The sequence below is a fragment of the Dipteris shenzhenensis genome, chromosome 29 (genome assembly GCF_047967505.1).
Source record: "Dipteris shenzhenensis isolate YYH24624 ecotype China chromosome 29, Dip_SZ_1.0, whole genome shotgun sequence".
NCBI lineage: Eukaryota > Viridiplantae > Streptophyta > Polypodiopsida > Gleicheniales > Dipteridaceae > Dipteris > Dipteris shenzhenensis.
In genome coordinates, this window is record NC_141624.1 from 4,670,682 (window position 1) to 4,814,860 (window position 144,179).

Sequence of the window (144,179 nt, forward strand, 5' to 3'; positions counted from 1 at the left end):
GGCTCGTCTCCCTTATGTAATTCTCTTCGCCAACCTCACCTCTACAGACCTCCACGACTCCTTGGCTAGTCAATTCTCACCAAGCTATTCTCTTCAACTCAAGCTATTTGACCAACGTTTTTTGGATGTTTCCCTTCATGTCTTTCTACCCTCCCTTGCACTTCACAATCTAATAGCATCGATCACTTTGGTCATGTCGATCATGTTGATCATGTTGATGATGTTATGGACTTAACAATTCGACACTAGTCTTTCTCTTTTTCATGAGGTACTATACTAGTGATCTCTAGAACTCGACTTGTACTTACTTCACAGTCTCCCTGAAGCTCAGTTCTCGCTTTTCCTTCACTTGCTGTGGGCTACACCTCCTTGCCAACCTTTTTGTTTCTTACTCACTGGGCGCTCATTTTATCGATGACCTTTCTTCTTCTAAGATGGGTGGTTTTCATCGATAACCTAACTTAGGCATGGCTACCTTACTCTTTTATGTTGCACCATGGTTGCCTTACAAGCCATCCTTCAACCAGGATTTATGATTGAATGTCAACCAGTCCTTATGGTTTTGTAGCTATGTAGAGAGCTCGACTACGTGATCATAGCTTAGCCCTTGGTTGCTTTTGCGTGTCTTTCCCTGTGTTGGCCTTCCTTTTCAACTTTAGCTCCTTTACGTGCCTTTCCCCCCTTTAAGTCGTTTCTACATTGGTTTCTACTAGCTTTACTTGTCTCCTTTCTTGGGCTTTCACTTTCTAAAAGCAACCCTTAATTTCTTAGACCTTGGGTTTCTTTTCAAGCCCTTCTTTTTCTTTCTTTAATTAATTTATAGCTTTTTCATTCTACATTTATTTTGTTTTTTCTATCAATTTTCTCATATATCTCTTTAATTTATTTCTCTTATATATTCTAGTTATTTGCTTATATTATCTGTTTGTTTGTGTTTACGCTTTATATATTCAGGATAACATCTAATTTTTTTAACACTTCCCTTCCTAACTAGACATGCATGTTCCCCAATAGCCAATCATTTAGTTCAATGCATCTCTCCAATGTCAGGTAGATACAAGCTCCACCTTTCTTTTCCATCCAGGTAACCCGCTTCTTATCGAATTGCACACAAATGTATTGTTGGTCTTGTTTTTCAAATGCCCATATGAACACTTGTTTCCTGACCTCCTTCAAGCCCCATGCCCCCTCTAAGAGGTTATTCTCTGTAGACTTCCCAATGTTAGCTATGAACTAAGAATGAATCTTTTTTTGTAAGTTAACCTTGACTTCATAGATTGAATTCAATATTCAAAAGGTACTGAGATCCCCGTACTATTCCAAATCTCATTTTCAAGATCACTAGAGAACCTCATAAGTGGGTCCATACACCCTTCTAAGATCAATGTCATAGTTGAAGCCAACTTTGAGGAAACACATGAATGGGCATTGGTGATCTAACCGAATGACTCCGTATGAGCCTTGTATGTGGCCATCAAATAAGGTAGTGTCAGTGAATGTAGTGAGAAGTATAAGTCAAAGTGATTGATCTCTCTGGCCAGTTGGTCGAGGATAAGTGCATCCTTTACTAGTTGGAAGTCATTGCTTCTCAATCTTTCCCTTGCTTGGGTAAATAAAATGCTCCTGCACACAAAGGCCAGTGTGTTGGAAGACTTATCAATAGAAGTGACAAGTAAGCATGATGTGAGACATTCAACATCCTCAATCACATCCCAACGTTCCATAAATAAAGGGATCTCTTTGAAGTTTTTAACCCTTTTCAAAGCCAAATCACATATCTTCTCCCTCCTGAAATTAATGAAGTGTTGTTCCAAATACCCAAAGGGGATCCCACTGGTTCTACTTAATGATTCTAACTTATACCATATTTCATGCAATGCATCCAATGCTCCCTCAATGCTATAATTTCTCCAAACAATATGGAATGACAATTGCAAATATTATCCATACCAGCCACCATGAAAGTTAATTCAGGTTTGCATAGTATTGATGATAATGGTTATTAAATTTCAAATTTCCAACCAAAAGATACTTCATCCAGTAAGTCAATTCCATGCGTGCAGTCCCATTCTTGGAAAAATTCAGCAATCAATTCTTTTATGGAGAACATTTCCAACAACATGAATAAATAAGCCCGGGACATTTTTATTATATTCCAACATGAATCTCCCATGTGGCATCAAGGATAAACATCTCTAAAAATAAAAACATACCTTTTGGTCATTAATCTTTGTCATCATGTAACAAATGGCGAACTGGGAAATTATCGCTCCTCGTGCTTGTATAGATTGTCTTGGCCCCTCCCATCGCTTTTGTAGTCCTTACCTACGACTCTGGGTTGTTCAAGTGCATAGAGCTCTTTGGACATGGCTGTCAATCAGTAAATCTATTGGCTTCTTCAGCTCTCTGGGGGTATGGAGTGTACATGTCCACATGTTGCTCTCGTGTGGCCAGCAAGCCTAGCTTTCTTTGCAAGTCCAAAAGATCTCAATGGTTGTGCATCTAGTGACCTTAACATCAGCTTCCCATAGGACACAACGCTAGGAGATGGTTGTAGTAGTAAAGGGGCCTATGGGTTCTTCTCCAAATTCTTGATTGCGCCATCAAAACTAATTCCTCATGTAGTAGAAGCTAAGTGATGCTTTGCAGAATTGCACCAGTATATATTAATCGTCTAATTTTTATATATCTTGTCTCAACTCTACCATTTATCCTGGGATGCCAACTCAATGTGTAATATGTTACTACCCTCGTCCAAAATCTAGGGTATGGGGGGACAAGGTCCATATATATTATGCATGGATTTCCTTTAAAATTTTCAAATATGCAATGGAAAAATATGAAAATTTCATGGTCCCCTTCCCACAAAATATAAGGTATGTACCTTGAAAAATATGCAAGATTTTAAGATTTATATATATTTTTCATAATATGTGAGGCCCAAGGGGGGGGGTTCTTTTTGGATGAAGGGGAGTAATACAAAAATAACATTCAAATATGAAAACCCATTTCATGTAACTTTTTCAAGTGTTACCCAAATTTCAAGGTATAAAGACATAATTGAAGCTCTTTTGGTATAAAACACAACCATATTAATTTGAATAATTTCTACTCGTGGCATATTGTTAAATTTATCTCATACTCAAGATTTTGATAGGTTTTCTTTTCCGGGATTATGGTTGACGTAACATTCTTTTCCCCTTAAGAATGGTTTACGCCCTCGAAAACCAAATTGGGAAACCTCCTCTAGAGACTGCTTACCCTTTCCCATGTTGAACTCTCTTCAAATCTATCTTTCCACTTAACCAAACATTCTTGCCATATAATATGTCGTGTTCTTTTTTCTTGTTTATCTAAAATTCTTTCTAGTTCCTGTGATAAAGATGCACGTTCAATGAGTTCCAACTAAGACTTCATTTCCAATGAGATTATCATCTCCTTATTTTCTTTTTAGCCTACTGACATGAAAAATTGGATGTACTCTACATCCCTTAGGTAAGGCTAATTTGTAAGAAAGTTCTCCAATCCTCTTAAGTATTGTGAATGGTCCACAATATCTAGGAGACAACTTTGTACATTTACCTATCTTTAGAGATTCTGCTCTTCTTATGCTATCTTTAGCTAGCTTAAGCATTTGATTCATATCCTCAAGAAAGTATTTGGCCACTTGAACCTTCTCTTTTTCGAGTCCCACTGTCGTTGGGGCTCTTGGTTGAAATCTATACATCATCATGAATGGACTAAAACCTGTAGCTGAATGTTTGACATTATTATATGCAAATTCTAATATGGGCAAATATTATTCCCAATTAGTTTGCCGTTTACTTACACATGCTCGAAGCATATCCTCAATGATCTGATTGACCTTTTCAGTTTGACCATCACTCTGTGGATGATCCGCAGTGCTTATATTCAATGAAGTTTCTAACCTCTTAAACACAGTCCTCCAAAAATGGCTATTAAATTTGCTATCCCGGTCACTAAAAATATCGGCTGGTAGCCCATACAGTCTATAGACATGCTCCACAAATAGCCTAGCTAACTCTGAAGTTTTAACATCTTCACTGACAAAAATAAAATGAGCCATCTTGGTCAACCGATCCACAATTACCCACACTGAGTTGTGCCCCCTCTGTGTCCTAGGTAATCCCACAATGAAATCCATGGAGATACTTTCCCATTTGCCAGATGGAATCTCCAATGGGTGTAGGAGACCTCCTACCTTAAGGCGTTCAGCCTTATTGACCTGGCCTTTTTGGCACTTCAATACATAATCTTGGACGTCCTTACCTATTCCAGGCCAAAAGAATTGTCTTTTTAGAAGCACATATGTCTTTTGAATTCCCGGGTGTCCACAACACTCGGACTATCATGACATTCAAAAAGAATTTCGCACCTAATGTCATTATTATTCCGGACACATACTCTACCCTTGTAGAGCAGGTAGCCATCTTCAATAATATATTTTTTCCACTTGAGTCCTTTATCACCAACTTGTGGTGTGTCGCCATTTCCATGTGACTCCTTAGTGAAAATCTCTCGATTAGTGAGATCCCTATTTCTAATTGTTTTCCATATTTCAGAGAAGTGAGGATGAAACTCACATTTTCCCTTTAAGAACTCTAGGAAATCATTCTAGAATTGTGTAAAACTCAATTCATTAACAATTGGCATTTGGCTAAGAGAGTTTGCTACCACATTAAACTTCCCTTTCCTATATGTCAATTGTATATCAAACTCTTGCAATAACTCAACCCATCTAGCTTTTCGACCTTTAAGCTCTGGCTAATTACAAATCCACTTAATGCTCTTCTGATCAAAGATGATCTCAAATTTTGCACCATATAAGTAGTGCCTCCACTTTTTTAAAGCATAGACTATAGCATATAGTTCCCTTTCATATGCCAAGTAATTCCGTTGGGCACGATCTAACTTTTTGCTTTCAAAAGCCACTGGTCGACCTTTTTGTATAAGTGCCGCCCCAACAGCAAAATCACTAGCATCTATCTCAACCACGGGATCCACTACTTTTACGACAGGAGATGCTGCTATAGCTACTTTTAATTTTTCAAAACTTCTCTTTTGAGGTTCATCCCATATGAAGGTGCTTCCCTTCCCCTTAAGCTGGTCCATCATCCGAACAACAATCCTAGCATAATATTGGATGAATCTTCTATAGAATCCTGACAAACCTAAGAATATTTATAATTCTTCTAGATTTGTAGGATGTGGCCATTCCACTATGGCCGTTACTTTGTCAAGGTTCATACAAACCCCTTCTTGGGATATTATATGTCCCAAGTATTTTACTTCTTTTGCAAAGAATTCACATTTGGATTCTTTTAAAAAAAGTGAATTATCTCTAAGCAATTGGAACACTTTTCGCAAATGTTCCAAATGCTTTTTTCTGGCTTTACTATAAATAAGGATATCGTCTAAAAATACTATAGCAAATTTCCTTAGATATGGCCTTAAGACACTATTCATAAGTGTCATGAAAGTTGCTGGAGCATTTGTTAATCCAAATGGTATTACTTTAAATTGATAATACCCATACCTAGTACGAAATGATGTCTTAGGGACATCCTCTTCCCTAATTCGTACTTGGTCTTAAATCAATTTTAATAAAGTAATTTGCCCCTTGCAATTGATCAAAGAGCTCATCAATGCAAAAGGGATAGGATACTTATTTTTTATGGTGATTTTATTTAGTGCTTGGTAATCTATGCATAAACGCATAGTACCATCCTTTTTCTTTACCATCAATAAAACTGGTGCAGACCAAGGTGAGCTACTTGGTTGGATTTTTCCCTTCCTAAGATATTCCGTTAGCTATCTTTCGACCTCGTGTTCCTCCGCTTGACTAAGCCTATATGAGGATTTACAAACTGAGGTGAATCCAGGAATTAAATCTATTTTATGATCTACTTCTTTGTCAGGAGGTAACCATCAAGTAAATCAGACGAAAAAACATCTCTAAATTCAAACATTAAATCATTAAAATAAGATTTCTACTTTTTAACATTATCAAAAACAATATTACTTCTTTGCGATGCTAAAGATATAAAATCACCAATAAAAGTAAGTTCACAGAGATATACATCGCATTCTTCTTAGTGTAGTAGTCATTCCAATTCCATCGAACAAATAAGAGGAGAGTTAGGCACATCATGTTCTCCTTGAATCTGGAAGACTCTACCCTCTTTCTTAAACATAATGGAGTTATTGAGATAACTCCGCTGTAAGCTATGCCCAAGACTATAGAGCCATTCTTAACCAAGCACTACATCTGTTCAATCGAGATGCATGATTTGAAAATCCAAGGCCATCGTGATACCCTTGGATATCCACCTATACACCATCATGTATCATGGTGTCCCAAACTTTTTTATCAATGCCCTTTGCCAAAGAGACCACATATTTCTGAGCATTGGAACTCTCAAGTAATTTTAATTTCTTAACTAATGAGTAGTTCAAGAAATTATGTGTTGCACTATCATCGACCATCACCTTACTCTTTGCCCCTTAATTTTTCCATGCATCCTCATTAAATCATGAGAACCAATGATAGGCTGCCACATTGCCGATGATAGACAGCACATGTGAATGCTATCCTCATGATAGACCTCTACCTCAGTGTACTTTTCAGTACCATTAAGCGGCAATACTTGCACCGCATGCACTTATTTTTGTGGAGGTCTATTTGGAGCTTTAGCTCCCGCTTGTTTATTCTTAAGACAGTTCCAAGCAGCATGGTCTTTGCCCAAACATTTGAAGCAAAGATTTTCTTGCCTGACCCTTTCATAATCCTCTTTCTTCAAGAGAGGATAATTTTGTGTTTGAGGTTTCTTAGGTAGTACCTGAGGAACCTCCTTCTTAAAGTGCCCCTTCCTTTTCAAATTGAGAAATTTATTGAACTTTGAAACAAAACCTGATTGCTCTGAAGCTCCAACTTTAAATTTCCCGGTCTTATAATCGTATATTTGAGCATACTTAACAACTTCCAAGGTTTTAGGGAAATTTCTTTTCACCTCAATCTTGTTAGCGTCTTTAAGACCTCTCACGAAACCCCTTATCTTTTGCAATTCATCAATTCCCTTCAGCTTAAGGACTGCCTCCCTATAGTTCACTATGTACTAGACTAGAGTGTTTTTACCCATAGTATAATTGTCCCAAGCCTCCCATGCTCTTTCTAATTCACTTTCCGATAAAAACTCTTATAGGAAGGCTTGTTCAAACTCAGTCCAATATCTATGAATTCTATCACTTTCCCTGAGGCTCATCTACCATTTATAGGCTTTATTTCCAAGGGAAAGACTTGCTTCCACTACTTGACTTTCAAGAGAAGTATTCCTGAGTCGATGAAAGTATTCCAGCCTCTTCTGCTTTCTTCTATCTCAAAGTCCTTGCTTCGATCTTCTTCTTTGAATTTGGTGAGGCTAAGAAGGATTAGAACACCTTGGGACCTTGGAAGGGAAGCTTAGAATGTAGAAAGGACGTAGAGAGGGATAAAAAAGAAGTGCTGATGTGGCTTTTTTTAAAGGTCTAGAGACCTTAGATGATGTGACACGGCTCGTGGTTTCCTGCGCCCTGCGTTACGACTCAATTCAACGATGCTTCCATGATCCATCTCCAAATCATCACGTAGCCTCATGCTTAACTGCACGAAAGTACCCTGATATACTCAAGCGTGTGAACTGCGAAAGTTGTTCGTGGCAGTCCGTAACTTCGTATCTGCCAAGCCTCAGCCAAAGCAACGTTTTGATTCAACTTCTGAAATCCTTTTAGACATTTCTAGTTCCTGAACTCTGCGCCATCGCTCAGACCTACAGATTAAAGGAACGACAATGGGATTTGTGTTGTGCGTTGTCTCGCAAAGTCACCAACTCATTAATTTGCTCACGCCTCCATCTTCATTGCCGCCATCGTCAATTAGTAGCAGCCCGCGAATCAACTAGAATAGAGATTAGAGAGTAGAGACTTTGGAGTCTTTGGACAATAAAGGCAACGCACTCTAGTCTCTAACTCCCGACAGACGACTGTGTTAGAATCTGCGGGACGGCACAATTGATTACTATGCTGGTGATTTCAGGCCGCGCTCAAGCTTGGAACTTCCATTCGTCATTGAATTTTAGGCTCTGATACCAATGTAACATGACCACAAAAGAGGACTCTCTCTGATTCACTGCTCAGCCTCAATTCCTCTAGTGCTCCCTGTTACATCCGTACGTCCACACAGTTTTTAGTTCCCTCTCTTCTATTCCTTTTGTGGAGCCTCTCTCTAGAAACCTCCCCTGAACCTAGTGCTTGCCACTTGCAGCCCACCTGAGTACCACATGTCCATAAAGGACCTTAGTACCTTTCTGCCCTTTAGGCCTTAACATTGCACTCCCCATTCTTGCCTAGGCCTAGGAAAGTTCCTAGTCCCCGACTCTCTAGGCTCCCATCAACCAAGCACTGTCGAGCCCTCTGGTTTCCCGCTTCACCATAACCACACCAGACTATTCCGGGATTATGACTGACGTAACGGAGACACAGAGAGAGAGAGAGAGAGAGAGAGAGAGAGAGAGAGGGGTGACTTAAAGCAAGACAAGCAACACTTGGCAAACAAAGAGTAGCATGCAACTGCTCACTCGCAAGCAGACCCTAAGAATCCCAATGCTCATGTGTGACCACAAGAATGGCACATGCCTGCCCATAATTTGTCAAAACCAAAACCAGACTTGGGTACATGAATGACCAAAATTCCTCATATGCACTATCTAAGAAAAGCTCTTATAAATTTAAACATGGACAGGAAGGCCACTCCTACATTATTTTCCTGATGTCTATGATAGATTACATCCATGGGATAAGACTCATTTCAGTCCAAAATGTGACAAGATGCGTTGCAAGAATCTTGAGCTAACATTCAGCTAGCTTATGTATGCAGTTAATCCACACAGCTTCAATCTCTTAACATTTTCATAAATGAGAATATGAAAGAGCAGAGAATTGTACGCACACATATATGCAGAAATAAGAAAGTAAGATACGATTGATGTTAAAGGTGACAAGGGCACATATTTTCAGAACATACACCTCTATTGAGGATACCTGCAAATCATGATCTCTTTGCATGCTGAAGCTCACATTATGATATACTTGAGCATGAGTCGCAGGGATCATAAGAACCCTCTGAATCACAGCTCTAAATTTCCACAGCCAGGGTTGAAATGGGATGTTGGCTACTGATCATATATTCTTCCAAAAGTTCTACAATTGTGTACGTTCTGCTAAATCAAGTTAAAAGAGCTAGAGGTTATGTGCTCCCTGCTCCATGACCTTTCACTTGAAGGAGGCAAAAAGAGTGGTGGAATTCTTTCTCCAGCCAGGTTAGAAGACTCCCCCCAAGACTCCCTCCTTGGAGATGATGGTCTTTCCCTTTTTGCTGCTGTCTGAGTCCTTGGGAGGGGGGCATGAACAAGGATTGGAACGGACCATTCTCCTTTTTCCCTCTCAGTTAGAAATGGGTGTTCATACTTCGTCCAGTTTGCATTGCGAGTAGTCGTCACAAACTCAAACCTCAGCACCCATTGCAAAGATACTTGAGGAGTTACAAAGGAGGGAGGACCATCAATAGGGATTGAAAATACAAAATTAGTTTGAAGCATGTCGACGACAGCTTCATAATAATCAGCTTGCACCTGAATATAAACAGATACACTATTAGTGGAAACTCCAACACACAGCAAACAGCGACATGAATATGTGATATAATTGATTCAAAGACAAGACTAAACTAAGGTTAATAATCTGCTTGTGTGATATGTCTGGCAGCTTGTTATTTATTCTTTCTTCTATCACCCTAGGGCCTAGATGCAATATAAACATCCAACCAAGCAATTTGCCAAACAAATCTCTTTACTGGCCATACATAACATTTTTATCTTCCAGGTCTGAAGAACAACCTTCTATCTATTAGTGCCATTACTAAACAGAACAAGGTAGTGAAATTTGACGAAGGGAAATGTCTATGCAAGACAAGACTGATGATTTCAAAATCATAGACAGGAATTAAGGCATTTTCTTTTTCAAAGAAGCGAAACTTCTATTAATAAACTCCTTAGTGACTCGGACACCAAGGACAAACAACTCCCCAATGAAGGGTACAATATAGAAACACAAGGATTTCCCGCTCTATGAGGGATTACCTCGTACGAAGGGCTGAACAAAAAGCAACTCTAATGGTTCATAATGCCATATTATACCACCATCCGTGAAATGAAGGAAAGGACAATAGTATTAAGGGGGGGAAACCGGTACAGACTGTTTCATTAAAAAGCTTTGCCACTATCGAGGCTATGGTACTTAGTCCGTTTGCAATGTATTCAATACATAGCCCCTCATGATCTTTGTCCCGGGCATTATGTAGCTTCAGGGCTGCATGTCTAACGTCACCGGAGGTGAATAGTGCCCAGCAAGTGAGGCAAGATGGCTATGAGAGGTCAAGTGGCAGCTGGTGGGGAACGTCAAATAGCGTGCGTGCATAGGAGTGCCAGAGGTGATGTCGGGGAGAAGTATTGGAATCCATTGCTCAAGAAACTTCTACCAAGTTTTTGGAGTTATTGCTAAATAGGATGTTTTGTAACTCTTTGTTTTGGAGGATGAAAGCTTGCTTCCTTCGGCGGTGGTGATACTTGTTGGCTTTTGGTGCTCCAGTCTTTCACATAAAATGTTGATTCCCTCACTCAGTTATTAAAGACAAAAGATGTACAACACAATAAAGCAACCAAACACCTTCTAAGACACAGACCAAAGACTCAAGACTGCCTCACCACTACCGTGGATTTTTGGCATTACTACACCATAATCTAACGACCCTATAAAGCAGCTGCTCTTACGACTCTATGTTGTACTATGCTGTACTTAGGACTTAGTACTGCCATTTTGCATTTTTTGCAATCTGCATTGGTGTGGATGCTCGTTTAGTAGCTCCACTACCACAGCTCATTGTATCAGGTTTTTCACATCTCATAGACCCATCGGTCTTCCGAATACTTTAATAAACTTTCTTTCTTTCTTTCTACTGGCTGGAGAAATACATGCTGAAGGCGACTCTCACGAGCAAGAATAGCTCAGATGGAGCACTGGACAAATAGAGATGAATAAATGTCGCCATAGAATTTTATGGAGGCTAAGAACACCGCCAAGCAACACATTACTATTCTTCTAGACTCGTCAAGAGCCATGAAAGTTTCACGCCTTCTAGCCAATCAACTTTTCAAGAGTGTCCCTCCAATCAGATCACATCCACCAACTCCATACCACTTCCAAACCAAGCTCTAAGATCCTCAAGACGCCCCCCCATGAGGGTCACATTCCAACAATCCCCCTCTAAACCGAAATGGGGAGAAGCAAAACATCACTATTTACAAAAAGCCATAACACAAAAACTGCTATGCTCACAAAGAGCTAAATCGATATCTCGCTCACAAAGAACACTATCCCACAAAGGAAATAAAATGTACCACTGTCACAACAATTGCTCACAGAGAGCCCCGAAAACTCAAGCACCAAAGATACGCCCACACAGCCAAAACCCAGAATTATCAGACAAGAAAACGATCAATGAGCTAATTAGCATTAACCTTTCAGTATAGTCCTTGGTTTTCAGCAACAAATCATCTATAAGCGGGGGAGCCAGCAAATAGAATGATCCAATGGACAACCAAAAGCACTTCTAGAAGATCTCGCATTGGTCCGATCGTCTGTATATGCATGTTCGTTGCTAGATCAAAACGATCCACTGCCTTAGTCGTTCCATTGCCGATGAATACAACGAGCAAAAGTCAATGCATGTGCAAAGCACAAAACCGCCTTGATCAACCTCTGACCAGATATCCTTGCAAGACTGGTCATCTTCATGCTCATGCAGCTCCACTGCCAACAAGCTGAGATGCTCAATTCTGTAAGAAATCCTAGATTTACTATATTTAGAAATGTGCTAAGGAACAGAAAGGAGACTGAGATAGCAGAGAACAAGGAATAATTATATTGCTTGAATGTCTGTAGGGTAGATGTAGTTGTTATCCATACAATTGGGCCTCTCTTATATAGAGAGTGAAGAGTCACACATGAAAAGGTATGTACTCCAAAGGGTATGTGCATGAAGAGGTGTGTACCCCTTGTGAAGTGTGTGACCCTTGATAAGAGGGTACATTACAATAGAAATGTCTCTTCAATAGAGTGTCTCTTGTGAAGGGTTGTGCCTCATTAGGAAGTGTCCCGTCGAAAGGGCATACCCTTCCACAAGTGACCATTCATCAAACCATCCATAAGTCTAGAAATAGAGAAAGGAATACGTCACAGATCGTGACATCCCCTCCCACTCAAAAGAAGACCTTGGTGGAGATAATGAACTGATGTAGAAAATATCACGGTAAATTCTCAAAATACTGCTGTAAAATGTCAGGGTACTGCTGTAAGTCTTCATCAGATTGCCAAGTAGCGTCGGAGTCATCCAGATCTCGCCAAAGAACAAGGAATTCCGTGATAAGTCGATGTCGAGTCTCTCGCTGTCAATGGTCCAGAATACGCTCAGGAATAAGGAGAACATAATCGTCTTCGATTTCTGGGACATAATCACCTACAGGAGGAACTGCTTCATCGCCTGGAATGTACGTCTTTAGCCAAGAAACATGAAATGTTGGATGGATTTTACCCCATGATGGTGGTAATTCCAATTTGTAACTTAAAGGTGAATTTTTCTTGACGATCCGGAAGGTCCATAGTATCTTGGTCGCAACTTAGGAAACACAGACTTAACCGTCTTATAGCGATGTGGGGCTACAAATAATAGCACCATGTCACTAGTGTCAAATTCTAGGTGACGTCTATGTTTGTTGGCAGACCGTTAATACCGCTCTTGCGCTTTTCGCATATGATCCCTAACTTGCAGTAGAATGTCTTGCATTTCTTAAACCAGTTGATCAGCTAGGGCCACTCGATGTTAAAGTACAAAATTCGTTGGTACAATCGGAGTGTGTCCATAAGCTGCTTGGAATGGAGTCATGCTGATGGCGCTATGGAAAGAGTTATTATCAGCAAACTCAAGGAGTGGTAGATACTCTTCCCAAGCTGCTAGGCGTGACTGAATATAATGTCGAAGCATTTCTTCCAGAACTTGGTTGACTCTTTCAGTCTGGCCATCTGATTCTGGGTGGTAGGCTGAACTGAGCAGTAGAGTTGTACCCAAAGATTCGAACAGGGAAATCCAAAAGTGACTGGTAAACTTAGGATCTCTGTCGGATATGATATTCTTGGGCAATCCATGGTGTCGGAAGATGTGTTGTATGAAAAGTTTGGCTATGTCCGGAGCCTGTGCACTGCTTTTGCAAGCAATAAAGTGTGCCAGTTTGGACAATCGATCAACAATTACCATAATTTGAGTGTTATCTCGGGAGGATCGTGGTAGTGTTGTAATGAAATCCATGGAAATACTTTCCCACCTTTCAGTTGGAACTGGAAGAGGGTGAAGAAGTCCTGTTGGAAGTCGTCGGCTTGCTTTCATTTGTTGACAAGATAAGCAAGATGTAACCATTTTAATGACGTCGCTTTTCATCTGAGGCCAGTAGTATATTGCACTGAGTAACCGATAAGTCTTATTGATGCCTCGATAGGCAGCATAAGGAACTACATGATGCTCTTTTAACAAAAGATGTCGAACATCCTTGTCATGTGGTACACAGACGCAATCTTGATAATACAGAAGGTCGTCCGTATAAGAAGAGGATGAGAAAATCTTCTGTTCGGAAGTCGAAGGTTGATCTTTTGAAAGAACCTGTACTGCTGTGCCGAAGTCTTTATCATTGAAATACTTTCCTTTGAATGAACTCGGAACATCCACAGATAATGTAGAGATTACCATGGCTGATGCTAGAGGTAACCTGCTGAGAGCATCTGCAACCACATTGCGTAGTCCTGAAATGTACTCAATGGTCATGTGAAAGTTGGCCAGAAACTCAACCCAGCGTGCTTGTCGAGCGTTCATGACTGGCTGAGTAAAAATATACTTTAAAGAGTGATGGTATGTTTTGACCATAGAGTCGGCTCCCATGAGATAATGTTTCCAAGAGCGATAAGCATGTACAACGGCAAGAAACTCCTTATCATAAACCGGGTATCGGGTTTGGATATCAGAATGTTTATGGCTGTCAAAAGCAATAACTCTGCCTTCTTGCATCAAGACTGCTCCTGTAGCGATGTCGGAAGCATCGGTCATGACCTCAAATGGAAGGTTTGGGTCAGCAATAGCCATAACTGGTGTGGTAGTGAGTGCTTGCTTGAGTTGTTGAAAACTATACTCTGTTTCGGGAGGCCATTGAAAAACTGCTGTGCTTTTCAATAATTCGGACATAGGAGCTGCGATTTCGGAAAACTGATAGACCTTTGTATGATAAAAGTTTTCCAATCCGAGAAAAGAGCGGACATCATGAACATTCTTAGGAGTAGGCCAGTTGCGGATTACCTCGACCTTTTTGGGATCCACAGAGATGCCTTGAGCGGAAATAACATGTCCCAAATATTCGAGTTCGGTCTTGAAGAACTCACAATGTTGATGTAGAGAGAATTTGCACAGAGAACTTCAAAAACTTGGTGAAGATGTTGTTTGTGCTCATGTAGGGATCTGCTGAAAACGAGGATGTCATCGAGGTAAACGATGACGAACTTATCGAGGAAAGGCCTGAAGATGTCATTCATGAGTGTCATGAATGTGGCCGGGGCATTGTTTAACCCAAAAGGCATGACCAAACATTCATAGTGTCCATACTTTGTTCGAAAAGCTGTCTTGTACTCATTGCCTTCTCGTATGCGAATTTGATGATAACCTGAACGAAGATCAATCTTTAAGAATTGTATTGCGTGTAGAAGTTGATCGAAGAGATCATCGATGCGAGGCAATGGATACTTGTTTTTGATAGTGAGCTTGTTGACGGCTCAATAGTCGATGCAGAGGCGCATTGACTTATTCTTTTTTTCCACAAGTAGTACAGGAGATCCGAAACGGCTGCGACTGGGCCGAATGTGACCTTTGTCGAGGAGTTCGGTGACCTGTCTTTGGATTTCTTCATTTTGAGTGTAAGAAACCCGATAAGGAGGTTTCGACGGTGGATTACTGCCTGGAATAAGTTCGATTGGGTGATCCACTGGTCGTCGAGGTGGTAACTGCTTTGGCAATTCCTATGGAAAAATCTTCAGGTAAGGCTGGAAAAAAGGTTGGTTGAGGTATTCAGGAGGATCCTTTGTTGGTGTCTCCTCGATTGCCGTAACCAACAAAAGTGAAGTCTTTACTTGACGTTTACGAACCCACTTCTTTACTTGTAGAACAAAGGCAACTGGGGTTGAAGGAGAGTCCCTAGAACCAGTTAGCTCAATAAGTTTTCCCTGGTGGACAAACTGGATAGTATGGCTGCGAAAACTGATTAATGGATCATAGTCGTAGAGCCACTCTTGTCCGAGTATGACACTGTACCGAGAAAGAGGCATGATGTCGAAGTTCAACTTGTCCGTATAATGTTGGATGCGAAAAGACAAGTTTTTCATCCTGGTGTTGCACAAGAAAGTCGTTCCATTTGCGAGTTCAATCTGATAGTCCATGAGACTAGGACTGGTAGTCAACCGAAGTTTGTCGACCATAGAACTAGCTAGGAAGTTATGAGAATAGCCACTGTCGATGAGGATAGTGACCGTTGTTCCACGAATCGATCCTTGAACACAAAGTACTTGAGTGGCCAGGGAAGGTTCGGGGTTCCTGGCAAGGCTCAGGTGGATGGTATTTGCCATTCGCACAGCTTTGCCTTTCTTGTCTTGTGCTGAGGTAGCATCTTCTCTTTGGGAAGTGCTAGGTTCCATATTGGAATTTTGCTTTGGTCGCTTGGGACAATCGTACCATCTATGGTCGCCTGTACAGATGGTACAAAGTCCTTTTGTGCTGGAGTTGTTCTTCTTGTCAGTGGCCGCACCTTTATGTTGGGGATGTCGGTAATGACTTTGTGAAGAAGAAGAGGTACAATCCTTGAAGGAGTGCTTCTGTTGAAATCCAGCATATGATTTCTGAGGCTTCTGGGGATCTTGAGACTGTCGTTGACCTTGATTACCGAAGTTTTTTCGAAACCTGGTGTTATCTTGAGGGCGAGCACCTTTGGCCATAGGAGAGTTCTGTGTGCGATTAGCACTCTGCTTCCCTGTGTTTTGGAAATCTATAATGCGCTCTGTGTAAGCAATAGCGCCATCTGTGGTGGTGATGTTTGCTTTAAGGACATCAATGCGTAACGAGGGATTTAGGCCTGAGATGAAAGCATGAAGGCGATCATCCTCAATTAAACCATCAATCTCCAGCACCAATGTGGTGAACTGAGAGATGTAGGAAGACAGGGAACCCGTTTGCTCCAACTGTCGGAGTTTTGAACGTGCTTGGAAGTCCGCATTGGCAGGTATAAACTGCTTACGGAGCACGTGTTCAAAACGTTCCCATCTTAACACACTTTTGCCGTCCTTTAAGCGTCTTTGCCACCATAGAAAAGCTGTATGCTTCAGGAGGGAGGCTGCCAAGGCGATCTTTTTGCCTTCAGTGAGGTCAACAGTGTCAAAATACATGCGCATTTTTGAGAGCCATTGGTCAACTATTCGGCGATTGCGTTGACCAGTGTAGGCTTCCGGAAGTTTGATGTCAAGTCTTTTAGTTTTAGAAGCTTGAAGTAAACGGTAGAGGACACGTAGTTCAGTGTTTTCTACCTCTGGAGGGAATGAATCCACATAGTCATCTGGTTGCGTCACGTCATCCTCTGTATGTGTGGTACTTCGAGAATCTTGAAGTTGTTGAACTTTCTGGACGAAGTCGGAGATGCTGTCCTGAAGCTGGGATATTTGAAGTTGCAATAGTGATTCGCCTTGTACGTTGACTTCAGAGGTCTTTTTTGGACTTGATTCTTTGATCTCTGGAGAGGCTTCACGCGAGCGTTGCGACATATCGGAGATCCCTGTGAGAAAAGCGCGAACTTGCGCTCTAGTTTGTACCATTCCTGGAAGAAGATTCGGGCTGCTCCCTGAGGTTGCTCATGTTGGAGGGGGCAGGTGAGGCAGGATGGAACCACCCGTGGGAATCTGGTAAAGGAGGTCCTGTCTGAGGTAACACTGGTGATGCCAAAAGTGGTGTTACTGCTCGTGAGAGGACAGGAGTAGGTAGCAGAGTCCACGGATCGGAGAAGGGATAAGGAGCTGCTGTCGGAAATGGAGGATATCCAGGAGAAGGAGTGCCTTCACAGTGTAAATACTGACTTGGAGAAGGTACAACCTGTAGAGGAGGATATCTGGGAGCTGAAGGAGGTGGAGAGTACCCTGGAGATGCCGAAGATGAGGGATAAAATTCTCTCCAAAGATGGACAGCAAACTCTTGAGGAATATCGGGTTCAAGATATCTTCGTGTCTCGTGGAACACAACCTGTACTGTGCTGAGGAAGTAATGTAACTGAGGTGCCTCACGCAGAAGATAGAGGATGTGGTCTAAATCACTAGGAGGGCACGTGACACAGAAGATCCAAGATGCAAAAGCTCCGAAATGGGCTGGCTGTGCAATTTGAACACGATATTGTGTGGTAGATGATGCCTGAGGTGTCCTTGAAATGCCGGGTGAATTACCAGGGGTTTCCATGCTTTAAGGTAGATTCCTTCATTTGCTTTAATTTGTTTATGACAAGAGAATCCTTAAAAGCAGATTGGAAAGACTCCACCTGGCAATAATTTAATTTGCCAAATTGTTGCGTAGAAGAAGGCTGCAAATCGCTGTCCGGAGATCCATGTTGTAGTGGTTTGCAAGGAGCGAATCGAGGCTGGTCTGGTCCGGGCTATTAACAAGATGTCTTCATCGCGCGAGGAGCTGCAACTGGTGCTGATTTGGCAGGACAAAGATGGCGAAACAAGGGGGAGGGGGGGCTGCAGGCTGTCAATGGCGAAGCACATGGCAGTTCCCAGGGCTGGACTGCGCAGGAAAAGGCAGGGCTTGGCTGGCAAAGACTGCCAGGAGGGGGGGGGCTGTGTGCTCGAGCGGCCAATGATTTCGCAGGGGGGGGCTGGCAAGGCCAATGAATGCGCAGGGGCTGGCGTGCTGGAGAGGCGAGCCTGCGCAAGGGGCTGGCGTGCAGTACGGCGCAGGGCTGCGGGCAGTACGGCGTAGGGCTGCGCAGGCTGTACGGTGCAGGGCTGCGGGCAGTACGACGCAGGGCTGGCGAGCAGTACGACGCAGGGCTGGGCAAAGACGGGCGTGCAGGTAATTCCGTACGGTGCAGGGCTGGCGCTGCGAAGGGCTGCAGGGAATTCCGTACGGTGCAGGCCGTACGGAATAGAAAAGGAGGGGCTGGCGACTTTTCGTTGAGGCTGCCTAAGGGGGTTAGTTGCCCCAAAAATTAAGTTGGGGGTCTAGTTAACCCTAGGTAGCTAGGGTAAACCTAAGGGTAGGGGATGGGTTTATTTTGTTCCCTTTTTACTCCTCTAGGTACCCTTTTGTAGGTACTTGGTGCCTAAAAGGTGTGCCTATTCGAAGGGGTGTGACCCTTGGAATAGGTGCACCTTTTCATGAAGGGGTGTGTCCCTGTTTTTAAAAGGGGTGTCCCTACATGAATAGGTATGTCCTTTTGTCCACAATGGGGTGTGTTCCTTGAGTGAGGAGTCGAGACTCTTCATCAAAAGGTGTGTCCCATGGTGGAAAAGGTGCGTCCCTTGAATTTGGGAGAGCCCAAGCACCTGAAAAGACACGATTTTTGTCGTGTCCATTCACATCAACTTGTGATGTGTGGGAGATGGAGAGGCCATAGATGACTTTAGGCAGGGTAGGCGTTTAAAATTTTTACGCTCATCCTTCCATCTCTTCCATGCACAATGTGCACGGATGTCCTTCTAGCGGAAAAGATGTATCAGATCGGCGCTAGAAGGTGGGGGGCATTTCCTACAGGCAGGGGTGGCATGAAGCTTGTAATGGAGTGCTGACGGCTGTTGGTATTGGTAGTCCATTGTGGTCTCCTAGCTATGGGCAAACAAGTGCCATATCACTCTTGTCGGTTATGCCCCTGATTCTTATTTACTAAGCATGGAGGAGAGGTCCCCCTAGCATGATCTATGCTCAACCTGCTGGCAAGTCTATTGTGGTGGCTCTCGCTCTGGTCGAGGACGAGCATTTTCCGAGCAAAGGAAAAAAAAACCTTCCAACTATGCAAAAATATGGCAAAAATGGATCGGAAGAAAACATAGTTTTACTTAGAAATGTGCAAAGTATTATAGCAATGCCTATTTTATACACAAATCTTTACGTGAATCTTTGGGAATGGTGAGAACATAATGGGATGGATTTTGAAGAAACTCACATGTAGAGTTAGACTTCTCTATAAAAATTTCTTTATGATCCTTCTTACAACTTTTACTTAATAGGGGGTGACATTGAAAAACTCTCTCAACCTATCTTCATGAAAGGGTTTCTCCAAAGAAAACTCATTGAAGCAAGCCATCAAGGTAGTTTCGCTAGCGAAACCTCTTTGAAGTAGATCTTCCAAGGTAGTTTCGCCAGCGAAACTACCTTGGACAACACTTTTAAAAGTGACATAACTTTCACATCGAATGTCCAAATATAGTCATTCAACCACTCAAATTAATTGAAAAACCCCATTTGAGCACATCTATGGAGTTATATTTTGGAAAATCTTGCATATATAGTATTAAATATTAAGTGTATTTTATGAGAGTGATATAAGCCCAAGTTAATACTTATTTATAGTAATTTAAACTTCTTTAGAAACATGTCCGTAAATATCTTGTTATTTATGCTATAAAACACTAGAAAGATATTACCATATGATATAAATGTGTTTAATAAGTAATTATATATGTATAATATTATTACATTGAAAGTGATTATGAGAGATGTTTCTTAAAAGAATTATTTTTCAACACTTTTTTAAGGTAATAACAGGGGTACAAAGGGATGTCTATGAATAAGAAAATTTATGTTTTGTAAAAATGAATGAGTGACTAGTCTGTATATTTTTATGATAAAGGGATCTAGTTCTAGTGAAAATAAATGTGTAAAAACCATGTTTCCTAAAGAAATACAATTTTTTAAATCTCTTGAAAAACACGCTCGGATAAATCTGCTCATAGGTTTTCGCTCGTAAAATTGACGCATCTTGCTTTGGTCCTCAGACACGCCTTCTCCCTGGCCCGTGTTGGTTAGTGATGTCGGCTAGAGGAACTCACTGATCATGCTGTGAGTGGAGCTTGTCTGTACACCTTGACCTCGCCTATGTGTCGTGAGCAAATGCTACTTCTGTCAGACGGCCTTATGGATGAAAGTCGCTAAGCATCTATGATCTGGGTAGGATAAGAAACTAGATAGGGTTCCGAAACCGTCCCTGAAGAGACAATGATACCGACCTTTTATCTCGTAGTACATAGTGCATCTAGAAGCGAAATGCACTCAATCTCTTGATGGTCACATAAAGTGCAGATGTGACCCTCTCAGGGTATGCCCTTTGCCCACCTACTCTCAATGTGGAGTCGGTGTGATGAAACACGAAATTGCCCGATTGATGTCCTCAAGGAGTGAGGGAGATGGGTCTGTGTGTATCCAAGATGGATTTGTGTGTATCCCCTGTTGAGATCCGCAATCAATGGTCTCTATAAAAACCTGAGCTCCACAAGGTGGTCACGAGGTGCCAACCGGGTCTTGAATGTGTGTAGCTCAGGTGCTGGCTGGTTAGGGACATCATGTAGCGTGCGTGCATAGGAATGCTAGAGTTTGGCTGTGAGAGGGGATGGGGCTTGCCGCTCAAGGAACTTCGGACATAAGTCTTTAGAGTTGTTACTAAACAAAATGTTTATGAACTACTACTTGTTTGCCGAACAAAAGCTTGCTTCTTTTAGTGTCTAGATGACAGTACTCCCATATTGTTTGTGCCTTGCTCGGAAGATGATGCTTAGTCTCGAATTTGAGTTGTCGGCGTAAAGCCTTACACTCGCCATCATACCAGCTATTACAAGGTACCAAGCCAAGAGGCGTGGACACGTGGAATGGGTGGTGTGTGAAAAAATGTGTAGGGTAGCCTCATGGAGAGAGCGTGTGATCAAAGAGTGGTATTTGGTCGAGTGGAGAGGCGTGTGGAGTACTTGAGTTTAGGTTGTGGTCAAAGTGTATCTTATGATAGGTAGTGTATGTGGCTGGTGTCGTCTTGTGCATCATAAGACACCGGGTGGATATACTAAGAAACAAATAGATGGAGAACTATCCAAGCAAATAGTTAAGTATTCAGAATTGCATAACATAAAATAAGACCACTTCATGCAACGTTGGGTACACAATTGAAAGTGAATAATAACTTAAGATATGTTTTGCATGGGCTTTTGCAGTAGGGGTTTAGGGGAAAAAGATCAAGGGCTAGGCCCGATTGTGGAGAAGAATTATGTGGCTCATTGCTTTAATACAAACATGTAAATAAGATAAGACAACTATGAGAGATTGTGCATGGTATGGGGCCCAATTTAGGGGGATCCCACTCTTGGCAAGAGCATCCAGTGTTGCTTATTTCCCAAACCTATTTCAATATTGCGCAAGAAATTTGTTGGTTGTGGATTAATACAACCCACAATCAACAAGTAACTTAGAATTCTTGAACCATAAGCAAATTATCCACAATCTAACATAGTTTAGAAATTAATTTATTAAGAATTCTTCACAAACAAGCATACAGTAATCTTGGAACTGTAGCAAAGCATCTATTCTAGGCACCAGGCAAGCAACCCACATGCAACCTGCTTTGTTGCACAAATGTTGCAAGTATAACTCTCTTTTTGCTAAATCCATGATGCGCAAAACTTGTGGGGGGAAAAAAAGAAATTGTACTAACTTTAGTTAGTGGCTGAGTAAATTTTAACCGCATTATTAAAAAGTTGGCCCAATACTCCTCTACTCCTGTAGTTAAGTAATTACAAGATCCTAGCCTCCATCAGAGTCCAGAGCGCCCTTTGCCCTTAGTTTGCAGATACACATGCGAGTCGGCATACCATGATGAGACTAGAGAGACAAGTGGAGTTTGTGGATTAGGAGTGTCAATTCTATACACAAATTCTCACTGGGATGAAAGGTGTGACAGTCACGCTAGGTTTCTTTCAATGCATCTCTCAATAGGGCCTTTTCATTGGAGTGTGCTATTTCCCTTTTGCGACCTCACATTTCACTAGAGATCTACGTGAGGAGGTTGAGACCTCACCGTATGTAGCCCCTACATCCAGACATCATGGATTTTTTAAGCCACAGGGAAGTCCTTCTTGTTGGGGACTTCAATACGAGGTTCGACGTGGGTTAGGTAGCGCTCATTGATTTTTGGATAATTCTATTTTGCTATCTGATGTTGACCTAGATGAGGTAGGGATATCCCGAGTAGTTCTACAGACAGGTGAGCCACTCTTTCTTAGACATGGGCATGATACATGACATCATCATCTACAATGGTTTGGACTGATGGCCCTCCTCGGGTGGATTCACTTGTTTTTCACACGGGGTAGTTCGCTACCTTATGGGATCCCCTACCTTTCCTCACACATCACTCATTTCTCCATTTCCCCGCCCCCTCCTTGAGCCAACCATACTTATCTCTTCTTTACCTATCCATTCCTCACCACACGCCATACACCAAGATACCATCTGCGTGACCACATACCATGACATCCACTTCGCCTACAAGTTATCCCTTGAGTATGCCACTGGCTTTCTACCCTACTCACAAATCTTGAGACATCCCATGTCTAGAGGAGTGAGTTTCTTTGATTACCCACTCCCGTCACACTGCTGCCCTCTACACTTTCCCTACACCACCCACTTCACTCATTCGCCACATATTGGCCCAATCTTCTACAATAGCTAGTATGATAATGTGTGTAAGGCCATGGGGGGGCGTTTTGAGGACCTCAGAGCTTGGTTTGGAAGTGGTATGGAGACTACTTGTAGTATGTGGCTGGTGGACGTGATCTGATTGGAGGGACACTCTTGCAAAGTTAATTGGCTAGAAGGCGTGGAACTTGCATGGCTCCTTGAGGACTCGAGGAGAACAGTAACGTGTTGCATGGCGGTGTCCTCAGCCTCCATAAAACTCTATGGCGACATTTATTCATCTCTCTTTGTCCAGGGCTCTGTCTAAGCTATTCTTGCTCATGAGAGTCGCCTTCAGCATGTATTTCTCCAGCCAGTAGAGTCGTAAGAGCAGCTGCTCTGTAGGGTCGTTAGATTATGATCTTGTAATTCCAAAAATCCACAGTAGTGGTGAGGTAGTCTTGAGTCTTTGGTCTGTGTCTTGAGTCTATATCAATAGAAGGTGTTTGGTTGCTTTATTGTGTCATACATCTTTTGTCTTTAATAACTGAGCGAGGGAATCAACATTTTATGTGAAAGAGTGGAGCACCAAAAGCCAACAATTGGTATTAGAGCAGCGTCACAAAGGGTTTGTAAGGTCGTATATTGGAGGAAGAAATTGTCGTTGTCAGCAATTCATGCAGTTTTGGGATTCTGGGACTAGAAGATCTTGTCAACGTTGGGTGCAGAAGGATATGACTTGCAGTCAATTGTCAAAGAAGAAGTTCGTTGATGCTTTGATTTTTGGGCCTATCTCTTCCCTCTTGTGGCGACTTCTTTGATGCGTGTGTCTATGCTGAGTTTGGTTCTTTGTTCAAGTTTTGAGGACGAGAATTCTTGGTCATAACTATTTGATGTCGTTGGTTGGTGGCTGACACTTGCTTTGTGATCTCCACATTGCGACAACTTTATTTTGGCATCATTTTCCCACTTTTGGTTTGAGGGTTGTGAGACAGAATTTGTCACGATCTGTGACGTATTCCTTTCTCTATTTCTAGACTTATGGATGGTTTGATGAATGGTCACTTGTGGAAGGGTATGCCCTTTCGACGGGACACTTCCTAATGAGGCACAACCCTTCACAAGAGACACTCTATTGAAGAGACATTTCTATTGTAATGTACCCTCTTATCAAGGGTCACACCCTTCACAAGGGGTACACACCTCTTCATGCACATACCCTTTGGAGTACACACCTTTTCATGTGTGACTCTTCACTCTCTATATAAGAGAGGCCCAATTGTATGGATAACAACTACATCTACCCTACAGACATTCAAGCAATACAATTATTCCTTGTTCTCTGCTATCTCAGTCTCCTTTCTGTTCCTTAGCACATTTCTAAATATAGTAAATCTAGGATTTCTTACAGTGGTATCAGAGCAAAATTCGCTACCACGACATACATCGCCGACCCCCCACACCCCCACCTTTTGCTTAGGCTTGACATGCCCGCCAGTTTCCAAATGACCATCACAATGTTGCTAACCCCCATCTTCTCTATGAGTCTATGGATTTCTCATCATGTATCGGCATCGTTACTATTATGGCTCTTTATTGTATTCGTCATGGGGCTTGAAGCCCGCTTCGAGGCTCCACCACGTCAGCTCCTTCTATCAAATTCTTTACCCTTCGACCCTTCTAAGACTTTTAATAAAGTTTCTTTCTTTCTCAAATTATTTTCAAGTTGGTATCTCTACTTCAACTCTCTCTCTTTCTCTCTCTCTCTCTCTCTCTCTCTCTCATGCAGGTCAAGTAATGGTAGACCTGGGAAATGAGAAAGTTTCTATATACCATGCTTGTGCAAACAATGATTCTCCATGGATGCCCAGCTTAAGCACTCGGACTCTCTAGAACTTCTTGGAGAAGAACAGAAACATTACATTCATAGGAGAGCTACAGACACCCTACCCGATCCTATCGGCTGAGACCGGTAATGATACCTCTCGAAGAGGAAGAATACTGCATTATGCCAAAGCATAGTCTACCTCAATGAGATGGATGCAAGCAGAATACCACACAAAGCAATGGAGGCTACAAAGACCTCTGGATGGCACAGAGGAGGAGGGAAATGAAAGGAGTTATGGGGCATAAAGGCTGCTAATATCCCAGAATATATAGGTGAAATCAAGAATTTAGTAATGCAGAAAATGCTCCAAAGACTATGGAAAGACCTGGGGATGAAAAATGCAGTTTTACAAATAGGAATTAATCCAATTAACAGATCTGAAATGCAAAATACATCGGGAAGGCTATATCAATCTTCAAAAGGCATTTAATTTAAGACCGATGGGTCTATGAGACTGAAAGAAAACCTGATACAAGGCAAAAAGTATGGTTAGATCGTTGGAGGAGCTCCCTAGCTGCTGCTGCTCCGCCATTGCCTTCGCCCAGCCCTTGTCCCCTAGCGCCTGGCCGCTCAGGCCCCCCCTTGGCAGCTCCGCTCCCTAGCAGACTGGTCACGCAGACCCCCCAGGCAGTCCCGCTCCCTACCTGCCTGGCCGCGCAGGCTCCCTGGCAGCCCCGCTCTCTAGCTGCCAGGCCGCGCAGGCTCCTTGGCAGCGCACAGGCCACAGGTCGCACAGGCCCCCTGGCAGCGCAAGCCCCTTGGCAGGCTGCGCAGGCCCCCTGGCAGCCTCTCGCTCCCTAGCTGCACAGGCTGCGCAGGCCCCTTGGCAGCGCACAGGCCTTCGCTGCGCAGACCTCTTGGACCTGCGCCCTGCTACCTCAGTCGCGCTCCTTCTTCAACCTGCTTCTTCAGCCTGCTGTCCTGGCCGTGCCAGGCCACCTTCCAGGCCCTCTCCCTTGCTGATTGCCCACTCTCCCTTGCTTCAGGTTAGGCAGTTTCAGGGCCCTCTCCGGGACTTTTCGACTCGTGTTCCGGGGAGCTGAGATCCTGGGCTGTTTCCATGCATCGGCGGAGCTGTCTGCTTCAGCACTGAGCGACCTGTTTGCACCTCACGCAGGCTGAAGATCGAAGCATTCTTTTTACAGGTTTCTTTGCGGTTTTACTTGTGGTTGGTTGCGAGTTCTTGGTGGGTATTTTCAGCAGAGGTAGCTCCTCCCTTCAGGACAGCGTAAGCTGAGACAATGGAGGACACTAATGCCACTCCCGTCGCTGAACCTGAGGAGATTGAAGTCACAGTTTCTTTTCCTCCCGACATTGTATAGATGATTGAGGTAGCAGAGGAGGGTTTTCGTTCGACACACATCATTGGCTTTCTACCCGGTAGAGGCCAACAGTTACGTGACTGGGTGTACACCAGCATGGCTTCTTTGGGTGTCTCAGTTACGGTTTTCTGATTGCTTGGCAGAGGGTACTTTTCTTTTGGCCTTCACTCTGCAGAGCAGGCTCAAAGAGTTCTTATGAGCTCACCAATTCAGTTTCAGAGCAAAGTCATCCATTTGTGGCCTTGGCGCAAGCACTTCAGTTCTACTTCTCTTGGACCACGACAAGTCTCCTTTTGGATCCTTTTCCCTGGACTTCCTGATGAGGTCAGCTCTTGTCGCAAAGCTATGGAGCATATGGCTAGTGTGGCAGGTACAGTCATCTCTTCAGGTGCTAGACTTTCCTATGCTCAGTCACTTACTGGCGCAGTGTTACGAGGGTCAGACTCATTTCAGATTTCCCCCCTCCTCGACCTTTGCCTACTTTGATTTCGTACTCCACTGGAGATGGGGTCCATATGCAGCAGAGGGTTTTGTACGAGGGTCTTCCTGATCAGTGTCTTTTTTGCCGGAAGAGAGGTCACTTTATTAGGGATTGCCCCAGCCGTCGGCATCGATCTGAGACTCCGGATACATCTCATCCTCCGAGTGACCCAAAACATGCAGCTCAGCCTCCAGGGGTCTCTGAGCCTGCTCCGACTCATTCAACAGAGCGAGAGGAGATTCCTTTGGGGGAGCCTCCAGTGAACTCAGAGGATTTGGAGGTACCTCCAGCGGAACAGATTTCAAGGAGAGCTTGGAGGAGACGGAGACAGAGGGAGAGTCAGCAGTACGAGCAGCCTCCAGGGGTCTCTGAGCCTACTTCGACTCATTCAACAGAGCGAGAGGAGACTTTTTTAGGGGAGCCTCCACTGAACTCAGAGGACTTGGATATGCCTCCAGCACGGAGAGCTCGGAGGAGACAGAGACAGAGGGAGAGTCAGCAGTATGAGCAGCCCCAGGTACGAGCTCACAGTTGGCAGAGAGTTCAGACACATGTGCAAGAGACCCCAGAAAGGGGAGATACAGAGGACCATCCGCAGGCAGGTCTTGACACTGTGCAGGAGATGATAGCTCAGGGAGTTGAGACACACATGCAGGAGACCCCGGAAAGGGGAGATACGGAGGACCATCCGCAAGCAGGTCTTGACACTGTGCAGGAGATGGTAGCTCAGGGAGTTGAGACACACGTGCAGGAGACCCCGGAAAGGGGAGATGCAGAGGACCATCTGCAGGCAAGGCCTCACACTGTGCACGAGACAGCAGCTCAGGATTTGATGACTCTTGACACTTCTACCCCGGAGGTTCATTTATTGGTTTCTGAGACAGTTATCCAGCTGGAGGCTGCTCAGGCTGCGGACACGGTGATGGATGCCTCTTCACAGCAGTCCAATGAGAGAGGTATTTCATGACACAGGTCAGAGCTAGAGCCCGAGCCCGTCCCAGGATTTCATGCGCATGTATGAGGTTCCCTCGAGACCTCTCTCTCTTCCCTGTCGCACAGTACCTTCTTTTGTTGCTATGCGGAGCGTCCTCTCAAACACACCTCCCAGTACAGCCTCGTCCTCGCAGCTTTTCACTCCTGGCTTATCCAGATCTTTTGCGAGTGCGGTCACAGATTTCGCTCAGTACCCAGACAGGCGTGAGGGTTGGGAGATCCTAGCAGATTAGATTGAGCGAGATTTTCAGTCACCCTTGCATACAGGCACCTCGTCGCAGATTCTTCCTCTCCCTCTCACCTATTCCAGGTGTAGAGTCAGGACGGCTCAGCCTTTTCCAGCTCTTCTGACTCCTAGACCTGACCCCAGGATGGTTGACAGAGATCTGCCCGTTGAGTTTTGGTCCCTTTTGGCTCGAGGGGTCTCCACAGACTCCCTCACTAGATTGGAACTTCTCCCGGTATTTTGTCGACAGTCAGAGGAGGTAGAGGAATACTTGGGATCTGTTACTCTATCCAGAGAGGGGCACATTCTTCGTTTCTCCGCAGGCAGCTTTCGTTCTCGGGGGAGCGAAAGCTGGTCAGCTGAGTTACTCGACAGCAAGATTGATAGACAGCTTTTGAGCATGACTCACTTCTCATCGGTTCACCGTATTATCGGCTCGCAGATTCATTCTTGCCCTAGGATTCTTCGACCTGTGGCTTCGGTGGCAGGGCCTTTCTGTTTCTATTCTTTCAGGTTCAAGGAGACTTCGATTTGCCCAGGAGTGCCAATTGGTTTGACTTTCAGCTCCTCAATTCGAGACAGAGTATTATTCCATTGGATGGAGCTATTTTACATGAGTTGGGGCAGATTTGGAGCTTGATCAGAGATCGACTTTGGATAGTGCCGTCAGAGAGAGTCATTTGTGCCGCTGCCACTGGCATCCCATCACTTCCATCCGATGTCTAGGCTGTCCATCATTTCTTGGAATGTGAGAGGACTGAATGGCCGGAGATTTATTTCAGATGCAGATGGTCGTAGATCCAGAGTTCCTAGATTGCAGTTGCTTAGGGACTCCCTTTGATTTATTTCCTCAGGGTCCCCTCCAGACATTGTACTTATCCAAGAGCATAAGCTCTCCCAGGACAGGATTGACAGATGCAGATCCTTACTCAGAGGACAGAGCCGGACTTATTGGAGCCCAGCGGATAGTACGAGGGGTGGAGTCTGCATTTCAGTTTCAGCCAGATGGGCCCCAGAGAATACCCACGAGGGTACACTAGTGGAGAGCAGGGCTTGCTTTGTTATTCTTCAGATTGAGAGCACAGCAGTTGGTGTTCTCAATGTGTACGCTCCCACAGATCCAGCCCACAGACGTGCATTTTGGAGACAGCTCAGAGAGTCCCTTCCTCAGGCAGACACTTGGATTGTTGGAGGAGATTTCAACATGGTTGAATTCTCTGAAGACAAGTCGCGCCAGACAGAGAGTGGACTTTCTGATAGGGAGAGAGTGGAGTGGGATAGTTTTGTTTTGCATGCTGGACTTCATGATGCAACTCGATTGGACAACTTTCGCCACTTGGCTGATAGTCTTCAGTTCTCTTGGTCTGGGGTTTGCCATGGCTCCCTCTCTTTGGCTAGGCTTGACAGGTTTTATATTGGCCATTGGGGCCAGGCCAGAGGAGGACAGATTGGGATCCGCCCGGGTTATGTTTTATCTGACCATGCTCCAGTCCTATTACAGATTCTCCCTACCTCTCTATTGGAGAGCACAGGCTTTGTGAGAGTTTCGGACTTTGTTTTTCAAGACACAGAGTTCGTGGAACAGTTGAGAGAGGCTTGGTTGACAGAGGACACTCCTGAGGATCAGGGCTAATTGATGTGGGTAGAAGGGGCTTTGGCTAGAGTCAGCATGGCCTGCTAGTTGAGGGCAAAAGAGGAGAAGGAAAAGCTCAGGATCAGAGATCGGAACGCTAGAGCGGAGGTATCCAGACTTCAGAGATTGATTCAGAGCTTTCCTCATTCTCTTTTCATCAGAGGGCAGCTTTCAGAGACTCAGGAGAGACTAGAGGAGATTCAGGGCAGGAGGGCCCAGTTCAAGTTTTACTCCCAGCAGACCTTCTGGATCCAGAAGGGGGATAGATGCTCTAGAGAGTTCTTCAGGGCAGTGGGTCAGAGATACTCTTCGGACAGCCTTCGCAGACTTGTGGATGAGGCCAGGTATCTTCAAACGGATCCTCATCGTCTTGTTGAGATCACTTCTGGTTTCTATTCCACTCTTTACACCGCCGATCCAGTCACCGAGGAGATGATCAAAGCCAGAGAGGAGATTTGGAGTCATGTCCCCCAGATGGTCTTAGACAGGATGAGTCATGTTTTGGATAGCCCGCTATCACTCATGGAGATCACAGATGCGTTACATGAGCTGCCCAGAGACAGATGCCCGGGGGAGGATGGTCTGTCGCCTCTTCTTTTTAGAGCTCTCTGGGATACGATTGGGCCTCATCTACTTTCTGCCTTTTCAGAGGCTCTTGATACAGGATCTTTGGGCGAGGCTTTATGCACAGGTATGATTTGTCTCATCCCGAAAGGGGGAGACAAGACAGTCCTACGAAATTGGAGACCCATTACACTTTTAGGGACAGCCTATAAGATCCTAGCAAAGACCTTGGCCCTTCGTTTAAAGCCTAAGCTGCCTGATATCATCAGAGCTACTCAGACAAGATTTGTCCAAGATAGGAGTATCTTGGACAATATCTTCACTTTTTGGGAGGCCACTCACTGGGCGAAGGAGAGTCAACAAGAGATTGCAGTTCTCCTTCTCGATTTTGAGAAGGCCTATGACAGGGTGGACTGGGGTTTCTTGGAGGGCACTATGAGGAGGCTAGGCTTCAGTGATAGATGGATTTTATGGGTCTCCTCACTTTACTCTCACTCTTCTAGTAGGATGGTGGTTTGTGGAGGCAGAGGACCGGCTTTTCAGCTATCCAGATCGGTACGACAGGGATGCCCGCTTGCACCTTACCTTTTCCTTTTCGTAGAGGAGGCTATGGGATACTTTATGCAAGCTACCAGTCATGGCACTTTGGGCCTTCATCTACCTATCCGACAGGAGCAGGAGCTTCTGGACACTGAGTTTGCTGATGATACGGCACTAACAGTTAGAGGAGATGCATATAGTCTTGCTACTGCTGTGGATGCAATTGACAAGTTCTGCCTAGCCTCAGGGGGGCTTGTCAATTGGAAATAATCAAAAGGCATCTGGACTGGAGCTCAGCAGGATACGCCAGCATGGGGAGGAGACAGAGGCTTTGTATGGATACCCAGAGGCACCTCCACTAGATATCTAGGCTTCCAGGTTGGCATTGAGGTGTCCCCGACGCAACAGTTTGCCCCAGTTCTTGAGAGTATCCGGAGAAAGCTAGCCTACTGGAGTACGGCTAGACTCTCTTTGGCCGGAAGAGCGTTGGTACTGAACCAGGTTCTACTAGCGACTATGTGGTACGTTGCGTCATGCTGACTCGATCCGCCAAGTGAGGAGATTGCTCCGGAACTTCCTGTGGAGTGGTGGTGATGGTTCTGAGGACACTAGGGCCAGGGTTTCATGGGATACTATCATTTTACCCGCCTCGCAGGGAGGACTTGGAGTTCTTGATCCTGAGATGCAGAGCAGGGCCCTTTTAGTCAAACTTCTTGTTAAAGGTTTGACTCCAGGAGATCAGCCGTGGAAGCAGTTCCTACTACATGGGATTCACCAGTGCACCCCCAGAGCAGCAGGCCAGTGGGCAGGTAGAGTCAGTTGGATCTTCCTGATGGATTCTCAGCCTTCCTCACCACTAGTGAAGAGGCTTATTCAGATATGGGATCATTTTAGACAACACCTCATCAGAGCAGTTCCCTCCTCCAGAGAGGAAATTGCCCGACAGCCACTATATCATAACCCCCTGGTTCGGTATCATACACACACACAACATAGCAAGCTATGTAGATATTTTTTTCTAGTCATTACCAGTCCCATAGATCCTAAAGGATCTCAAGCGGAGTTTAATACAATCATATCATCTCTCTCTCAATGGATGTAAACAATCACTACTTGTTGATAGTGATCACTGTCCCATAGATCCTGAAGGGTCTCACGAGGACGTTAATACAATCATATCATCTCTCTCTCTCTCTCTCTCTCTCTCTCTCTCTCTCTCTCACACACACACACAACATAGCAAGCTATGTAAATATTTTTTTCTAGTAGTTACTAGTCCCATAGATCCTAAAGGATCTCAAGTGGAGTTTAATACAATCATATCATCTCTCTCTCTCTCTCTCTCTCTCTCTCTCTCTCTCTCTCTCCGGCAGACGTTAATCCCGTCATAGTCGCAAATCTGCAACACCAGTTGTAGATCTCGTCGCCCATCGTAAAACTAGGTCGTCACCTCAGCACTTCGTCAGTCGCCTCATCAGCTCATCCTCCGACAGCTCTGCGCCACCTCAGCTCTAACAGTTGACTCAGCCCACCACAGTCAGCCCCAGGCCGAGCTGAGCCCCTAACTTAGCTTGGGGCGTTAGACTCAGCAAAGGGGCTCTTCATATACATCAAGCCTTCATATTCTCCTATCGCAGCAACACCTAGCCCATTCGCACTAATGTACAAACGAAGGATTGGCACATATCTAAATGAGCAGATTTATTTTCCACAGCAAGAAGTAAGGGAGCTCAGACTTTTGGTTACAGCCCTCGGGAGGAAAGTGAAGGAGATGGAAAGCAATGGCAAGAAGGAAATCATACAGGAGGTCATGCAAACCCACAGTGAAGTACAACCTGCACCAGAATTGGTGATGAAAGTCTAGGACATGGTTACCAATCAAGTCAAAGTAAATACAACAGGAAATCACAGCAGCAATGGACAATAAAATCAACAAAACCGAAGTATATGAAGAGGTACAAGAACAGGAAAGGACAAAAGGGTAATACCCGGTCCCTACACATTGGAGGACTACCTGAGAGTTGGCATGAAGGGAATATGGAAGAAAAGATTGACCACATTATAGCAGCAACCCCTCATATTGCATGGGATTCAAAGGACATAGTTGGTGCTCTCCAAGTTGGAACACAAGCCAAGGTGGTTCTCAATCATAGGAAAGCAAGAAGTAAGATTCTCAAGCAAACCAACAAGCTGAGAGGCACAAAAATATGGATCTTAGAGGAGCTCACTCCTACTCAGCTCAAGATGAAAGCAACAAATTTGACTAAAGTGAAGGAAGCTCACAAGGAAAATGGGCTGTTTATAGAGACGGAAAAGCACTTATCAAAGACTTCAAATCCAAACCCAAAGACTCTCAGTCTTAAACTCATGTAATGCAGGCTGACTATCTTTTGAAGTAGACCATAGTGAACCTATAATAACTATGTGAGTGGTATACACACTCCCAAGAGACTCTCGGTCTATAACTGATAATTGGTGTTTATCCTTTTGGTGTATTTTTTGTCCCATAGGCCCGTGAGGCCTCCCGAGGATGTTAGTATATCTTTTTTTCTCTCTAACTAATGTAATGCAGGCCACTTTTGATACAAGACCAACTTTGCATAGTGATTCCATGAGTGCTATTCAGCTAGCACGAAATCCGGTCTTCCATGCAAAGACCAACTTAGCTGTGTGCTGAGTAATCTCGAGCTAAGCTGCCGTGGGCACTCCTTGACTCTCTGAGTCTTTTTTGGAGTGTACTTTATCTCATAGTCCCGTGAGGGCTTCTGAAGACGTTAATATAATTTCTTCCTCTCTCTTTCTCTCTCTCTCTCTCTCTCTCTCTCTCTCTCTCTCTCTCTCTCCGTGGACCTTTAATAAAATTTCTTTCTTTCTTTCTTTCTTTCTCTCTCTCTCTCTCTGTGCTAGCCTCCTCCTCCCTCTCCGCCTAGCCTACTCTGCCTACTACAACAACGCCTAGACTCCCCCTCTGCCTAACCTAGCCTACTCCACTTATTATAGCAGCAGCACCGCTAACAACAGCGCAAGTGCCGCCAGCAACAACGCAAACAAGGCCAACGTGCAGCAGCAAGGCCAGTAGCACAAGGCAGCAGCAGCACCTCCGTCGCCACCTAGCTGCCCTAGCCCTGCCGTCGTCAGCAACAGCACCACCCCCATCCCCTGTCATCAGCAACACCACCAACACCACCAAGAGTTTCAACCGCCGCCAGTACCCTAATACCTAGCTAGGCCGAACCCCCAGCCCAGTTGGGGGGTTAGCTCAGCCAAGGGATAGCAGCAGATATGACCAGCAATGAATGGCCAAGCCTCTCAAAAAAAATCCCCCCCCCCCGACCCCAGCAGCCTCAGCCAGCAAGGCCCAATATGAAACAGTTGCAGCGATGACACCTTCTCCGTATGCACATGTCCGATATGCCAAGACACCCTCTCTGTATGCACACACGTACCTCTGAGGAGGCTTGGACCGACCCATGATTGGGCACCATGAAAAAATTTTTTATTTACAAAAGCTAGAGTATGGATTGAACAATCTAAAAGTCATGCCATCCTTACATTGAAGTCAACAGATATGCAGATCAAGCTCCTCCGACAATCTTACAAGCTGAGGAGCTTACACAAGCTCAACTCAAGAATAAGGCAACTGAATTAGCTAAAGTCAGGGCTGCCAGAAAGGATGGAAAATGGGCAGTTTACAGTGAAGGCGTAGCATTAATCAAAGAGTTTAAACCCAAACCAAAAAACTGTGTCTTCAGCTGATGTATAGCTGATTACTCTTTTAGACTGTTATGTAGGTACTCTAAATAAACTGCTTTTGCACTCCCAAGGAGCTGCCATGTGCCCTCCCTAAAGTAGATGTACTAGATGGTTTCTTGCTGTCCCATAGACCTGTTAGTCTCCCGTGGACATTAATACTCTCTCTCTCTCTCTCTCTCTCTCTCTCTAATCCGTTGCCTGCTCGTTGCCCTGCTCGCCGCTCCTGCTCCGCCTTGCTCGTCGCTCTTGCTCGCTGCCTTGCTCGTTGCCCGTGGCAGCTCCTCTGCCCGCCCGCTGTTGTAGCCCCTCCACCCGCTGCTGCAGCTCCGCCTCCCCCTCCTCTCCACCTGCATCCCCTCCACCCGCCTGCTGCTCCCCCTCCACCTGCAGCTCCGCTTGCTGCAACTCCCTCCGCCCGCCTGCAGCTCCCTCTCCGCTCGCAGCTCCTTCCTTCCCCGTCTAGCCTCGCCCCCTAGCTCTTTCCCTCCCTACCTAGCCTTGCCGTCCGCCTAGCTCCCTCCCTGCCTAGCCCCGCCTGCAGCTCCCCCCACCACCTGCAGCCCTTCTGCCTCCTCCGCCCCTCCGCTCTTGCTCGCCTTCTCTCCCCTGCTTCTGCTCCTCCCTCCCACCTGCTGCAGCTCCCTCTGCTGTGCCCCCTCCTCCCCTTCTACTCCACCTCCTCCACTCCAGCCATCCGCCACCCCTTAACTCCCTGCCCCCTCAGCTACTCCCTCGACCCCTCAGCTACTCCCCCTCCTCTCTAGCCACCCCACCCTTCCCTACTAGCCTCCCCGCCTGCTCTCAGCCTCTCAACCTCTCAGCCTAACCTACAGCCCCCCCGCCACCCCTTAGCCTCTTTTCAGCCCCCTGGGATAACCTCCATCATGGGAAGGGAGCTCATGTTCATGCTCCCGCTCCCGCTCCCGCTCCCACTCCCGCTCCTGCACTAAGACCTACACTGAACACGGGTCAATCAAACGAAATGGGAAAGGGTGGCAAGGATACAGATAAAGCCACCAAGAAAAAACAGACACAGCTGAAACTTGAAGATGTGAACACACGATACAACCGAAGTGGACTTGGAGTGGACGGCAAAGCAAAGGCGGGGCCCACTTCCGCCTCATCTTCAGCCACAGCCTCAGCCTCAGCTTCAAGCTTTAGCTTCAATCTCCGCTTCGGTCTCAGTTACATCAGATACATCCTCATACTCAGCCTCAGCGCCAGCCTCAGCTTTAGCCTCAGCGTCAGCTCCATCCCCAGTTCCAGTTCCAGTTCCAGTTCCAACTCCAGCTCGGCCCACAGCCTCTACTGTTACAACTACTGGCTCTGATATATCCCTACCCATGACATCGATTGCCCCACCCTCCCCTAGGATAGAGCGGTTGTCACTGACACCATCTCTCCCTTCTTCTCCCGCTACAGTTCTCTCTCCAACTGACACCTACTTTGGAGGGGTCGTACACTATTCCGCACTACTCGACCTTTCTCTCCCCTCTGCCTCTCAGTCAACCCACACTCCCTCACCCTGCTGGGATCGCCTCATCATCATACCGCACCCATCTTACCCAGTCATCACCCAACCTCCAGTCTCTTCCTCACACTTTCAATGTCACAATCCTATCAATTTCCGTTAGAGCACGGACGAGCTCACCCATCAGAGGCTTGGGAGTATTTGCTGATGGAGGTCCAGAGCATCCGAGAGCGCGAGAGGGAGTTGTCACACTTCACACAGGAGCAAACACGCTTCACCCAAGAGCATGCACGACTCATACAGGAGCAGTCTCAGGCTATCCGAGTCCAGGCTGATCTTATTCAAGAGCTCAAACAGGAGATCTCACAGCTCCGACAGGAGGTCACTGCTGTACATACAGTCCCAGGGAGCACCCCAGTTGTGGAGGCACAAATTGCGAGCATGCAATCTGCCATTGAGGAGACGTCCAAATGGGTCGATGTAGCCAAACAGGAACCTGCAAGGGTAACCGTTTTGGCTACCCTCCTGGAACAGCAGCAGAGAGCCAGCAAGGCTCTCAACATCAGAGTACATGGGATTCCCTGCACTGAGGCTTACCGATGGCAGATGCGCAGGCCTTCGTGACCACTACCCTAGGGGCGACTGAGCACAGGATTGAGAGAGCATGGCAGGTTGGGAGGGACCCCAACCGAGAGCAGCCCCTTATCATCCGGTTCCATGACGCCCAGGCACGACTTTCGGCTTTACGTCGTAGGTTAGCCTTACGAGACCAGCCAGCAATCTCCATGGACGAGGACCTCACTCCACTACAGATTGAGGAGAGGCGTTTCCTGTTGCAGTAGCGGGATCAGGCCCGCAAAGAGGGAAAGTTGGCAATAGTACGAGATGGATGACTTCTTACAGGCCCCCGTCGGACACCCACCTCTCCTCCTGCATAGGGAGCGGGGTCTATGAGACCCAGACATCCGAGACCCTATCTTGTACCATCTGGAACTGTAATGGTACCTTATGGTCAGAACCAGGGAACTTCTCGGAATCCTATACAGGTCACGACATAGTTTTTTACAAAGAGGCACATCAGAGTCCAGAGCGCCCACTAACCAGCAGTCAGCAGATATACATGGGAGTTTGCCTACAGAGATGAGACGAGGGATACAAGAGGGGTTCGAGGATCAGGAGGAGTCGCAATCCTTTACAGATCTACACTTTTGGAGACCATCTCAATGGAGCAGAGAGATCCACACTCCAGGTTTCTCTAGATTTGGATCCAACACATGGATAGCCGAGATTGGTTTATCACAGTTTGCTACTTCCCTCCCGAGACCTCCCGCTTTGCCAAAGATATTCGAGGGGAGGATGAGACATCCCCATTTGCTGCCCTTTATCAGTCCATCGTTGACTTTTATAGCCGTGGGGAAGTCCTCCTAGTTGGGGACTTCAATGCGAGAACAAGTGCTCGTCAAGCACCACTCCTCGACTTCAGGGATGATTCCACTCTACTGCCAGACTTGAGGAGGCAGGTATGCTACGAGTTTCGGCTAACAAACGAGGACCGTTCACATCCTATGGGCAAGCCCTCTTAGACCTCGGCAGGATGCATGATCTCATTATCTATAATGGTCTTGACAGATGGCCCGCATCAGGTGGCTTCACTTGCTTTCCACATGCAAGAGGCTTCAGTGTTGTGGACCACATCATGGGATCCCCTGTCTTCACATCTCGCATCATTGACTTTACCGTAGCACCTCTCCCTCCAAGGGCTGACCATACCTATCTATTCTTTAGCATTTCTACCTCCCGCCGCACAACACTTTCTACCCCGTTGAGCTCTTACTCCACTTACCATGATATATGCTTTGTTCGCAATCACTCACCTACTTACTCTTGCCTTGTGTACATACTTCTCGCATACTCTCGCATACATTGACTTTATACCCTTACTAGAAGACCGTGCTGCCCTAGTCACTCACTCACTACACGAGGCCGCTCTTCACACATTTCCCCACACCACCCGCTCCACCCGCCCACGACCTCTTGGGACCGTACCCTGTAATAGCTGGTACGATGATGAGTGTAAGGCTTTACGCTGTCAGCTCAAATTCGAAACAAAAAACAGCCTTCCGAGCCAACCAGAGACGCTACGCGAGTACCGCCATCTGGTACGCAGGAAGAAACTTGACTTCGTGTGTCGGAACGAGGAGGAGCTACTAAACATTATGTTCAATAACAACTCTAAGGACTTCTGGCGGAGAGGGACGATCCCCCCCACCACTCATTGACACTCAGGTGTGGTCTGATTATGCACACACGCTCTAAGATATCCCAAATCAGCCAGCCCCTAACCTATCACATATGCCACGCCCCACATCCTGCACCCTCTTCACTAGGGGGGGTAAAGGATGCCGTAATGAAACTTCATAATGGCCGAGCGAAGGATCATGAGGGACTATGCATTGAGTTCATTGCATATGGGATTAACCTCCTAGCCCCGATCTTAGCCAAGCTATTTAATGAAGCCGTTTGCTTGGGGTTTCCACGCACCTGGACCATCAACACTATCTCACCCATTTACAAGGCAGGGGATCTCATGAACCCGGAGAACTACAGCACCATTATGATTGGACATGTCATGTCCAAGATTTATGCATCAGTACTTGATTCTGAGGTCAGCAGATTTGCGGAGTGTCGAGGACTCAAAGCAGCGGGACAAGCCGGTTTCAAGCGGGATCATGGGACCATGGACCACATTCTCGCACTCATATGTATCATCGAGGAGGCAAGGGCACGGAAGCAAAGGGTTTATTGTTGCTTTGTGAATTTCCGCAAGGCATTTGATACCGTTCTGAGAGCCCGCCTCATACGACGCCTACAAGATCTGGGTTATGACCAGGAGATCATTTGGGCTGTCATGACACTTTATGAGCAAGTTTCAAGCAGAGTCCGGACAAGATCTGGATGGACAGACGAGATCATGAGCGCTAACAGGGTCAAATAAGGGTGCCCATTATCACCAACCTTGTTTGGCCTCTACATTGACGAGCTCGAGACAGTGATGCAGGCACAACTGCTCTCTCGCGGGCACGCTAATCCGGATATTATTTTATGCAAATGACGTGGCTCTCTTGTCTTCCTCAACAGAGGGGCTCCAGAGACACCTAGATGCACTACAGTCCTTTTGTCAGTCTCATGATTTGAAGGTCAACTTAGGTAAAACCAAGGTTATGATCTTCAATACATCTGGAGTCGTCATGCGCGATGACCATTTCACATTTGATGGGTCCCCTGTTGAGGTAGTTTCATCGTATACTTATCTGGGGGTCGTCTTTTCCGAACCCACCTTCACCATGAGACCCGCCATGCAGGCGCGCCTGAGCAGAGGATATGCTTCATTGGCTAGACTAGAGAGACAGTGCTTCCGCTCTCATTTTCAAAATCCACGGACCAAAGGGTTGCTTTTTGACTCCTTGGTCCGCCCTGCAAGGATGTATGGCAGCCCATGCAAGGGACTATCTACTACAGCTACACACATTCCGGACTTGGTTAGGTCCGAGTGATCTTCCAGTGATTCTACAGAGATCACTTCCTACATATCACAACGGAGGGTTTCATTCATCCACCAAGATACACGCTAATTCACCTATCCCACTCGCTGATGTAAACTACTCGGTGCTTTCTATCAATTCAGACAACGGATTTTGCAGAGGTGTTTGAATGAAATGATTGCAAGTTGCCAAACACATATACTTGAACTTAAGAGTTTGCAATTAAGCTAGAATTAAGACTTATACAACTTAAACACAAAGTGACATCATTGGAAATTGCAATATGATTGAGGAGCCAAGACGGGGCCCCCCCCCTTATCCAGGCTCACTTTATTCTTGAAAATGGAGATACAAGACCAAGGTGCAATGCACCTTCCAAATTGATGAACTCGGTGAAAGCCTAGGACCTAGATACAGGACTCAAGAGCATATGTACAAGGTAGACAACAAAAGGAGGACTCCAAGCTCAGGTTTTTCAACTCTTGGCTTGCCCAATCCACAAGGAAGAAGCCTGCAACAATCACCACTTACCTCCAACATTAGAGGCAAGCACTAGTTTCTAGAAAGATAGTAGAAACAACATGAAATAATGTTGTAAATGAGATAAACTTGACAATACATGCTCCCTTCGTGACTTGACCCTTTTGTAGATGAAGTCCTTGATGCCTCTGAAGCTACCTTGGGTGAGGAGAGTGTGGAAATGGGGCTGGAATGAGAACAGCGTAGAAAAACAGCCTGTAGGCTAGAGAGAGAACGCCTTTATGGAGTGATAGCTATAGAGAGAGAGTGCCGATGCTGATCCCAAGGGAGGGGATGTAAGAGAGGAGCTGCTGCTGTTCCAGAGGTGCACAGAAAGGCAGATTTCTGCAAGGGGAATGGGTTGGAACAGTAGAGAGAGAAATTCTGCAGTAGAGAGAGAGAGACTGCAGCAGGAGAGAGAAAGGGGCTGTGGCTGCTCCAGGCTAGGAGAACGAGAGAGGATGCTGCTGCTGTTCCAGAAGAGCTGAGAGGGGGCAGATTTCTGGAGAGGAGGGGCTGGAACTGTAGAGAGAATGTGCTGCTGTAGAGAGAGAAAGTGCTGCTGAGGTGAGAGAATGGCCTAGGGAGAAGCTGGCTGCACCCAAGGAGCTGGAGAGGTTCTGCTGCATCAACCAAAAGGAGAGAGAAGAAAAGTGACGAATTTTTCATGTAAGGAATGAAGGGGAGAGGCCTTCTTTTATAGGCTCAGCCCCCCCCCTAGGCTTAGAGTGGAAGGTGGACACTTGTCCCAGATTTTTGGTGGGCTGCAATCCCAAAGAGGACAGCCCACAACCTGCCCCAAATCTACCAGATTTGGGGCCAGACACTTGGCCTGCATGCCCTGCCACTTCCCATGCATGCTGCCACATGTGTGGGACAGGTGGACTGATCTGCCAGCTCAGATTCCATGTGGCAGTCTGCCACGTGTCACTCCCAAAAACCTAAAATTTCAAAGAAGTCAGAATTCGATTCTGATCGCACCCACGGGTTCCTAACAGCTTGGACTATCTATTGACGTACTCTAAGGTCATAATTGAGCCATACTGAGCTCATTTGTTTGTCGTCTTATCTTGTATCTCCATTACTCTTGGCATGCTGCCAGGCCCACACCCAAAGCTCAGGGAACATTCTCTTGAATGGTTCCTAGGTCAGTATGCAATCTGTGCATTTGATTGGTCCCATGTTTGGGTACTCAAGTGGGGTGTGGTTTCCAGATGTCCCTCTCAAAGAGAGGCCATCACTCTTGTGGGTCACTAATGCCCAGAACCCCAAGCAAGGGGGTCCACCCTCAAATGCTAGACCTAGTCCCCATTGTCCGTAACTGAACAGTAGGAAAACATTTCATTTCTTAATAAGCATACTATTGAAAAACAAAAAGAAATAGTACCAAGCAAGTGGATACATGTTGAAGCAGGATGACACCCAGGGGTTCCTAACAGCTTGGACTATCTATTGACGTACTCTAAGGTCATAATTTAGCCATACTGAGCTCATTTGTTTGTCGGCATGCTGCCAAGCCCACACCCAAAGCTCATGGAACATTCTCTTGAATGGTTCCTAGGTCAGTATGCAATCTGTGCATTTGCTTGGTCCCATGTTTGGGTACTCAAGTGGGGTGTGGTTTCCAGATGTCCCTCTCAAAGAGAGGCCATCACTCTTGTGGGTCACTAATGCCCATAACCCCAAGCAAGGGGGTCCACCCTCAAATGCTAGACCTAGTCCCCATTGTCCGTAACTGAACAGTAGGAAAACATTTCATTTCTTAATAAGCATACTATTGAAAAACAAAAAGAAATAGTACCAAGCAAGTGGATACATATTGAAGCAGGATGACATTCCCTCCGTCTTTCATTCGGTTGTCCTCAACTGAAATGCTTCCTCATAAGCATCTAGGATTTCAGGACACTCCTTGAATGTAGCTCTGTCCACCCATTGGGCATCGGTGGATGGGAGCCCTCTGAACTTCAAAAGGTACATCTTGCGGACAGAGACATTATTTATTACCTACAACACCTGAAAAGGACCATAATATCGAAAGGATAGCTTGAAGTAGATGTGCTTTTTGCCCACTTTGGTCTTTCTCAAATTTACATCAGTGGGAATCAGCCCCTACATCAATGGGACTGGCCTAAATCAAAGGAACCTCCCATGTGGGGGCCTTTGGCTTACATCATCACTTAGGTCACACACTACTTGATGTGCCTTTACAACACACATGTGACTCCCCTAGATGCACACATGCACCATAGAGCAAGCCCTTGATCACACTTATCCCAACAGGATGTTGAGATAGAGGAGCATTTCATCTTCAGGTGTCCTGTTTACTATGAGATCCGAGGGCGTTTCTACTGCCTCTTCAGAGATAGCTATGGGATGTTGGCTCATGTCCTCTCCTACCCAGACCAACGATACTTGGCTGGTTTCATTCATGAGATGCTCAGACACTGTGATAGGATACTCCGAGCACGGAGACACGAGCAGACTTCTCCCTCGACTGATACCTCTCAAAGCTCTATCATGAAGTTCTTTCAGCCAGATCACATAGACCCCCACGAGGCGAGACCTCGACATGACCATGACCCGGAGCCTATGACCCGACAGCTCAGACAAAGGGTTGACTCACAGATCACACTTGGGGACATCCCCTCCTTGTTTAGGGTCAGAGCCCGACCGACGGGGGTCACAGTGGCCTTGGTTAGACACAGAGTTACGACCAGGAGACGTACCAGGACTTCACCCTTGAGGGGGAGCGACAGCGTTCTATTGTTGACCTCATGCCTCCACTTCCACAGCCTCATCCACCTATCCTTTCCATCCCCCACCACACAACACACATCCCAACAATATCCACACACTACATATGATGACATCTACTTTGATCATAACCTCTCCCTTTGGTACTCCGCACGTCTTTCCACCTTACTCTTAGATCTCGAGGACATTTCACTCCTACAAAATCGAGCCACTCTAATTCCCTGCTCCCTTCATGAGGCCGCCTTGCACACTTCCGCACACACCACCCATTCCACTTGCCTGCTGCCCCTTGGCTCAATACCCCACACCAGCTGGTACGATGATGAGTATAAGGTCTTATGCTATCAACTCAGATTTGAGACTAAGAATCATCTTCCGAAATGAGGCAGAGACGATACGAGAGTATTGTAGCCTATCCATTGCAAGGAGCAAGCTTTCATTCGCCAAAATGAGGAGTTAATAAATTTTCTTTTTAGTAACAACTCAAAGAAAGTTTATCGAACGACAAGCCTGCTCTGCTCTCACAGCCACCACACTCTGGGAATTTTATGCATGCACACTATACGACATTCCCCACCAGCCACCACCTAGCCTCTCACAATGATCCCGCCCCACCCCTTGCACACTGTTCACAGCTCATGACGTCAAACACTGGACTACGTACTATGGCCCGATCTTGGCAAAGCTTTTCAACGAAGCATTTGCACTGGTTTCCTTCACACTTGGACCCTTAACACCATCACTCCTATCAACAAGGCAGGGGATCCCACAAGCCCACCAGTGGGCATGTGATCTATGCATCAGTGCTCAATACACACCTTAGCCAGTCTGGAGACCTCCAAAGACTCAGAGCTTATGGACAAGCAAGCTTCCGTGCTGATCGTACAACTCTACATCACATCCTCAACGTGTCATTGAGGAGGCCAAAGCACAACGATAGATATATAGATTTATTTATTTTATTATTTATTTATTGTTGCTTTGCAGATTTCTACAAGGCTTTTGACACAGTGCCAAGAGCTTGCCTCATTAGACCCTTGCAAGATCTGGGATAGAGCCAGGAGATCATTTGGACAGTCATGACAATCTATGAGAGGGTCTCAGGCAGGTCCGGACGGCTTATAGGGTCGACAGAGGAGATCAAGAGCACTATCGGGGTCAAACAAGTTGTCCACTATCACCAACTCTGTCTGCCATCTACACCAATGAGCTTGACACCTTCATTAGGACACTAGAAGGGGTAGGCTCCTATTTCATCAGCTCCTTGATCCAGATACTCCTCTATGCAGACGATGTGGTCTTACTCTTCCCTTCAACTGCTGCTGAGGGGCTCCAGTGACACTTGGATGCACTCCATTGCGAGACACATGATCTGAAGGTCACCCAAATTAAGATTTTCAACACATCCCAAGCAGCCATGCATAGAGAGCAGTTCACACTGGACAAATTACCAGTGGAGTTCAGTGCATCCTAAATATATTTGGCGGTTACTTTCACTGGCCCAATTTTCCTGATGCGACTAGCAATGCAAGCTCGACTAAGGCTAGGCTTGAGTCTTGACTCCTTGGTCCTTCCAACGGGCATGTATGGCAGTCCTTGTTGAGGGCCTCACCTATAAGAGGTAGACTAGGCTAGAGTGGAGAGGCTCCAGGCTTTCTTACGGTCATGGATGATCTAGAGGAAGCCATTAGATAATTTTGGGTTGGGTTGGGAATACCCCGGTCCCACTACAGCTTGATGCAACATTTCAAGTGATCGCATACCTTCACGGAGTCATGGATTATGGTTCCTCAAGCCAATGCAAGTTACCATGGTTGGCCTTACCCGCATCCATGACATTAGCACTTGAGGGTGATCAGAGGTGTTCTTATGCCCATACATGCAATGGTTTGAGAGCCTGGGACTCCATATGAACAAATTGCCCCCCTTTCAATATATCCTTGAGGCCCCTTTTGTTCTGCTCACTTACCACGAGGCTAACAAGGTTATCCAGGAGGATCTCATATAGCTAACACATTCAAAACTTGGTTAGCCTCCATCGAGCTTCTTGTGAAGCTCAGCTTCTACAAAGATCACTACTTACGGATATCAAAGGAGGGCTTCATTGATCCACCAAGCTACACAAATTCAACTCCTCCACTCTTTGGGGATTTTGATTAGGCAGTTCTGTGTTTCCTCACACCGACCACGCAATGACACTAGACGGGCTGAGGGCACACCTAGAGAGTGCTGCCTTTGCACTCCATGTGTTCTACAGGAGATTGAGTTAGATGAGCACTGTGCTTGCACAGAGATAAATTTGAACCCCTCTCGGGCCTCTCATCTCACCCAGATAAAAGACACTTGGCGACTTTCATTCATGAGACCATCCTTCGCAAAAACTAGCTACTCAAGGCACATAGATGAGATCAAGGTGCTCAGCTAAATTACACCCAAAGTGTGATCATTGATTTTTCCTATTCGGATAGAATGGAGCAACAAGCCCCAAGGAGACCGCGTAGCCGAGGCTAAGAGGATCCACCTTGCCGAGATATGACAGACCCATCAGTGAGACGATGCAAAGATCAAGATCGTGGATCTTCTCTCCATGTTCACCAAACCAGAGGCACAGCCGACAGGTGAGACAACAGAGCTTGTCTGACGCAAGGCCACGGCTAGGCCTCTCTCTCACCCCCCCAACACCTTCCCACATACACAAAACTGCCTAAACTGCCGATAGCTTAATTAAGAGTTCATAAACTCTTGAGCTAAGTGTCAAAAGAGCACCAAATTCCTTCACTCCCTCCACACAAATCCTAAACTTCTTTTCCAAGTCAGTGATAAACCAAGAGTCAACAAACCGGGTAAATCCTTAACCACTTCATAAGCTTGGAGCTTCCTAATTAGGACAGTAGGTTAATTAAGATAAAGCAAGGTGTAACTTAAGTGCATTTCTCCTCCATGACTTACCATGTGATCTAGCATCATTGCTATGGTATCTATCTAAACCAAGACCTTTTCCTAAATACTCATTTTCTACTTGTTTGGTTCCATACTAGTATAAAAAGAAGTGAGCATGCCTTGCTCATGGCTGTATTCCAATGTGCGATCATATGACAATGCATGCGATTGTATAACAAGCAGGATCAAATTTAACAATGCTATACTGTAAAGAAGCCCTAAAAATCTTATACCACCTTCGTTATCACTAGTGAGTTTTTGCGAGATGGATGTATAAATGCCGGATTCAAAACCTCCCGTGTCTCCAAGACTGCTGAGATCTACATAACAGCCAGACTGAAGAAATCATTTCTATTCAGACCTACAAGTCATAACATCTTTGCAACGATAATTCTTTTACTATGAGCTAGGTCATAATATGTACTCCCACCTCCAAGCATTTCCTTGAAATTTCATCGTGGTAGAAACTCAAAACTCCCCCAACCTGCAAAAACAGCATAACAAGCTGCACTTCATATGATTGGCATGCAGCATCAAATACAGAATGGAGAAGCTTCCCCACAATGGCTCAAGAATGTTGAACCTACATTTTTCAAAATTAATAAAATTAACCAAGAACGGGTGTTAAGTAGAGAAAATGTTCTGGACAATCAATTGCCTATAATGGCTCAACATACACCAAATTAGCATGGAAGCAAATGCACGCAGAATGAGGACAAGGATGAAAAAATATACCACATCTCCAAAATGGTAGGTTGAGTCAGGCTTCCTTGGTGAAAAACGAGCCACAATTTGGTCATCAAATCGGATATTGTAAGACCTTCCTCTTGCATATGGACCTGTGAGCAGAAAAAGGAATCCTTTTCACAACAGCATGTATCGTATACAATGAGCCAAATATGCCATCATACAAAGTTAAAATAAGTTTCTCCAATATATGGCATACCAGATGGAGAACGAGGCAATCCAACACCAAACTCTGGCTCATGGTTCCCAGTGGTTAAAAAATCATGGATATCACCATCTGCTAGCATGCTATTGTTTTTGGGCCATATTTTTAAGGATCCCTTTCCCCTCAAAGCAGCCCTCCTATCTAAAAGATAGCCATCTTTGACCATCTTTACTGAGCCTGACTGTGATCCTGTTAAGCAACAAAGGATACTCATGAGCAATGCCATGCATCAAAATTTTGTTACCCCAAAGAGGGGACCTCATAACAGGTATTAAACATAAGGACATGCCTTGTCAAGCACTGACATGGGAAGGAGAGGATCCTTGCGTTCAATACGAGCTGGACCCACATAATGTTGCAGTCAGTTTAAAAATTTGATTGCTCTTCCCCAAATTGTTTGTGGTCTCGCATTTCTTGCACTGAACAATTGGATCAGACACTTCATAGTCCCAAGGGAGACTACCTCTTTCACTTCCTTGGACCCACATGAAATACACTATGCTATTTCAAAAACGAACAAATGAACTCATCCAAAAACATTAAGATTTGTGATTGAGGCAAAGGATATAGATGTTAAATAGAGTGACCATCGAAAATCCTTTGTGTGCAGTGGAAAAAGTGATGGCAAATACATCAGATCAAATAGGCATGCCAAAAGTATTGTACCCCCTAATCATGTGCTTAGTAACAGGTCAGACAAATTTGTATGAATAACCCTTATTACCAGAAAACTAGAGGACAGGCTTTCCAGTTTTGATCCCTGACTTTTCTTATTGAAAAGTTAAACCATAACAGTTTCAAATAGTTCTTACAAATATCTCCAGAGACACCTTGACATACCCACTTGATGAAAATTTCAACAATGCTTACACGTGTTTTTACAACCATTGAACTCGATGAATTTCCAGTCCAAGAAAGCATTTGATTTAAGTTTGTTGATTGGCCAACTGATTGAAGCCTATTGTGAGACTCTCTTGTTATCACTACAGCAGTTGATTGCGAACTCTTCATCTGTCATAGCTATCATTGGTGAGATCAGCACAATCTTCTAATCATTTTCTCCAGCTGCTACTATGGCCGGCCTTCCAACAACAATATTAAGCTTCAAATTTTATAAAGCACCAAATGATACTTATTATAGAGAGGGTTCGCTGAATCAACGGGTCTTCATCAACTTGCATTGGTTGTAAAACTTGATCCCTGCATGAGTTTCACATAGACTTCTGCCCTCAAAATTCTTGCAGCAAAACATGGTATCTTAATTTCCCTGTTCAGCAGCAAGTTCTATATTCGATCAAGTCATTGCTAGCAGCAGTAGAATAAGATGATTGAAATTTTTCAAGAGGATGCAATCTTTCTGCATGAAGAGCCATCATCAACTTTGGCATTGTAGGATCGATGAATAGAAAGAGAGAGAGAGCAAGGTACCAAGAGTCGATAGAGTCTGCCGTCACGTCAACTAGGATAATGAAAATAGAGAGTACAAGATACTTGTACCTAGACCTAGGACTAAGTGTCCTAGGTGTCACATAGGACTAAGTGTCCTATGTGGCCTAAAAGGCACTAACACTACAAGTGCCTATATTTATGCCTACAAGGCACATACCATGGCCTATATGGCATCACTAGAACCACCAAGAGATGGCCTACAAACCCCCCTCCTTGGGATGGGCTGAAGTACTCTGGAAACGTCTCAGAATACCTGGTATTTTCTGGTCATGGTGGCACATGTTCATCCAAAAGGATATAGCCACCTATCAATGTACAAGGAATGACACATCATGTAACAAAGGGAACCAAGTGTAAAGCCTATCGGAAGACTTCAAACTTGGGACGAGGAAGTGCCTTTGTAAACATATATGCTATGTTGTCCTCTGTGGGAAGATAGGACAACTCTATGTCTCCTGCTGACAACTGCTCCCGAACATAATGATAGTGAACTTCAATATGCTTGGTACGCGCATGAAACACTGAATTACGCGCAATGGCCAAAGCACTCTAGCTGTTAGTGTAGACAATAGTGGAGGATGTCTGGCGAATACCAAGATCTGTAAGTAGCTGTCGAAGCCAAACACACTCTACTATAGCGGTGAAAGCTGCCTTGTACTCAGCCTCACAGCTGGATGTGGCAACTGTTGGTTGCTTCTTGCTAACCCAAGAGATACATGAATTGCCAAGCAAAAAACAATTGCCAGTATGTGACACTCTAGTATCGGAACATCCTGCCCAGTCACTATCCGTGTAAGCATGCGTGGTAAGTGAACCCTGATCACCATAGAAGAGGGGTAAATCCTGAGTGCCTCTGAGATATCTGAAGACTCTCTTCAATGCCTGCCAATGCTATGAACTGGGCATGTGCATGAATCTACTGAGCTGAGATACTACATACTACTGTAAGTCAGGTCTGGTGTGACATAACTAAATAAGGCATCCAACAGCCTACTGATAAAGACTGATATCACATGGTGGGCTCCCATCATGAGCTGAGAATTTGAAGCCAGGGTCCACTGGAGTAGAGATTGGCTTGTAATCCTCAAACTGAAAACGATCGAGGAGCTGTCCAATATACTTGGACTGAGACATCATGATACCCCCCTCAACATGAGCAAACTGAATGCCCAAATAATAGTGGAGCTGTCCCATGTCTGACATTTCAAAAACCTGCTGCAAATCAGCCTTGAAAGCTGCAATTTGCTGAGTATCTAGGCCCGTGATGAGCATATCATCCACATATAAAATCAGCACTAAAAAATCAGATCCACTCCTGTGGACATAAAAAGTGGGTTCTGTGGGGCTATTCTAAAAACCAAGGGATAGTAAGTGTGCATGAATTTTTGCATACCATGCCCTGGGTGCTTGCTTCAAACCATAAAGGGCTTTTCTAAGCTGGCATACCTTATTTTCAGAATTAACAACCTCAAAGCCAAGAGGTTGTGTGACATGTACTTCTTCCTGCAGATCCCCATGAAAAGAAGCAGTCTTGATGTCAAGTTGGTGCACTTGCCAATGATGATGGGCTGCAATGGCAATGACACATCTAATGGTAGTAATCCAGGATGTGGGAGCAAATGTCTCCTCAAAGTCAATGCCTTGTTGTTGGGCATACCCTTTTGCAACAAGACGGGCTTTGTATCGATCTATGCTGCAGATTTCCTTTTTAATTTGTAGACCCACCGGGTACCAATGGCATGCTTGCCGGGAGGGAGATCCTTTTTAATTGGTGCCGGGAGTTTTGGACAATTCTTTTGAAAAGGAAACCGATGCATCTTACCCAAAAGACAACCCTCACACACATGTTTGAAAACTGTGTGAGTTTGAGATACATCATTTGCCATCTGCTGTGAATGTAGCTTTGCAAGAGCTCTATAATTGAGATGGCCCATTCTCTCATGCCAAAGATGAGTTTCAACAAGCTGTGAATCTGAAATAGCCAATGCTTCAATAGAAAGTGCAGCTGAGTGATGATCAAGGTGATAAAGACCTTTTTGCAAAGTGCCAGTGAGAACTATGGCATTGTCATCACGAAGATCATAAACTAGGCATCTGTAGCCATCAAAAATAACTCTGAAACCTGAAGTGGCAATTGCTGAAATTGAAATCAAGTTGACTTCAATTCCAGGCACAAAAAGAACATTTGTCAGAGTGACAGGATGGCTTGAAATGGATGTGAGCTGCACATCTCCAATTCCTTTTACAGCATATGAAGCATTATTAGCACATGTGACAGTCCCCCCTCGAGGTGCATCAGCTAAAGAGTGAAACAACTGTCTGCAAGATGTGACATGCTTGGAAGCACCACTATCAAAGTACCAGGACTGAGCATCATTAGCAGTAAAGAATGCATCAGCTTTGGAGGGATCAAATGAGCAATGGACAGCCCATGCCCAATCATCCTGAAGAGCATGTGCATGTGAAGCATCTTCTGGCTCATGGGATTCAATAGCATGAGAGGCATTAACTGTCAATCCTGCTTTCTTTTTCTCCGAAGCAATGCGCTTCCTGCATTCTGAAATGTCATGTCCAGGCTTGCGACAATAGTTGCATCTTTTCTTCTTTGACTTATCTGCTGTATTTTTAGATGCATGGGAGGAATTGCAGCTGCTATGCGCAGATTTTGCCTTGCCCATAGGCTTGGAAGCCTTGCCTCTTCCTGTCTGCTATGAAGCAAATGCATGATCAGGAATATGGCTTGTCTATTAGCTCTACTTTGCTCTTCCTGCAAAAGCAAAGTAACTAGCTGATCAAAAGAATAGTGGTCTGGATTACCCATGGCCACTAATCGAAGGGTTGTAGCAAACCCTTGATATGTATCTGGCAGTCCATTCAATGTGGTACTGACAAGCTGTGAATTTGGCACCACCTCATCAGTGTTGGCAAGTTGTTCCATAAGGTCCTTGACCTTTGTCAGGTATGCATCCATAGAGTCACCTTCATTCATACTGACTTCCTGTAATTGCCTTCTCAAATATGCAACACGTGCTTCATTGCGAATCTGATAGAGAGAAGCCAATTTGTCCCAAGCATCCTTTGCTGTCCTGCAAGACCGGATGTGTGTAATAATGATTCTCTTGCATGATAAAGCAATACATGAATGTGCATTTGCATCTCTTGCATCCCATCTTCTCTGTTCCTGAGTTGGAAGAGTAGTAGCAGGAATGCTAGAGGATGAGGCATCAGGAGTAGTACCCCCTGCAGAGGGACCAGCAGTAGAGGCAACCACTGTGGCATTGGCTGGCCTCAGATCAACCCCAAAAACAATATTCCACAAATGCTTTGCAACAAGAATATGTTTCATGAGATAAGACCACATCAGATAGTTGGTGCCATCCAACTTATCATCTTCACGAAGAACGCCAAATAGATCTTCATTGTTCCCAACCATAGCAAATGTGATACCCTGAAAGAGACCTGAAAACCCAAAAGCCTCAAGGCTATCATTGCAAAAGCTGGCTGTCCAAAAATGACAGCAAATATCTGCAAATTTCCAACCCAAATCAAAGGGCAAATGCAGATCTGACCCAAATGTGACTGTGGCAGGCAATGTTCACTGCAAAAACAGCAAATCTAGCAAAAGCCCCAAATTTAATGAGGGCAAATAGGCCAAAAAGAGGGCAAATGTAGAAAAGCCCCAAATTTTGCTGAAATTTTTGCAAATGTGACCCAATGTATGATAATCTAACTCAATGTCCTGCAAAAGTGACTCAATGTACTGCAATCGAAAAGAAATTGCAGACCAAAGCCCAAATCTCTAGTGTTCTTGCAAGAAGTTGCAACTAGAAGAGATGAAAGGTACTGAAAGCCCCAAAATTTTGCAAATGTCCTGCAAAAACCCCAACGCAAGTTCACAGCCAATGCCTAAACAAGTACGAAACCTGATGATAGCTTTGCACATGTAAAACTGCACAAAACTTTCGGGAAAAGTACGATCTGTACGGAATGCTACTTTGTACGAGCAATACAAGTGTCCAATGTACGGTGTACGTACAACGTACGAAAGCTGTACTGAATGCAAGTACAACTGTACGGAGCACAGTATACGGAATCCAGAGTACGGTAGAAGTACAACGTACGGAAGCTGTATGGAGCAAGTGCAACTGTACGTAGGTACAAAACGTAGTACGGTATGCAGTACAGAGCAGTTACGTCTGCTGTACAAAAGCAGGTACAGGGCAAGTACGGGGCACAGCTTACGATGTACGGTGAGTACGACATCAGTACAGATGCAAGTACGTGGGAAGTACGATGTACGGATGCATGTACAGTGTACGGTGCAAATACAACGCAGGTACATACAAAAGCAAGTACAACGTGCGGAACGTATGTACGTTGTACGGAACGCATGTACAAAGTACGACGGCACATGTACGGAATACAATACTAAGCATTACGACGGTGCAAGTACAGCGAGTGACCCGGAGCAGGCTATGCGTACGGGTGTCCATACAGTCGTACGGACTCTACGGATGAAGGAGCAGGCAGGCTGAAGGGAGCTGGTGCGAGTCCAGGAGCAGGAAGCAAGTATTAACGTGGCTCTGATACCACTGTAGGATCGATGAATAGATAGAGAGAGAGAGAGAGCAAGGTACAAAGAGTCGATAGAGTCTGCCGTCACGTCAACTAGGATAATGAAAATAGAGAGTACAAGGTCCTTGTACCTAGACCTAGGACTAAGTGTCCTAGGTGTCACATAGGACTAAGTGCCCTATGTGGCCTAAAAGGTACTAACACTACAAGTGCCTATATTTATGCCTACAAGGCACATACCATGGCCTATAGGGCATCACTAGAACCACCACGAGATGGCCTACAGGCATGCCGACATTCACAGAGTCTGCATCAGCATTAGATTCCTCCAGCAAATATCTTTTACACACGAGGTAAAGACACTCATCAATCTCGCTTATCTAAAATGCTCGCTCTATCATGTAGGAGTGGACACGCTAATGAGACCCAAGGACTCTCACATTGAGACCACCTCCATATTTACCTACAGTTTGGGACCACAGACTGTAATGTGAACCAAGATCAGCATGAGAACCTTCTCACAACTTGATATCTACTCCTAATTAGAGTCTTAATTACTCCTAGATCCTCATTCAACTGGCCCATCAACTGCTCTCCTTCCAAAGTGGCAGATTTCTCACTCTTTCGCTTGTCACTTGCTTGAATGCTATGGCCATGGATAGGAGGTTTCTCTTTGTTTCTCTTCCTGCAAACTTAGATTGTTAACTTAGGTTTTTCTTTGTTTCTCTTCTTGCAAATTTAGGTTTCTTCGATTCATGGCCTAATGCTTGTGAAACCACCAAGTTTTAATTGCACTCATTTTTCAAAGCAAAAAGGAAAGAGTTCAATCTTTTTGGCCTGCCACAGGTGGAGGCCTAAGTAAACCCGATGGGGCTCCTGAAAGCTCATTTTCTGGTGGGATTGGCGACACTTGGTAGAAATCTAGAGATCTCCTCTCTCTCCACATTTTTAGCCCTCTCCTCTCTCTCTCTCTCTCTCCCCCCCCGCCCCCCTCCACGCCACCTGCTCCAAGCTCTCCCTCTCGCTCAGCCCCCTCGCTCACCCCCTCCCTCAACCCTCCCGCTCACCCCCTCGCTCAGCCCCCCCGCTCACCCCCTCGCACCCCTCCACTCAGCCCCCGCAGCCCCTCGCTCAACCCCCCCGCTCAGCCCCTCGCTCACCCCTCCCGCTACCTCCTCCCGCTACCTCTGCTACCCCCTCGCTACCCCTCTCGCTAACTCTGCTACCCCTCCCGCTAACTCTGCTACCCCCTCCGCTACCCCTCGCTAACCCCCTCCGCTACCCCCTCGCTAACCCCCCCCCCGCTACCCCCCCCCACCCTTTTTTTTTTTGGCCCAAAAAAAAAAAACCCCCTGCTCTCAGCTCCGACTTTTTATAAAAAAAAGAAAAAAAAAAGAGAAGCAGCTTCGACCTCTTGCAATCCCTTCTTTGCCCACTGCTGTTTCCCCTATAATGAAGGGAACACAGGGATGAGGACAGGAGACTAGGCGGAAGACCCTTCGATCCAAATCTGCATACGCGTGGAGATGGGGAAGGGAACGGTGACAAGGCGAAAACACAAAAGCAACTCAGTCTGGAGGGCTTCAGCAAATGCAGCAACCGGAGCGGTTTGACAGTGGACAGCACCACGTCCCAAAAGAAAGGGGCCCACCCAAAGCCCATGCCGCTCACCACATCCTCGACCTCTATGGTTACCACCACTATTTCACCACCATCATCCGCCTCATCATCTACGCCACCTCTCTCCTCCCCCTCTCCTGCATCATCATCACAGGTCTCCTCTCCAGTAGCCTCACCACTGGCCCCACTAGCCACGGCTCCACAGTACTTTCCCCTCGTATCACCTCTACCTCTTAGTCAGCCACCCTTCATCACCTCGTCCGGCCTCGCTACTCCTACATATCACTCCCCCGCCCAGATCATGCTGTCCCCACCCTCAGTACAACCTCAGCAGCCCACCTTCATTCAAACCCCTCTCAAGATCCAGTTCCCGCCTGGACCAAGACATCTTAGGCCCCCGTCAGATGCTTGGGACTCCCTATTGGCTAAGATACACAGCATCCGGGCCCGTCAAGCAGAGCTGACACATTACACCCAGGAGCAGGCCCGGTACACAAGCCCGCATTATACAGGAGCAGGGCACCCTTATCCAGGGACTCAGGCACGACATCACAGCTTCGAGAGGAGCTCAGGACCCTTAGAGCAACACCTGGAGGGACCCAGTCACAGAGATGGAGGCACACATAGCCACGATACAGTTGGCTATAGCAGAGACCACTAGATGGGTGGACGTGGCGAAACGGGAGCCCGCCAAGGCAACCGTTTCAGCCGCAATACAGGAGCAGCAGTAGAGGGCTTCGAAGGCCCTCAACATCCGGGTACGAGGGATCACGCGAGACAACACCAGCACCACTACGACACCCATGGAGGAGGCGATCACCTTTGTGACCACCACCATGGGAGTCCCCGACCATGGCATAGAGGGAGCATGGCGTGTTGGGAGAGATCCCAACCGAGAGCAGCCCCTAGTCATGCCCCTAGTCATTCGCTTCAAAGATTCACATGCTCGACTAGCGACACTCCGACACCGAGCCTCTCTACGAGAGCATCCCACCCTGTCCATGGACGAGGATTTGACACCACTACAGATTGAGGAGCAACGAGTTCTTCTGCAGCAGCGGGATGTTGCCCGCAAGGAGGGGAAATGGGCCGTGGTCCGAGATGGTAGGTTGTTGACCGGCACCCGTCGGGCTCCCACCCGTACCTCCTAGGGGGACGGGGCCTAGGAGACTCAGGTTTTCGAGACCCTAGACTGCACCATTTGGAACTATAATGGTACCTTATGGTCAAACCCAGGGAACTTCTCGGAGTCTTATACAGGACGAGACATAGTCTTTTACACTGAGACACACCATAGCCCAGACCGTCCACTACCGATAGTCACTGGCTACACATGTGAGTCAGCCTTCAGGGATGAGACGAGGGAACCAGGAGGAGTCCGAGGATCATGCGGGGTCGCAGTATTGTACAGATCTTCCCTCGTTGGAGCCATCTCCATTGAGAGGAAGGACGCACACTCCCGATTCATGTGGATCCGGATCCGACCCAGACACCCATGACCTTTTCATAGCAATATGCTACTTCCCGCCAAACACATCCCACTTCGCCAGAGTGGCACGAGAGGAGGGTGAGACATCGCCATAGGCACCCTTACATCAGGATATCCCAGACTTTTCAGCCCGTGGGGAAGTTGTCCTCGTTGGGGAGGACGAGCACGCGCCAGGCACCACTCCTGGACTTCCGAGACGACTCTATCATGCTACCAGACATAGACCTAGACGGAGCAAGTATGACCAAGCCCTCATCGGACCGGACCGAACCGACACGGGCCTGTTACACCATATGGACACGCGCTCCTTGATCTGGGTAGGATGCATGATCTCATCATCTACAACGGGCTCAACCTATGGCCCTCCTCAAGTGGTTTTACTTGCTTCCCACACGAGGGGGGGCACTAGTATAGTAGATTACATAATGGGATCCCCTACCTTCACTTCATGTATCACCGACTTCACCGTAGCACCACTCCCTCCAAGAGCTGATCACACATACCTGTTCTTCACTATCGCCACCCCATGCTTAGCCACACCACACACACCACATAGGAAGCACAACATCTACCACGACATACACTTTCATCACAGCCTCTCACCGGCCTACTCTAGATGCCTAAACAGACTCCTAACCTACATCGATCACATACCACTCATAGAGCACCGTGCTGCCCTGATTAGTTGCACACTTCACGAGGCTGCCCTCCAAATCTTTCCCCACACCACACGGTCCACTAGACCACCACCTCTTGGTTCTGTACCATACAATAATTGGTACGATGCGGAGTGCAAGGCTTATCGCTGACAGCTCTGATTTGAAACCAGATGTCACCTCCCGAACACACCAGACACGGTACGCAAGTACCAACGTCTCGTACGTCGGAAGAAGCAGGCATTTCTTCGTCGAAATGAGGCGGAGCTGCTGCACATCTTGTACAGCAACAACTCTAAGGATTTTTGGCGGAGATTCCTTGAGCGTAGGTCCCCATCACCCTCACCGACACGAGAGTCTGGCACACGTATGCACACCATCTTTATGATGTCCCACACCAGCCCACTCCAGATCTCATACACACACCTCGCCCCACCACTTGCACGTTGTTCACCAGAGGGGGAGTCAAGGACGCAACATTGAAACTGCACAATGGCCAAGCGAAGGATCACGAGGGGCTATGCACTGAGTTTATCGCATATGGGATCGACACGTTAGCCCCGATCCTAGCAAAGCTATTCAATGACGATGTTTGCCTTGGCTTCCCCCGCACCTGGACACTCAACACCATCACCCCCATCCACAAGGCAGGGGATCCCATGGACCCGAGTAACTACAGGACTATCATGATTGGACATGTGATGTCCAAGATCTATGCAGCTGTATTGGATGCATCAGTTAGCCTGTTCGCAGAGATGAGAGGGCTCAAAGCAGAGGGCCAGTTTCAAGCGAGACCATGGGACTATGGATCACATACTCACACTCAAGAGTGTCATTGAGGAGGCTAGATCACGGAAGAAGATGGTATATTGTTACTTTGTGGATTTCTGCAAAGCCTTTGACACAGTACCTCGAGCTCGTCTCATCACACGCCTACAGACACTGGGATTTGATCAGGAGATCATCTGGGCAGTCATGGCACTGTATGAGAGAGTCTTAGGCCGAGTTCGGACAGGCGCAGGTTGGACAGATGAGATCTTGAGTACCATAGGGGTCAAACAAGGTTGTCCCTTATCACCGACCCTGTTTGGCCTCTACATCGATGAGCTTGAGACTTTCATGGGGGCGTTTGGAGGGACCGGTTGCTCACTTGCCGGGATCATCATCAGGATTCTTCTTTATGCAGATGACGTGGCACTCTTGTCGTCCACACCTGAGGGGCTCCAGCGACACTTGGATGCACTGCAGGCTTTTTGTTTATCCCATGATTTGGAGGTCAAACTTGGCAAGACCAAGGTCATGATCTTTAACACCTCTCGAGCAAACATGCAACGGAAGCAGGTTACTTTTACTTTCGGTGGGTCACCAATTGAGATCGTATCCTCATACACTTACTTGGGGGTCATCTTCTCCGGCCCGATCTTCACGATGAGACCAACGATGCAGGCCAGACTGAGCAGGGGATACACCTCACTGGCTCGGCTAGAGAGACAATGCTTTCACTCCCACTTCCAGGACCCTCGAACCAAGGCTCTTCTCTTCGACTCCTTGGTCTGACCAGCCGGTATGTATGGCAGCCCTTGTCGGGGACCTGACATGTCAGAGATAGAGTGGACACGGGTGGAGCGCCTGCAGATCCTCATGCTCTCACGGATGATCCGGGGGAAACCGTTTGTACCACATCACATCATTCAGGCCGAGTTTGGTGCTTCTCCACTCCATCTAGATGCAGCCTTTCAAACCATCACATATCTACACCGGGTTAGATCATATGGGGACTCCACATCAGGGACACAAAGGTTGCCATGGTTGGCTCTCGAGTCCTCCATGAGGTTGGCAACAGAGGGAGACGAGCGATGCTGGTATGCACGGACTCACAGATGGTTTGTGAGACTAGGGTTATGTTAGATGCCCCTCCGGTACTCCCACCCACCATCCCGATTGGGCCACACACCAACCAGGCCGTTCGAGAGGATCTCCTCCAGCTACACACCTTTAGGACCTGGTTGGAGCCGAGGGAGCTCCCAGTGAAGCTGAGTTTCTATAGAGATTACTGTCTTCGTGTTTCGAAGGAGGGATTCATCACACCACCGGGGTATACTGAGCTTCATATGCCTCACTCACTACGGATCTCCATCGGACAGTTTCGGGTATCATCACACCGCCTCCGCATAGAGAGCAGCAAAGCAAAGGGGATTCCTAGGGAGCATCGCTTATGCATATTGTGCAATTGTCAGGAGGTTGAGTCGGAGGAGCATTTTATTTTCAGATGCCTAGTGTACTACGAGATCCGAGGTCGCTACCACTGCCTCTTTAGAGACGGCTCCTTTCCACATTCCTCGCCTACCCAAATCAGAGATGCCTCGCGGCCTTCATTCACGAGGGGGTCCGACATAGAGAGTACTTACTCAGGCGATGAGGCTTGGCCACATCATCAGACACCTCTCAGAGCAGGATCACAGAGTTCTTCCCATTGAGTGACATTGATCGTCCAGTCTCTAGCTGCAGACGTGACAGAGACCCCGACCCGATGACCGCAGCACGACACACGAGACATCGAGGGGGGACACAGATCACTCTGGGGGACCTCCAGTCATTGTTTAGACCCGGGATACGTCCCATGGGAGTCACGGTGGCTCTGGTCTTGTGTCGAGCCTCATCCAAGAGACCGAGACGCACGGCACCCCTTGACGGGTGCCAGCGTCCCATCACCGGCTATGCACCAACAGGGGCGACATCACATACGGAGGATTCCACTCCGCTCCAGTCCTTTTCTTTTCTTTTCATTGTTACATCCAAATGTATTTGATTATGTATGATCAGGGTTCAGCACGGGTGATGATGCTCGTTTCAGTAGCTCCACCCTTACTGTGATTTATATCAAGTTTTCTTTCAGTCTCATAGACCCATCGGTCTTCCGAATACTCTAATAAAATTTCTTTCTTTCTTTCTCTTCCTTTCTCTCTCTTTCTTCCTCCTCTTGGCAGGCCTATTGAATGATTCATATCATTCATCTTGTTTTCTTTTTTCTTTTTTTCTTTTAGGGGGGGGCATGTACAAAAGTAACGATGGAAAAGTGTGAACACCATCCTGCTAATAAATAAGCATATCAATATACCTTAGTGGACGGTTAGGTGGCAGCTTGGGTGACTGCACTCAGTCCCACATACGCCAATGGCACAATAATAAGTGGACCTCTCAGGGACCTACAATTGATATGAAAGAAGGTTCCTCTGCCCAGGGCGATGACACTCTATGGCCAACAGTTCATGGTGCTCAGATTGCTCAGGTGTAGATGGTATAACCAGAAGCTGTCAAGAAAAGTGGTATTTTGAAATATGGCAGCACGACCTTGGTCGTCTATGTGGTGACCTGCAATGATATGATGGCCTGATGTGCTACAGGCAATTCTAGTCTTGGCAGAAGCAGTAGCAAAAAAATTGCTTTTGAAGCCCCCATTGTGTTAGAATTATAGATATAATTCAGCAGTGACCAATGTAATTTAATAAGCTAGTTAGGGGCACTTTTTCCTCTTTAAGAGGTTTTTCCCCCTAACCACTGTTAGTCCACTAACTCTGGTTAGTGACTACTCAGGTTTTGTCACTAGGACAAAACCTTATCTCACTCCTTTAGTTGTATCACTCTCACACTCATCTATTTGCAACTAAGCTTTCAGCTCTCTCTCTCTCTCTCGTTTCTTGCTCTCACTGTTGCTCTCTCACTTTCTCACATTTGGTATCAGAGAGGGTTCTTCCTGCTCTTGATCCTGCTGCACATTCGCCTCCAGCTCCAGCCCAACAGCTCCCTGCTCCAATCGCTCGTCGTCCGTACAGATTGTCTGTACATTGTCTGTACATTGTCCGCACGGACTGATTCCGTACAATCCCTCACTGTACCTGCGCTGCCTTCCGTACTGCTCCGTATTGCTACTTCCGCAAATCCCGTCCGTACTGCACCAGCGCCGTACTGCTGTTCCTACGCAGTAGTCGTCTGTATGATCGCCGTACATTCCGTACAGCTCGAAATATTTCGTGAAGCACAGTCCATGGAGCACCGTCCCTATCAGCGCTCCGTACGCTGTTTCGACCGTACAGATCTGCTCGAGCTCCACGATCTGCAGATCCGTACTGCGCCGTACTGTTTCGTCACCTGCAGATCCGTACGTCCGTACTGCAGATCTGTCGTACATGCCGTACACCTGTGTACACCCATACTGTGTTGTACCTGCTCGTCCGTACATCCGTACCTGCAAGTTCCGTACTGCACACCTACATCAGCTGCCGTACTGCATTCCGTACAGTTGTACTGCAGGTGTACGGATTCCGTACAGGGTTTATTGTGCAAGTTCCTTCATCTACCGGTGATCCTTGGTAGGCATTCTTGCAGTTCTTCAACAACATTTGCAGATCTGCGTTCACAGGAAGACAAGTTGGATGGTAGCAACTACTCCCTCTGGAGTTTTATGGTACGCAATATTCTGATTTCTCGTAATTTGTGGGATTATGTGAATGGGGATGCGATCCGACCAGCAGGTATGGCACCTAATACCCCTCCCCAGCAAGGAGCAGGAAGAGGTCGTGCACATGGTGCAGCTGCAGGACAAGTTGTTGGTGCAGCTATAGCCACTACTCCAGAGCAGAAGAGATGGGATTCACGTGATGCCTTAGCTTTGTCGTGTATTTCTCTTTTAGTAAAAAGATTTATCATTCCGCATATCCGGTCGTGTAAGACCTCTAAGGCAGCGTGGGATATCTTAGAAAGCATGTATGCAGCCCGGAATGATGCAAGGGTATCTTTCTTGAAAAGAGACTTAAGTAATACACATATGGAAGAGGGTGACTCCATGTCAGTCCACCTCACAAAGCTACAGGATCTCAGAGAGCAATTATTGAACATTGATGAGATTATTCCAGATTCAGAGATGATTACCACCACTCTGAATTCTCTTCCTGAGACTTATCTCAGCTTTCATACCTCGCTAAACTTATCATTGAGGGGGGGTGCAAATCCTCTCACTTTTCATGAGTTGATAGGACTTTTGCTTCAGGAAGAGCAGACCAAGAAAAACTTGGCTTCACGTGCACGTGAGTTCAAGTCAAAAGGAAAGGGATAGGCAAAGACATCAGTAAATCAGCCTTCCAATGGGTCAGGAAGGCTAAGAATGATGCAAGTAAGCCCAAGAAGAAGGGTTTTTGTCATTACTGCAAAAAGCCAGGTCATCACATTGCAGAATGCAAGAAAAGGCTTGCAAAAGAGAAGAAAAACAGCTCCGGTATGGCTGTTTCAGATTCAACTCCTCATGCATCTGACAATGGGGATGCTGCAACCAACTTTGTTGGACAAGATTATGCCTTTTTATCTTGCATTTCAGATTCTAGGCTGGCTGCTCCAGATGCTCGGGATAGTACAGCCACTTGTAATGATGATACATATGCCTTTTTGACTTGCAGTTATGATCCTTCCACGGATGCATCAGCTTTCAGTGTCAATGAAACACTGAATACTTGGTATTTTGACAACGGTGCCTCCAAGCATATCACTTCTAGGAAGTGTCTCTTCACTTCCTTGCATCCACCTCCCGTTGGTAAGAAAGTCACTTGTGCCAACAACTCGTCATATTCAGTACGTGGTAAAGGAGAAGTTGAGCTTACCGCCATTGATGGCTCAGTTTTCAGACTTTCAGATGTCTTTATGTGCCTGGTATCACCAAGAATCTCCTTTCAGTGTCCACTCTTAACAGGGCTGGATTTCATGTCATCTTTGAGGATGACAAATGTGCTGTCCGAGAATGATTATGCCTTGAGATTATCTGGTACTCTACTGCGTGGGCTTTTTCAGCTTGATCTTTTTGAGAAAAGAGCAGCCCATGCTCTTGCAATTTCTACTCCTACTGCTGCCATGCAGAATGCAGAGTTATGGCATGCCAGATATGGCCACATGCATTACAACAGCTTGATGACACTACGGAAGCACTCTATGGTTGATGCATTGCCACCTCTTCAGATACCTCCTCCACATGCTTGTGAAGGGTGCATTTTAGGCAAGATGCACAGATTCCCCTTCAAAAAGGATGGTTCAGTTAAAACTGTCCAAAAATTACAGCTTGTACACAGTGATGTATGTGGTCCCATGAGGACTCCATCATTGGGTGGTCATCTCTACTTCGTTACTTTTATTGATGATTACTCCAATTTCACTTGGGTCTTTGGGCTGAAGCGCAAATCAGAAGTGTTCATGGTGTTTAAACACTTTTCAGCCATGGTTGAAAATGAATCTGGACTCAAAGATACAGACATTGCGCACAGATAGAGGTGGGGAATACTTGTCTGCAAATTTTGATGCTTTTCTGAAAGGCAAGGGTATTGTGCATCAGCTCACAGTGAGGCTGACCCCTCAGCAAAATGGCAAAGCTGAGAGGAAAAATAGAACTCTTATGGAGATGGACAGATGTATGCTGAAAAGCAAACACATGCCTCACAAATTCTGGCTTGAAGGTCTAATGTGTGCCAACTACATCTTAAATCGGTCTCCCACTAAGGCTAACTCCCTATGAAGTCTGGAATGGGGGAAAGCCTTCAGTGGATCATTTCCGTGTCTTTGGATGCCTTGCATATGCTCATGTGCCAGTTGAATTTCAGCATAAGTTGTCAGATAAGGCAATTAAGTGCATATTTGTTGGGTACAGTGCAGAAAGCAAGGGGTACCGTCTCTACAATCTTGCTACACGCAAGATCATTGTCAGTAGAGATGATATTTGCAGAAAATTCAGCTCACACTCAGGCTGAATTTCTAGGGCTTGGAGGCCCGAATCAAGACCACGTACCACCAACTTGCCCAAGAGGGCTCTACTCTGCAACTCTGGGTCTTTGATGACATAATGTTGAAAAAGAGAATTAAAAAGGAGGACCAAATACACATTTTTCTGATGCAAATCAGAATTTACAGCCACCTCCCGATGCTCCATTTCAGCCACAGGATGTCTTGCCACCTCCACAAGCAGTGGAACAGGTGGTTCAGCAAGAAATTGCAGACATACATGCAGCAAAAACAGTCCCAAACTGGCTGTTACAGACTCTCACGGAGAGTAAGATTGATGCTCCATTACCTGGCAGGACTCGCAATGCAGTAAGGCACATGGAAGGTGCTAATTCAGTGGAATCAGCATATGCAGGTACTCTTCTCGATGAGGAGGAGCCTGCAACATTCGAAGAAGCAAAGGACAATGTGCATTGGATGAATGCCATGCACGATGAATTGCAGTCCATTCAGAAAAATCAGACTTGGGATGTCGTAGACTTCCCACCAGGTAAACATGCCATTGGTACACGATGGGTTTTCAAGGTGAAACGGAAGCCCGATGGCTCCATTGACAGATACAAGGCAAGGCTGGTTGCCAAAGGCTATGCTCAGAAAAAGGGCATAGATTATGAGGAGACTTTTGCTCCTACATCCCGGATGACCACCATCCGATCTGTTATTGCAATGGCTGCACATTTTGAGTGGAATGTTCATCAGTCTGACATTAAAACAGCCTTCCTAAATGGAGACTTGTTGGAAAAAGTTTATGTCAAACAACCTCCAGGCTTTGAAATTTCAGAAAATGCACTTCAGGTATGCAAGCTACATAAAGCTTTGTATGGGCTGAAATAGACCCCTCGTGCATGGTATGCCAAGATTCATGCCTTTTTTACCAGCAAGGGGCTGCACAATAGTCCTACTGAGAGCACCCTCTACATCAAGAAGGATGGGGGGGAAATTTTAGTCATCATTCTTTATGTCGATGACTTACTGCTCAGAGTATCCAATGAAGATAATATTGCAGATTTCAAAGCTGATTTGCAGACCAACTTTGACATGTCAGATTTGGGGCTGCTTCACTTTTATTTGGAATTCCAGTTCTCTCAAGAGAGACGTGGCACTGTTATGTCTCAGTCCAAGTATGTGCAGAAACTCTTGGACAGATTTAACATGCATGATTGTAAGCCCATAGCCACTCCCATGGAGCCGGGGCTGAAACTCTCAATGCATGATGCAGGAGAATCAGTTGATGCCACATTTTACAGTCAGGCTGTTGGATGCCTCATTTATCTCTGCAACACTAGACCTGATATTCAGTTTGCAGTATCTCAGGTGAGCAGGTATATGCACAGCCCAAAAACTATGCATTGGCAAGCAGTTAAGCGCATCTTCCGTTATTTGCAGGGCACGAAGTCTTTTGGCTTGTTATTTCCCAGGGGGGGTGACTTGCAGATGCATGCCTACAGTGATTCAGATTGGGCTGGTGATTATGACACTAGGCAGTCCACTAGTGGCAATTGTTTCTTTTTGGGTAAAGCTTGCATTTCCTGGCTGAGCAAGAAACCTCATCATGTGAAGCTGAGTACAGGGCAGCTTTCACAGCAACAGTTCAATGTGTCTGGCTGCATCGTCTATTTGCTGATCTTCATCTGTCATTGGAGGGTCCTTCTCCAATTCTCACTGATAGTCAGAGTGCCATTGCAGTGGCAAAGAATCCAGTGTTTCATGCTCGCACGAAGCACACTGAGGTTCACTATCACTACGTCAGAGAGAAGTTGCATGCAGGAAAGATCAGTATGATCTTTGTGTCCACACATGACAATGTTGCATATATTTTCACCAGAGCACTTCCACGTGAAAAGTTTGAGGCATTTCGCAGTGCCCTGAACTTATATCCGTTTGGTGATTAATCATCCTTGTACATGACATTGGCACTGCAGGGGGGTGTTAGAATTATAGATATAATTCAGCAATGACCAATGTAATTTAATAAGCTAGTTAGGGACACTTTTCCCTCTTTAAGAGGTTTTTCCCCCTAACCGCAGTTAGTCCACTAACTATGGTTAGTCACTACTAAGGTTTTGTCACTAGGACAAAACCTTAGCTCACTCCTTCAGTTGTATCACTCTCACTAGGGAGCCTCAATGGGTGAACACAACAACGGAAAAAGACGCTTAATTAACGTGTTCCAGATTCATCCAAGGGGGAGGTGGTAGCAAACACAGTACACTCTCACATCCCAACAATACATGCAATAATTATAGATAAGGCAGGGCTAAGGCCCTCGGTGACATGGGCTGCCATGCGGCAAGCAAACTAAGTGGCTTAGTCTGCAAATGAATAATCGTAACAATATAAACTCCAAGTTGAGTCCTCTTCTCACCTATGGCCACTCCCTTTTATGAAGTGCTACACGCATTGCTAGATGGCACATGATCATAAGGAGCCCTTTTAGGGCCCTACAGAATGAATCAGAATCTGTAAAGGCATGTGCCATATAGCAAAGTGTTATTTCCACTAACGGAAGAGTTTTCGCTTGATCATCTAGAAATATTTGTAATAATGCCAAGACACTTGAGAAGAATGGATAGATCTATGATGAAAAAGTGTAATGAGATCATCGATGAACTATTTTTCATAAATCTTTATGTAATGATTTATTTATGCATGGGGGGCAAAAGGGTGAAAACCCAAAACAAAAAAGTAGGATATTGGTAAAGCTTTAAATGAGTATAGCATGGAATAGACAAACAACGGTTTCAAAAGAACAAAATTGCAGTGATGAAAAGGAATAATGCAATGAATGGATAATACACCATGCCTATATCATGTGCTGTGCAGCGCAAAAAATGAATGAGGACATAACAAAGAAGGCCAAATCATCATACATCGATTCATCTTCCATATCAACATGAGAATGAAAGCAAGAATTAGGAAAAAAGGCTGAAAGGGTAGCCTACATACCTTCGGGACCATCAGAATCTGTATCAGCAGCTGCAAAGGCTGTTAACAAAGTTGGCCTCCTCATTGAACCAAGGCCAGACACACCAGGTCTATGAAATGGTGACTCCTTTAATGCAACCCTTGGAGTGATGGCAGGTGACTGAAGCTGAAGGGTGCGCTCAAAAGACATTTCAAAATTTCCTTTTACTGGACTTTGCAGTGCACTTTCAGCACTCTGGCTAGCATCCTCATCATCAATGTCCGATAGTACATCAGAAGCTCTGGTCTGCACAACCATACGTGCAACAAGCAACAACATCAAGAGTTGAGAGAGAAGATATGTACAAAACATATCATCTAAATAATGGTACATGTTGAAGAGAGCAGGATTATACTTATTTAGCAAGGATACCCAATCATGTAAGCAACAGAAGATAGAGCCAAAACTATGCAATATAGGCATACTTGGCACTACTCTGTAGCGCCCAGTGCCAAAATCATTACAGAGTTTTGGCAGCTTTTGGTATTTCTTCACACGGTTCAAAAGTAGAAATTTTTACGTTGTACATACACAAAAACATATGCATAGATGATGGGTAGGAATGTCTAATGTTGACATTCAAGAGCTTTAAAAGAGGCCCATAATATTCACCTAAAGATCCACATCTGAAACAAATAATAGTTATCCTTTGACCAAGTTCTCTCATGCGAACAGAGGGTTCAAAAGTGAAGCATTTATGGAGCAAAAAAACGCTGAATGTATGATTGCTGCATCTCAAAAGAAACACATGTAACTGGAAGATGGGGTATCTTACCATTCAGGGCATGCATAATTAATAAGATGTTTCCATGCGCCCTTTCATCATCCTGCTTCTTTAACTTTAATTTCCTTTCCTTTCCTACTCACAACTGCACACCAAATCCATTGCATCACGGGTTTTGCTTATCCACTGCTATCGCTACACACCCAGGCCATGACCAAGATCCTATACACTGGAGTATACCATCATACCCACGTCTCCTCCCCATATTTTTATTGGAATTCCCAATCGTCGAAATTACCAGAACTAGAACTAAATAAAAGCCATGCAACCATCACTCAAAGCCCTGACCTCAACTCTCACCCTTGCTATTTATCGTTCACATGTCTATACCAAGGTAGAATATGTCCTGCATTCCTTTTAAGCACAAGTGCAAAAATGATCTTAGCAAGGACAATCAAGCCTGAGAGCAGCTGTTCTCCTACGTTTGGAAAAAAAGGAAGTAGGAAAATATAGTTTCCATTCAAGTGGAATAAGAGGGGAAGCCCAGGGCGCAGTTTGTCTGCAAAAGCCAAAAAAACTCTATGCGACCAAACCCGCATAACATCATGAGGAATCAAATCCATGTAGCGAATTATAGGTGTCTAGCACACCTCTAAAGATCTAATGTAAACTAGAGCTGAAGCTAAAGCTGACACACTCTTAATATGCTCGCACATGTACATGCACGTGTGTGCGTTCATGCGTGCATGCATGCGTTCATGTGTGCATGTCTTTGAGCGTGCATGCCTCTCTCTCACTCTGTGTGTGCGTGCGTGCGTGTGTGTATGTGTGTGTGTGTGTGTGTGTGAGAGAGAGAGAGAGAGGAGGAGTGACCTCTGCCAATTCAACCCCGTCAAGACCCCCCGTACAACCTTTCCCTTCCATCCGTACATCTATACGGCCCCATACAGATTTCCCTAAGTGCCCGTGCACTGTCCGTACATCCCCGTACGGGCCCCATGTGGCCTTTCCGTATAGGTCGTCTGCATCTGTACAAGTTGTCGCCGTCCGTACGCCGTACAGGTTGCCTGCAGTCCGTACAGTTTTTCGTACAGCCTGTCTGCAATCAATACAGGTTCTGTACAGCCCCGGTCAGCTTTTCAGTACAGGTTCCTTGCTTCCAGCCGTACAATTTTCTAACAGCCGGCCATACACTCAGATTCCATACAGATTTCCTGCATCCAGCCGTACAATTTGTGGATCCTTCAGTGCAGCTTCTTCTCAGGTTTCTGCCCCTGAGTTTACTCCTCCCTCCCTCCTTTTTTCTCTAGCTGTCTATGCCCTTTCTGTAACCTCTTGCAGACTTACCCTTCTACTCTCTAGCCCTTTACGCTTTCTTCTTCAGTTTCTTTACCTCTTCTCCTTTTCTAGAAAAATGGCAGACTATGAATATGAAAAGACTTTTCAAAAACAAAGATCGGTTTAACGCAAAAAGCAAAAGCAGGTTATGGGTCAGAATGACCCTTTTCGTGCCTCTCCAGAGGCTCAACTAGTATATGAGGTGATGCACGAGGGGTTTGAAGATACTCGAAAAAGATGGAAAGATCCAGTTCCCACCACAAGCATCATGGTGGAAGTGGATGATATTTTAGATCCAGTCAAAGAATATGCCAAGCATGCCATCACTATCTTTTTTCCAAGACGTATGCCTGCTGCTGCAGATGTTGGTAATTGGTTGACTAGAACCCTGGGTGGTTGCTATGTCAAAAAAGTTCACTATGCAGCAAGAGGCTTTTTTGAAGTGATCATGGCAGATGAAGAGCACAGGCAGATTTTATTGGAGCACTCCTCTTTTCTATATGCAGCAGATGGTTCATGTGTTTCCCTGGTATTCCACCAAAGATTATTAGGGGTTGATCCAACACAGATGCCCTGCCTGGGTGGAAGTGGTGGACTTCCCTCAATGTCTGGCTTCTCTTTTGCCAAAAATTGCAGCATCTCTTGGCAAAGTGGTTTGTCCACCACAACCTAATGGCAACTCAAACAGATTTTGTATTTTGTGGGACACAGATAATCCAACCCCAGACTCTTATGCGCCTACAGTGAATAATGTTTCGATGGGCAGTGCCTTCTATAAACTGAAATGGGGTCTCTTTGCAGGTGCTTGCTTTGAATGCAAGAAGTTTGGGCATATGGCTTCACAATGCCCTTCACATACTCCGAAAATGCCAATGCAGGCTGATTTGTCACTGCCTCCGAGCAAGACTTCTACTGCCCCCTCTTTGATGGATGCCATGCATAAATATCCCTGGTAGCATTAAGCTTTTATGTATGGTGATTAAAATAATGTCCCACAACCGGGAGATAATACCTCAGGCCACACTCACATGTTGGCTTCTGAAAAGCAGGCATGGTCGTCCACTTTGGCATAAGATTACTTTGATGCTCCAACCTTTTCAGCCGGTTCCTCCATTGCATCTACAAGATCGTCTTCAAGACTGGACACTTTCTTATGTGGGCTTGTCATGCCGTCCTCTGCAGGTTGCACATAATACTGTCTCTTCTCTTTATAAAGTTCTACTTCCTCCACCATTTATCTCGTAAAAGGAAAATCAGCTTTGGCATCTTAATCGTCCTATGAAATGGTGGCAGAAACGTTTGAGACAGATTTGGCATTCTAAGATTCCTCTCCATCAGTAGGTTTTCTTATGGAGAGTTTTGTTGGGTGTTCTTTCTCATGGACAACTCTTGGCACGACGACATATTGCTTCCTCTATTTGTCACAGATGTCTGACTCCAAGAGAGATTGTGCCTCATCTCTTTTGGCATTGTCCTTCCTCTTGTGCTTTCTTGGACTTCCTTGGCAAATTTTGAGAACTCGGTTTCCTTAGATTGCTTTTGGCAAGTTCTTCTGGCTTTTGGGAGTTTCGGTATTGGGCACTCTGGACTCTCTGGAAGGATCGCGATCATAGGATCTTTGGTGATGTTTTTTTGAATTTCTCTTTCTTCAGACACTCTTTGCAGCAATCGCTTTTTGATTGTTTGCAATCTCGTGTCTTTGATCATGATGTATATTTGTCCTACAGTGAGATTTTCTCTTGATGTATTATAGCTCTCCCTTTCTGGGATAGCTTCTTTTGTAATATAATGACTCAAAGATTCCACACACAAAAAAAAGTGTGTGTTTGTGTGTGTGTGTGTGTGTGTGTGTGTGTGTGTGGCAGTGAAGACAGTGCCAGAGTCTCTTTCTGTTCAGGATGCAGATGTTCCTTTTTCATTGGATTCCTTTCATCCTTGGTTGAGACAAATTTTTGACCCTGTGGTTCAAAAATTCAGGTTGCCATCAAGAAGAATCAGAAGGGGAAAAAACAGCTTTGTTTTATTGACGGTGATGTCACTCCATTGCATCACTTTTTGCAAGTCAATAGTCTTAAAATGGAGGATGTGTTGTTAGATCCTCCTTCAAATGATATGTAAATTTTATCTTGGTAGCCTCATGGTTTTTCTCTCTGAGGCTTGCTTGTAAATTTGATCTTTGTACTCAATGTGGGTTTTCACCTCATTTGAGGTTTCCCATAATTAAAAAAAGTGTGTGTGTATTTGGCTTATATTGAGATCTTCAGTTGATGTATTTTCTAACGCCTCTTTTCTGAGGTGACTATTCTTGTAATATAATCAATCAAAGCTTTCACTTAAAAATAAGTGTGTGTGTGTGTGTGTGTGTGTGTGTGTGTGTGTGTGTGAAGCTTTAGGTCCTCCAACAAGCCCCGTAGGGATGAGGAGGACCCGAGATCGTCTTTGTAGCTGAAGTTTCCTATTTGCAATAAAGTATTTTGCTCGTCTACATTCAGTTCCTCCGTACTCTTGTTTCATTTGTGTTTGTAGTGGTAGATCTAGATTTCACAATTGGTATCAGAGTTGCTGGTCCAGAGATGGAGATGAAGAAAGACTCAACAAAGCTTCACTGAGGAAAATTTCCCTGCATTGCAACTTGGAGTTTGATTCATGGAGAAGAGCCTTTGGTCCATTGTTTCGGGCACTGAAAAGAAATCGACGCGAGCAGGAAAAGCAAGAAACGTCATCCGACACAACGAGTCAATGGGCAAATAGAAATGAGAAGGCATTCGGAATTCTTGGCAGAGCGTTGGGAAGTAAGTATAATAATCACTTGGATTTTGGAAAGTCAGTACACGATAATTGGGTCGCCACATCAAGACGTTGTTCAGCTCACGCTTAAGAAATTCAAAAGTTTTGCTGAAACAACAATTCGTCAATCTATCCATGAAGGAAGTACTCTGGGTGAGCATCTCAATTGAATGCGTTCAATTCTCTGTCAACTATCTGATCTGGGTGTTAGGGCTGATGACAATGATTCAAAAGCGATTCTGTTATCAAGCCTCCCTCCACCAGTTTACAACGACATAGTTAAAATCCTTCGGGTGAATGCAAACATGTGTCATGGATGAGATGATAGCTAACTTACTGGATGAAGAGCATCGCCAAGTATTCTATGTGGAAGAAGAAAGTACATTTGCCGCAACAGATAAAAAGAAAGGTTCAAAGAAAGGTGAGTGGAGGCAACTGTACTTCGACTAATGTAAGAGACCAGGACACGCTGAAGAGTTCTGCTACAAGAATCATGATGATGTAGCTTCCAAGAAAAAGGTGAACAAGGAGACTGCACATGCTGTAGAGGACTTTGTAGGTTTGTGCATTGACAGCTCGAGCTCGGTCGATGATGACCAATTGGGCCTTCTAGGCTAGTGTTTGCAGTCTGATTTCGAATAAGAGACTCTTGGCGATCCTTGCAACAGTCATGATTTTCCTTGCACTTTAATTTTGGTTGTTTCTCCTTCAGTGACAGTAGATGGCGTATTGTTACGACCGTTAGACTCTCATTTGCTTTTGTTGAGGGGTGGTCTCTTTTTGGGTCTTTTATGCTTTGCCTTTAGCAAGAGCACTTTGTTTTTGTGCTACCTCAGATTTGGTGAAGCCTAGCTGGTCTTTCGCCTTCATTCGACCAGAATCTTCAGACTGACAGAGCTGTAAGCAGACTGTGGGTGGATCATAAACATGGCTCATTGCATGAGTCGTCCAGAATGTCTGTGCGTGCGTGCGTGCGTGCATGCGTGTGTGTGTATGTTTCTTGGGAAAAAAGGCTAGTAAAGCTTCTTCCCAAAAAGTAGATTTGTGAATCGTTGACCGATTGGAGACCCATTATTCTTATGCCTGTCATTTATAAAATCATCACCAAAATGGTGGTTGATCGTATTAAAGGATACTTGCATGATGGTTTACATCCTACACAATATGGTTTTGTTCCTCGCAAGCATATCACTGATAATATCGCAAATGCTTATGTTGGAATTAAGTATGCCAAATACACAGAGCAGGATGTTCTTTTACTGCAAGTTGATATTGCCAAGGCTTTTGATACTGTTCAATGGGACTTCATCTCTCAGACAATGCATGCTTTGGGATTTGGGCAGAAATTGCAGCATATCATATACTGGCTTCATAGTAAAAGTCAAGCTGCTTGCATTCTTTCTGGGGATATCTCTGAAGCATGGACTCTTCGTTGCCCGGTGCATCAAGGCTGTCCACTTAGTGTGCTCCTGTATGCTATAGCCACGCACCCCATGCTTCAGTATATGGATCATCTCGTAGCTACGGATAAGCTACATGGTTTGGAAATTCATGACAGTAAACCATTGCTTGCTCAAGCTTATGCAAATGATTCTTTTTTCACTCCCCGCAATACAGAGCAGGATCTTTCTGAGCTGATGTAAGCTCTTTCTTTATATGGTTTAGCTGTTGGGCTTCATGTAAATTTTCAGAAATCAAAATTTTTGCCTTTGCATTCCAAGGAATGACACTCTCTTTTATGGCCTGGAGAAATCATCCCACCAACTCAATTGGTTTGTCATCTTGGCTATCCTTTGAGTTGGACACTTTCTCCTCGCTAACAATCTATTTGGATTCTCGCACCTCTCAAGAAAAACCTGGAATACTGAAAATTGGCAACTTGGCCTCTGCATGTTCGTCTTCAAATTGTGCAATCTATTCTGATGGCGTATATTCAATTCTACTTGCCACTTATTATGTTCAGCAAGGCTGATCTTGCCTCTTTTATGTCTGAGGTGCTGGAAATCTTCTGATGTTCTCGCCATGGCAAAACAACCCTGCGTTTGCGTCCGGTACAGTAGCTTTGTTCTCCAAAGATGCATGGAGGTCTTAATATTCTTAATATCCATCTGCACATTCTTGCTCACAAGGGGAAACTCATGCTGCAGTTTTTGCAAGGTTCTCAAACATGGGCTGCTATGATTCGTCAGTTACTCTTGCATGTTGAATCTCCAGCTTTTGGTCATTGGAAGCTTTCCCAGTGGGAGTTTCTTTTTGGTTCTATGACAGGCAAAATCCCCGGCTGTCCTTTGGTTTCCCATTTGTAAATGGATTGGAAACATATCCTTTCTCACTTGGATTGGCATGGCAGTGATTCCTTGCAGGGCAACTCTTTCAGAGCTGAAAGTATACATTGGTCTAGAGTGTTCGCCCTTCCTTTGGCTTTGCAGAAGCCTCGACATTCGTATTTTCTGAGTCTCAAGGGGATTCGTTTGGTTCAGGATGTTGTTGATGATGCTGGAATTCCCCTTACTTTTCCTTTGGTTGCTGCTTGGAATGCATTATCGTCCACTTTGGCATAAGATTACAGCCTTTTCAGCCGATTCCTCGATTGCATCTACAAGATCGTCTTCAAGACTGGACACTTTCTTCAGGGGGCTTGTCATACCTTCCTCTGCAGCTTACACATATTACTGTCTCTTCTCTTTATAAAGTTCTACTTCCTCCGCCATTTATCTCACAAAAGGCAAATCAGCTTTGGCATCTTAATCGTCCTATGAAATGGTGGCGGAAATGTTTGAGATAGATTTGGCATTCTAAGATTCCTCTTCGTCAGCAGGTTTTCTTGTGGAGAGTTTTGTTGGGTGTTCTTCCTCATGGACAGCTCTTGGCACGACGACATATTGCTTCCTCTATTTGTCGCAAATGTCTAGCTCCGAGAGATACTGTGCCTCGTCTCTTTTGGCGTTGTCCTTCCTCTCGTGCTTTCTTGGACTTCCTTGGGCAGATTTTGCGAGCTCGGTTTCCTCAGATTGCTTTTGGCAAGTTCTTCTGGCTTTTTGGTGTACATCCACCTAGACAGGAGTTTGATTTCTTTTTTGTTTGGGTTCAGTACTGGGTACTCTGGACTCTCTGGAAGGATAGTAATCATAGGGTCTTTGGTGATCCTATTTTTTTTCTTCAGACACTCTTTGCAGCAATCGCTTTTTGATTGCTTGCAATCTCGTGTCTTTGATCATGATGTATATTTGTCCTACAGTGAGGATTTCTCTTGATGTATTATAGCTCTCCCTTTCTGGGATAGCTTTTTTTGTAATATAATGACTCAAAGATTCCACAAAAAAAGTAAGTGTGTGTGTGTGTGGGGGGGGGGGGGGGGGGGGCACTATGGACCATTTGGAAGCAGAGGAATCAGGTGTTCTTGGGGCAGCCATTGCTCCAACCTTATGAGTTTTTTAGAGCATCGTTACGGCAATCTCTGTATGATGCTTGTCATCATGATGACTTGGATGTATCAGCTTTAGAGGTGTTTTCCAACTGCTTTTGATTTTTCAGAATAAGTCTTTTCTTTAGACTATTCTCATTGTAAAAAATTTTATTGATATAAATACAATGGTTTCACCAACAAAAAAAAGTGTGTGTGTTGTTTGTAAACTTTAGGTCCTCCAACAAGCCCCATAGGGATGAGGAGGACCTGAGATGGTCTCTATAGTTGAAGTTTCCTATTTTCAATAACGTATTTTACTAGTCTACATTCAGTTCTAACGTACTCTCATTTCGTTTGTGTTTGTAGTGGTAGATCTAGATTTCACAGGGTGTGCCACTATTATTTGGAGAGTGGGATGGTTGGAGCTCAGGCTTCTAGTTCTTGCTGAACGAGAGCCAATCATGAAACCTGTTCTTGAGATTTCTATTGCTGTGTTGGAAAGGTCACCTCCCCATCTGTAAGCCCCCAAATGAGGAGAGCATGGGGGAGGGAGACCTAGGGCAGAAGATGCCCAGAGAAGAGAAAGGGAAGGGGACTGCCACATGGGCAGCACCTCACACAAAGCAAGAAGGGTACCTGGCAAGTCGTGGAGCTCCTGATGTACAGGGCAGACACGTGGACATCAGGGACCTGCAGCAGCCTGATTGCATAGGGATTTCCAGCAAGGACAGACGGCGCTTCAGTACGGAGGAGGTACGGAATGCATACGTGGCTGTACAGGGCTGGTATAGACCTGGCAGGAGGCAAGGATGCTGCAGCAGAGAGGCGCAACCATGGCGCTGCAAACAGGGCAGGCTGGAGTCTGTAGGAAGGCCCGCAATAGGGCGCATATGGCCTGGGCCAGTGGCGCAGTGCCACGTGGCAAGGCGTGTACAGATGGGCCTGCAAGTGGGCAGATCAGAGTGGCGCAGCAGAGGCGGGACAGACCAGCACATGGGTCGGCCAGGAGAGAGGCTGGTTGGGCTGCTTTGACACAGCCAACCAGACCTTATATAGGGCTGACCTAGGGGCTGGGCCCTTGCCTAGGTTGGAGGGACAAAGGGGGCCAAAGGGCCCTAGTTTTGTAAGCCCTTAAAGGGCTGTTTTTGGGCAGACTGGTCGGCCCAAACAGACCAGCCAGTCGGCCCATTTAGGGCTGGCTGGTCGGTTGGTTCAAGGGGGCCTTAGGGCCTATAAAAGGAGAGGCTTGTGGCCTCATTTTATATCCAGCAGCTAGCATCCAGGGCAGAAAGGAGCAGCAGGAAGCCACCCTCTGGGCCTACATCCAGGAGGATAGAGAGGTGCTTGACGGGCTGCAGACTTAGCCAGGAAAAGGCTGGGACCTTGGCTGTCATCTAGGGCAGCAAGGTGCTGAGATCACTATACCTTCTGGAGCAGCCATTCACAAGCAGGTTGGAGCAGTGGAACAGGGATCTGTGTGCTGCAGACAAAGCTTGGCAGGGGCTGCCCACCTAGGCTGATTCACAGGCAGTAAGGTGGAGAAGAACATACTGGACGGAAAGTCTACAGACGCTCGAGGTGGAGCACGCGGACTCAAGTCTAGAGATAGCCAGCAGATAGGAGAAGGACCTTGTGGTAAGATCAGAGGACCACATCATTGGTGGGACTCTCGATCTGTCTCTTTTGTATTGTGTCCATAGTTGTGGACGGAAATATATATTTTGGTGGTTCCTCTATCTGGTTGGTTCATTGTCTATTGATGAGTCTGCACACCTATTGTATGCACATAAGTAAAGAAGTTTGTGATTCCACACCCACACCGCACACTGTGTGAGCTCCTGGGCATTACTATAAGTCTTCCGCTGCGTGTACCCTCTGTTGGGTATTTTCTAACATGCTGCCCCTCCTCGAAAGTTGCTATGTGTTCCCACTATTGTCCTTTCTTCTGCTATGTCGCCCGTTCTTCTTTCACTAGATGATAATAAATCATGTTTTGGATCCCTCCGTGTAGCTATTGATTCTATTCGACCATAGACGGAAACACCTTTGCCAGTAGATCGAGGGATCCTCTTTGGGGATTGAGGGATCCTCTTTGGGGATCGAGGGATCCTCTTTGGGGATTGAGCCCAAGATGCTGGGCTGGAGGTTGCAAGGCTTGTGAAGCCAAGCTAGGCTGATGAACTACAAGGGTGAAGGCCAACTGCTGTTGCTGGAACTGATAGAGTCGAATGAGGACTGAAGTCCCCTCTGTATAGGGTGTAATGCCCTACTGGCTGGCTGATAGGACTGGGTGGCTTTAATGAGGGCAGTCCACCCTTGTGCTGTGGACTTGCCCACTGTCTCGAACCAACCCCTGCTAAGTGATAGGCAGACCCTGTACTGTTTGTCTACCTGCATCTCAGACGGACCTTTGCTGCTGTCCACATGTTACTGTTGCAGCCTGCAGGGTTTGGCCTTGCGGCTTGCCCAATGGCTGTTATACATGGGTCTATTATGCCATCGCTTACCGCTATTCTTTTTTAAAGAGCAAGCAAGTCCTTATCAAATCTCTGCTTTACAGCATGTTTGTAATATTATGAACTCCAGATCAAGAGTGGCACACTCAAATATGAGGAATTGGTGCATAAGATCTACATTCCAAAGAATTTAGTGTCCCCATCTCAATAATTGTTATCTCTATGCTAAGAAGGAAAGCCTCCTTGCTTGCAACTATAAGATATATGTGCACCAGCTAGTCAATACCTTCTATCTAGAAGGTTTCCCAACGCTGATGTCAACTTTTTGCCATCATCAGAAAACTCGAGTTCTCCTCGCTTCAATCCTTGGAATTCATAGTCCAAATCCTCGAATTCTATCTCAACTCCTCTTAATTGATGACTTACCTCAATCCAGGCTACATCTATGGACCACTTTCAGTTTTGCAAAAACTGATTTAAAAAAGGCACATGCCTTGTGTTATGGTGTGATAAAATTGCTCAGACAAAGTGGATGATGCCTCCCATGAGATGCCAGCTTGACTGATGTTCTTCCATAATGTGAAAATCTAAAAAATACAAAGTTATGCCCTTCATAAAAAAAGGTTCCTCGTTACTTCTGAATAGTCCCAAAGTTCCGCAAGTCATGGTGTTTAGAAATGTTCAGCATATATTACAAATGTCCACTTATGAAAGGACCAACGTTAGCGAGATACCCTTCTTCACTATTTATGTCACTTAAAAAATAATGTAAGAGAAAAACTTCAGCATACCTACCCAATCATTCTCATCATTCTTTTCTTTCCAATAAATATCCACCGGGACAGCTGATTGAGGAACAATTCCTGCACCCTCCAAAGGAAAATTTTTGCACAATCAGCTTTCTGGTAAGCATTATGTAGGCTATTTCCCCACATTAAACAGAATGTGAGTACTAACAAAGTCACACAGCATGTTTGCCTTAAAAATACAGTGGATTCAACCTCAAAAAATTGGAGTCAGCTTTAAAGCTTGTGCACACTTTTAACTTAACAAGTGTTAAAATCAGGAAAAACATAACTCAGTTCCTAACAATTCTTGAAAACTAGAGTGCTGGCTCAGTCATAAAAGAGGCTAAACTAAAGAGCAAGCTAATCAATGGGCCCAGAAAGGCAAGAAGTGAAGTGAGACGGCCATTTCCATCCATTGGTTGTAGCAAAGCCTTCAATCACAGTTCAGGCAGTCCTTTAGCCAATAGTTGCAAGCAAATAGTTGCATGCTGGCCCTGCTTGAAACAAACGAGGACATAATGAAGACCCTGTTGTCTTGAGTGGCCCTGTAGGTCTTTTGAGTGTTGCTGCCACATTGTTTATAGCTTAAAGGCTGCAAAATGTTTTACTGGGCCTTCGTGCCTTTCAGCTCACTTTTGAGCTTCCAAACTATTCACAGCTTCTCAAATAACTTGTGCCATAGCTCTACGTAGACCAAAGCTATTTGAGCTTTACGTAGACCACAGCTGCTATCAGCCATTTGAAGTCTCTCTTGAGGTCGAACGTCTTTGCGACCTTGCTTTTGGCAGCAAACTATTTTCTTGTTAAGAGTGAAGCTGTCTTGAGGGACTAGCTCTAATACCATGTGAGAAGGCCAACTAGAGGAGGGAGAGGGGACATTTGAAAGACACACAATGTGTAACCTACAAATGTACGTCTAACTATATCACAAAACATACAAAATCTTGAATGGATGAAGTTGATCACTTTGTCCACATCTGTACCACTCTACCCACACAATATCCTATGCAAACTACTTACATTACATGAAAACCCATAAACTGACCATTCTAACATGGTGTTCAAAGATGGGATGCAGACTCACCGTTCTATACAGGAGGAAAATTTGTAGGATTCTTTACTAAAGGTTTGCCTGATCATTTAGGCTACGGCAAACATAGACGAAAGAGAACAATATGCTCCAGCTCATAGAAACTGGATACAAAAGATTAAGCAATTGAAATACCATCACACCATCCTCATCTTATGATCTTACCCCAATAATCCTTCACAGGTGTCTCGTCATTAGTCAAACCACTGTTGTTTGGCATTGTCCATATGTTTAAGGATGTTCTGATTTCCTGCATGTTGCAAAAAACATCACATAGTCCTTACAGACCATTCTTCATTAGAGCATAACCATAAATTCAAACATTATGAATTGGAACTACCAATCTACCACGAGCAATTTCACTAAAAAGGTGTTGCTTTCTTCACTTTGACCTCATTTTTTAATTTCAAAAACTTGAAGAGCTGTTAGAAGATTGGTGATATTGTCACATACTGGCAAACAAGACAAGAAAATGTTATAAAAAGGAAATTTCACAGCATCTCTCAAATCAATAAACATGAGACAGAGTACAGCATGCGGTGTCCCCTTTTTTTGAGGCCAAGCTCTCAAAAGTTGCAAATTTATTATTCCCGTTGGTTCAGGCCCATGAAAACTGCAGCACGGCAAAAGATTCACGCTGTAGACATGGCTTAGTTGAAAAGCTTTCATTTGTCTACCTTCTTACATAAAAAAGGAGACTCCGGTTTAATAACATCACAGCCCCAATTGGACAGTCGAGAGTTTTAAACTTTGAATGTGCACTTACCTTCTCCAGTTGCATTGTCCCTCTGGAACTTCTGGTCTTGCCCTGCGATGATGCAAGGCAACTGCACCTATCACTAAAATCTATGCATAATACCCTCTATTCAAATATGTAAATCGGACATAATTTGTTGTATTAAAGATGCAGATGAACCCTTTGTATGGCAGTGCCAAGAGTTCAACTGATTAACATAAGATCATTGTCCTCTACCTTCTCACCAATGGTTGCTAACTGCCCAATGGTTTCTTTAAACTTGGTGGCATGAGCAGAGAGATAATCTCCCTCTATCAAGTTGCGAGATTCTAGCTGCATTGTTCCTCTGAGAATTGTCCTACGATGTCTTCCAAACTTCTCCTAAAACCTTTGCACTCGTTATATGATTATTTAAGGGATTACTTACCCACCTGTAACCTGTAAGCCCCATATGAGAAGGACAAGGGGTCATTTGATCAAGGGAGTTGGTGTAGGTAGGTAGAGGGATTTTAGAGCTGTAACACACCTCTTCAGAGGCTGTCTTCTTTAGGTCAGATGACAAGCAAGTCAACTGGCTCTTATGCTAAAAAATAGGTGAGCAGACCTGTTAGGTCAACCGACCTGTCACGATCTGTGACGTATTCCTTTCTCTCTTTCTAGACTTATGGATGGTTTGATGAATGGACACTTGTGGAAGGGTATGCCCTTTCGACGGGACACCTCACTTGCCCTTTCGATGGGACACTCCCTAATGAGGCATAACCCTTCACAAGAGACATTCTAATGAAGAGACATTCCTATTGTAATGAACCCTCTCATCAAGGGTCACACCCTTCACAAGGGGTACACACCTCTTCATGCACATACCCTTTGGAGTACACACCTTTTCATGTGTGACTTTTCACTCTCTATATAAGAGAGGCCCAATTGTATGGATGACACAACATCCACCCTACAGACATTCAAGCAATACAATTATTCCTTGTTCTCTGCTATCTCAGTCTCCTTTCTGTTCCTTAGCACATTTCTAAATATAGTAAATCTAGGATTTCTTACAGTGGTATCAGAGCAAAATTCGCTCCTGCCTGTAGGAAATGCCCCCCACCTTCTAGCGCCGATCTGATACATCTTTTCCGCTAGAAGGACATCCGTGCACATTGTGCATGGAAGAGATGGAGAGGATGAGCGTAAAATTTTTAAACGCCTACCCGGCCTAAAGTCATCCTGGCCTCTCCATCTCCCTCACATCACAAGTTGATGTGAATGGACACGACAAAAATCGTGTCTTTTCAGGTGCTTGGGCTGTCCCAAAACCAAGGGACGCACCTTTTCCACCATGGGACACACCTTTTGGTGACGAGTCTCGACTCCTCACTCATAGGGACATATCCCCTCATGAACAGGTGCACCTATTCCAAGGGTCACACCCCTTCGAATAGGCATATCTTTTAGGCCCCAAGTACCTATAAAAAGGATACCTAGAGGGGTAAAAAGGGAAAAAATAAACCCATCCCCTACCCCTAGGATTACCCTAGCTACCTAGGGTTAACTAAACCCCCCATTTAATTTTTGGGGCAACTAACCCATTAGGCAGCCTAACGAAAAGTTACCTCTTCTCCAACAAAGAAAAACTGCACGTACGGATTTTCCGTACCATCTGCGTCAGCCCGTACGGCCAGCCATCACCTCGCCGTACAGCCCTGTGCAGCCTGGCCGTACAGCCTGCACCATTCAACCTTCCAGCCTGCTGTTTGAGGGGAGGGGTTCCTATCCTTCCGGAGGTGTTACCAGAGGCCAAAGGCCACTGGCGTGAGAAGCATGAGTTTTGCAATGCTCTAATGCAATGGATCGTGCAGAGCGCACCGTGCAGTAGTGTGCGAGTGTCGTATGCTATACTGCAGTGAACGACGATGTATGAGTGCATTATGCTAAATGACAATCACCGGTGAACTCCACAACATAAGCAAAAATAAGAAAATCCTACACTGGTGAACAATCCCCATATCGGGAAGAGACAAGAGAGATGAGAAAGTGACCGAGTTGGCCAATGTACATATCACTGGACGTGTCCCCAGGTCACAAGTTGCAAGTCACAAGAATACACAAGTCGCAAATCACAAGAATACACAGGTCTATCCCCATAGTAGACAAAGGGCACACACAAGTCTCTCCGCATTCTCTCCTTGGCGAGCTCGTAGCTCTAGCCTCTATCTCTCCTCACTCTCCTCTCTTTCGCTTGTACCGAATGCCAAATGCCTCCCCTTCTCTCTCCCTTCTCCTTCATCCTTATCCCCCGCCTTGGAGGGTCCCTTCTTCGCTGAGAATTCCCCCTCTTTCTTCCCATTGGTCATCCTCTTATCTCCTTAGCTGTTGAGGATAGCCGTTGCGCCACTGTCTCTCTTGATGGCTTCGGCGACTTTCTGACTCCCTGACTCGCCAGCCTGATGGTGTAAATTCTCCATGTGCAGGTGAGCTGGTTCACCGCATCTCTTGATGGCTTCGGCGACTTCCTGACTCCCTGACTCGCCAGCCTGATGGTGTAAATTCTCCATGTGCAGGTGAGCTGGTTCACCGCACCACTGCACCACTGTATCATTGAACCACTGTGTAAATATAAATACTCCTGACTGCTCCATGTGCTAAGCTCACTCTCCATGTGCGCAGCTCTTGATGAGATCACTTTGGACACGATACTCCTGGTTGACCTGTGGTTGACATGTGTCGACCTGTGGTTGACAGCCTCGGACAGTACTCCTGGATGAACCCGTGTGATCGCGTGGCTAACTTGTGTTGACACATGGTCAACATGTGGTCAACAGATGTCGTCATGTGGTCAACGCCTCTCGACAAGTGGTCGTGTGATAACGTAACAGTTTCCCCCGCCACGATCATTCAACTGTCCCGGTGAATAGAAAGGGAGGACGAATCCGTCAAAGAAAAATAAAAAGGAACTTACAAACCATTGATATGGTGATGGAGTAGGAAAAGGAAAGAGTACAGACCATGTGGTTGGCCGTGGGAGTAAGCCAAGATTTGTATTAAGTTGAAACGTGAAAAATAAACTGCTGCATGATAAGGGACAGCATGGAAAATTGCAAAAAAAACTGAGTACATCTTGAGGTAAAACACTGATATTTACAGTGAGGGCCAAACAGCTTGGCAAAATCTAACAGTGCAAAAAAAAAACCCCAACACCAACAGCCATGTATCAACCCTTGTATGAGATTACTGTGGGTGGTAAACAGCAGCCTGTTCCTCTGCCTTCTCCTCTTCCGCCTTCGTATATCTGGCTCTGTGGCCTTTTGCGCATCCCTTTGCTCTGGCTCAGTCATAGGTATCTGTGGATGGGGTGCTTCCTCCTCACACTCAAGCGTGTGCATCACATTTCTCAGATTTTCATACTTGTCTTTATATCGGTGGTATCGCCGGTAGTAATGATCCTTTTGCTCTTGCAAGGTGGACTGGGAAGTCTGGAGGGTGGCCAACTGCATCCGAAGAGCTGTGAATTCTTCCTCCATGGATGAACGCTTCTTTTCCAATTCAGCCACTCTGGATTCTAATTTTTCTTCGGCAATCTCGGAGGAAGACAAAGACTCTTTTAACTTGGTAATCTCCTGGTGAAATCTGGTCACCTCTGTGGCATGCTGGCTCTGCAAAGTTGCCAGAGCTGCAGCATGTTGGCTGCGTAAAGATGTCATTGCTGCTTCCCATTCCTGCCTGTGATTATGGAGGCGATCCTCAAGGGCAGCCTTCTGAATGTTCATAAAGATATCAAGACAAAGCTGAATCCAAGAGCAAAAAGTGTCTTTATTGGCTACAACGAAGAGTCAAAAGCCTATCGCATTTATGACAAGGAGACAAAGTATTAGTCTGTAGAGACGTTGCTATAGCTCTAGTACTACGCCCAATAATACCAAAGATCATTGCAGCAAGTTTAGACACCCCTAAGAGTAGTTTGGAAGTCTTGAGGAGGTCTATGCGACTCTAGAGACCCCAACCGTGAACCCCTATGATAGCTCAAGTCTAGATTATCCAAGAGCCAAGGATCTTTGGCAAAGAAATGGACTTGGTGCCCAAACCTTGATCAAGTCCAAGTGGATTTACAGAACAAAGTACAAGTTTGAAGGAGACTACGACGCCTATGGGGATCAAGTTGAGCAAAGAAGATATAATTCAATCTGTTCATAAAACGATTTACTCTATCTTATCAACACTCATCTTGATATTGCATTCTCCATGGCACTATTGTTTTTGTTTACCTCTTTTTTCTTCTCTTTCATTTTCTTTGTAGATTTTTCATCCTTAGAACAACAAAAATTCTAAATTTGTATGATTGGACTTATTCTAGTCTTACAAAGGTATATATATACTCTATCTTATCAACACTCATCTTGATATTGCATTCTCCATGGCACTATGTCTTCCTTTTGTTTTTCATAAAAGTTTTTGTTTACCTCTTTTTTCTTCTCTTTCATTTTCTCTTTTATTTTCTTTGTAGATTTTTGATCTTTAGAACAACAAAAATTCTAAATTTGTATGATTGGACTTATTCTAGTCTTACAAAGGTATATATATACTCTATCTTATCAACACTCATCTTGATATTGCATTTTCCATGGCACTATTGTGAATATAAGTAGGGTCTACACTGAACACGGACCTCCATTGGTTGATTGCTACTCCCCATGAATAGAAATCCATTGGTTGACTGCAATCCCTCCACTGGTTGATTGCAACCTCTCCATGAATAGAAAGTCGAAAGAAGAGAGTGATTTTTCTATTCTAAGGGATTTCCAAAGTCTCTTCCAAAAGGATTTTTGCAAGTCAACAGAAATCTGAAAATTCCTACATGCTTATAGCGATTCAGATTGGGCTGGTAATTTTGATACTCAGCAGTCCACTAGGGGTATTTCTTGGACACTCGTGCATTTCTTGGTTAAGCAAGAAACAATCTACGGTGGCTACCTCATCATGTAGCGCTGAGTACAGGGCAACCTTCACGACCACAGTCGAGTGTATTTAGCTAAGGCATTTGCGGGGTGATCTTCATGCATCATTCTTTGAAGTATGTAACAATACATAAAATGCAAAAGCCCCTTGTTTGCTACCTCAAAATGCCTGCAAATGTGCATGTATAACAAAAATTTGCTTACTAAAACCCAACTGGCTATCAAAATTGGCACAAAGGCACAAAAAACCTTGTTTACTTGCCAAATTGCATCTACACATGAAATTTCAATGTTGAAAGTGAAGAGACTATCAAACCCCACAATGGCTATGGAAAACTGCAAATTGTTGCTGAATTCACAGTGCGAGAAGACTGTTTTGCACATTTTTGCCCATTTTGAAGCTATTTTCACCTTTTGACGTTTTCAACTGTGCAATATTGTTGTATGGACTATATAGTTGTCGATATAGACAATCCATACAGCTACATAAAACCAAACCTCTGGTTCCGTTTCTTCCCCCCCTTCATGATGTTGCATGCTTTCTCATGTTGTCCGCATGACCACATCAAACCAATAAAAGACACTTAACCTGCTGCTAATGGCTTTGGAGAGTGTGCCAAACTGTTTAGATTGCTTGCTTGTTGCCTTGAGCTTCATGGAGTGCTCGCATGTCAATTCAAGGTGAGTGCCTCCGATGTGGTTCCTATTGAATGGAACTTCTCACACTTGTTGTCTTCTTCAAGCCATCTCTAGGGATCCACATGTGTAGGCACTTATGCAGCAGTACATTGGAAAGATGGCTTTGATACCACTAGTGAAACTTACATTGTTTTAAAAGGCCTATATTGATGGCCTTGTTATCGTAGTTAGTTACAGATATCCTAATGGCGTGTCAACTCCCCATGGCAAATATACTGAGTCGTTCCGACAACAAACTCTATTTAGGAGCTTCCAACAATTTATTACAATCTAATATGCTCTCACGTTATGGCTCCACTATACTCAAGTTTTTGTTTTAAACGTTCACTTTTCAAAATAGCTCATCTACATGTGAGAGCATGCACCTAAGTACGCTGTTCCATAGTCGTGTGCCTATATGAATGGAACTATTTGAATCTCTGAAGCTCGTCGTTCATAACCAAAATGGAAAATGTTGTTACTTATAGCATGTAGTGTCCCACATAATTACGAACTATTCCTTTCCTCACATTCTAGGGACTAGTAACTATGCCTCCCCACCAACTTCATTTATGTCGAATGGCCCGCGTGTACCATTGTGTTAGCATATTGAGCATGAGCACACCACATGAGAAACAAAGATCGGCTTTTATTAGGATTGTTGCATATTCAATAATGCCATCCACAACTTTAAAGGCATTTGGAAATCTGCTGCCGACCATTTTAGGCCAACAAATGCTCACACAAGCGTGTTGAGCATATGCACACCACATGAGCAACAAAGCTCATATTTTATCAGGTTAGTTGTGTTTTCCTATACCTCAAAAGGCATTTGGAAAGCACAGACGGCCATTTCAAGCCCCTCAAGAGTGCAGCCATGGTGTATTGCAGACCTGGAGCTATATGTTCTTCATACATGGTGCATATATATCACAGAGGGTGCATGTTGTTTGTCTAGAAATATAAACTTCTAACCTGGTTGGTTTTCTAATCAACCTATTTGTATTTTGTGTGGAGGGTCCATCTCTACATTACACTTGCAATCTTAGTCTAAATCATTCTCAAATAGTTGTGATGTCATACGGGCTTATCAATGTGCATGTAGTTTCCTCTTCAATTAATAAGCAGATGCTGATTGTATGAAGGAGGGAAGAGCTTCAACAGTCTTGTTCTTCTCTCAAGCCATACATTAGTCAGTTCACTATCTCCATTGATGTTTAAAACTATTGGAGGAGGATCACTGCCCCACCTATGAGCCCCCATGAGGAGAGCAGCTCGGCAGGACCCCTTCATAGAATCAAGGGGGGTGAGAGGCTGCCATGTGGGCCCTAATAACATATCTACAATAGTCAGGGCCGGATCTGAAGAGAAAAGATTAGCCACGCCTAAATAAATGGGCACTTCGACCCTTGGAGAAGCAATCACTGGTGCTCAACAAGCAGCCACAGAAGCTCACTGACAGCATGCAGCAGATTGCGGCCAGAGGAGTGCGTAGGCAGGGGATTAGACATCACCTGAGGGAGCCAGACATTGCAGGACTTTTTTGCAGATGTGAAGGTTGTTCTTTGTCATGCCAAACAATTACATGTTGGCCATTGCAAATGAAAATCCGCAAAAGAAAGTGTCCTACAAATGTCAAAGCCTCAAGGCTATCACTACAATGAGCAGGCTGCTCGAACGCTGACAATATCTGCAAATGTCAACCCAAAAAACAGCGAAAGCTCTACAAATATGAATGCCCAATGACATGCTCAAACAAAATGCCAAATGCAAAAAACTGTCCTGCAATATATGACTGCAATAATCTGCAAACGTCAATGCATCAAAAGCATACAGCTGCCCTGCAAAAGCTAAACCAGCTCTCAAATCTACTCAAAAATGACCTGAAATTGCACCCCAAGGCACTGCAAGTGTCGCGCCTGCAAAAGCCCCGAATCTCAAAAAACGGAAGTATGCTTGAAAAGAGGGCAAATTGCCATTTCTGCTCAACGTCACTGTACCAGCATGCAATCACTGCATAAACTGTCACTGGCCTCAAAAAGCCCCAAAATCTGCCAAGTCAGAGTGCTCAAAATAGCAAATGTCTGCAAATATTACTTACACTAAGTAGGAAAATGCCTGTGTTGTGCTATGATCGTACAGATGACCATGCAATAGGTGACTATACAGACGGCAATGCAGGTGGTCTAGTATGTGGCTGTACAGTAGGTTGGCAAATCAATACGAGAGCAGCACTTAGCATACAGACGACAATGCTGATGCTATACAAAGGATATTTGCAGAGTGTAACGATTTGCAGATTTGCAGAGTGTACAATTGCGCAGATGATTTGCAGATTTGCAAAGTGTGCGATTGTACGGATGATTGCCGTATGATTGTACAGAGGTTAACTGAAGATGTGCCGACAATTCCCTGACGCTAACGCAGATTGTATGGATGTCCAGAACGCAGGTATTGAATAATGTATTCCTCATTTCTTCTAGACCAGTACTGTTGAAAAAGTGTGATGCCCTCTCAATGTATGATGACCCTACAACTCCCAAGAAAATACTCGAAATAGGTGACAATTAGAGGAAAAAATTAGAGCTACAGAAACCAAGTCTTAGCAAAACCAGCTTCCCAAAAGAGTGGGATGCAACATGTGGGTGTCAACATATACAAGAGAAGAAATCAGAAACTTATCATCGTTCATAGGTATTATATCAATACCATTATTTTCAAATATATTGAAGTCTACCCAAAAACTCGATACCAAGAAATCAAATATATTGAAGTCTACCCAAAATTCAATACCAAGAAAATAATGTATGAGTCCTAAAAAATTTCATAGCAAACTCAAAACACAAATCCTTCTAGAGTTTCGTTATCAAATCCTCACAGATGCCTATCACTAAGAGATCATCTACATATAAGAGTGCATTAGGATGTCTTCTTGTTCTACTTCGTAATAGAGAAGAAACATCTGCTAGTTGATATGAAATTTCCGCGTGCACCAATACAAACCCTTTCTTTGTTATAACTAGGTATGTATAAGTACAACCCATGATGATTGTAAAGCATACAAAGCTAGTATAGATGGTCACCTCCCCATGCGTGAGCCCCCAAATGAGTGCATGGGGGAGGTGGACCAGGTTAGGTCGGTTATCACGTGGGCAGTGTTTGGGCCTGCCACATGGGCAGGACTAACAGAGAGAGCAAGGCTGCCACATAGACAGCACATGGGCTGCCATGTGGGCAACAAGCATACAAAGAAGAAACAGAAAATAGGGCTTCCACATGGGCAGCACATAGTCTGCCATGTGGGGCAGCATCCAAAGGTGTACCTGGCTGCCTGGATGAGACTGGATCAGAGTCGGAGCAGAAGCAGTGCATGGATCCCTACTAGGAGGCGCTGCAATGCCATGTGGCATGCCCTGGTTGGTGCTCAGCAATAGAACAGACCCATGATACATGGGACAGTCTGCATGGACCTTCTGCAGCTGATTTGACAGCACAGGGAGCCCAGAAAGAGGCCAGACTGCAGGCGCCTATGTGCGGATCTGTACAGGGGCCTGGGGCAGGGCTGAACCAGGAGCAAATAGTCTGGATCAGGTCCAGCAGTGTTGGGGTAAAGGCACTGGCCACCCTATGTAAATAGTACTTTATGTTGTACTTTAGTGTAGGACACTTAAGTACACTAAGTACACATTTGTACTTAGATGTACTTAAGGGTTACTACCTTATCCATAATATATATGTGTGTACTTGGGGAGGTACCACTCACTCATTGTGATTATCCCCACTATTGTGTGTGTGCAGTGAGTCTCTCTACTCCCTACTCTATCTCCCTCACACTCTATCAACTGGTATCAGAGCCAACGGGCTCTCTCCCTCCGCTTCCACTCCCATCTCTCTCTAGCCTACCCCTACCGTACGGACAGGTCCGTACGGCCGTACGTCGTCCGTACAGCCGTACGGACAGATCGCGATAGCAGGCTGCAAGGGCGAGGGCGCGGGCGGCGTAGCTGCGGCGCGGCTGCAAGGCAAGGGCGCGGGCGTGCAAGCTGCAAGGAGTAGCAAAGGGCGAGGTCGCGGCAAGGGGCGCAAGCTGCAAACCAAGGGCTGCAACGCGCAGCAGCTAGCGACGTAGGCCAGGGCGAGGACAGCAGCCGAGCAAGTCGGCTGCAGCCTCGCAGCCAACAGTAGTTGGCCAAGCGGCTGACCACAGTCGGCCAGAGCCCACAGACAGCCGCCAAGGGCCGACCTTCCGTCGGCCATCACCAACAGCGTGCTACGCGCAAGCTCGAGCATTCAGCCACGAAAACATTTCGAAACTACTGTTTTGCACGAAAATCGAGTGCATAGTACAGCAGCAAGTACTCCACTTGGGGCATGGTTTTCACTCGCACTGAGGCTTAGCTGTCGAGACAGGTCTATCACTTAGCCAGTGATTGTATGTTAGTGGTGGCACTGAGTGTATGCATTGGACAGATCTGTACTTGATACTTGCAGTGTATGCCTTGTTGGATGCAACTCAATGGATTTGCAGTCAGACGCCTTGTGAGCAGTAGCAGTTGATGCCATTTACTGTGTTAATGCACGGAATGTGCTGTCAATTCAAGGGGCTTTTGATGCTATTATGCTTGGGACAAATGCTTTAGCTTGTTGCTGAAAGTACAATCACTTTTGGTACAGATTTGGTCGATTTTGACCAAGTTTGACTTTATTCAAATTTGGGGCTTTTGTAGCCTGACCGGCAATTTGTCAAGTAGGAGCACTCTACATGCATCAGGCTATCTTGTGGAGCACTATTATTCTTTGAAAGTGCAAATTTGACTTACAGGGTTTTGTCAAAGGTCAATCTCTCAAATTGGAGGTCACATCCCTGATTTTCTTCATGCATTCAAAGGGCTTTTGAGCCACCTTACTTCCAAACTGCAAATACAGTTGCGGGGGAAGTTTATGAAGCATATGGAGGTCTAAAATCAGGGATTTTCATCAAAAATCAGAGATTTACAGTTACTGTTTTTTGACAGTCCGGGACTGTCAAACAGCAGGTTTGACCATATTTGACTATCAGAAAAGTCAAAAATTACTGCTTTTTTTTTTATTATATCAGTTCTGGTTTTTTCTGGAGCGATTTGAAGCAGCTGTACCGCACTTTCGCCAACAAAAAAGACAGGAACAGCTTGCTGTACTGTTTCTGCAGCAAGTGGGAGAAAAATATTCAGTTGGTTTTGTGCCACTGAAACAGTACCAAGTTCACTTTTGATCGTACTTCCGCTGCGGGGGAATTTTCTTGGAGTGACTAGTGCTTAATTGCACGACTACAGGGAGTCAAACTCTACTTTCTTTACCATGAGTTCCGGAAGCGACGTGTCGTCCTTGTTTCAGATAAAGAAGCTCGAAGGAGCTAAAAACTACGACATATGGAGGACACAATGCTACAATGTGTTGATGCAGAAGGACCAGTACAAGCCTATAAAGGAGAAGGGTGTTAAGCCTTCCAACGTTACTGATGAGCAGTGGGAGAAGATGGACAACTTGGCCATGTCGACCATTATGCTTACAGTTGTTGATTCACTGGTTGTAGGCATCAGGGATGAACCTACTGCGTGGAAGATGTGGAAACGTCTTGAGGATACTTATGCCAAGAAAAGTGCCACGGGAAAAGCTTACTGACTAAAAAAGCTTGTTGGTCTTCAAATGAAGGAGGGGACACCTATGTCCACTCATATTATTGAGTTTAACAGCATATTCAGCCAGGTGATCAACCAGGGGTTGAAGCTTGATGATGAGCTGAAAGCTACACTCATCCTATGTTCTCTACCTGAGTCATGGGACACATTCAGGACTTCTACCAGCAACTCAAATGCCATTCTGTTATTTGCAGATGTGGAGAGTGCTCTTCTACAGGAAGAGATGAATAGAAAGAACAATGCTATTGGGAAGTCAAATGCTTTGAATGCACGCAGTAGGTCCAAAACACGTGGAAAAGACAAAGAAAGAGAGAGGAGCAAGTCCCGCTCTAAGAGTGATCTTGTATGCAACTATTGTGGCAAGAAGGGACATATTGAGAAAAAGTGTTTTCAAAAGAAGAATGACCAGAGAGCCAAAGAAGGCAAGGCTCAAGGCAAGTCTAAGGGCAAAGAAAAAGAGGAGCTGAATGTTACTTATGTTAGTGACAGTGACAGTGGACATGAGATATGTTTCACCTCTTCACTGGAGGCTCATACACTTCATGCTGGTGATGGATCAGATATGTTTTCCTGGATTATAGATTCAGGTGCTTCCTTTCATGTGACATCCTACAGAAATCTGTTTGTCAGATATGCAGGAGGGCAAAAGGGAGTTGTCTTTCTTGGTGATAACCATGCATGTTCTATCATTGGCATAGGTGATGTCAGGCTTGTTCTTGAAAATGGCCAGCAGTTGATGCTCAAAGGGGTCAGGCATGTTCCTGAGGTGAAGAAAAACTTGCTTTCCACAGGGTTGTTGGATGACGATGGTTATCATACCACCTTTGGCAGTCAGAAATGGAAAATCAGCAAAGGGGCAATGGCTATTGCCAGAGGTCCTAAGGTTGATACTTTGTACTCACTTCATGCTGGACATTGTCCGCATTCTGATGTAAATGCCACCGAGCTGCCAAAGATTTCATTGTGGCATAGCCGGCTTGGCCATATGAGTATTAAGGGAATGGAGCAATTGGCTCATTTTGGTTACTTGCCGAGTCTAAAATATTCAGATTTACAGAAATGTGAATTTTGTCTCTACGGTCGTCAAGTACAAATACCTCATAAGAGAAGGTCAGATCAGAAATTACAGCTCTTGGAGCTAGTACATACAGATGTGTGTGAGATGCCTACACTCTCTTTAGGAGGTTCAAAGTACATACTGTCATTCATAGATGACGCCACCCGCAAAGTGTGGGTTTACACTCTCAGAAAGAAGAGTGATACTTTCAAGGCTTTCACTAAGTTTGTTGCACTGGTCGAAAATGAGACAGGCAAAAAACTGAAAGCCTTACGATCTGACAATGGTGGAGAGTATTTGTCCAAAGAATTTCAAGAATTCTGTGAGGCAAAGGGTATTCAAAGGGTGTTGTCTGCACCATATGATCCTCCACAGAATGGTACAGCTGAAAAAATGTTCAGGACCATTCAAGAGAAAGTCAGATCCATGTTGTCACATGCTGCATTGCCCCACACATTTTGGGCTGAAGCTGTAAAGACAGCTGTGCACCTTATTAACAGGTCACCAAACAAGAGACTATGTGGTGGTGTGCCTGAACAAGCATGGACGGGCAAGCCTCCGTCTTACAAACACCTACGGGTCTTTGGTTGTGTCGCGTATGTGCATGTACGCAGGGAGGACAGAACTAAACTGGATCCAAAGTCTCTTAAATGCATATTCCTAGGTTACGGTGACAAAGGTGAGATGGGCTACAGGATTTGGGATCCCAAGAACAGAAAACTTATACGCAGCAATGATGTCGTGTTTGATGAAACCATCATGTTCAAGGAACCTGTTGTACAACAGGGACCTTTAAAAGTAACTATTGATGATAACAGGCATCATGGGCAACACGAACAGGCTGTAAATCAGCCACAACAGCAGCATAACCAGCCATTAAATGATGCTGCAGCAGGTCCTAATGGACAGCCAGGTATGGCAGAAGACATCCCAATGGATGAAGCACAGTTAGGTGATCTTCCTGACATGCAAATGCAGCCAGGAGACATGGGACAGCCACCTTATCAGGGTGATGAACAGGCTGGACAGCCACCTCAAGACGATGGTCATTGGGTTAGAAGGTCATCTAGACCGACGCGGCAGCCAGAAAGATTTGTTCCAGGCATTGATTATTTGATGCTCACTGATTGTGGAGAGCCTTCATGCTACAGAGAGGCTAGGCAGAGGGCAGACAAGGTTCAATGGGATCTTGCTATGAAGGCTGAAATGGACAGCCTTCACAAGAATGGCACTTGGGAATTGGTATCCTTGCCTACTGGTAAGAAGGTACTGCCATGCAAATGGGTTTATCGACTTAAGGTCACACCTGGTGAAAAGCCAAGGCATAAAGCCAGACTGGTTGCCAAGGGGTTCAAGCAGGAATATGGTGTTGACTTTGACGAGATATTCTCTCCTGTTGTTAAGATGACAACACTCAGAACTGTATTAGCATTGGTTGCACATGCAGATATGGACTTGGTCCAAATGGATGTCAAGACAGCATTTCTTCATGGTGATTTACATGAGGAAATTTTCATGCAGCAGCCAGAGGGTTTTACAGTGAAGGGCAAAGAGAAGCTTGTATGCAAACTAAAGAAAAGTCTTTATGGTCTAAAGCAGGCACCCAGGGAATGGTATCATAAGTTTGATACATTCATGCGAACCCAGGGTTATAGGAGAAGTGACATTGATCACTGCTTGTATACCAAGAAATCTTCAGATGGCAGTTTACTTATCCTCATTTTGTATGTGGATGACATGTTAATTGCTGGAAAATCTCATAATGAGATGAATGCCTTGAAAAAGAGATTGCACCAGACCTTTGATATGAAAGATCTTGGTGATGCCAACCATATATTGGGTATGCGGATACTTCGGGATCGGGAAAAGCGGTTGCTATACTTGTCTCAGAAGGAATATATTGGCAAGGTCTTGCAGAGATTTCACATGGAAAGGGGGAAGAGTATTGGTACTCCATTGCCTCCTTATGTGAAAATCAGTGCTTTGGACAGCCCTCAGACAGATGCTGAAAAAGCTGAGATGTCAAAGATTCCGTATGCATCAGCTATGGTTGCAACCAGGCCCGATATTGCGTTTGCAGTGGGAGTGGTTAGCAGATACATGGCTAAACCTGGCAAAAAGCATTGGAATGCAGTAAAAGGTGTCATGAGATACCTGAAGGGTACACAGGACTTGTGTATATGTTTCGGCAGTCAAGATGCAAAAGTGCAAGGTTATACAGACTCTGATTATGCCGGTCACCCTGATACCCGGAAGTCTACTACCGGATACGTTTTCACTTTCACTGGAGGTGCAGTGTCGTGGGTATCTAGAATGCAGCAATGCGTTGCATTGTCTACCACAGAAGCATACATTGCAGCCACTGAGGCATGCAAGGAGGCTATATGGTTATCTCGGTTAGTGGCAGATTTGGGTTATCCATTGGAGATTCCATTGTTGCATTGTGACAGTCAGAGTGCCATACAGTTGGCACGTAATCCTGTCTTTCATGCAAAGACGAAGCACATAGATGTGAAATATCACTTTATCACGGAGGTGCTTGAAAACAAGCAAATTAAGCTTGTTAAGGTGCATACAGATGACAATCCGGCAGATCTGTTAACCAAAGGGTTAGCTGCAGAGAGGTTTGCACACTGCAGATCTCTTATGGGTATTGGTTGAGGCCAATATTCTTTCTCTCCTTGAGGGCACACTGCCTTTAAGTGGGAGGTTGTTGGGGTAAAGGCACTGGCCACCCTATGTAAATAGTACTTTATGTTGTACTTTAGTGTAGGACACTTAAGTACACTAAGTACACATTTGTACTTAGATGTACTTAAGGGTTACTACCTTATCCATAATATATATGTGTGTACTTGGGGAGGTACCACTCACTCATTGTGATTATCCCCACTATTGTGTGTGTGCAGTGAGTCTCTCTACTCCCTACTCTATCTCCCTCACACTCTATCACAGCAGGATGGCGGGGTGCCTGGAGCACATAGACAACTGGTTTGCGTGAAGAATGCACCAGAAAAGAGCCTGGAACAAGATGGACAAAGGTCTGGAGCAGCAGAAGATCTGGAAAGAAACAAGAACAAAAGGGGGCAGATCTGATCGGTATAACATGCCAATGTGTCCAGTCTAGCTCTGTCTTTGGTGTGATCATCTCCTATGTTGTTTGATTTTTCCAGCTCCAGTTGGCTGGTTGGCTGGCTGACCAGGTCGGCTGGTCAGCTCCACCAGTCCACTATTTTGGGTCCCCTTGGGGCATATAAAAGGGAGCCATTTCATGGCTCAGTTGATCCATTTGGTGAGCTACTTGTGGGAGCATTTCAGCCCGGTTCAAGGTGCCATCCAGGAGGACATTGAGGAAATAAGGGAACTGGTTGATTGCAGCATATAGGGAGCCCACAGGTCTTCACCATTGGCTGCGCTCAGAGCAGCAAGTAAGACGGGATCCAAGGAGGTGCCTTGTGCCTCAGCTTGGGCTGCATTCAGAGCAGCAGGGAGGTCAAGGAACCATAGTAAGCATTGCCTTACGAGAGGCTGTCCAGGATTATCAGTCAGAAGGTGTGATTGCGGGGCACACATACAAGGCCCACACAAGCTCTGGGAGAGCAGCGCAGGCCAGATGTTTTCGAAGTACAGTCTATTTGTTGTTTGCACATCTATTCAAGTATACATGAAGCATAAGAAGTTTGGATTTGAATATATCACTATGTGAGTTTCTAAGCTCCATAACTCTCTAAGTTAGCTTCCACTGTGTATACCTCTGTTGTTCTCTAAAAGCAAACCCTTAATTATCCCATGAGATTCATTATCCACAAGGTGAAACGCTTTTGAATATGGCATCCATTGATTGCATTGGCTTATCATTACACAAGGAAAATGTTTGAATTTTCACCTAAAAATGAAATATAGAATCACATTTAAAATACACTTGGGTGGAAGGAAAGCTTACCACAGGAGCCAAAGATGTTTTGGAAGAGGAAGTCTCACTATCACCATTCTCGATGACTACAACTGCCCATTGCAAGCTCACCACGAGGTAGTAAAGATACCGAACAACTGTGCCTTTGTAGGACGGTGGCAGAACCTTTGGAAGAACCATCCGGATAAGATCTGAGATTATGAACACAATCATTTAAGAACAGCAGCATTGCATTACTAGTGAACATATCATTTTGTACTATAAAATAAAGATTGGGAAATAAAAATAAAATCGCATGAAAAGCAATGCAAACCTTGTGATCGACGATTCACACACTTATAATATGATAAGCAAATAATTGCCCTTAGGGGAGTATGAGCACCAAAAATCAAGCTCACCAACAAGCATGGCAGCATATGATCCCAATCTCACAAATAACCCTATAAAATGAGAAACTTAGCTAATAAGATCCTACACACCACGGAAACAACCATCACATAAGAAATGCAGCATCGGGGTGTGCACTGTGCGTTCTTCATTGGAAATGATCTTAGTATAAGCTATTGTATGCTGATCATAGACTCTAGAGTCATGATTTGGTGAGACCCTAGGGTTTTGCTCGATCCCTAGAGAGCAGCTGCACACTATTGGAGATTGCAATTGGGGATTGACATAGCCACTGAGCAGCAGGTGTTTGCCATAAGCTTTTGCATTCGAGCTTGTTCAAGCTCTCCGTTGCGAGCAGAACAATAGTGGTTTGATCGGTTCGCCACAACCGCGAACATTGCATCTTGCTATTCTTTGCACAAGGAATACATAGGACAACTTCAGCGAGTGTCCACAGGATCAGAAGGCACATGATCGGTTTGACATTGCATCTTGCTAGTCTTTCCACAGGGATACATAGGACAGCTTCAGCGACTGTCCATAGGATCAAAGGGCACATGGGTACCGAAAGCTTGTGACTTGGCAAAAGGTCATTGATCCAGAGATGCACAGCACAACCCTTTGGGTAAGCTCACAGTCCTGAAAGCTCCTTCTAAAGCATCGTCTACTATTGGAACACTTTGAGGACAGGCCGCGGGGAGAAGCGGGCCAAGGGGTTCTCTCAAAGACGGATCTTTTCTAAGGCCCCCTCACTGGCAAGGGATCCCCAATGACAAGGAGCTTGATGATGGCATGGAGGCACATTTACACAGGTCTTATCCAAGACAACCCTAGTGAAAAGAGGCCATAGAGAGAGAACTACTCATATGGCACCTTGAGGTTTTCGAGACTAGAATGCTGACTCTGTAGAGGTGACATCTCCTGCATCACTGAGTGAGGGCCTTGGTTGTGGGTCTGCCCGCCGATGTGAGGGAGAGAGAGGGCCTTGCTTGTGGGTTTGCCCACCCAAGAGAGGTAGAGGGGGTTCACCACAATGGCTGTCCATACCAGCGTGCACACGGGCCTGTACAGAGCAGGAGCGAGGGCATATGGAGCCCGGATCTGCTCGCCATCTGTCCGCCACTGCTGCAGGGTGCTTTGGGGTCATACGGGCCTGCCATAGGGCTGCCACCAGGTCCCATCACTGCGCCTAGGTGGAGCCTTGGATGGCGGGTATTCAGGCCCCTAACCAGGGCCATATGACCGACCACTTGGTCGGTTTGCCCTGACCCAGGGTCGGCCCCCTAGTCGGCCACTATCCACCCTCCTACTCACTCATGATTGCACACATTCTAACATCCTCATGTTGGTGTATCAGTGCATGAAAAGGCAATGATAACTCCTCCAAATCTAATAGTACCTAGGACATTGTATGCCTCGAGCTGGAATCATTGGGATGAGGTCCTAAGCTGTCCCATTGGTGATCAATATTGCATGTGAAAGATAAATTTGTAGCTATCATGTATGGATGAAACCGTCCTCGCTCAGGTGGAGGAAGTGTGCTCTGTACAAGAGCCATCTTGGTAACATGTGGTTGTGAAGGGGATATCCATGTCCTATGGATGTATTCTTGCTACAGATCATCCCGTATGATCTAATGGATCTCCTGCTCAGTAAGATGTAGAAAAGGGGAATCTAGCTAATACTGTATGGTGGTAAATGATCAATTGACATACCTTGTGATCAAAACTATCTCAATACTAGTGCATGCCAACACTGCTTGTCACCCTTGACTGCACACTGCATAGATGATGAGAGGACCCTCCATGGTAGTTTGCATCCGTTCACCCAAACTGTCCAACTCGATCCAAGTGATGATTTGAAATAAAGCATCCGTTATGGAGAGGCCTCGTCAGAAACTCTGCAAGAGCAACGTCATGAGTGGTACATCTCTTACCTCAAATGATGCACAGCAGCATCATGACTTGTAACCTTCCACTCTTCCCAGAGATCCACTGCACACAATGCCTCCACATATAGAGTTGTTGGTCGCACTAGAGAGTAAAAAACGAGTGACTTCAAATTGACATGGTGAATTGTGCCTGGAAGCATTGTATCTCTAGCCTTGCTAAAGAATCATGCCCTCTAGTCGGTCGTGCCAATTTCATGGTAAACTTGGGCCTCTCGCTGGAGTTAGCCTCATTAATATTGAAGATCGTGACCTTGCTTTTACCCAAGTTGACCTTCACGTCGCGCCTTTTGCCGAAAGCCTACAAAGTTGTCAAGTGCATCTGTAGCCCCTCAGCCATGTCTAAGATCAGCACGACATCCTCGGCATAGAACAAGATAGGTATGACAGACTATACTAGAAACGGTCCCTGCCCTCCTAGTGTGTCCATAAAATAGGCGAGATCATCATGTAAAGGTCATAGAGGGTGGGAGGGAGGACACCCTTCCTCACCTAAACAGCTCAGCCAAGATCGGAACAAGTACTTCCCATTCAATGGTTAGAAGATCTATTTGAAGGACCTGATGATCCTTGGCTTTTCCATTCTGTAACATCTTGATAGCCTCTTCCAAGCGGGTTGTGGTGAAGAGCGTGGAAGTGGGGTGATAGGGCTGGTCAAGAACATCATAGAGTGTATCTATGTAAACTTTCCAAAGACTAGGGTCCTTGACAGATAGATAGATAGATAGATAGATAGATAGATAGCTGGATGGATGGATAGACAGATACTATTATGGTCCATTGGAGACCAAATATATGTGTGAGCAAACATAGACAAACAAAGAAAACCGAGTTTAACATCATATATCCATATGAAACCAAGAATGTGAAAATTTCATCCTCTTAAAGCAAAAAGTAACTACCACAAACCCCACATACATCTCTAGAAGAGACCTACAGGTTTTTTTTGCGTCTTGCTCAAACAAAACATCTGAAACAATTGTTGTTGGCGAGGATTCCAAAATAGTCCGCTCCCCTGTGTGGCCAAAAACACACTAGTCAAAATAAGGACAATCAGATGATGTACTAAATCAAAATAAGAGCTTTAACCGTTGCATGGAATCATGAAGCCATGAACATAATGAGCTTACCATTCCACTAAAAACCATCTTTCCTTATAATGCACTTTGCATATAGCATTCTTAACCCCTACTCACAAACAATGACACCAAAACAAAAGTACTACACCAAATGGTTATCTGGAAGCCGACTTATATAGCCTCATTCCTCTTCTTCAGGTTCTACAACTTAAAGGTCTCCAAAGATGTACCTTGATCAATTCACGAACATGCCCAAACACATCTAGTAAAAGAAAAATAAACAATGTAAATTTTGAACCTCCCAATAGTCACCCACAAGCTTACAAAGCATCATTACAACATGCAATGCAAAGACTGGCTACAATAACATTCTCATTAGTTTCATCAGCACCAACAACAGTGCGTTTGAATGCATTCCCTTAGCCTTTGCATAAATCTTCACTTCTGAGATTTAATTGAACAAAAGTCTTGATTTTTAGTTTGGATTACAACTCTCGAGATGAACGGTAGCCTCTTGTCTTGATAAACACAAAATGTTAGTGGTGATATTCAAGACAGGCAGAGTGATGAGATTAAAGACAAGCAGAAGCCTCACTCTTCAGAAGCAATAAATGGCATGAACCCATGGAGACTGAATACAATGCAATTATTAAAAACAATAACATGGGATTTATGTTAGTTACCACAACGAAAATATGTAATTGGCACTAAATGGATTTGCCAAATCAAGTAGGACCCTGAAAGCAAAATCTAGAAGTACAAGGGAAGTTTCATGGCCAAAGGTGTCAGCTAGACAGAGGATAGCTCTTCCAAATCGATGTAAATCAGCATTTCTTATTTGGAAGAGGAAGTGTATGTCAGCCTGAAAATTTTACTCATGAACTCACAGACCAAGTTGCGTCTGTCAACAGACTGACTCAGTCCATGGAAATCCTTAGTATCTTGAAGACTCCGAGATGGTCTGACTTGCACCTGTAACTATACCAGTGTTCTAGACAAGATCTGGTTGTTGTTGGTGTATGATGCAGAGCAAGACCAAGAGATACTCGAGGTGCGGGAAGGTGGACCAGATGATGATGAATCCTTTACTACGCAAGGGACCTAATGAAGCGGTTCTTTGATAGAGTGGGAATCCGACCACAGTGTGTCCTTGAGAAGGGGTTTTTAAAGCATAGGGTCAGTGCCCCACCTGCAAGCCCCAAATGAGGAAAGCAGCGGGGACACCTAAGGTACAGTGGATGTAGGTTGTGCCAAAATGTGCAGCTCTATCTTTTTGCTAGATGTTGACCTAGATGAGGCAGGGATGTCCCAGGTTTCCACAAACAAGCAAGCCCCAATCACATCTTATGGGAATGCATTCTTGGACATGGGCAGGATACATGATCTTGTCATTTATAATAATCAATGGCCCGCCTCAGGTGGTTTCACTTGTTTTCCACATCAAGGGGGTGGGGGGCCTTCACACATAGTTGAATATCTCATTGGATCCCCTGCGTTTACCTCACATATCACTGACTTCTTTATCTCACGACCACAGCCACGAACTGATCACACCTATCTCTTACTTAGTATATCGGATATCCACCCCCCCTTCATAACCCACACCACCTACGCACACCACATATCTGTTGGAGGTCAACATCTCCTGACATCACATTGTAGAGAGAGAGGACCTTGCTTGTGGGTGTGCCCACCCCGTGAGAGGTTAGGGTAGGCTGAGTGAGGGCCTGTGTTGTGGGTGTGCCCGCCCCCTGTGAGGGTAGAGCAGGGTAGGTCAGATCTGCCCACGCGGGTCCATCTAGGCTTGGTCGGTGCCACGGGTCAGCCCCTGCTGTGGTGCACTCTGCTGAGCAGTGTTGAGGGCCTGTGTGGTGTGCCTGGAGCTGCAGACCTGCCCTGTTGGTTGCCCCATAGGCAGGGGGTTCAGCACCTTCTATTTGGCTGTGGCAGTCTCTTAGAGGACTGGAGGGGGTTGGCCCTCTTGGAGCAGCTCTATGGGGCAAAGGGGCAGGGGTTCAGCCCCTTTAGGCTGCATGGCAGTCCTCTTACAGGGCAGGTTGCTAAGGAACCTCAGTCAGCTCACCTAGGGGCAGAGGGGGAGCCCTTTATAGGGCTGTGTGGTAGCCCTTGAAGGCCGGAGGGTGGGGTCCTCCCTAGAGGAGGGGGGGCGGCCCACCTCAGGCTGGCTGGTCGACCCTAAAGCAGGGAATTGCCCCCTTGTTGCAGCCGACTAGGGAGGGGGACGCTGCCTATTAACAGGCCACCCTTCCCTAACTTGTTAGCATCTCTTCTGGAGCAGTTGTGCCTATCTATAGAGCAGAGGTTTTCCCCACCGTACGAGGGTTTTGTCCTGAGATCCCTTGCAGTCTCTTGTGGTTTCTCCTCTCCTACTCAGTTTGGTGTGTGTGAGGTTTGCACTCTCTCTCTCCATTTCTGTCCAGATCCGCTGCACTTCTCACATGTATCAGAGCCACGCTTGGCTAGAACCCGAGGATTGGAGGGAGTGTGGAGCCAGCAAACTGAGAGGAGTCCAAGGGCTGCTGTTTTGTGAGGAGGAGTGTGCAGAGGTGTGAACCGTACAGGTGACAATGAAGGCGCAGATTTGAAAGGAGGATGGCGGACTTCATACTGGTGGGAGTTGACAGGCCTGATCCCATTTCGTCCAATTTAGGGATCCTGTAGGAGTAGGAGACTAAGACCTTGACTCCGCTGTGGGACCATGTCAATGCAAGGGTAAGATTGTTCATATTTCTCAAATGTGCTCCTCGGGTCACTAATCACATGAAGCATATTGCCCATGCAAGGAGCAAACCTTGTTCCAACAGTAGTATCAGTTGGATTGTTGTACCAGTTGGATCAGTCGGATTATTGTACCAGCACTGGACCAAAGGAGTATACCTAGCACATGTGGCCTAGGAACAACCGCACCAGGTTTCCATTGATCGTGCTGAGACGGTTCGTGCCAAGAGGGGGACTTCTTCGATAGTACCTGTGGCGGTCTTCAGCAATGGAGCATCATACGACAGATTCCTCCAATTGTTCCAACAGCACACCCAGCTCCCTGGCGATCATTTTCCATCAAGGAGCTGAGAGGGGGTGTTGTAGGTCAACATCTCCTGATGCCACATTGTAGACAGAGAGGGCCTTGCTTGTGGGTGTGCCCGCCCCGTGAGAGGTTAGGGTAGTAGGCTGAGTGAGGGCCTGTGTTGTGGGTGTGCCCACACCATGTGAGGGTAGAGCAGGGTAGGTTAGATCTGCCCACACGGGTCCATCTAGGCTTAGTGGGTGCCACGGGTCAGCCCTGCTGTGGTGCACTCTGCTGAGCAGTGTTGAGGGCTTGTATAGCTTCCCTTGGAGCTGCAGACCTGCCCTGTTGGTTGGCCCACACGCAGGTGGTTCAGCCCCCTCTATTTGGCTTTGTGGCAGTCTGTTAGAGGGCTGGAGGGGGTCAGCCCTCTTGGAGCAGCTATGTGGGGCGAAGGGGCAGGGGTTCATGCCCTATAGGCTGCATGGCAGCCCTCTTATAGGGCAGGTTGCTGAGGCGCCTCAGTCGACCTACCTAGGGGCAGAGGGGGAGCCCTTTATAGGACTATGTGGCAGCCCATGTAGGCTGGATGGTGGGGTCGGCCCTAGAGGAGGTTGGTCGGCCCACCTCAAGCTGGTTGGTCGGCCCCTAGAGCAAGGGGTCGGCCCCCTTGTTGTGGAGGCTGCCTGTATATAAGGTCCCTTCCCTCACTTGTTAGCATCTCTTCCGGAGCAGTTTTGCCTATCTATAGAGCCCCTCCGTACGGGGGTTTTGTCCTGAGATCCCTTGCAGTCTCTTGTGATTTCTCCTCTCCTACTCAGTTCGGTGTGTGTAATTATAAGTTTAGCAGTCTTAGCACTCAGCAAGGCCCTTAGCGCGCCCTTTGCTCCGACTCATTGAGAATTGTATGAGATCATCCTATTTGGTGTACTTTGTACCTTGTCCCATAGGCCCGCGAGGCCTTCCGCAGAAGTTAATCTTTCTTTCTTTCTTTCTCTCCGTTTCTGTCCAGATTCGCTGCACTTCTCGCAATATCATGACATGCACTTTGATCATAACCTTTCACCTGAGTACTCCGCAAGTCTTTCCACTATATTCACAGGTATCAAGGACATCCAGCTCCTAGACGGTTGAGTTGCTTTGATCACCCGCTCTCTCCATGAAGCTGCCTACACACCTTCACACACAACCATAAACTCCACTAGTATGCCGCCTCTTGGCTCAATACCTTGCAATAGCTAATATCATAATGAGTGTAAGGCTCTACACGATCAACATAGATTCCACACTAAGCATCGCCTTCTAAGTTAGGCAAAGACAAAATGCAAGTATAGTCGCCCGGTCTACCAAAAGAAGCAGGCCTTCGATCGCTAAAGAACGAGAAGTAAATAAACATTTTGTTTAGTAACAACTCAAAAAACTTTTGGCAGAAGTTTGTCAAGTGACGAGCCCCCTCTCCTCTCATAGACACCCCACTATGGCACTCCTATGCATGCACATTGTACGACATTCCTCACCAGCCATCACTTGACCGGTCATGAGCACCATCAAAGACGAAGAAGTCCATTATCCCCAACTTTGTTTGGCCTATATCTCAATGAGCTTGAGACTTTCATCGAGACACCGGAGGAGATAGGTTGCTCTCTCGCCGGCTCCCTAAAAACCCATCTTCAACGGAGGGCCTCCACCCACATGATTTGAAGGTCAACCTTGGTAAAACCAAGGTCATTATCTCAATACATCTCGAGTTAGCCATGCACAGAGAGCAGTTAGCTTTGGACGGATTACCGGTGGAAGTCGTCGCATCCTGCACATATTTGGGGATTCTTTTCTCTTTGATTTTCAAGATGCGACCAACGATGCAAGCCCAAGTGAGCATTGGGCTTGAGCAAGGGATATGCTGCACTTGCCAGACTCAAGCAACAGTGCTTTCAATCTCATTTCCAAAATCCCCGAGCCATGTCTCTCACTTTGATTCCTTGGTCTACTCGACAGGCATGTATGGTAGTCCTTGCAAAGGACCTAACCCTATCAGAGGCAGATTGGGCGCGAGTGAAGAGGCTCCAAGTTCTCTTTTGTCACCAATGATCCGCAATAAGCCATCAGCCCTACATCAAATGTTCTATCTGAGTTGCGGGCATCTCCACTACAACTTTGACACGGCATTTCAGGTGATCACATACCTCTATCGAGTCAGGGACTAAGACATTAAAGTTTGGCATCTCATATTCTTATTTGTGGGTGTGCATGCCCGGAGTGAGGAGTAGGATCAAAGGAATCCTGGCCAAATTCGTATGGCTGATGGAGGATATCCAAGCCCATGGTCAGGGCTGAGCTGGGGCATAGTTTGGGCTCCTAGCCACATCGGGTTATCTAACCTGGCTAGTCGGGTCAACCTGACCCTTGGTGAGTCGGATCAAGGCCGATTAGCTAGTCAGTCTATATGCCCAGCCCCTAGGCTGGCTATGGGACTATAAAAGACTCCCCCCCTTCCACTCTTCTAGGTCTTCCTCCGGAGTCCCTTGGATCATTCTTTTTCCTCGGCTCTGATTTCCCATACTCATCTCCACTGAGTTCGGTGTCTGAGTACCTCATGAACGAAACCTGCCAATCATCGCTGGTCTGGGTAGGAGATGAATCGGGCCAAAATCCCATAGATGTCTCCAAAGAGGCAGTCGAAACGCCCTCGGATCTCATAGTAAATAGGACACCTGAAGATGAAGTGCTCCTCTGTCTCAACCTCCTGCATGTCACACAAAGTGCATATGCGCCTCTCCCTGGGTAGTCGCTCTGCTCTGCCGCTCTCGATACGAAGTCTATGTGAAGAGACCCGGAACTGCCCAAGAGAGATCCTCAGTGAGTGGGGTAAGTATATCTGCATGTATCCTGGTGGGTCAATGAATCCCTCCGCTGTGATATATAAGAAGTGATCTCTATAGAAGCTAAGCTTCACTGGAAGATCACTCGGTCCCAACCAGGTCCGGAATGTGTGTAGCTGTAATAGATCCTCACGGATAACCTGGTTGACCTCGTGTGATAGGAGGGGAGAAAACGGAGCATCCATGCTGTACTGGAAGGGAGGTCTCCTGCTGCAAGTGCCATAGAAGAGGATCATGATCATCAAGTATGTTGTCATGCCACATGGTTGGCTACCTATCAATCTCTTCCAAAGAATAAGAGGGATTCTTTGAAGATTCCTAAAGATGGCCCAAGATTTTGGGCTTCCCGCCTATAGGAATGAGGAAGGAACCCATATATGCAATGAGGTCAATATTCACACCTAGAAATATCCATCCAATCCCTAGCCAAGAAAGGAGAGCGAGAGACATTTCCAAGGATCATATCTTAGAAAATCCCCCCTAGGATCACAACCTTGCAAAGCAAGGCCTGCACTATAGATCTAGATCAATAATATTGAGGGGGCCTTCCTTTATGGAGAAAATTTGTGTTGCCGAAGGACTTAATTTGAGTAAGATTCATGTTCTCGGAAGATTTTGAGTGGTTTGGAAGCCATGGTAGCCTGCTACGCCCAAAGGTGTAATCCCCATACTCCTCGACTCGGTACAGATACGTGATGATCTGAAATGCAGCATCTAGCTGTAATGGGGATGACCCAAACTCCGCCGAATGATCTGGTGAGGAACGGATGGCTTACCACAAATCATCCGTAGAACCTGTAACCACTCCACACGGGCCTACTCTGTATCCGACAAGTCTGGCCTAGCCCATACATCCCCGCTGGACAGACCAAGGAGTCAAAAAGCAACCCTTTGGTCCGTGGGTCCTGAAAGTGCGAGCGGAAGCACTGCCTCTCTAGTCTGGCCAATGAAGCATACCCTCTGCTCAAGCGTGTGCCTGCATTGTAGGTCTCATAGTGAAGATGGGTCCGGAAAAGACAACCCCAAGATAAGTGTATGATGAAACTATCTCAATAGGTGACCCATCAAATGCGAATTGCTCCTGGTGCATGATGACTCGAGATGTATTGAAGATCATAACCTTGGTTTTACCCAGGTTGACCTTCAAATCATGAGACTTACAAAGGGACTGTAGTGAGTCAAGGTGTCTCTGGAGCCCCTCTGCTATGAGGAAGACAAGAGAGCCACGTCATCTGCGTAAAGCAATATCTGGATCAGCGTGTCTGCAAGAGAGCAACCGACCCCCCCTGTCTCTACATCACTGTCTCAAGCTCGTCAATGTAGAGGCCAAACAAGGTAGGTGATAATGGACACCCTTGTTTGACCCCGATAGTGCTCATGATCTCATATGTCCACCCAGATCCTACTCGGACTCTACCTGAAACTCTCATAAAGTGCCATGACCGCCCAAATGATCTCCTGGTCGTAACCCAAATCCTATTAGCGCCGTATGAGACGAGCTCTCGGAACCGTGTCAAATGCCTTGCCGAAATCCACAAAGCAACAGTAAACCCTCTGCTTCCGTGCCCTTGCCTCCTCGATGATACATCTGAGCGTGAAAATGTGGTCCATGGTTCCATGATCACGCTGTAATCCAACCTGTCCAGTTGCTCTAAGTCCTCGACACTCCGCAGATCTACTGACCTCTAAATCAAGTACTGATGCATAAATCTTGGACATGACATGTCCAATCATAATACTCCTGTAGTTCTCCGGGCTCATGGGATCCCCTGCCTTGTGGATGGGTGAGATAGTGTTAATGGTCCAGCTGCGTGGAAACCCCAAACAAACAGCTTCATTAAATAGCTTTGCTAAGATCGGGGCTAGGAGGTTAATCCCATATGCAATGAACTCAGTGCATAGTCCCTCATGATCCTTCACTCGGCCATTATGAAGTTTCATAACGGCATCCTTTACCCCCCCCGTGGCATATGTGAGAGGTTAGGGACTGGCTGATTTGGGATATCATAAAGTGTGCATGCATAATCAAACCAACTCAGGTTTGATTAACAAAATGTGGTGAGGGGGACCGTCCCTCTAGAAATCTCTGCTAGAAGTTCTTAGAGTTGTTACTGAACAAAATGTTCAGTAGCTCCTCAAAATTCCTACCAACCATCCACCCCTTGAAAGGAAAAGAAGACAATAACCAATCATTAAACTTCCATCTACCAACCATAACCGTTACCGCCACCGCAACAACCTCATGTAGCCACTCAAGGGAGGTTACTGGGACATATTGTCTCATCTGAGGGCGTCAAGCCTGACCCCGAGAAGGTAGAAGCTATTCTCAAGCTCTCCCCGCCAACAACCAAACGTCAGGTACGCTCATTTGTTAATCTAGCAGGATACTATCGCCAATTCATTGATCAATATGCTGCTTTGACGCGACCCATGACTATGCTATTAAAAGATGGAGTTGATTTCTCTTGGGATGAGGATTGTGATCATGGATTTGTACAAATCAAGAGTGCTCTAGCTTTAGAACCCATTCTACACAATCCTGATTGGTCAAAGACTTTCTATATCAATCATGGGTTTGGTGAACACACTCTGGCGGGTATTCTTCTCCAAGGGGAGGATCCGTTCATGTATCCCATTCGATTTGCTTCTTGACAATTGCTCGAAATTGAACGATGCTACTCTGAAGCTAACAAGCATGCCTTGTCTTTGGTGTTTGGCATTGAGAAATTTAAGCATTATCCAGGCTCTCGGGTGCTATCTCCGAGGTGAATCCAATAGGCGCGCTGGTGGAGGGACCATGGGGATTAGAGGTATCTTGGCCGGATTCGGGTGGCTAGTGGAGGATATTTTGACCATGGTCAGGGCTGAGTTGCAGCCTAGTTGGGAGCCCGTGTCCGATGTTCATTGTTTGAGGTTCCTGAATGTGATGTGTTCACCGCAGGATATAGGTCAAGGTGTATATCACATATCATTATATGCCATTAGTGCAAATGAGTACTCGAAATCAAAGACGAGGAAATCTCGTCAGAGAATCCAGGCTCTCAGGTGCTATCTCCGAGGTGAATCAAGTAGGCGCGCTGGTGGAGGGTTCATGGTTGCATCTTCATCGGCTTATGAACTACAAAGAGGGTGTTAAAGTTCGGCATCTCATAAAGAAAGAAAAGAAAGATATATTAACGTCCACGGGAGGCCTATGGGACAAAGTGCCCAGAAAAGCGAACTCATACAAGCCTCAGTGGGCTAAAGCAAAGGGTATGCTAGGACCCTTACTGAGTAGTAATCTATGCTAACAAAAACATAATCATAGAAAAAAAAAGTCAACTACAATTGCAGAGTGGGCCATATCAATCAATCTATCCAGGCACTGGGACAAAACCGAAGCCTGGTACAGTGATGGCTCTCTGGTGGGCTGCGAAGATGTCTCGTATCTGCGTCTGTCGAGCTATTTCGTGCTGCGGTGGGGGATGCCGTCTCCTCGCTCTCTGCACTCTCTGGAGTGAAGTAGGATAAGATGTATCCTGGCCGGATTCAGCTGGTTGGTGGAGGCTATTTTGGCCATGGTCACGACTGAGTTGTGGCCCAGTTTGGACTCCCAACCACATTGGGTTACCCGACCTAACTAGTCAGGTCAACCTGACCTAACCCGACCCTAGTTGGGTCGGGTCATCCAACCTACTGGTCGGTCCATATGGCCAGCCCTTGCTAGCCGACCAAGCTAGCTAGGGGCCTATAAAAGGCTCCCACCCGTCCACACTTCTGGGTCTTCCTCCTCAAGCTGAGTTGTATTCCCTTATATATACAACTACTATTGCCTCACTCCTGTGTCATTTTCTCTCTTTCTTGTAAGCTTCCGCACACACTCCATTCTCACATATGGTTCCTCAACCTTAGGTTCACATAGGTTACCATGATTGGCCCTATCTTCATCCATGGCTTTAGTAGCTGAAAGCGATTAGGGGTGTTGGTACGCACATACACGCAACTGGTTTGACAGTCTAGGGCTCCATGTGGACAGGTTACCCCCCTTCCAGTATAGCATGAGGCCCATTCAGTTCCGCTCACATACCACGATGTTAACCAAGTTATCCGAGAGGATCTTTTACACCTACACACTTTCAGGACTTGGTTTGCCCCTAGTGAGTTAGGGAAGCTCTCTTCTAGAGCCTTATTCATAATCACAGTAAGCATCTTCTTTGTCTTTTCCCCACTCCATTCCAACATTTCAGCCACTAAACCTTGTGTGTCTGGGACCTTTCCGCTTGCTAGCTTTTTCGGCCCCTTGTCCACATCCTTTTCTGTTATAGCATCACTTGTTGATTTGATTTAGAATAATCATGATTGACTTTCTCTTCTCCGTCCCTCTCGTAGAGTTCTTTGACAAATTTTATCATGTCCTCCCATGATGCTTTCCTCTCCTGTGGATTGCTGCCATGTAGTTTCCGAAAAAGCTTTATGGGGTTTTGTTTAAGCTCTTTGAAGCTCTTAAGGTGTTTCTCTTGAGAAAATCTCTTTTCTTGTTTCTTATTGTCCGTTTGTAAGCTGTAGCCAACAGCCCATGATGCTTTGCAAAGGGCAAAGGAAGAAGCAAAGGCATGCTGTGCAACCATTGGTACGACCAGGATTGTAGAACAGCAAACAAAGCAAAGAAAACAGCAAACACAGATGTCTGCCTATTTCTGTCATGCATTAACTTATTTCTTGGTACGTGTGAGGCATCTAACAGCTTGTTCATAAATGTGATTTTTAATCCATCCTCAGCCTGGGGTGTGCAGTAATTTTCTGTTTTGCTGCATCATACATTGTTCCTTTGATTCCGAGTGACATTGCCCTGAGGTCGACTCCAGAGTCTCCCCATCAATCTTGAGGTATTCTAATGTATGACTTGCATCCAGGCTCCTTAACGTTATTCTCTTGTGTCTTTAAAAAGGGGTGTGCCATTGCATATTTGCAGGCCCAGAACAACTACATAGTGTGAGAAGTTGTCTCCCCATGTGCAGACCTCTCCTGTATCTTTTGATGACCTTTTCCATCTCCTTTCTGTTGGAAAGGTCACCTCCCCATCTGTAAGCCCCCAAATGAGGAGAGCATGGGGGAGGTAGACCAAGGCATGATTAGGCTACTACATGGGCAGCACAAAGGAGACCTTGTGCAGGAAAGATAGCGGGGGCATGAAGCCCAGGATCTGGCCTGGCAAGACGGAACTAATGAGCAGGCACACGGCCTGCAACAGGGCCCTGTGAAGGGCATGCTGACATCAGCAGGGTACGGCCTCACTGTACAGGGCTGTACGGAGACTTATCAGATCTGTACGTCGCTGGGGAAGGGCCTGGCAGAGGCGCAACAGGGCGGGGGTTACCAGCAGTCTGGTCGGCCAGGCATAGGGCTAGTAGGGCTGGTTCCAGCCAGCCTACCATGCCTAGAAAATGGCAGGGCAGAAGCGGGCTGGACCCTGCATATATAAGAGGGCATCAGCCCTTGAAGTGAGAGCCAAAGCCCTAGTTTTGTGGGCCACGGGCCCTGGTTATGAGAGCCCTTTTAGAGCGGTTTTTGCAGCATCCTGGTCGGCCTGTTTGGGTCGGCCAGATTGAGGCTGCTGGTCGGTTTTTGGGGCAGGCCTAGGGGCTGGACCCCTGCCTTGAAGTGTGGGCCAAAGGCCCTAGAAAAGAGAGCCCCACGGGGGCATTTATAGGCAGACTAGGTCAGGGCCTGGTCGGCCTGTTTGGGTCGGCCATAGGCAGCCTGCCTGGTCGGTTTTTGCAGCAGCCCTTGGGGGCCTATAAAAGGAGGGCCACCAGGCCCCATTCATCATCACTTGGAGCAGCAGTTCAGGGAGCAGCAGGAGCAGCACACCAGCCACCTATGGGGAGACAGCTGCAGACCTAGCTCAGGTGCTGCCCACCTAGGCTGGCTTCCGGACAGCAAGGTGGAAGGGATCGGGACGAAGAGTCTACATACGCTCGAGGTGGAGCACGTGGGCTCAGTATTCTAGAGATATCCGGCAGATAGTAGAAGTACCTTGTGGTAAGATCAAAGGACCACGCTCTGGTGGGACTTTGGATCTCTCTCTTTTGTATTTCGTCCATAGCTTTAGACGGAAATATATTATTTTGGTGGTTTATATATCTGCTGGATCATTGTCTATTTACTAGTCTGCACATCTATGTGATGCACATAACTTAAAGAAGTTTGTGATTCCACTCCACACACACTGTGTGAGCTCTTGGGCTATTCTATCAGTTTTCCGCTGTGCGTACCCTCTGTTGGTCCATTTCTAACAGGTCTCGCGTTCCTATTTATTTTTCTCCCCTCCTTACCCCTTTCTATGATTATTGCTTTCCCATCCTTCATATAAGCACTCTTCCTTTTTTTCCCTTTTGCATTTCTGATTTTTTCGAGCTCCTTGATCTTCAGAGTGTGTCAGGTGCATGTGACATCTTCATTTTATCCATATGGAGTGCCCTTTGACATGATGCTTGTGGGTTAACACTTTAGTATGGGGCTGTGTCCCTTGACATTCCACAACTATTTGCCTTGGCTTGTCTCCCTTTCTCCCCACTCTAAAGGCCTCTTGCAATGTTGTTGCAGAGATATGCATAATCTTTTGAACGACATGGGTGAGGACCTTTTCCATGTCCTCATCCTCGCTTTCCTCTATCCTAAGTTTAGAGCTTTTTCCTGGTGTTCTTTCTGCTTTCTTAGCATGGAATAACGTTAGCTCATCATTTTGCTGTTTACTATATAGTCAATGGTGTTGATGATATTTGGTGTATTTGGCACTTGCTGACCTGATCTCCCTGCACTTTTGGCCCTTGTATTTTCTTGTCTCTGTCATTCACCTTGGCATAACCCGATTGCACTTTGTTTTCCACTTCTTCCATCCTTTGTGACCTCTCCTTCATGTTTTCGTTTAACCGATTGACCACACTGATTAACATACTGTTCTCGTTTTGTAGCTTAACATTACTTCATACATCTGCTCTTTCGTAGTTCTGCTAAAAAGGAAGTAAGGGGTAAGAACGTTGGGCCTCTTGGAACTACTATTTGGAGTAAACATCTCTTTCTGACCTGCAATGTTTCCTGTGCTAGCTGCTGTCCCCTTCCCACTGCTGATTGACTTTCAGTGAGTAATAAATCCAGCTAAATCTGCCAAGTTATAAATTCAAATGTTACTGCACTTTATTCCAGTCGAAGAGAGGTACTTTTGCCATTTCTCTATTTTGACAATAGCATCATGGGCAGCCAGTGATTCGTCAGTTTCCCATGTGGCAGTGTGATTTCCTGTGTCAATTCTAGGATAATATTATTCTATTAAAGTCTGCTTGAGACCCTACGAGATCCGTTTTATATATATATATAGAGAGAGAGAGAGAGAGAGAGAGAGAGAGAGATGATATGATTTTATTAAAGCCCGCTTAAGACCCTACAGGCTCTATGGGACTAGAAGCCACTATCATAATAATAGTGGCTCTTTTACATCTTACTGATACATTTTCCGGTATATCCTATGTGGTTAGTATCAACCTATTGGCCATGTCCAAAGTTTTACTGCAGTGTCCCAGAGTTTTCTTCCTTTGGGATAATTACAGCATGGAGCCCCCATCTCTCCATCCACTTGACTCCCTCCCTACGCCAACCTGAAATTTTTGTTGCCTCCTTGACTTTGTAAGGGAGTCTGCTTGCGTCTATCTTCGTTATCTTGTGAAGGAATGTTCTGTTTGGCATAGGGCTTCCCCTTCATGAAGGGATAGGGGGTTCGCACTTTGAATGAGAGGCAGGGAGAGAGGAGGGAGAGAGAGAGATTAATATTAAATATCACAGAATATAGGCAACGTCCTTCTACAACAGAAGATGGGAGGAAAATGGTGATATGTGTGTGTGTGTGTGTGAGAGAGAGAGAGAGAGGAGAGAGGGTGTGGTGTAAAAGTCACCTGGCCTAAAAACAAGATCTTGAATGAACCTCAAAAGATATATACTCAGAAACACTCTAAACAGATATTATAGATCCTGAGAAGAAAAGCCGCAAGGAAAAACTGTTACGCACCTCTACGCTGTTTGGAACCACGCGCAGGTGCAGGGGTGAGGAGCCATTGTGGATCCAACTTCTCAAGCCCTTTCACTTCCACTATCAAATTTTCCAGCAGAAGAAATTCGACTCCTCTACTTGAAGATTGATCATCGCGGGTTAATTCGATTGTTGCAAGAATGGTGTCCCCAGGTCTGTAAGCAGACCGATCTGTCGTCAACTTCACAGAGGGAGGATGAATTGCAGCATTCTGCTTTTCGACTTCTCCCTCGAGTCTTTCCCTCTTAAAGAAGGGAAAAACCTCGGGAAGACCAGCCAACATTATCTTTATGAGGACCTAATCATTGTATGAGTTTTCGTATTGTTGTAAGTGGAGAACGTAAGAGTCGCCAGATCAATTCACAGCCCAAAGATCCGGATAGTATAGGGGTTCAGCGTACGGTAAATCGACAACTCTATTTCAGGGATCTTCGACCCAATGCAATTTGAGATCTTCTTTAGCTCCTGTTCCGCTTGTTGGTAAGCGGTAAGGAAAACCACAATCAGCTTTTTCAGCGGATTCTAAGATTAGGCCAAAGAACTGGCTGGAGCCCGCGACGGACGGCAATGCAGGTCTGGCCTTGATAGTGCAGTTGATACATTCGCATTGAGAGGGAGCAGCTCGCTGCAAATCCAACAAATCCTCTCATCTAATCGGGAAGAGAAGCCCACTCGACTCAATTAACGCGAGGCCGGATGATAGAGAAAGATGCAACGCGGCTACACCGATGCAAGCTCTCAAAATGAAGCGAGCAAAGGAAAATCATTTGAATTTGCAAAGCAAGATGGAAGCTGAATCACTGGAGCAACACAGAAAAGGTCGAATTTGGGGGATGCGATCCACAGCACAGCCATAGCCGATTTCATTCAGAGCTCCAATGGAAGCTAAGCAAAACGAAAGGTGAGAAATACAAAAAGACATGTTTGTTGCACGTGGAACAAAAAAGAAGAAAGAGTGCCTAGGTCAACTCCTTCGTTGACCTTCCCCTCTTCGGGGCACCCACACGACACACTCTCTCATAGCAACTCCCCACTAGCGCCTCGCTCTCGTGAGGCTGCCCAGTGGGCAGCTGCAACAACGGCGTGGAGAAACCATGTCCCCGCATGTCCGACTGCCAGGCAACAAGAGAAGCGCTCCCAATTGCGCTGTCTATGCCCTATTGGAAAAGTTTGCAATGAAGGAGGAAAGAGTGCAGAAGCTGGAGGGGCTGTCAATTTCAACACATTTCACCAGTTCAACCGGTCCATCATTCGACTCCTAGGCTAGAATTCCCAAAATCTCCTACTCCAGGCCAGCCGTACACTGCGAGCCCAAAATGCTAGCTGGGCATTTTTCCTTCAGGGAGATGGGATTTTCCCCTACCAGTCAAGCTGGTCCAACCTTACTAGCACATCTTGAAATGCCTTGAGGCTAACTTTCATTAAATAGCCCTATCTATCTTAAATCAGTCTTTGATCATCTGAGATGCACTTGATGGCATTCGAATGCTCTTTGCACCTTGTTGCTTACTACCTTGGACTGAAGCAAGGACTTATTTGTCACCTACTTAGTGCTTGCTACATGCAGCCCACATGTATCTCATGCTTTCCTCTATCCTTTGTGTAAGTTAGTTCCATACCCATTTATATTGTATCAAGGATCAATTGATGAATTTGCATGAAAAGTGACTACATTTGTGCTTGAATGTTTGTCTCCTTTCTATCACTATTCTAGTCTTTCATTCATACATGAGAGAGCAAAGAAAGAAAGAAAGAACTGCTTCCTCTCTCCCTTCTTCTTCTTTTGCTTTACACACCCTCTTTTAGCCATCATTACCTCTCTTTTCTTGTTTAGCCACATTTAAGTTCTATCAAGGATACATCCTTTTCTTCTTTCTTTCTCAATCTAGGACACTCAGGGCAATAGTAATCTTTTTAATTACATTCATAGCAAGTGACCCTACTCTTATCTTGAGGCCTATCCTTACTCTTGGGTGCTCTAGGTTTGTCATGTATTAACCAAAATTAGTAAACTTTTCCATCAAAACTGGGAGATATTATGATCTAACTCAGAGTTCTTTGGTACATGAGGAGTTGCCATTACCTCCACCTTAGAAGTTGAAGTTAGTGAAGACAAATGAGCATTGAGGATTCAATTTGTAGAGAAGCTTCTTTCATGGTTGCAATGCAGAATGCCTCCATGTATATGTTGTTGGACCTTTAATCATTACTTTTGAGCAAAGATGAGGTTCCAAATCCATCACAAATACTACTCATCTTTAAGTGCTCTATCCCTGAAATATTTTGAGGGGCTCATGATGTAGATGCCATAGCTCGCAAAGCTGCTCTTTCATCCTTTGTCCACAAAGCTTTATATCTGATTGCCAACATAGAGACTGTCTCACCCTCTCTTCGATAGAGTCGGTCCAACTACAGCATCACAGCATTTGGTGACTCTATTTCCCCAAATCACAGCTTAATTGCAGCCACCACTTGGTCCCAGTCCTCCTTGGTAGAGTCTGGCAAGGCCTCATGCTAACTCAAGGCTACATCTTCAAGAAAGTCAGGAAAAATCTTCACCCAATCCTTTATGAGCTATCCAAAAGTCGGCATTCTGGAACAAAATCCCGAAGATAAGACTCCGGGTCTTCCCCTTGGGACCCTCAAAACACTAGAAGCTTTACCATGGTGAAACACAAAAAGAAGGCACCAAGATCCAAACAATATACCACAATAAGATTCAAACAAGCTCTCACAGTGCCTTAGTACACCAAGACTGACTTATTGTGCATAACCACTTGTTCAAAAGCCTCCACAATGTGATCTCCAACCAAATCCTCAAACATAACAGACCAACCATTACCATGAAACACTTGTCTATACATGCATTCAAGAAGTACCCTTCTTACAACTGGAATGACACATAATAGCTTCGAAATTTCATACTCTTTATCGGTTGCATAGTAGAAGAAATTGAAAGCATTAAGAATCACCATTCCACTATCATAGTAAAAAACCACCTGAATACTCAGCTCCTCTTCACACCAAGCTGCGACTACATGAATCAAACCCTAATCTAGCATTGTGCTTGATGGCACCGTTGACTCACTAACACATTAAGGAGTTCAAACGTAAATGATATGATCATGATGACCGTGTTCATAGCTTGAGCATCACCTTCAAAATCTTCTAGCTCTCTTAAACGGGCTGCAATTTCTTCTAATCGACTTCTTCTAAGTATCCTCTTTATCACATAGGAAAAACATGCCTATACTAGCCATAACATGCAACCCACTATTCCCAAGATATTTTAGTGAGGTGGGATCAATCCAAGACCAAATGTACCCGGTGTCTCCACCAAAATAGGTGACATGAAGTTGGAGGGTCTAATTGGGTCGGATGGGTAGATTTTGGGGAAACATTGCACCTCCTTCATGGAAGCCTCTAAAAGTAGCTCAAAATTGTTCAACGAACTATTATCAAACATAGATGTCTATAAAATTTACTAGAGACATGATATCAATAGTTCAAGTACATAGAAATATGCATCTTGAAATGCACTTCATGGTGATATAAGTTTTGTAAGAAACAAAGAAATGGTCAGAAAGTTATGGGCAATTTATTGAAAGGGGGTAAAAACTATTATAAAAATAGACTATCAAACACAAGGACTCATAACTCTTTGTTTTGGAATTTGATGCAAAATTTAAATACATAAAGAGATGTGTTTTGAAAATATATTTGTGGTGATATAAGTTTTGTCAAAATCAGATCACTGAGTAGAAAGTTATGGCCAAAACACTAATAAGGGGTCAAACAGTCGTGAAAACCATACACTCCTTCTATTGGTGCCGACTTGGGAGAATACTCCCTCCATGATTAGACTTAAACAACAATCTAGAACCCATAGAGGTTTCCTAGGAGAGAGGAAATAACTCCCTTCGTGGCTCAAGAAATAGATGGACCATGTGCACATAATGAGCGGCCAAATAGGAAGCACTTTGGAGACTTTGAAAGAAATAATAGGACAAAGGAATGAAGAAAAAAGGGAAGAGAGACTCAAGGGAGATAATTTGAAGTAACCTTCATTTCCAATAGAGTAAGACTCTACTGATATGCAACTTAACATGCTATACACACAAGGGAGGAGAAGATGTTTCATACATACAAGAGGGAGCGGAAGCTCCAAGACTACTAATAGAGAGAGAATGAACTAGAGAGATGGACTCAAGAGTCTAGACAAGAGAATATCTACAAGAGGGAGAGAGAAGTATCATGGAAGAGTCTTCAAGATACTAGTGCTACAACAGCATGAGTCCTAATGGTGGAAGAGATGTTGAACAAGGGAGAGAAGGGCTCCTTTTATAGAGATATAAGGCTAGAAATAATCCCTCTTAGAAATCCAACTTGCATGTTCTACATGCAAGTTCTACCTACGATTCCTACATGCAACTCTTACATGCAAGTCCTACATGCAACTCCTACATGCGAGTTTTACTTGCAAATTCTACTTGCAACTCCTACATGCAAGTTCTACATGCAAGTCCTACATGCAAGTCCTACATGCGATTCCTACATGCATGTTCTACATGCGAGTTCTACATGCAACTCCTACATGCAACTTCTATATGCAAGTTCTACATGTAGAGAGAGAATGTCTTACAATTCCTACATGCAGAGAGAGAAGCTCTCCAACTTGTATAAATACCCCATAATGGAATGAAGCCCACACTCTTTGGAGCATTGTGTTGATTTCTACTTTGGTATTCCAAGCAATTGTCTCCATGCTTCCTTGCACTCCACGTCCAAAAGCATGTCCTAACCTTGCAACCCATCCTCTCCCTCTCCTCCTCCCTCCTCTTTCTCCCTTCTCCTCCTCCCTCCTCCTCCCTTTTCCTCCTACCTCCTCCTCCTCCTCCTCCTTCCTCCTCTCTCTTCTTTCTCCCATGCTCTTACACCTTCTTCCTCTCCCACTCCTATGCTCCCCGTAAACCCTTAGTTCCTCAACCCTTAACCTCCATGATCTACGAGGGAGACGAATTCTCCACTATGTACTCTACTCTAAACCTTGGAACCTCCTTCTAAACCTAGAACCTCCTTCTAAACCTTGGAATCTCCTTCTAATCCTTAAACTCCTCCTAAACCCTACAACCCCCAAAGAAGGCGAAAGCCTTCATTACCTCAACCATGATGATGCACGTTCCTTTCACACATGCATGCACTATGTTTGCTTACCACACTTAAGCCTATGTCTCTCACCAAAATACGACTCGAGGTCCTAAGCTACACGTATACTATAAACGACAACCCCGATATATCTGTAGGTGACAAAAAGCCTTGGATCCTGCATACTTAGAATACCTTGCTCTTCCTGCGGAAGCCGTGGGAAAGAGCTAACATTTGGCGCCATTGCCGGGGAGACTAGCGTCTCAAGTAAAGAGTAAACACATGTAGGTATGTGTAAAAAATAAACTACTTCGAACTTTCATGAACATATCACTCAAGAGCTAGGAGAGCTAAAACTTTTCCAACTCAAGTAAAAAACTAATTCCTAACTGAAACTCTTAGTTACCGGTTTAAGAAAATGTATGTTTTCTAGAAAAACAGCATCTTAATAAATCAGACCATGTGAAGGTTGTCAGTGTAGAGCTTGAAGTTCTGAACATTTCTCCTTTTTATGGAAGCACATTCTGACCTAACCTAACCTAACCTAACTTGACCCTAGGACTATACCTAGCTAGGTTAGTTTATACCTACGTTAGGTTAGCTCTAACTTAGGCTAGATAAGCTGTACCAATCTAGTTAGTTTAACTGTAAGTTAGTTAGTAGTTACAGTTAGGTTAGTCTAACTTCTATTTAGTTAGACTAATTAGACAGTTAAGTTAGGTAAACTAATTATGGTTAGTTTATCTAGCTGTCATCAGTTTTAACCCACAGTTAGGGTTATAGGCTAGTTAGACTAACTGGAATTCAATTGGTTCAAACCCTCAGTTGGACTTAAAGTCCATTCACAAAAACCTTAAGACCAAGGCCCCCCCCCCCAAAGGCCAATTTTACCCTTACTTCAACACTTCGTATTGCACCTGTTTGGGACCCAAACTGGACCCTGTTTGAACCAAAATTTCACACAAGAAAACACCATGCTATGAGGCATTTTTCTAGCCCATTGCACACCATTTCGGCACCCCTAGGACTCACTCATTTGCACCCCCGTGTGGGCCTCATTTCGCACTAATTCGCTCGTATCTTTACACCGTGACCTTCGATTGATGATCCATCTGCACCGACACATTTTCCTACACATGTGGGACAATCTTAGGCACATTATTAACACGATGGTACCTACAACACTAACACCACTCTAACGCTCCAAACAAAACCACATCAACATCCGCACTTGTGGCAAAGTCACCCTTTGCAACTCTCGCCCATTCTGCATGCCAAGCAGGTGGAAATCAATCCCATGAGACTAAGGTGGCTTGGTTTCCCATGGCCTTAACAGATGAAGCGTCTGAATGGTACCTAGACCTTCTAGTGGAAGAGCGAGCCACATGAGACCTACTTCAAACATAATTTAAAAGACGCTTTTAAACGGAGAGGCTACAAGATGATCCCGCTCTCCAACTAAGCAATATCAAACAAGGCCATTGAGAAGATGTACACACGTACTTGGGCAAGATGAAAAGATTAATTGCCAAATGTGACCCACGCCTCACGGCCTGGTTCATTGTTTGAAGGACTAAGAAAGAAAATCCGAAAGGATATGAAAAAGATTAGCAGCAGCTATGAAACGTTAAATGTTGCTCATGCGACAGCCATTGACATCAAGGATGGCATGACTGACTCTGACACTGGCAGTGATGATGGCAAATCTAGTGCACGAGATAAGAGCTCAAAAAAGGGCAAATCCAAGTCCACTGCCGAAACATCAAATGAAGATTGCCTAGAGGCCATGGCCATGAAGCTGAAAGAAGACATGATGCAAGCCATGGAACGAAAACTTCACTTGACTTAGTCGCCAACTCAGACATATCCACGGTGAGAAAATGTCTGGTGTCCACACTGCATGGCCAATCATACGGCAAATGAGTGCCCGGTCCTAAGAGCTAGGATCACTGCACAAGCAAATCCACTGCCAAGGTTGTGGTGCCATATCTGCATCATCGACGGCCATGATGAAAACAGTTGCATCTTCAACATGTGTAACAACCCGCCTCCACCTCAACAATACCAAGCGGCACCCATGCCAGTGTACAGGCAACTGGCACTTGCACAAGTGCCCCCAGCTTCGAGGCTAAATCTTGTTCCCGTTCAGACACAAGTCCCAAAACTACTCAAGAATCCAAATCCACAACCATATCCAAGAGCACCAAATCCAGCTCCTCAGGCAGTTCCAATACATCAATTACAAGCCGAGGAAGTAGACTTGCCATTTGAGTATGAAACAGAGTACCCAGTGTACTATGTAGAAGGTGCAGAGGGTCTAATACCAGTTTATGCAAATCAAGTACATCCCAATACATATCGAGCACCAATCAAGTACTACGGTTGTGTAGAAAATCACCGGATTGCAGAGTGCCCTCATCGTGGTAGCCCCGCTACTTTCCAACCACTCTGCAAAGATTGTGGCATAGGACATGCTTGTATGGATTGTCCCATGAAAAATAAAGTCCCACAACAAACAGAGGTTAAGCCTGACGTCCCAATCGGCATCATTAGGGTGGACCATCAAAGTCTGGGTCTGGCAAGTGTAATATCACAACCTGTGAATGTAATTACATGCCAATAGAAAGAGGCCACCAAGGACCCTAATATTCCAATCCAACCAAAGTGCCTTCTTAAAAAGAAAGCAAAAGTGCCTCCACCTCTGCCAAGCAATGAGCAGCCGAGCTCGTCCACATCAACTCCCGAGCCTCAAATAAAAGAAGCTCCATACCCAAATGTAGAGGTGGAGAAGGCTCGTTTTTAGGCACGTCAACAATGGGTACAAAAGGAACAAGCTCAATTTGAGGCTGAGAAACAAGCTCAAGACCCAATCCATGACTTGGCCCCACAAAGTATTGATATTGTACTCGAGCCTCTGTTCCAACAACAGACTCCACAAATTGTCCCAATCTCTGGGAGAGTTTCAAAGGATGGATTGAACTCAGAAATCCCTCTCCACCTATGAACGACATCAAAGATATCCCAATGCGGATGGGTGAGAGAGATGACATATGCAACATTACTATGCCTTTGATCCACAAGGCATATAATGAAGTCCAAGCCATAGTGGATGGTGGAGCAGGTGTAAATGTCCTATCAAAGGAGCTCTACGAAGAATGGGGTCTCCCACCAATGCAAAAGGCTAATTTTAACATACGCCTTGCCGATGATTCACGGGCTAAACCCTTGGGAATAGTAAATGGCATGTCCACAAAGGTCGTAGGAGTCCGCTTTTCCCTTCAATTCACAATCTTGGATCCCCCCAAAAAATCCTATGAAATCTCACTAGGACGTCCTTGGTTATGGGAAGCATCGGTCCTCCATGACTAGGGAATTGATAGACTGACAATCGAAAATTCCGACACTGCATTCAAGGTGAATGTGGGGACAGGAGCTATAAAACCAATCGCGCCTAGAGCGTTGGATGACACCAACACATCTTCAATGACAATCTCAAGCAAATCAGCTCCCCTGCAACAGCATGCCATAGCGGGTGATTCATAAAGCAATGTCAATAATAACTGGATACAAATATTGGAAACCATCGACAACTGCCATTCATTAGACCCCATCTTCTCACAGATAGATACTAAGGTGCTACAGGTAGATCCTCCACTCACATATGAAGAACCAATCAATGTAGAAATGCCATTCTTTATGGCTGACCTTGATTCAAAAAGCAATGTCAATAACTGGATACAAACATTGGCAACCATCGACAACTGCCATTCATTAGACCCCATCTTCTCACAGATAGATGCTAAGGTGCTACAGGTAGATCCTCCACTCACATATGAAGAACCAATCAATCTAGAGATGCCATTCTTTATGGCTAACCTTGAGTATGATAATGAACTTGAAGAAGGTATCCATACCAATGATGACTCCAATTTTCCTTGGGACCTTGAAACTGAGGCTGAGAATGCTGAAATTGAAGATCAAATCTTTGATAATGACTTAGCCATCCTGCATGCCCTAATGGCAGTTGAGCTTCCAAAAATTGAACCTCCAAAGTTGAATAACAGCAAAAGATCCCACAAGAAAGCTGAAGGAGGAAATCACAGAAAAGCCAAGGCCGAACACTTCAATGAATTCGAATGAGTCCAAACAAAATCATCAAATTATATCTCGCAAAGCCAGCTCCTTCAAAATTAGAACCACCACCTCTTGAATGGTCCCCTGAGGGACTGAAAGGAGTATGCGCAGCAAATGAACCCTTACTTGGAAATACCTTACTAGTGGAAAGGGAGTGAAAGGGGTAGGGGTTAATAAAGGAGATTCTCAATTGGTCATTATACAAAGAAAAGGAAAGTACAAGGCAAGAAGTCCTAATCTATAGGAATTGTATGAAAAGGCCATAGAGCTAAAAGAAGCTTTTGGTTTCTACAAATTTGTGCATGTTTCAAGAAAACATAACCAAAAGGCTAATGGGTTGGCTACAAGAACGTTGTCTTCTTGCAAAATTGCTACTCTTTTTTTGATAGATGCACGCTAGTTAGAACTCCAAGATGTCCAATATTATTTAGATACAAGACACTTTCCTCATGGGTTAAGCCCTCAACAAAAGCAAAGGCTGGTAAGGAAAGCTCATCCTTACACAATTCTAGGTGATGTTCTCTACAAGAAAGGTAAAGATAAGATTCTTAGAAGGGTGGTGCACTTACAAGAGTCCAAAATAATTATGGATCTACGCCATGAATGTTCAGGTCACTTTGCTATAGCTACCACAACTCGAGGATTCTCAACACTAGGTATTATTGGCATAGTCTCAACAAAGATGTCTATGAGTGGTGTCAAAGCTGTGAAGTGTGCCAAGCATATGGGTGCAAGCAGTTTGTTCTTGGACCCTTAAAACCCATTCCAGCATATGGCCCATTTGAGAGATTGGGCTTAGATTTTTTGGGACCACTTTCTCGCTCCTCATGGGGGAAGTATTATATACTGGTGGCCATAGATTATGCAACTAGATCAACAGAGGCAAAGGCCACACTCAATAATAAGGCAATGATGATGGCATCCTTTTTTAGAGAGTACATATGTACCTGATTTGGGCATCCATTGGAAATCCTTATAGACAAGAGGATGTCCTTCAGGAATGAATTAATGGAATCCTTGATGCAAAAGCTGAAAATCAACCATCTCATGTCAACTGCCTATTATCCCTGATGCAATGGGTTAGTAGAAAAAACTAATGATTTCCTTTGTGGATCTATGTCAAAATTAGCAGATGCCAAGAAAAGAAAATGGATGTGCATGTGTGAGAGGTCTTATGGGCCTATAGAACCACTCATAAGCTTTCTCTTGGTTTCATGCCGCTTTAACTAGTTTATGGAGTGGAGTCCATTTTGCCAATAGAATTGGAAATCACTAGCCTTCGCACATTGTTTCCATGATCTGATGGGTGAACAAGAAACTTATGCCCAACGCCTCGTACATATGGATACCTTGGATGAAAAGCGGCCTCGAGTACTTCAAAATCTAGAAGCAGCACATGACACTTTCACAAATAACAAGAAGAAGCTAGAAATCAAGGAAGGAAGCCTGGTCATGAGGTTTGATGGCCGTGTAGAGAAGCGATTGGATGAGAAACTTCTTTGACGTTGGAGGTCCCTTCAAGGTGAAGAAAAAATTCAAAAATAACACTTATCTTTTGAAAGATGCAGATGGTCAAGAGATCCTTGAATGTACCACTGAAGACCTTTTACTCTAGAACACCATGGCTAGTAGACCCCCAAGATAGGCTTGGGGATCTGATGGTGGGGGGAAAGATGTGATGCCAAAAATTGATATATATTATTTGGCATTGATGTTATGATTATCTATGTTTGATAAGAGAGTATCAAGCGATGGCCTAGTGGCTCTAGACTTATTTTCATTTTCTAAGAAATTGTATGGGATTGAAAGGATGAGTGGAATGGATCATTGTAAATACCATGTGTATGATGATAAATACCTTGGTATGGGGTGAGAGTTATTTGTGTATGGGATATTATGGGGTTTTCAAAAAATAGGAAGAGTGAGTCATATAAAGAGGTGGGTCTCATGTCCATGTGTTCCAATAATATAAGAGAGATCATGTGCCAACACATATTTTCCACGTTTTCTCCTCATGCACATTGCATTCACTCATGATTGCACACATTCCAACACTATGTCTCGTTCTGTAAATGTTCAACAACTAGTATGATTGGCAAGGCTTTGGTGCAATGAGGAGGGGATAGTTGTGGCTTGGGATTGGTGGAAGAGGTGTCAATGTGAGAAGTGGGAGGAGTTGAAAGAGGGGGTTTTACATATGGTGTCAGGAAAAGGGACTACACTCATTACCATGCAAATCAGTACTGTCGCCTTGAATTAATCATTATTTAGGCCAACCACCACGGTGGCTCTCACCTTGATAGTGTAGTCGGGCTACAAACCGCTATTCCATTCCGTTAACCATTTTGTATTCTATCCCTCTCGACCGTTTTGTTCTCCCTTGCAATCGGACTGCAAACTCAAGCCTCCACTATTCCATTTCCTTCATTGTTTCATCTTCTATCCCTCTCGACCATTTCTTTCTCCCTTGCAATCAGACTACAAACTCAAGCCTCCACTCTTCCATTTCCTTCATTGTTTCATCTTCCATGCCTCTCGACCATTTCCATCTCCCTTGCACTCTTCTTGCAACTTCTACCTCCTCTCGTAATGGACCCTGCACAGTCCGGGAACTCCTCACACAATCTTTCCTCCCCCTCTATAGCACAGTGCAAGAGCCCCTACTCCCCTGATCTTGAAATCGTGAAATATGGGAGCTCCTCTCTCGCTCTTCAAAAGCCCAATTTGGATGCTCTCCAAAACTTCACCAGCTTGGAACAGGAGATGAACGTGAAGGAGGGGCAACTAGTTTGTCAAGGTCAGAAGATTACCATCAATGAAAGCGTGATTGAAAATGCTCTAGGAATTTCTGGAGGCAGTTTGCAAGCACACTTTTTTGAGAAGTAGCCTGAAGAGATAGGATGTTCTAGATGTATACCCCAATGATCAGATTAGTAAAGATGGTGGAGTCAAGATTTTGAGCTTGCCAACAGACCTCCAAGATGTGCTGAAGAAGACCATTCACTACTTTCCTGATACGAGAGGAACCTGCAAGTTCTACCAGGTTCAAGCAGCAGTAGAGCAACTGAAAGGACGTGATGTATCTTTCTCAAGGGCGATCTCCAAGAGCGTGTTAACCAACTTGAATAATTGCATGGATGGCAAATCCCAATCGTCATCTCAGTCTATTGGAGTTGCAATTTACTATGGCATCTACCCGCAAAGGGATTTTTAAGCAATATGATAAGCTGATGTCTCAGAAGGTGACTTTTCTACAAGAGAAAGCCATCGATGTAGCAAAGACAGCGCAACTTGAGAAAAGTCTCAGGGAAGGTGCAGAAGCTAAGGTAGAGGAGGCACAAGAGCAAGCTGAGGCTACTACAAAAATGGTCGACATGGAAAGGCATAGAAGAGCAGAAGTAGAGAAGTGCATGAAGGAGCTCCGAGATAGGCTCGAAGAAGTGAGATGTGATGGGGACATGGCAGACAAGGAGCTTGAAGATCAAAGAGCCAGAAAGGAGGGTCTTTGCAAATGGCTCTGCAACATGCAGAACACATTCAACATTGAACAAGGCCAGATGATGGAGGAGTTGAAAAGGGAGAATGCAGAAACCAGAAAGGTGATGTAGGAACTACGAGAGAGCTTCAAGGCCAAGAAGGATGGGCGAGAGAGCAGTTGAGGTGGAGAAGACAATGAGGCAACTCTCCAGGCCAGGAAGGATGCAGAGAGTAGCCATGGTGGAGCAAGTTTTAGCAACCACGGTGGAGCAATTTGCAGCAGCCACGGTGAGGGTTATTTTTTCAAAACACTATTGCAAGTCCAAATAGTAAGCTACATGACCCTACAACAAGATTACGAGCTATGCACGAGCTTGTTGTGGCTTTTGACAGTTATGAAAAGCAGTCTGTTGTCTTGAGAGATTTCCAAACTAGAGTGGAAGACTTGGAAATGGCCCATGAAGATGTTTTTGATCAATTTAAGCAGCTTTTACAAATGCTGAGGGATTCAGATGAAGCTGTTATACAGAGTGAGAAAAAAGTGGAGGAGATGAAGGAGAACATCCGCATTCTTAGGATGAGGGTAGAAGGAATCAAGAAGCAACTTTGTCATGTATGACTGTGGTATTGATGACCACAATAGTTAAATCGGATGCCTATCCTACTATGTACCAGGGTCCCAAATGCATGGTCTACCATACGCCCATCATAGATGGCTGCTGTATTCGATGGCTTGCATGCCACCACCCTATGCACATTTTTTGCTTTGGGGTGTTTGTGCATACAAATCGCTATGTAGAGAATACCATTTGCCATTGCCCAGGTCATGGACAGATCAAATGTGCCCGCCTACTATAGCTATTGACGACGAGAAAGTAGATGCTACAGCTCAATTTGCCATTTGAGCAAAACATACAAATTAAGACAAGGAGCTCAAATTGAAGAAGGCCTGGTCTGAAATGCATGGTTTGCCATACCCCCATCATAGATGATTGTTGTCTCCGATGGCCTGCATGCCACCACCCTGTGCACGTTTTTTTCTTTGGGGCGTTTGTGCATATGAATCGCTATGTTGAGAATGCCATTTGCCATTGCCAAGGTCATGGACATATCAAATGTGCCTGCCTACTATAGCTATCTACGAGGAGAAAGTAGATGCTATAGCTCAATTTGCAATTTGGGCAAAAGATACAAATTAAAACAAGGAGCTCAAATTGAAGAAGGCCAAGACTAAGCCTGACTGTGAGGAAAAGGAGTCTAAAGGGAGGAACCAGCCCCTTTCAAGAAAGGAACAAGAAGGGCCAAGCCTGCAATGAGGAAGCTCAAATTAAGGAAAGAGGAAGCGGCATGAAGGGAGGAGCCGGCCCCTTGCAAGAAGGAACCAACCCCATTCTAGAAAGGAGCAAGGAGGGTTGAGCCTGGAATCAGGGAGCTCAACAAGGAGTCCTTAAGATGTAATCTGAAGTAAAGGAGTCTTTGAGATGTAATCTATGTGCAATCTATTGATTTGCTAATCTTCTCTAGAGTTTACTTGGGCATTGTTTTCTTAGCTATGTGAAGTTAGATAGTATCCTTTGATCGACGCCAAGGACCATAATGTGAGACGAAAGATTTCAATTTGACAAGTAATGTGAGACAAAAAAATTTTGATTAGATCACTAATGTGAGACTGAAATATTTCAATTAGTCAACTAATGTGAATCGAAAAATTTTGATTAGACAACTAACATGAAGACTGAAGAATGAGAAGGTTGGGCTCAATGAACTCAAAGATTTCGATTACCAAACTAACATGAGACTGAAGATTGAGAAGGATGGGCTCAATGAACTCTCTCCCTATTTAAAGCAGTGTAGACACAACTAAGAGCCCATTATAAAATCTAGCCCCAAAACTCTGTACACCAATCCAAACTTTGTACACTGATCCACGTACAACAAATATATGGCATACCCAAAAAACTTTGTAATACTTTTGTTCTATCTAAAAATGATGTTGGATTACATCCTCATAGAAAGAGACCTGGAGAAGAAGGAAGAAAATAGCTGCAAGGAGGACATGCGTTGGTGGTGGGTGTATTAATTGGAGTCAGTAGAGATGGTGAATATTAATTTCCCTGACTATTGTTTTTCTTGCTCCTTTAAGGTACTTGTCAAGCTCATGATGTAGGTTTCTTTTGGCATGACATGATAGAGGTACGAAGATGTATAAAGTGCAAAGACTAGGATGAAGAGGACCCCCAGCGAAAGGAGGAGTTACTATGGGCGTACAAGTCAGCAGAGTCATGAAAGCAGTGTGTAATCCGACTGTGTGAAGAGGTCTGCCATTGTGCATCAGACTGGCCTAAAGAGCTGGGAGATGCTTGCTATAGAGAGGCTGATAAAATAGTTGGGAGTCTGGAATTTCCTTGAGCCACAAAATGTCATTGTATTAAAAAAAATTAAAAATGTTGCAAACATTTCTTGGACTTGTGGACTTTCTCATGGTGCTCGTAATACGTGATTTTGTATCGACTTGCTTCCATGTTAGTACTTAAATGTTTTAAGTAGCCTAGTGGTTGAAATCTGATGGTTAACAATAACCAGTCTAAAGGGCACTGTTTTAGTATAGCACTGTGTAACAAATTTTAGGATAGCATGGCAGTAGTGTAGGGATAGTATGGTAGTAGTGCAGGATAAGTTATCGCCAGCACGATGGTTGATTGCACTAGGATATTAACAGCCACTAGCATGATGGTTTGCTTCTATAATTACAAGATGAATGGATTTGTAGGATGTGTGGATTCGTTATGGGAAACCAGCGCGGTGGTTGTTAGGATATACTAAAAAAAGCATGGGATGAAATTTGACGAGGTTAACGAAATGATAAACAGTCTAAAGGGGACTGTTTTAGTATAGCACTGTGCAACAAATTTTAGGATAGCATGGCAATAGTGTACAGATAGCACGGTAGTAGTGCAGGATAAGTTATCGCTAGTACAGTGGTTGGTTGCACTAGGATATTAATAGCCACCAGCACGGTGGTTTGTTGAACTAGGCTACGGTTGCATGATGTTCCAACCACCGGGCTGATTTATGACAATCACATTTAGTCCAAGCTTGTTGATTTAAGAAATGAAACACTAGTAAACTATCCCAAAGCTCAATCACAAACAACCATCGGGTTGGTTAGGCACCATTGACCTGTGTTGTATCTAGCATGTGTATGATGTGCTCCTCAAACACTCCACTTCTTACAGATGTCCTTTTTATTTGGAAAAACTCTTATATTTTTGTGCCAAAACATCTTCACTGTAGCAATGACTTCTGCACTTAGGCTGTCCCTTCTTTCCTTGCATTCTGTTGAAGCCCATAGACTTCTCAGATTGGGATGATCGTGCATTGCTTCTGCTCTATGTTCAACTGTTGGAGCCACGTTGGTCCTTCTGATTGACATCATCTTCGACATTGTGCGCCCAAGCCGTTTATCCTTTGTTTCAGGGGACATCAATATAGCTAATATCGCTCTCTTTGCAGCTAGTTAATCTAAGCTGTGCACCCCTTTCACTTTTCATAGGCCATTTCTCAGGTTAGAAAGCATCACCTCTTGGGCGTGCATCTCCCGAGGTGTTGGTAGGGTTATTACTCTATGAACTTTAGGGTGCAGGATAAAGCTTGTGAAGACTCGAGACTGGTAATTACCTGAATGGCCTGATGTTGTTGCCTTGAATGCTCCCACCAATCGTGACACCACAGCTCATGTTATTCACTCCGATGGCAATAATCGAATGCGTGCATCTACAACCGCTTCTTGCTGCTGCTCTACAAGGAGTCTTCTTTCTTCTCGTTGTTTCTCCCTTCACAGATTTTGCAAAAGTGTCTTCCATTGTCGATTCAATACTGTGCCAACGCTTTCCTCGACCCATACTCTGTTCCTTGTGCCTTCACTTGGCTTTTCAGCTTTCTTGTCTCACAACTTCTGTCTGCTTCTCTTGCAAGCCATGGCAAGCTGCATGTTGCCATTGATGCCATGGCCACGATCAATCCAGAATAGACCCAGAGAACCTAGCTGGTGAGGCAAGCAAAGAATAGAAGACAACTTACCCGAAAGAAGACAACATTTGGCAAACCAAAGTCTACACAAGGTCACGTCAAGGTACGTATGGGTTGCTGGGCATTTGCAGGGTAGGGGCAAGTTGCAGGTCAACCGCTGGTTTTTCCCCCTCCGATGATAGATGTTAGCAGAATTGGATATCCCAAACAAGTGCAATGTAGCCTAAAATGCTTCAAAACATGTAAATAGGCCAAAGGGCATGCTATCGGGTTTGATGTTGTGTATTATTAAATGCAATGACCTTTGGCATGCTTATGAGCCATATAGCAAGCAAGTGCATGGAAAAATAAACAGTTCAAAATTGTAAATAGTGTTGGATTTATTAACATATATTTTCACATGCACAAATTGCACTTTTCCAACTTCTTCCAATTTAGGGTGAATCTAGATACCAATACCAACAACTATCAATGTTTGGAGTGTGCCCTTAAAATGGGTATGCATCACTTTAGCACAACATTGGAGGCCCGTTAACCCATGCCTAATGTTCTCATTTAGGTGTGTCCTTGGGTTGAGGAGAAGCTCACATAGTGTACTACAACCTGAAGACAAAGTTTGCTAAATTTTGTTGAGCAATGTATAAGTTATGGGTCATGCAAGATACCTATATACAAAAAAGTCCCTGAACCTCACCAAAAATGGCTACACCCAAGCAAACAATGACCCCATATGATTGAAATGATTCCTTAGCAACTTTCATGCTCCACACATCTTGCTATCGCAAGTTTTCCATAATGAATGAGGCATTCCTCTCTATCATCTTGACTCTGGTAGGAGGTTGTCCAATCGATGAGGACCTTGAACCTGTAGTGACAACTTTTGCCATTTGGCCAGTCTATCTTCTCTCTTGAAAGTAGTTGAAGCCATGGTAGGGGTGAAGATGGGGGTAATAATGAGAAGTAAGATGTTGGAAGTGTGGAAGCGAGTGCAAAGCAATAGAGAAAGACTAGACAATGAGCTTATTCTATAGAACATGAAGGTTCATACTTCATGCTTTTGCATGTAGCAACAACTTGTTGGACAAGATGCACCACTAAATTTAGTCCCCCATGTGATGCCTTGATTGGAATAAAGTCGCTATTAGTCTCATGATTAAACTTCATCATGGTGAGTTTAAGATGCTCAGGCCATGTGACATTCATGTAGACATCTGTGAGCTACTTACTATTACCAAGCTCATCGTAGTAGTTCTATATGGCTTAGCTTAGCTTCCATTAATCAACTCAGGAATGGGCCTGACCCTCCAAATCAATCTTGATTTAAACGTGCCATTGTCATGAAGTTCAATCAACCTATATGGCCCATTCCGCCCATATTTGAGATTCTTCAACTATTCTTTGCATTGTACTGTAATACCAACATCCCTTTCTTCGAATTTATTTGCACAATATGCTGGTCGTACTAGGCCTTCCTCCTTCTTTGAATCACCTGTTATGTCCATGTAGCTTAAATGTCGCTCATCCGACTCATTTAGCTACTACAATTGTTGCTTGGTCACCTCTAGTTCACCAAGGTGATGATCAATAGCAACACACAAACTCAAGATTAGAAACTCTGCTGGAATGATGGCTTCTAATCCAAAAACTATGCAAAATAGAGTTAGATTGATTGTAACCTTGTAGGCCCTTCTATATGCGCATAATGTTGCAGGAAGCTTTGCATCCCAATCCTACCAACTCAAACTAATGGTTTTAGTAATAAGCACATAGAAGATGAACTAATTCTCATGTAAATAGTCTCTAAAATTTTGCACACTAGAAACCATACGAAGTTCTTCTCACTCGGTCATGATCAGGTAATCCAATATCCCACATGGTTGAGTGAATATGATACCAATGGCATATCTAGAGATGTCTACATGAATGTGAAAAATGACACTCCACCTTGGCTATCATAGAATGAGTGCTTTAGAAGCATACTTTTTCAATGTTCAAAAGGAGTCAAATAATTTAGGAGTCTATTGAAACTTTGTATCCTTTTTAGTGAGCAGCTGGAATGGTGATGAGGGAGTCCACTTCTTTGGTAGGAAACTTGGAGTTGATACATGAAAAACTCTGTGAGGAGTTCTCCACTTGCCATTGGTTGATCGATGGGAGGAATGCCATGACATGAGCTTTGCAATGGATTTGCACTTGAACATATGTTGAATGCAAGGGATTATGGGAAAATGTCGCAGAACCTTACGAGGCACATCCAAAGTTTTGAGGTCTGCTCTATATCTTGCCTCTCCACAAGTAGGACACTCTCTTGCATTGTTATGTGGTCCACGAAACAGAATGCAATCATGCTATCATCCCTACCGGAGGACGTGGATGTATATATATATCCCACACCATATCATCAAACACCTCCTCCTTGACAACCTCATGAGGTAATGGCGGAGGGCTACTATCACCATCACTCCATGCATCCATAACGGTCCCTCTTGAAGATCCCACTTCATATCACCGACGCTTTGCCTCCTCACAACATATGCGGGTGTGGCACTGCATCCTGTATCAAATTAAAAAAGGATCATATATCAAACACATGAATAGCCATAGGTATCTCAATCAACCTTAACCCTTTAACACTTACTATGTTTACGGTCACATCCCATTCTCCATACTTTGAGATGTGATTGAGTGTAATTTTGCGTGCATGATACATGTTTCCTTGACATCGATCAAACATACATTTGATTTTTTGCTCTAACCACATTTCGCCATGGTGGATACAAAGGGATTCATCCTCACTAGAGCTACTTGTTGAAGATGAAGACATCCTATAGATAAACAACCTAAAAAATGTGTTCTTGCATTAGTTGTAAATGTCAAAACTCTATGTGGCATCTAAAAGCGCATCCAACACTGCATGTGTACTATGAAACGCATCTATAGGCACATCTAAAACATAGTGTAGCCATGCTAATAGATGCATGTTTAGATGTGCTTTTAGATGTGTATTTAGACGCACTTTTAAACACGTAGACTATGAGCTGATTTTTGAACCTACTTTTAGCGCGCTTGCTTTCCTTCACATACTTTTAGCATTGCACGGCTTGCTTTCCTATTAAGAAACACAGCTCCGAGCATCCACACTTATCTCCAAGCACCCACACTCATCTCCAAGCTTACATAGTCATCCCCAAGCATATAAGAGAAGAGGGTGAACAAGGAAGAGAAGAAAGAGAAGTAGCTTTGAAGAAGGACAAGAAGTTTCCATACCTCTATCCAAGGTAAGTCTCTTGGTGGTTGGTCTTCTTTGGAAGTTGCTCTCTTTGGATTTGTCCTTTGTTGTATGTAGGGAAGGGATGTTTTTGGTACTAGTGTTGTTCTTTTTAAGGTTGGGTGCATGTCCTTTTCAGCTTCTTTTAAAAAGTCGCCTGTCAGAGCACGTCTAACAACGCATCTAATTTTTGGAAAAACAGGTAGCCACACTACACTGTTAGGCACATCTATAGACATGCTATGGTAGTTTTCTTATGGTTTCTTGTGTGTTCTTCCCTTTTCCCTTCCCCTTCCCCTTCTATTCCTTGTGCAACGTTCTATCAATGAATGCCTTGTGAACTAAACGTTTTGGAGTTGTAATGTTTTATTCGGAATTGTAATCGTCGGCTATAGACGTGCTTGGAATCGTGCTAATTAAAATGTGGTTGGCTATAGGAATTGAATTGCACAATGTGGAAATGGGATTCTTGTAACACATAGCATACACAACATACACAGCATTCTGTTCAACCACACAAATTTCCACTTTTATCTTAAAAAAAGATTTTGTAGAGCATCTATTTACGCACCTTTTTGTTTTTTTTTAAATTTCTAAAGAGCATCTAAAAGCGTGTCTATAGGCCTGTTTGTTTGTTATATAGATGCACTGATAGACGCGGGTCTATAGACGCACATATAGATGCACAAATAGATGCGCTCATAAGTTTTTTTTTCAATTAAGAAAACGCGTATGTGTGCGCGTCTGTGGGTGCTTTGTGTTGTTGTGTCTCGAACACCATCTCTTTGAAGACTTTCTTCAATGTAAACTTCAGCTTATCCACTTTAGCATCGTCTTCATCACTTCATTGAACCTTTTTCTTGGACTTCTTCTGAGTTGGGTCTACTCTTTTGTAGTATAACATTTTTGGGTCAGTAACTCCCCATATGTCTTTGGACACCTGAGGTCAATTTGAGTGCAGCCCGTAATCAACCATGCATGCAATGACTTGTGATCTGGCAATGTGTTGAGTTGATTAATTAGAGTCCACATTCTTAACACAAAATCATATATAGATTCATACTCCTTTTGCTTCAAATTGTTGAGCCAGTTGCAAACATATTCTTCATTAATTTCCTATCTACACCTTTTGAGAAAAGCTTTGGACATCTATTGCCAGTCCTTGAAATAACAAATTGGAAATAAGTTAAACTAGCATTGATGTCTTGGTCAATGTACAAAGGAAGAAATTCAGAACGTCATTATTGTGATAAACTCATAGAAAACTTTGCAAATGACTATATGGGTCTTCATATTTCATTCCATTGAAGTCCCAAAACTTGACCTTGATTTGGGTAGATGGCTTTACCTTCACAGTATCAACTCAGGACCTTGGGGTTGCTCTTCATCCACACGAGTGTCTTCTCTATGATGTATATCCATATGTCCACATTCATCCATGTAGACATGCTTGTGATGATGTCCTCCAATAGCTGGTGGTCTAGGTACTTGTCTTCTAGTGACTTAGACCTTCACAACAAGACAAAGCAGCTATCGACATGCTTGATAGATGTGCAAAATAGCGGGTGCATTCGGATCCTTCCACAAAAGTACGATGCGTTGGTCACAACACTCAACACGCAGGTAAGAAATCCACCCCTCACTTTTGAAGAGTTCAGCGCGATGCTTCTAGAGGAGGAGATGCGAATGAAGACCCGCGATGGCGGAAGTGATGCAGCATTCTCAACCACATCCAAAGGGAAGGGTGGAGAGAAGAAGAATGGGAAGAAGAAGAAGTTTTCAGGTAAGTGCCACTACTGCAACAAAAGCGGTCACATGATCAAGGATTGCAGAAAGAAGCAGCAGGACGAAAAGAATGGCACTACACAGTCTTCTTCGAAAGGCAAGGAGTCTGCCAACACAGTTGAAACTGAGTTGGAGCTATGGGTTGCAATTGAAGAAATATACTACTCAACAGAAGTTTCAACAACGAATGATTCGTGGCTCCTTGATAGTGGAGCATCCCGTCACATGACCAGAAAGAAGGACTGGTATAGCTCTTTCAAGCCTCTACAAGAGCCCATGAACGTGACGGTCGGTAATAATGCAAAATGCCCTGTGGAAGGTACAGGTACTATCTCTCTTTCCATTCAAGAGGGTGAAACTAAAGAGCTTTCTGATGTATTACTAGTTCCTCAGCTAAAGAAGAACTTGCTTTCGGTTGCTGCGATAACTGATCGCAACTTGGAGGTGCGTTTCAAGAGGACCGGAGCAGAAATCCTTAATGCAGCGGGCAAGGTGGTCAGCAAGGCAGTAAGGAAGAACAATCTCTACGAGCTGACGGCACTAACAGTCTCTTCAGGAGTGGGCATCAGTAAGGTATGGCATGAAAGATTTGGTCATCTTAGTTATCCTATTCTTTTGGAAATGCAGAAAACAGGGATGGTTGCACACTTGCCTGCACTCTCAAAGGTGTAGGAACCTTGTGAAGCTTGTATGATGGGCAAGCAACAAAGGAAGGCTTTTCCACATGAGAGCGGCTATCGGGCAAAGGCTCCTCTAGAATTGGTTCATGCTTATCTCAGTGGGAAAGCTCCGACTCAAGCTTTGGGGGGATGTAACTACTATATGCTTATCGTCGACGACTACAGTAGATACATGTGGGTGTATTTTTTACGAGATAAGGCTGAAGCTCTTGGAAAATTCAAACAGTGGCAAAAGATGGTGGAAAACGAAAGCGGGCTGAAGGTAAAGAAGCTTCGCACGGATCGAGGAGGAGAGTTCCTGTCAAAAGAGTTCGACACATACTTGCACGAGAATGGCATTAAGTGCCAACTCACAACTGCACATACTCCGCAACAAAATGGTGTTGTAGAGCGTCGCAATCGTTCTGTCATGGAGATGGCACGATGCATGGCACTAGGTAAAGGATTGCCTAAGTCTTTTTGGACTGAGGCAGTCAATACAGCAATCTACATCCTCAATCGAAGCTTCACAAAGGCCTTGACGGGCAAAACACCTTTGGAGGCTTACTCAGGTAAAAAGCCTTTCGCTTCTCATTTCAGAACATTTGGATGTGAGTGCTTTGTTCATGTTCCAGATAGCACCAGAAAGAAATTAGATCCAAAGAGCAGAAAGTGTATCTTCATGGGCTATAGCCAGGAGTCAAAGGCATACCGGCTATATGATCCAGAGGCAAAGAAGATCATGGTCAGTCGTGATGTGGTGTTTTGGGAACAGCCACATACAGTGGAGGAGGAGGTATGCCCTTCCACTTTATCATGAGCCGTAAAAGTAACTCACCTTGTGCCCGTATCTAAAGCAGAGTTGCAGAATGAGGAGGAGTACTTCGAGGAACAGACTCCACCAACACCACAACATGCCTTGGCTCCACAAGGTAAGCCACTTCCAAAGTGGGCAAGGCAGCTCTTTGATGAGAAGAATCCGGCGGTTCCAGACTTGGCGGAGTCATCTGTAGATGGACTTCGACGATCAAAGAGGATAGAGGAGCAGAAAAGGGCTTCTGAACACATAGTCAATATGGCCTTGATGGCTGAGATTATGAAAGTTCAAGAGCCTATAATTTGGATGAGGCAATGGCGGATCCAAATTGGAAAGCTGCCATGCAAGAGGAGTATGACAGCATCATGAAGAATCAGACTTGGGACTTGGTTGATCGTCCAGAAAAAAGGAAGATCATTGGTACCAAATGGGTATGGAAGGCCAAGTACAAATCTGATGGATCTTTGGAAAAGTACAAGGCTAGGCTTGTTGCACAAGGATACTCTCAAGTTGAAGGCTTTGATTTTGAGGATTCATTTGCTCCTACAGCAAGGATGACAACTATTCGGGTGGTACTTGCCTTGGCTGCTCATAAGCAGTGGCCGGTGTTTCAAATGGACGTGAAATCTGCGTTCTTGAATGGACATCTCAAGGAGGAGGTATATGTGTTCCAGCCACCAGGATTTGAGGTGCCCAATTCAGAGAACAAGGTTTGCAGACTAAAGAAGGCATTGTACGGGCTGAAACAGGCCCCAAGGGCATGGTACCAACGGATTGATAGCTTTCTCATATCTATTGGTTTCTCAAAAAGTGCTTTTGATGCTAACCTGTATGTTTGTAAGCAGGATGGCAAGTATGTGGTAATAGTCCTTTACGTGGATGACTTGATCATCACAGGAGATCATGAGAAGATGCTGCAACAGTTGAGGGAGTCGTTGAGTTCCGAGTTTGAGATGATAGATTTGGGGCTCATGCACTTTTGCCTCGGCATTGAGGTTTGGCAAAAACCTGGCAGGATTTTCATCTCTCAGCAGAGATATGCTCGCGAGATCTTGAAGGCATTCGATATGACCGAGTGTAAGGACGTGGTCTCTCCCATGGAGGTGAATGGTAAGCTCTCAGTGGAGGATGCATCACCACTTGTCGACATCAAGGAGTATAGGAAACTTGTGGGGAGTCTCATTTTTCTGTGCAACACTAGACCTGATATCAGCTTTGCAGTTGGTGTACTTAGTAGGTTCTCAAATCAACCTCGAGAGAACCATTGGAAAGCAGGGATGCGTGTGCTAAAGTACGTGAAAGGTACACTGGAGTATGGCATTACCTACAGAGCAGGGAAGACCTTGGCAGGTTACTGTGACTCAGATTGGGCGGGAGATTGTGATTCTAGAAAGTCAGTTTCTGGATATTGTTTCTCACTTGGTTCAGGAGTGTTCTCTTGGATTAGCAAGAAGCAACCAACAGTGGCACTATCTTCGACGGAAGCTGAGTACAACGCAGCATGCATTGCTGCTTGTGAAGCAGTTTGGCTAAGGAGGATCCTGCAAGACATAGGAGTTCCAATCGAAGATGCGACGGTTCTAAAATGCGACAATCAAAGTTGCATGACCATCGCAAAGAATCCTGTGTTCCATGCTCGTACAAAGCACATAGAGATCCAGTATCACTACGTATGAGAGCTCATCGAGGATGGAGTCATAGAGCTGGAATATTGTCCCACAGAGGACAATTGCGCAGACATCTTCACGAAGGCTCTTGGGAGTGATTTATTGTTGCGGCATCTACATCGACTCGGCATTGGTCCGAACACGTAGTTCATCTTCGGGTGAACATTGAGGGGGGGTGTTAGAGTTAGCTCAAATGTCCACCTCTCATGTAACCCACCAATATTCTGTGTACCCAATGTTGTAAGGCCCCCATATGAGGAGAAGCCATGATGGGTATCAAATATTGGGAGGGATTCCCAGTTTAGACACTGGAAGGGGTCTTAGAGTAGACCAGATGGTTATGAGACGGCTTAGGAGCCAAGAGTAGATACCCGTCTGCACAAAGGGGGGGTTCGGGGGGGCGATAGCCCCCCCGATAGAAGGGGGTCCGGGGGGCGCAGGCCCCCAGTGGGGGTCTGGGGGTAAAGCCCCCAGCGGCGCGATCCTTCATCTGCCCGCCGGCATGTTTTCTGAAGGGTCGGTGGTCTTCCAGGCCGACTGTCTATTAGGCCGACTGCCTATTACAGGGCCGACCGTCAACCACTTACACTATATAAGTGGCCACCCCCTATCATCAGATCACCAGTTCTTCACGCTCATAGTCCTCCGTCTTGCATCTGTCTAGATCACCATCGAAGCTCTGTCTGTAGAGCGCACGGGTGGACAGCCAACCATCAGTTGTATCAGTAGTTTGGTATATCAGAATTTTTGTATTCTCTCCAGCTTTCCATCGTGTACTTGCGTTTTGTTGTTATCTTCCGCTGCGTACTATTTTCTTACAAAATCTTCTTGGGAAGAGGTTTAGCGGGGATCTCGTTGTGGAGGATTAGTATAAAAGGATGTTGGTCAAGAAGCTTATCTCCACTTAAGGAGGGGTAAATGACTATGAATGTCAGAGGGGATCTCGTTGCTGAGGTTGCGGACGCTGCCATCGAATCTTCTTGGGAAGAGGTTTGGCGGGGGTCTCGATGTTGAGGCTATCATTTCTTTCTATCTTGCATACATGTTGGATGCGATTGCACCCGTAGCATTGAGCTTGTAGATAATTAGTATGCAAGTTTGATATTTTTGCATATAGGAGACGGCTGTGATGTTTGGCGGGGGTCTCGTTGCGGAGGCTGCATACTTTGTTGCCAATTCATCTTGAGTTTTGGCATAGCTTTGTGTACTGCGTGTGAATTCATTGCATGCTTTGAGAGTATGGAATGAAAGTGTGTGATACTATTTTTTTATGCAATCTATTATGTGCCTATGCAAAATCATGTGAGTGCATGTGATGTGTCTAACTATATGCTTATTTGTGGGATTTGATAGGGAAACTAAGACTCAAACGTCCCTAATGTGCAAAAAACGTGCGTATGCAGTGAGTGTGCGTGTAACAATCTAGTGCAAACTATATGTGCAAAAACGTGCATATGCGAGTGAGTGCTTGTGATACAATCTAATCCTAACTAAGGAAGACTTGGTTTCCCAAATCTTCGTTTTTGTCGGGGATGGCTCGCGTGTTGACGTAGTAGCGCTTCAGTCGGCTCCCGTTTATTGTTGTGTTGAATTGGACTCCATCTAGTGTTTCAAGTAGCACAGCTCCAATGGGATTCATCTTTCGTACTCGGTAGGGTCCTTGACCTAGATACTTCAGTTTTCCCTTGTGTACTTTGGCATTGTATAACAGGACTAAGTCGCCTTCCTTGATGTCTTTAGCTTTCAAATTCCTATCAAACCATGCCTTTCTTCGACGTTTTTCTGTTGTCATGGCATGATAAGCGACTAGTCTTGTCTCTGTATGCTTTTCCAACTGACAGAGCCTTTCTTTCAAGGACTCATGATCACCCATGCGTTCCTGTATTGCGATGCGCAGGCTTGGTATTACAAATTAGAGTGGGACCACGGCTTCAAGGCCGTACACCAATTGAAAAGGTGTGTTCCCTGTACTGACCTTGAATGTGGTTCTATATGCCCATAAGGCTACATTCAGTTTCTCTGCCCAATCAGAACACTGTGGTTCTACTACCTTGGTGAGGATATTGCATATGATTTTGTTTGTGGATTCTGCTAGTCCATTCCCTTGGGGGTAGTAGGGTGTGCTTTTTCTATGGATGACCATGAAGCCAGACAAGAGTTCTTGGATTACCTCATTGACAAAATGTGTGCCTCTATCTGACACAATTTCAAGGGGGCATCCGAATCGGGTGATCACATGTTCGTACAAGAATCTTGCTGTGCTTTTGGCATCTGCCTTTCTGACTGCTTTAGCTTCAGCCCATTTTGTAAAGTAATCAGTGGCCACAATGATGTAGCGTGCCTATGTTCCTTTTGCTGCTGGATGTATGGGACCTACATAATCAATCCCCCATTTTTCAAATGGCTGTTGTGCAACAACTGTTGTTAGGGGATTGAAGACTTTGTGTTGTGGTTTAATAGTTCATTGGCATACATCACAGCCTTTTACATATTCATAGGCATCTGCCCACAGTGTTGGCCACCAGTAGCCTGCGAGGAGAACTTTTCTTGCTGTGGCTTCCCCTTGGAAGTGTCCTCCTGCAATGCCTTCATGGACTTCACTCAGGATTGGCAGGATCTCATGAGGCATTACACATCTTCTTAATATCTGGTCCTTGCCCATCTTGTATAGTTGTCCTGCAATGAGTTGATAGGGTGCAGCCTTTAGAATCGATTTTCTGGCATCTACTTCTTTCATGTCAGGGGGTGGTCTTCCTGCCATCAAGTACCCAATGATATCTCCACACCATTCTGGAACAGCATCTATTTGAAATAGTGTGGCATCTGGTAAGTCATCTTCTACGCCAGTGGCTTCTTCTCCTGTCTTGACTCGAGACATGTGATCGGCAATGTAGTGTTGGGCACCTTTGCGGACCACAATTTTGAAGTTGAATTCTTGCAGCAAGAGGAGCCATCTGGTTATTCTTCCGGTGGTACACGGATGGTTCACAAGATATAGCAATGCTTGATGGTCGGTGTAGAAGACAAAATCATTTGCGAGAAGATAGTGCCGAAATTTCTTTACACTGTACACCATTGCTAGGGCTTCTCTTTCTGTGGTTGTATAGTTGATCTCTGCATCATTGAGTTGTCGACTGGCGAAGTAGACGGGGTAGTCTTTCTTATGTTCACCCGGTTGACAAAGCACACTCCCAATTGCATACTTGGATCCATTAGTATGAACATGAAAATCAATATCCCAATTGGGAGATAGAAGGATGGGTGCTGTGATTAGGCGCCACTTTAAAAGCTCAAAGGCTTGGTCGCACTCTTCAGTCCATAAGAACTCCACTAATAACTTGTAAAGTGGTCTAGCTATCATGGCATACCGCAATATAAATCTTCTATAATAGCCGGCATGTCCCATAAAGACCTGTACACCTTTGGAATTTGTAGGAGGAGGCAATTCCATGATGATTTTGATTTTGTCCATGTCAGTTGCAATCCCACGTTGAGAGACGATGTGTCCCAAAACAACTCCGTGGGTGACCATGAACTGGCATTTTGTTGGATTTAGGGAGATGCCATACTCCCTGCATTTGATTAGTACTTCTTCCAGACATTTGAAGTGGTCCTGTTTGGTTGAATGGATGCACAAATCATCCAAGAACACCTGTAAAAACTTATTCAAGAATGACTTGCAAGCTGTGAACATGACTCGCTGGAATGTGGCTGGGGCATTACAAAGGCCGAATGGCATGACTCTATATGCAAAAATACCCCATTCTGTAGCAAATGCTGTTTTTAATTGGTCTTGAGGAGCAATTTGTACCTAGTTATAGCCACTGAAGCCATCCAAGAAGCTATAAATTTCGGATCCTGCCACCTTTTCCAACACTGTTTTTGTTAAGGGTAGGGGGTAGTGATCCCTAATTGTGGCGGCATTCACATTTTTCAAGTTTACGCATATTCTGAGCTTCTTGTTGCGTTTAGGCACAATGACAATGGGTGAAACCCAATCAGTGTGCTCTATCTCGTAGATGAATCCAGCATCTAGGAGTTTTTCCAGCTCGTCATAAACCATGGTGCCATATTTAGGATTTGTGCGATAAGGTCCACATACCTTAGGGCGAGCACCTTCCCTTATAGGGATCGTGTGAACTGCCACTTCTGGTGAAATTCCTTTCATCTCTTTGTATGACCATGCTAGGCAGTCACGGTATTCCATTAGGAGGTCTTTGAGTTTGATTTCATCTTCTTGACGGAGCTGTTTCCCAATGAACACCAACTTTTCTTCCTCCCCTTCAAGGGCAAGGTTTATTGTGCATGTTTTTGCCGGTCCCTCATAGATTGGAGGTTCTCCAATGCTATCGGTTTCTTGAACTTCAGATTCTCTGATTGGTCTTGGCATTGCTATTGGTGCACTGCCACTTGTATAATTCTTAAAGTATTCCAGTACTACTCGAAGATCGGCCTCTGATGGGGTTGAACTAGCCTGAGATGTGGCATGAGTACTGGGTGGCATAGTTGCATTTAGTAATTTGTTAGGCTCTTCTTTCCTTTCTTTTTCTGAAGTCTCTTGATCGAGCTTCATCCGCACATGTGGCTTATATTTCCGAAACTTCTTACGTTGGGAACTGTGGGGTAACTTTTCCACTGGCAAGGTGTTTCCAAGTAAGGGTTCATGTGCTGCACATACTCCTTCCAGTCCCTCAGGGGACCATTCAAGAGGTGGTGGTTTTGACTTTGAGGGGACTGCCTTTGCAAGATACAATTCCACAATCCGTGTTTGGACTCGTTCGAATTCATTGAAGTGCTCGGCCTTGGCTCGTCTGCGATTTCCTCCTGCAGCTTTCTTGCGGGATCGTCTGCTGTCATGCAACTGCGGAGGTTCAACTTTTGGGAGCTCGACTGCCATCAGGGCATGCAGAATGGCTAGGTCATTATCAAAGATTTGATCTTCAATTGCAGCATTCACAGCCTCTGTTTCAAGGTCCCAAGGAAAATCTGAGTCATCATTGGTATGGGTACCTTCTTCAGGTTCATTATCCCATTCGAGGTCAGCCATAAAGAATGGCATCTCTAGATCGAATGGTTCTTCATGTGTCGGTGGAGGATCGACCTGTAGTGCGTTAACATCTATCTGTGAGAAGATGGGGTCTAATGAATGGCAGTTGTCGATGGTTGCCAATGTTTGTATCCAGTTATTGACATTGCTTTGTGAGTCACCTGCTATGGCATGCTGTTGCAAGGGATCTGATTTGCTTGAGATTGTCGTGGAAGATGTGTCATCCAATGCTCTAGGAACAATTGGTTTAATAACTCCTGTCCCCACATTCACCCTGACTGCAGTGTCTCGATTCTGGATTGTCAATCTATCCGTTCCCCAGTCATGGAGGACTGATGCTTCCCGTAACCAAGGACGTCCCAGTAAGATTTGATAGGATTTTTTGGGGAGATCCAAGATTGTGAATTGAAGGGAAAAGCGGACTCCTGCGATCTTTGTGGACATGCCATTCACTATTTCCAACGGTTTAGCCCGTGAGTCATCGGCAAGGCGTATGTTGAAATTAGCCTTTTGCATTGGTGGGAGACCCCATTCTTCGTAAAGCTCCTTTGATAGGACATTGACACCTGCTCCACCATTCACTATGGCTTGGATTTCATTATATGCCTTGTGGATCAAAGGCACAGTGATGTTGCGTATGTCATCTTTCTCACCCATCCGCACAGGGATATCATCAATGTCGTTCATAGGTGGAGGGGGAGTTGCGAGTTCAATCCATCCTTTGAAACTCTCCCAGAGATTGGGACAATTTCGTAAGAGGATTCCAATGGGAATGGACACAGGGCAACTCAGGATGCTAGAGAGTGCAGCTCCTTCAAGTTGACATGGCGGTACATTCTGTTGTGGAGTCTGTTGTTGGAACAAAGGCTCGAGTACAGTATCAATACTTTGTGGGGCCAAGTCATGGAGTGGGTCTTGAGCTTGTTTCTGAGTCTCAAATTGAGCTTGTTCATTTTGGACCCATTGCTGAAGTGCTTGAAAACGAGCCTTCTCCACCTCTGCATTCGGGAATGGAGCTTCTTTTATTCGAGGCTCGGGAGTTGATGTAGATGAACTCGGCTGCTCATTGCTTGGCGGAGGTGGAGGCACTTGTGCTTTCTTTCTCAGAAGTCGCTTCGGTTGGATTGGAATG

At 45.0% G+C, this 144,179-nt stretch overlaps 1 protein-coding gene across 2 annotated transcripts; it reads right to left on the reverse strand.

Annotated features, from left to right (window-relative positions):
• Positions 1–9,026: 9,026 nt before the first annotated feature.
• LOC147882334 (immunoglobulin) lies at positions 9,027–113,921 on the reverse strand. Of its 2 annotated transcripts, XM_087400794.1 has the most exons (11): positions 112,999–113,921; positions 98,912–98,989; positions 95,670–95,830; positions 78,794–78,878; positions 77,546–77,613; positions 66,021–66,285; positions 46,464–46,658; positions 46,253–46,356; positions 45,948–46,001; positions 45,754–45,837; positions 9,027–9,686 (listed from the first exon to the last, which is right to left on the reverse strand). In XM_087400794.1, the coding sequence occupies exons 1-11, from the start codon at positions 113,300–113,302 to the stop codon at positions 9,276–9,278; spliced, it is 1,809 nt and encodes a 602-aa protein (XP_087256920.1). In that variant the 5' UTR covers positions 113,303–113,921; the 3' UTR covers positions 9,027–9,275. The 2 variants fall into 2 exon arrangements, with proteins under 2 accessions (XP_087256920.1, XP_087256922.1); XM_087400796.1 differs by lacking the exon at positions 46,464–46,658.
• Between the last annotated feature and the right edge of the window lie 30,258 nt (positions 113,922–144,179).

Coding starts and splice junctions, on each gene's coding strand:
- LOC147882334 (XM_087400794.1), bottom strand. CDS start 113,302: ATGTTGGCTGGTCTTCCCGAGGTTTTTCCCTTCTTTAAGAGGGAAAGA. Junction 46,659..66,020: donor AGATTCTGATGGTCCCGAAG/GTATGTAGGCTA, acceptor GTTGCTTAACAG/GATCACAGTCAGGCTCAGTA. Junction 45,838..45,947: donor TTTCAAGGAAATGCTTGGAG/GTGGGAGTACAT, acceptor GCTGTTATGTAG/ATCTCAGCAGTCTTGGAGAC.